At 45.5% G+C, this 144,179-nt stretch overlaps 5 protein-coding genes across 5 annotated transcripts in view; all 5 read right to left on the bottom strand.

Annotated features, from left to right (window-relative positions):
• Positions 1-1,933: 1,933 nt before the first annotated feature.
• Positions 1,934-3,670, bottom strand: LOC118770749 (E3 ubiquitin/ISG15 ligase TRIM25-like; the record flags this gene model as incomplete). The annotated part of the gene is made up of 4 exons (XM_036518517.1): positions 3,080-3,670; positions 2,631-2,726; positions 2,159-2,392; positions 1,934-2,038 (listed from the first exon to the last, which is right to left on the bottom strand). Coding segments are annotated over exons 1-4 (1,026 nt in total), but the record flags the coding sequence as incomplete, so codon positions are not given.
• Positions 3,671-7,183: 3,513 nt separating this feature from the next.
• On the bottom strand, positions 7,184-10,398 carry LOC118770738 (E3 ubiquitin/ISG15 ligase TRIM25-like). The gene is made up of 5 exons (XM_036518506.1): positions 9,808-10,398; positions 9,430-9,525; positions 8,958-9,191; positions 8,492-8,778; positions 7,184-7,253 (listed from the first exon to the last, which is right to left on the bottom strand). The coding sequence occupies exons 1-5, from the start codon at positions 10,396-10,398 to the stop codon at positions 7,184-7,186; spliced, it is 1,278 nt and encodes a 425-aa protein (XP_036374399.1).
• Positions 10,399-39,997: 29,599 nt separating this feature from the next.
• On the bottom strand, positions 39,998-44,538 carry c1ql3a (complement component 1, q subcomponent-like 3a). The gene is made up of 2 exons (XM_036522199.1): positions 43,924-44,538; positions 39,998-40,177 (listed from the first exon to the last, which is right to left on the bottom strand). Exons 1-2 carry the CDS (start codon positions 44,512-44,514, stop codon positions 39,998-40,000), a joined length of 771 nt encoding a protein of 256 aa, XP_036378092.1. The 5' UTR covers positions 44,515-44,538.
• A 6,967-nt stretch (positions 44,539-51,505) lies between these two features.
• rsu1 (Ras suppressor protein 1) lies at positions 51,506-97,695 on the bottom strand. Its single transcript, XM_036522844.1, has 9 exons — positions 97,563-97,695; positions 97,210-97,321; positions 96,715-96,765; positions 85,980-86,100; positions 83,608-83,726; positions 81,702-81,784; positions 80,994-81,108; positions 76,140-76,272; positions 51,506-53,121 (listed from the first exon to the last, which is right to left on the bottom strand). Exons 2-9 carry the CDS (start codon positions 97,316-97,318, stop codon positions 53,019-53,021), a joined length of 834 nt encoding a protein of 277 aa, XP_036378737.1. The 5' UTR covers positions 97,319-97,321; positions 97,563-97,695; the 3' UTR covers positions 51,506-53,018.
• A 4,898-nt stretch (positions 97,696-102,593) lies between these two features.
• The window catches only part of cubn (cubilin (intrinsic factor-cobalamin receptor)), a 95,805-nt gene continuing 54,219 nt past the window's right edge, over positions 102,594-144,179 (bottom strand). The window contains exons 31-67 of the mRNA XM_036521718.1: positions 143,751-143,932; positions 142,349-142,505; positions 141,241-141,357; positions 139,853-139,966; positions 139,212-139,340; positions 138,420-138,552; positions 137,231-137,436; positions 136,512-136,693; positions 135,196-135,388; positions 134,642-134,839; positions 134,224-134,370; positions 133,611-133,801; positions 133,196-133,364; positions 132,302-132,476; positions 131,321-131,499; positions 130,196-130,405; positions 129,504-129,644; positions 128,268-128,449; positions 127,468-127,639; positions 126,683-126,886; positions 126,213-126,362; positions 125,381-125,502; positions 124,623-124,848; positions 123,000-123,187; positions 122,440-122,596; positions 121,691-121,840; positions 120,913-121,101; positions 118,866-118,995; positions 116,968-117,185; positions 111,083-111,288; positions 110,578-110,740; positions 106,815-107,023; positions 106,221-106,365; positions 105,425-105,606; positions 104,766-104,931; positions 104,272-104,507; positions 102,594-102,767 (exon numbers count right to left, since the gene is read on the bottom strand). Coding sequence (XP_036377611.1) covers positions 102,660-102,767; positions 104,272-104,507; positions 104,766-104,931; positions 105,425-105,606; positions 106,221-106,365; positions 106,815-107,023; positions 110,578-110,740; positions 111,083-111,288; positions 116,968-117,185; positions 118,866-118,995; positions 120,913-121,101; positions 121,691-121,840; positions 122,440-122,596; positions 123,000-123,187; positions 124,623-124,848; positions 125,381-125,502; positions 126,213-126,362; positions 126,683-126,886; positions 127,468-127,639; positions 128,268-128,449; positions 129,504-129,644; positions 130,196-130,405; positions 131,321-131,499; positions 132,302-132,476; positions 133,196-133,364; positions 133,611-133,801; positions 134,224-134,370; positions 134,642-134,839; positions 135,196-135,388; positions 136,512-136,693; positions 137,231-137,436; positions 138,420-138,552; positions 139,212-139,340; positions 139,853-139,966; positions 141,241-141,357; positions 142,349-142,505; positions 143,751-143,932 — 6,326 coding nt within the window. The 3' untranslated portion in view covers positions 102,594-102,659. The remainder of the gene's footprint in view (positions 102,768-104,271; positions 104,508-104,765; positions 104,932-105,424; positions 105,607-106,220; positions 106,366-106,814; positions 107,024-110,577; positions 110,741-111,082; positions 111,289-116,967; positions 117,186-118,865; positions 118,996-120,912; positions 121,102-121,690; positions 121,841-122,439; positions 122,597-122,999; positions 123,188-124,622; positions 124,849-125,380; positions 125,503-126,212; positions 126,363-126,682; positions 126,887-127,467; positions 127,640-128,267; positions 128,450-129,503; positions 129,645-130,195; positions 130,406-131,320; positions 131,500-132,301; positions 132,477-133,195; positions 133,365-133,610; positions 133,802-134,223; positions 134,371-134,641; positions 134,840-135,195; positions 135,389-136,511; positions 136,694-137,230; positions 137,437-138,419; positions 138,553-139,211; positions 139,341-139,852; positions 139,967-141,240; positions 141,358-142,348; positions 142,506-143,750; positions 143,933-144,179) is intronic.

The following is a 144,179-nucleotide window of genomic DNA, read 5'->3' as shown; positions in this document are numbered from 1 at the left end:
ATAGAAAAGGGCCTTCCCCAAACTGTTGCCAAAAAGTTGGAAGCATAGCACTGTCAAAAAATGTCTTGGTATGCTGAAGCATTGAGATTACGCTTCACTGGAGATAAGGGGCCTAGCCCAAACCCTGAAAAACAGGTGTGGCCAAATACTTTTGTCCATATAGTGTATCTGTCATGATGGCACATCAATTAATATGATTGGCTTGCTGAAGTAAAAGACCCAGGTCCATAACTATGGGACTCAGTTGTACTCTGGTCCTGATGCTAAGAAGTGACATCATCCGCTGAATCGGACTCACATGCTCTTCTGGGCTCTGCTGCAATATTATCATCAACAGGTGAAGCATTACATAGCAGGAGGTTTCAGAGCACCACAGGAAAACCCAGCAATTGTACACAGTGTTTATTCACACACATTTACAGTACCAGTCAAAAGTTTGGAGGCACCTGGCTACAATAATGGGAAACATGCATTCAAAGACATTTTGATCTGAAGTCTTATGTTTAAATGCTTGAAATGTCTTTCTTAAACAAATTTAAATAGTGAATTTGATGCCAATGTTTGAATTTCATTCCAAACAGAATTTGTTTTAAAAATATTTTGACTACTTTAAAGAATCTAAAATACAAGACAGTTTTGATTTCTTTAACACTTTTTTGGCCATTGCATAATTCCATTTGTGTTATTTCAATGTTTTTATGTCTTTACTGTTATTTTAAAATCTGTAAACTAGTAAGAAAAGAAAAAAAAAAAAACAATAAAAGTTGTGTCCAAAGTCTTGGCTGGCACTGTACATCAAGGATTTAACTCTTAGAGATGTGCAGTAGGAAATGAGTGTGGCTGACAGTACATGAATGTTTCTGTATTTAAAAAGCTTCTGAAAAACAGGACACATGAAGGACAGAGGAAGCAACAGCAGGAGCCCTGATTCTGTGGTCTGTAGAGAGAATAATGTAACACTCTGTGATTCTCTATTGTAATGAAGTGTGCAAACCCTGCAACTACCAAATAGTATGAAACAAACTATGAGGACTTACAGTTCATCTGTGTGGGGAATATCGTTGAAGACGACCTTGTCTTCAGCTCCCACAGTGGCTACAGTAAAAATCAGCTTCTGGTCAAATGCTCTTTGCAGCAGCTTCAGCATCTCCCCACCCTGCTGGTTAGCTGGTAAACGGGCTTCATACATGATTCCATTGAAGGGCTTTTCTGGATTAGGGTGTGACTCCTGGAAGCAGAATTTTAACATTGGAAGAAATTCATGGAAGCAGCCTGCATGCATTTGGGCACGTCTCCTGTGGCTAATATCTATTTAATAGTCAAGCTACACGTGATTACATGTAAGCTTAATTATTGTAAGTAATAAGAAAATAAAATGTATGCATTCTAATTTGAGCACATTTAATGTAATGTAGGTAACATTTTCCCATTTCATTTGCATCCAAATTTGAATATACTCTCATAAAGAAACCATTTATGTTGACAATAAGCATCCAGCAAAGGATCTGTACCAAAATATTAATAAAATATGATCAAAAATATTGCTGAAGCCTGATTTCCATCTTCTTACCTTCTGTATTCCTCCAGGAATTCTGTATGTAATAAATATATGAGACATACGATGTCTTATATTCATAGTTCCCTCTGGTTGGTCTCCCATCACCCTGAGAGCTTGGTGACACACAGGACACTGCAGAGCTGAGCTTTCTACAGAGCTCCTCAGACAGTCTGCACAGAGCTCATGGCTGCACATCAGCCTCTGTTTCTTCTTTATGGACTTCATGCAGATGGGACAGCTCTGCTTTTCAGCTGCTGTAGCTCCCCCTCCAGAGGACCCTCCTGTCTTAGCAAGGGAGCCAGAAATGTCCCCTCCACTGCCCAGGCTGGAGATCTTAGACATTTCCACCTTACAGACATACTTCAGTCGCATTTTCAGCACAGAGACAGATTTCCTCACAGCCTCAAAAGAGAAGTGTGGTTTGAAAGTGATGCTGTGTAGGTCTGTATGTCCAGGAGGGTCAGAGAGAGAATTACAGCCCTAAAAATCACAGAGACAGAGAGATATTCTCATTCTATAAAAGTGTATTTCAAATATTACGATCAGAAAATTAATAAGGAATAGTTTCGCTGGAGTGAAATAGAGAGTCAATTAAGTTACCTGGAGGAAATGGATGTGATCCTCTGTGTGTGAAAGCTGCTCCAGCTCAGCGTCTTTCCTCTTCAGCTCAGCAATCTCCTGCTCCAGTTGCTCTAGGAGTATTTCAGCCTGACTGGCTGCAGCTTTCTCTTGATCTCTGATCAGCTCTTTCATCTCAGAGCGCCTTCTTTCAATAGAGCGGATCAGCTCAGTAAAGATCCTCTCACTGTCCTCCACTGCTGCCTGTGCAGAGCGCTGTTAGGAGACAGACAGAGGAGGACTGTACATTTTTACTTAGCCTTTCACTCAGCTCTTATTGGACCCCCAGACACCCTGTTTTCCACGGTGTTGCTCAGTAGGATTGAGCCCCACAGGCCTGCAAAGTGAGCCAATATTGGGCTCCTCACTGGCTGACTGGAGGAGAGCGCTGACTGAGCCTTGAAATGGCTCTACCAGAAGCCAGTTGTTGTCTTCTCCTCTGGTCAGTACCCACCCTGAGTGACTCCACAGCCTGTCTCAGATCCTGCAGTTCCTTCTCTCTCTCCTGGATTCTTTGCTGGGCTTTCTTCTGTGTTTCCCCAAGCTGCTTCTGTGAACAGAATTAATCCCACACATTTTAAAACATATATAATATATGTACATATATATGTTCTGACTGCTTTATCAATACAAAATGTATCCTCTGAAATCACTTCCTTGTTTAGAAAATTCTACAAAATGTTGACAACCAAAATTATTGTATTCATTTAAGTAGCACTGAAATAAAAACATTGTTCACAGGTATAGGTGATTTTACGACATCCTCAAGTCAAAACATATGTATTGCACTTGTTTAGAAGTCGCTCTGGGTAAGAGTGTCTGCTAAATGATGTAATGTATTGCTCCAGTAAAAAGATACGAAGACATATGTCAGATGTGCAGTTAAAGAACTCCAGTCCTTACCTGTTTCTCAGTCCTTTCAGCTGCAGCTGAGACTGTATCATGGCCTCTGTGTTCATCCATCGTACACAGTAGACAGATACATTGTTGTTCAGTACGACAGTAAACGTCTAACAGTTTGTCATGACGAGAGCAGATCTTCTCCTGCAGGTGTCTAGTGGCTTGGACCAGTTTGTGCTTCTTAAGAGGAGGAGATTCATAGTGAGGCTGGAGGTGAGTTTCACAGTAAGAGGCCAGACACACGAGGCAGGACTTGATGGCTTTGTGCTTTCTCTTAGTGCAGACATCACACGCCACATCTCCGGGTCCAGCATAACAGTGAAGAGGGGGATCAGCTTGGAGTCCCATTTTCTTCAGTTTGTCCACTATAGCAGCCAGTATGATGTTTCTGCCCAGAACAGGTCTTGGGGTGAAGGTCTCTCTGCACTGGGGACAGCTGTAGACACCAATATGATCATCCTGATCCCAGCTGCCCTCAATGCAGCCCTTACAGTAACTGTGTCCACAGGGAATAGTCACCGGATCCTTCAGTACATCCAGACAGATTGCACAGCTGAACTGGTTCTTACTGAGGAACATTCCAGATTTTGCCATCTTACTGCTCACCCTGACAGACACTGAGTTTGGTTTTGTTTCTCTCAAACTGTGTTTGTGAAAAAAAGATTGGGAAACACTTCTTGGTACCTCCCACAGCTGCAGTAGGTGTGGTTTTGAACTGAGACAGGCTGACAAGAGCTGGAAAGTGGGAGGACTTTCACCAGCACATAACACACACAGTCACCTTCACTGCTACTCATTATAATGACTCCTGACTGAAACTATTTGTTCGAAACTGAAAGAGACTGAACAGCAGAGAGAGAGAGAAAGAGACAGATAAGTTTTGTTTTCTCTGAATTTACATGTGATTGTGTGAGAGAAGGAGTTTTCCTACTTCAGTTAACAGCAGGGAGTGTCATGTTGGAATCACAGCAAGTTCAGAAGAGAGTGTATTTTTCGCTGTACTGAACATACGGTTAAACATGCTAAAATCTGTTATTCTCTTCAGCAACTCCAGCAGCTAGAAGGGCAGCACTGAGGCCTGTGGTTAGAAGCAGGACAGCAGGCTGAGCCCTACGGCCCGGGTTCAAAACCAGCACTCTCCAGGTCATGATGACTGGGAGTCCACATCAGTGGGGAAAACTGGGTTTGTTCTGCTGGGAATGGAGATGGGTAGGTCAACCAGTGTCCCCTCATCAGGTTGTTCTCAACAGCTAGAGGAGGCAGTTGAGGGATTGACCTCCCAAAATCATCTCCAACAGAAATGAGTTGGATTCGATATGGTGGCTGGCACACTCCCTAAAAGCACACCTCAATATGAGGGCATATCCCACTATCCCATAATTCTTAGCAAGTCTCAGAGCCTCAGGGTTATATACAAAGAAACACCTGCTAACCTTGCATATAAATGTCTGAGATGGTTGTGAAGTTATATTACATATGCATCCATGTGTTGTAACAGTCCTGGCACAATTGTTCAGAAAAACATATTCTTACGTGCATACTGTCAGTGTTTTGACAGATACGTAATTTTCCTTCCATTATCCAGTTACCTTGTGTGTTTATCTATTACCTTGTTATCAATAAGTTAGCAAATTTCCTAGCAATATTCTGGCATAGTTTTATGGAGCAGAGATTGGAGCAAAGGTTGCTGGTCTGATTCCCATGTGGAGTATTGCTGCTTTGCCCTTGGAAGAGACACTTCACCTGACTCACCTCAGTGAATATGCACCTGTTTAAATGGATGCTTTGTAAAGTATGCTGTAAGCTTATTGCACTGAAGGTTTGGATATAGGGGGTGTGTTTTCATACAAGTGTCAGCAAAGGCTTTGTCTGGAACAGAGTTTGCCGGGCGTATCCAAGTCTGATCCTTCCCTGTTTCCCTGTGCAGTTTATGTGGTAGGTGGTGACAAGGAAGTGATCACATAAACTACATTAACTGCAATCATTCTGACCAACTACACAGCTGATGACTGAAATTAAGACTGGAGTATAAGTAGCAAGCCTGAGCCCAACATCTGCTGAACATTGGTGTTAAGAAACAGTAAATGTTGGTGTTCTTCACTCTGTATGACCCAAGCAGATATAATTCTCAGCCTACTAGTAAAACAGTCATAAATGTGTACCTGCTGTGGCAGTTAGACATAGAGTGGAATATGAACTGTGTATTGGGAAGACTTTCAGTCTTTGATGTAATTCAGTTCATGAATGTTTCTTTAAATAAACAGTAATGTACATATTTCCTGATTTGAAACATTTATTGTTTGACTTTGTTATACATTGATTGAAGGCATGATGACCCCAACACCAAATATTACTGAACCTTCATTTCACCAGAAAGGTCAACTGAGAACCTATTTCAGGGACAATCTGAGACCATTGGTAAGGAATGGAAGGAATTGCAGAGCCATGCTGGCCAGGAGACCGCAGTTAATAGCCATTATCTTTGTGATGAAAGCCATGGAATCTTCAGTGCCCACAGCAATTCCAGTTTGGTTAAATGACCAAAACGACCCTGTCACTGTACAATGGTAAAGTGAAGAGTGCCCCCTACTGGCCCAACAATGCCACTCCCAGCAGCAACATGGATTTCCCAAGATGTCTCTTAAACAAATACTTTCAGCTGCTGGACGAAGGAAGGCAACAACATAGTAATACTGTTGACAAAGAAACAACTCATACCATACAATACAGTTTTATCTGACCCCGTAGGGAAGGCTGTAGCTAGGCTGAGGTATAGTGATACATGAAGAACAAGACTACCCTTTACCTATTATATCCAAACAGAATAACATGTGCATTAAATTTATATTTATTCATCTGGCAGGCTCTTTTACCCAAATTGACTTACAAGGTAGGTGCAATATAACATGAGTGAAAAACCATTCAGAGTCAACCATATTATAAGCACTGCATGGCCAAGTTTCAACGGTTGGGCAGGCAAGGTACAAACTAGCAGGTAAAGCTAACAAGTGTGTTAAACCATTAGGTTACTTTTTTTTTAAATTTTATTTTAAAGTTTAGTAAGAGACAGTTTTAGTCATGAGAAGTTCCTTTGGGGGAGGAAGTGTTTCAGGTGCCCCGGTGATAGCGGAAGAGCTGTGTCTTCAGATGTTTCTTGAAGACAAAGAGGGACTCAGCACAGCAGATTAAGTGTGGACGTTCATTTCACCATCGGGGGACAACGGCGGAGAAACTCCTGGATAGTGATTTTGCACTGCAATGCAACGGGACCACCAGGCGCCATTAGGTGGCAGAGCGTAGTGGTCGGGAGGGAATACAGGGTTGCAGCAGTGAGGTTTAATAGTGCATGCAGGTAGGCCAGCCAAGAGAGCATTAGCGATGTGCAGCTAGCAAGAAAAGTATTAAAAAAGCAAGACTTGGTGTTCAGTGCTCGAATCTATCAGGGTGGAATGTCCAGTAAGGGTGGCCAGGGGTATGGGATTGTGGTCACAAAAGTTAACACTGGGCCCTAAAAATGAGCTCCAGCTCTTCTCCTCTGTCTGTGCAGCCAGATCATGTGCTGGTGTGAGCAGGATGGTGGTGTGATCAGCAGAGCACAGTGGAGGTAAGGGAGGAAATCTGGAGTCTCTGAGAAGAGACCTATAACTCTTACATAAAACGTCACTGAAGTGGGCTGGTGACACACTGGTGATCAGTTTTATGAGTGATCTTCATCCATAGAGCTGTTTGAAGTCACCAAGGAGACTACTCATTTCCCAGCACTTTTCCTTTTCAACAGTGCCATTTTGTCAGGGCAATGTCAGGGCATTATGCAAAATTCAATTTCATTTAATTGATTGATCAATGGAACAATTGATTAGGGGATATATTATATAGATATATATATATATATATATATTAGAGAGAGAGAGAAAGAGAGAGAGATAGATAGAATGACTACAGTGATCACTGATTTAAGATGAACTAATGAAATTTGTAGCCCTCAAATCAAGCAAAAGCCGGTCTTGATAATGGAAGTGGAAGCTGTTGTGAAGGTGTAATTTGTATCTCTTATATCTTTATAAGTTACATAATATGTTTAACTTGATTTCAGATCCTCCCTGTTCCTCATTCGATGCCTTTGGCTCTGAGTGCATCTATCAGACGCTTCAAATAGCTAGGCTCATAACACAGCCGCCTGTGGGAGAGAGAAACACACACTGATCCAGGAGGAGGATAACTGATGTCACAGTCAAGACAAACTTGACAAACTTGTTTCTGACATAAGACAGTCAGGATATTTAAACGTGAAAACTACAAACCTCTGAACAGTCTAACTTTCACTCTATATGTATGTGTTTTTCAACGATTTGTCTCACCTCAGTGGCAACCTATCACATATACTGTATATCTGTCATGATGTCACAAAGTAATATGACTGGCTTGCTAAAGTAAATTACCCAGGTCTGTAACTATGAGACCCAATCATACTCTTGTCCTGATGCAAAAAATTGGCATCATCCTTTTCACCGGGTTCACATGCTCTTCGGGACTCTGCTACAATATTATCATCAACAGGTGGAACATTACAAAGCAGGAGGTTTCAGAGCATCATGGGAAAACCCTTTAATTGTACACAATGTGTTTTTACACACATTTACATGTAGTTTTGACTCTAAGAGACATGCAGCAGCAGAGGAATGTGGTGGAGAGAGCATGAATGACAGGAAACATGAAGGACAGAAAAAAGAAAATTATATAAGGACTTAAGGACTTACCAAATATTTGTGAGGGGAATGTCGTTGAAAATGACCTTGTCTTCTGCTCCCACAGTGGCTACAGTAAAAACCAGCTTCTGGTCAAAGGCTCTTTGCAGCAGCTTCAGCACCTTTACACCTTCCTGGTCAGCTGGTAAACAGGCTACACTTTGGATTCCATTGAAGGGCTTTCCTGGATTGGGATGCAGCTCCTGGAAGCAAAATTTAAAAATTGGAAGAAATGTATGGACGTAGCCTGCGTGCATTTGGGCAGCTCTTCTATAAGTAATATTTAGTTAACGGCCTGGTTCCAAATGATGATATATAAGATTAATTACTGAAACCCACATGAAATGAAATGTTTGCATTAGAATTTGAGGACACTTATTAGGACATAAAAATAAAAAAAATGTGCTGCACTTATATTATACTCTCAACCCATAAATGTGAGTTAAAATATAATGAAACACTTCCATGACCAGATTTACTTACCGTTTGTATTCCACTAGGAATGTTGTATGTAATTTTATGGTACATTAGTAGTGGATGTATGACATAAGTCATGGTTCCCTCTGGTTGGTCTCCCATCACCCTGAGAGCTTGGTGACACACAGGACACTGCAGAGCTGAGCTTTCTACAGAGCTCCTCAGACAGTCTGCACAGAGCTCATGGCTGCACATCAGCCTCTGTTTCTTCTTTATGGACTTCATGCAGATGGGACAGCTCTGCTTTTCAGCTGCTGTAGCTCCCCCTCCAGAGGACCCTCCTGTCTTAGCAAGGGAGCCAGAAATGTCCCCTCCACTGCCCAGGCTGGAGATCTTAGCCATTTCCACCTTACAGACATCCTCCAGTCGCACTTTCAGTTCAGAGACAGATTTCCTCACAGCGTCAAAAGAGAAGTGTTGTTTGAAAGTGATGCTGGGTAAGTCTCCAGGTCCAGGAGGAGCACAGAGATAATTACAGCTCTATAAAATACAAGGAGACAGAGAGATATTCTCAATCTATATAGTATGTATCAGTTATTCCAGTTAGACAATGAATGAGATGTACAGAGTATATAAGTTATTCCATTCAGACAGTTGAGGAGTTGCTCTACTGAAGAGCCCTGTGCTCCAGTGGAAGGTCAGAGAGACAATGAAGTTACCTGGAGGAAATGGATGTGATCCTCTGTGTGTGAAAGCTGCTCCAGCTCAGCGTCTCTCCTCCTCAGCTCAGCAATCTCCTGCTCCAGTCGCATCAGGAGTCCTTCAGCCTGACTCACTGCAGCCTTCTCCTGATCTCTGATCAGCTCTTTCACCTCAGAGCGCCTTCTCTCAATGGAGCAGATCATCTCAGTAAAGATCCTCTCACTGTCCTCCACTGCTGCCTGTGCAGAGTGCTGTTAGGAGACACAGAAAGAGGAGGGCTGTACATTTTAACTAGGTCTTTCACTCAACTCTTATTGGGACCCCAGACAGCCTGTTCTCCACAGTGTGGCTCAGTGGGATTGACCCCACAGGGCTGGAAAGTGGCCCAACAGTGGACTCCTCACTGACTGAGACTGGAGAGTCCTGACTGAGCCTTGAAATGGCTCTTCCAGCAGTCAGCTGTTGTCTCCTCCTCTGGTCAGTACCCACCGTGAGTGAGTCTACAGCCTGTCTCAGATCCTGCAGCTCCTTCTCTCTCTCCTGGATTTTCTGCTGGGATTTCTTCTGTGTCTTGCCCAGCTGGTTCTGTGAACATTAATCCACATCATATTTATACTTTGCATTCACCTCCTTGTTCAGAATATTTTTATAAAATGTTTAGAAACAAAACAATTGTATTCAATGAAACATCTCTGAAAAGAACAGTTGCTTACAAGTATAGGTGCTTTTATAATGGTCTCAAGTCAATCAAAAAGGTGTATCACTGCAGTCAAAAAGATCATTTGTCAGAGGGGCCGTTAAAGAAGTCCCATATGTTAGCTGAACATACTGCCATGTGAGTTGCCATTAAAGAAGTCCCATCCTTACCTGTTTCTCTGTCCTTTCAGCTACAGCTGAGACTGTGTCGTGGCCTCTGTGTTCATCCATTGTACACAGCAGACAGATACACTGCTGATCAGTACGACAGTAAACTTCCAGCAGTTTGTCATGACGAGAGCAGATCTTCTCCTGCAGGTGTCCAGTAGCTTCTACCAGTTTGTGCTTCTTAAGAGGAGGAGATTCATAGTGAGGCTGGAGGTGAGTTTCACAATAAGAAACCAGACACACCAGGCAGGATTTGATGGCTTTGTGCTTTCTCTCAGAGCAGACATCACACGCCACGTCTCCAGGTCCAGCATAACAGTGAGCAGGAGGATCAGCTTGGAGTCCCATTTTCTTCAGTTTCTCCACCATAGCAGCCAATATGGTGTTTCTGCCCAGAACAGGCCTTGGGGTGAAGGTCTGCCTGCACTGGGGACAGCTGTAGACACCAGTATGATCATCCTGATCCCAGCAGCCCTTAATACAGCCCATACAGTAACTGTGTCCACAGGGAATAGCCACTGGATCCTTCAGCAGTTCCAAACAGATGGGACAGCTGAACTGGTCTTGATCAAGAAACGCTCCAGAGTCTGCCATTTTGCTGCAGTTACTGACAGAGACTGAGTTTAGTTTTGTTTTCTTAAAACTGCACGTGTTAGAGTCGCAATGACTTCCTTGTTCTGCCCAGAGCTGCAGGAGGTGTGGCTACGGACTGAGAACAGGCTGACAGGAGTTGGAAGTGAGGAGAGTGAGAGGATTTTCACCAGCACATAACATGCACAGTCACCCTCACTGCTGCTGATAGTATCGACTCCTGACTGAAAACCGTTTGTTTGAAAGTAACTGTTTGAGACTGTAGCAGACAATGGGAGAGAGAGAGACACTTAAGTTTTGCTTTCTGTGAAATTGCATGTGTTTGCGTGAGATAGGGAGTGAATTCCTGCTTCAACAGCAGGGAGTGTCTACCTTGAGCGCTCTTTGAGCTGTGTCAACTTTGGTCTTAATCTCCTTAACCACCTCAGCCAAAATGCCAGGTAAATTTATTTTAGGTTACAGCACAGCATTCTGGGCCAATAGTTCATTCTCTTAGCTATCAGTGCTTCCAGTTAATGTCAGGAGCTGCCCGCGCTGGCCCCTGTTACCCCAGCACAGGTTCCCCCAAATGATCCGCCCGTCCCAGACAACCAGAACTCCGGAGGTACAGGTACAACTCTGATAGAAAAACAAAGTACCACAATTCATAGATGGATGGCTCACACTCCACAGACCTCCCCTCCTAACCTCCTCTCTCCCCCCCCCCCCCCCCCCCTTCACCATGGTGGCCCTTCCCTCGTGTTGTCCTCCCTCCATGAGGGCCCTGTTGCCAAGAGCGAGACTCACTCCCACACAGCACCACAAGCCTGGTCCGAAAATATCCCTCATGCACACTCACACACACCACACAGTGACCACTGCGACAGAGGCGAGACCCCTCTCGGCTGCCCAAGGGGGGGTACCACACACCAGGGAGGAGGAGGTCCCCTCACACACATGCACACAAAGAAAAAAAGGGTGGGCCTCGCTTGCACCCCAAAATAAAAACAAACCCCCAAAAAAAGAGGACGGAGTGCTGCTGGTGTTCTCAGTCCAGGCTGCTGCCTTCAGATGATGTTTGCTGCTTGTCCACCTCACGCAGCTCCGGAGCAGGAACTTTGACTGCGGGGGGGGGGGGGGGGGGGGGCTGGGCAGACTTAAAAAGGGCACACACACACACACACACACACACACACACACCACGGCGCACTGCCAGTCACGTCCCTTACTACACACCACCCCGATCTGCCTCCCGCCCAGCCTGGGGCTCTGCTGCTCTGCCGCTCTCAAGCCTCTCCTTTCCCAGCCGGCTTCCGTATTGCCTGCTCCGTGCGTCACTCCAGGAAGCGGTCCAGGTCCGCAGCGCTCCGCCGTCACTCGCTCCACACGCACACTACAATTTGGGATTTCCCCCAAATGAAACCAAAAAGAAACAAGAAAAGAACGAAACTTAACATTAAAGTAATTGCGAACAAAAGGAAAAACCGTCCGAAAACGCAGAACAAAACCAAAACCAAAACCAATCAAAAAGAAGCAACAAAAAATAACCAAACGAAAATCATCTTCCCCAATAAAATACGCTGAGCGGAGCCTTCCTTTTCCTGAGCTGTCTGACTCCTGACTGTCTGAAGTGTGGCCTTCTTATATCTGCAACCCTGGTTATGACATTTCAGAACAGCTGCGAGCTTCGGCAGTTTGGCGGAGGCAATCTTTCAATAACCCTAGCTCAACAATGCACCCGCAGTTTCCAATTAACATCCCTGAACAAGAGGCTCAACACGGCGGCAACTGTCAGCTTACCTCCTGACATTAACTCTATTGAGTTCAATGCAAAGCACGTTAGTATTAAAGTAAGGACACTACTTGAAGTGAACAATATCAAGAAGCAGAACTACAGTCACGTCCAGAATTATTGGTACCCTTGATAAAAATGAAGAAAACAGGCTGCATATAATAAGCAATACAGATGATAATCAATATGTCATGTTCACATGTGAAAACTATATACTTTTATTTCTGTACATTTATTCTCATGTGTCATTGGTTTTTATTATGGATGGATGTCAAAATTATTGACAACCCTAACAATTATTGCAAATAAAATCAACCAAGTTAAATCATGCTAAACAATCCAGTTAAATTGACAACAAAATTTTACTTGTTACTTAATTACTTAACCTCAGCCTAAAGGAACCATATTGTGCCATTCCATCACTTCCTGTCCCACTAGGGTATAAAAATGAAGTAACAAGGATGCAAAATTTCTTTGTCATCCACTGCCATGGGAAAAGCCAAAGAACAGTTGATTCAAAACAGACAGATGGTGATTGACTTTCACAAGTCTGGTAATGTGTACAAAAAATACATCAACGGTTAACCATACCACTTAGTCCTGTAAGGGCAATAATCAAAAAAATTTGCCAGGTAGAGGACACAAGTACATGTTGTCCCCACAGATGGTGAGGAAGATGGTGAGGGAGGCAATAAAGAACTCAAAGATCCCGGTTCAAGAATTTCACAGCTTGGTTGCATCTTGGAGTCACCACATCTCAAACCAGCAACCATAAGACACCGCCTCCACACCAACAAGCTTTATGGAAGGTCTGCATGAAGAAAGCCTATACTGAGCACAAGAAAAAAAGCCAAGCATCTGGAGTTTGCCAAACATCATTGGAACTATGACAGTAATTCTGGACCTAACTGTACATCAAAAGTAAGAATAAGATTAAGAGCATGCTTAAGAGAAAGAATAAAAGTAAGAGAAAGAATAAGAAATAGTAAATGAGTAGATGAATAAAATGTTGTAAAACGAACATCAGCAAAATACACAAAAAGATATGTTCATTTTTATTTTTACTGGAACTATCTGATGCATGAATCATAATGTGAAACAAAAATATCTTAATTAATTAATTAAGTCTGAGGTAATTAATTAATTAGGGTGTCACTTTTCCAAAAGCAACCTTCTGGCAGAGCTGGTGTCTGCGGGAGAACACTGCTCCCCTGTCGGGAGACAGCTGTTGCCAAGGTGAACATGTCCGCTGTGTCAGCATTGGCTATGGTCCCCCTGTCCAATGGCGTTCTCCACATACCAAAGCCACCACGTTGCTCTAACGCTAAAAAGGTGCATCAGTCAGGCATCGGGTCAGTACAAACAGAGATAGACTAAGTTCTTAGTTGAAATGGGTCTAATGAGGTCCTCCTAATGCATTTATCAGCTCTAAATAATGGCCATAACACTTGTCATAACCATGCATAAACATTATCAGCAGCTTATAACAAAGGATGCATGGTTACAGTATAAGGTGTGTGACAATAAGCATTATGACTCTCGTGGAATAGCAATGTGCTTCACATGCCCTAGTCCTTGTCATACACTAACAACAAAAATGTACACATGCCTCTGACCACAGCTATAATGAATTATGTACCACTTATTGAGACCAGTGATATAAAGAGGTACCCCCAATTTAAAACAATGCCAGGGATAGGGTGTCCTATTTAGTGGGCCTCAAGTCTCAGATGTCAGTCCGTAGGGCAAGAGTGAAAAGTGATCCCATAAGCCACCGGGGCTCAGATATGACAGTCACCGCTGTTGGGCTTGATTCTGTTTCAATTCAGTCAAAGAGAGATGTATTCAAATGAAATGGCATCGACTCCAATCTCCAGTTGGACATGGTTATCGGTCTGGGGGTGTTTACGGGGCTCCCCGGGGCCGAGGGTCGGGCCGCTGTTGTTCTCCCACACACTGTGTCGGTCAGGCCTGCTGCGCACACTGGCAGCTGGGAGAACCAGAGGCCTCAGCTTCCCTGCTCTCTCCGACTCTACGAAGGGTGCAACGCATGAAAGATATGAGAGAGAGAGAGAGAGAGAGCGAGGCCATAAAGTCTGTCTGGCCAATGAAACGGCACAGACAGTAATGATTATGAATAGAAGGAGGAGGAAGAGGCGCTGATTTGCGCCAAAATGCTCAGTCTGTGCCATCGAGAGAGAGCAGCATTGGGTGTGGGCTGACGTACAACGGCCATCAGCATCAGATCTACTGCAGTAATGAGTGGGGAGAGACAGAGAGAGAGAGAGAGAGAGAGAGGAAAGGGAGAGAAGCACAGCAGGTAATTTTTTTACTTCTTCATTTTATTATTTTTATGTTTAGAATATTTGCTTATGGAAATCTTTACAGAAATATACAGTGGAGGTATATTTAAAGGTAGATTTTATAAGAGGTGGTGCATTTATCACAATAAGAGATGAATAAAAGAACTGTAGTGGCATAGAGAAAGTGGAGAGCAGGCCAGAGGATGCCAATTATCTCTGATAAATGTATGGCCACTCCTTGAGCCAGGCTCTCTGGGCCTGCAATCCGATTCTCCTGCTTTAAACAGCAGCAGCAGAAAGACAGACATTGATTTGTCCAGGAGGTGGGCAGACTCCTCCCTCCAAGCACAATCGAATGAAAATACACACAGACACGCATACACGTGTACACAGACACACACTGACACACACACACATTCATGCACACACACACACACATACACACACATAAACATGCACACACACACACACACATAAACATGGACACACACACACATACATACAAACACTCACACACACAGACACATACCCACACACATACAGTATATACATATACACAAGCACACATACACATGCATACACACACGCACAATCGAATGAAAACACACAGACACGCATACACGCGTACACAGACACACACTGACACACACACATAAACATGCACACACACACACATACATACAAACACTCACACACACACACATACCCACACACACATACAGTATATACATATACACAAGAGCACATACACATGCATACACACACACACACAGACACACACCCACACACACAAACACACGAGTTGGGGGGGTGGTGATGTTCGTCTTCAGTGCTGGCATTTAATTCGCTCCCCATTCCAGCCTGATGACCTCATTTATTTCACTCCTTCATTAATCTGTGCACATTAACAGGCTTATACATCTCTTCTGCACGTGTGGGGGGCCAGTGGGGGGGGGGTGGGGGTGGAGGGGTTCCTTTGCCTCTACAACAACCCTCTGCCCTCACCCCCCCATGCACCCACCCTCTGCCCCCTGTCCCCCCTACCCCCTGCCCCCCCATCCCCCTGCTAACTCTGGCCCCTCATCAGGCTGAACGACCGGACCCTGTCAACAGAGACAAACGCCTTCAATTCCTTCAGCCTTCCTGCCCAATCCGTGGCAGCCATGCCACCTTCATGGCCCTCTGGGACCACCCCGCCCCCCCTTTTTTTAATTCCACTCGAGCCACCGCTCTGCCCCCTTAATAAAAACAAGCACCCCATTCCCCACCCCTCACTGGGGCCTTTTACAATGTCATTAACCTTGAGGGATCGGTGTTGTTGCTAACAACCCCCCCACCCACCGAACACAACCTGATCCCCCCCCTGCCCCCCCGCCCATCACTGTGGGCCAGAGGAATGTCACCCCATTTAAATAACGCTCCATGAGATTCAATCACAGTGTGGGGGACACGGTTCTGCCATCCCCAGGGTTCCCTTGATTAAGAGGGCAAAGCACTGTGTAAACACTCCATTTTCAATGATTTATATTTATGCATGCTGAATAACGCTATGTATGACTCGCAATTCTGTGTATGATGACATGTAAAGTACCATAAGATCATATCTCCCTATCTCATCAGAGCAATGAGTTGTTAAAAATATACTGTCTGGAAATATTTTAGTGAATGATTTCAGAAACGTTTGTAAATCATCTAGATCTAGACACTTTATATACCCTTATATTATGCTTACAGTTTTACAGTCAATACCATGCCCACTTTTTCAAAACTCTTAACACAGTGTGCTTAACAACCATGCATATGAGCACATGAATTAATCTTTCATGCAAAATGCACTACAACCACCAAAACACTTAATACTTCACCCAAAAGTGACTTGTGCTGCCATAACTATAGCAAATGCTCTCTCCCAGCAAGACTACTTTGTCACTCAAAATACAATGGACTAAAAAACAGAAACAACTTGAAGCATTGCAAAATACATATATTATGTGTTGCCGTATCCTCTGTTTTTGCATAGATTAGTGCTGCGTTGCAAAAAAGTAAAGTTTACAGTACATTGTAATACCAAACAAATAAATCTGAAATGCTGCAATATGCCTCATGACAGCTCTATACTACAATTTCTGAGGTATACTATAGTACAACAAAAAGTCTGCAGATGCTTTTCATTTCTACTACAGTAAATGAAACAACAACACATGATACTACCAGTAGAAGTCTGCTGTAGCCCTAATGCTGATCCATGGTGTCCTCTGTATTTTGGGTCAATTTTTTATGAATTTCACATTTACTGCAACATTCTCCCTTGCCTTTAACCTTTAGAAAAAATATTTAGCATATCTTATCCACCCCAACAATCCCCCACGCCCCATAAATATTTGAAGCCATGCAGCTATCATGACACCAAGAACAAACTTTTTGATCTGTTGTTTTGCCTGTCACAATACTGTAGATACCACTATTGAGTGTGGCATTCTTGGGTCACTTTCTCTCACTGATAGCCCATGACTTACATATACAGCAGTAATAGTGAAAAAATCTCTTCAGTGACAACTACATCTATATTTTGCCTATATACATGCACATTTCAATGCAAATATGACCACTTTTGTATAGATGGTAACAAGGCTGCAAACAAAAAAAACTGAATAAACTTTCTGCTAAAATCAGAATTATCTGTCTTATTTCAAGTGTATAGTTTCATTTGTCTGTCAAAATGCAGCATATTTCCATCTACAGTGATCTAAATTTTGTTAGGTTTTGAACTGAAAGTTAACTGTTCTAAATGTCTGCAAATTTGCTGTAGTTGTACAGAATTTTGTTGGTGGTGAACATTGACTGAGAGAGGTATTCATGAATTTTGAAAGAAGTGGTGATTGAATGCATTTTGTATCAAACAATGCAAAAGTATACACAGTTTAGTTCACATAGTCTACTGATATGGTGGATGTGTTAAGTGTTTTGAAAAAGTGGACATGGTATTGAGACGTGAAAATGATTGTAAAAACTGTAATAAACGTTTCCTGTTTCTTTATATTCCTGTGTACAGTACAATGTGATAATTTTAAACATGTGAAAATCTCCATATGAACACAGACTCCTTGTGGAAAAATGGATATGGCACTCCTGTTCTTACCATGTTCTATTTGGCTTGACTTCATATTGTCCATACTATACAACAGCTTTTGAACATGTTGACTGGTATTGCATATGAAACATGTTTTCAGTAGACAGAAGTAGCTTGGTTCATTTCAGCACAGACACTCTCTGGCTCTCTCACTTTCTGGCAACAGGTAGGGAAATCAAACAGCTGAATTTTCTGCTCTCTTCCTGGGTGTTTTCTGATTTGTTGTTTTTTTTTTTTTTTTCAGAAATATAGATGTGTTGTAACACATGTCTGCTTTGATGCTCTGGATAAAAAACCATTGCTCTGAGAGCATGAGCAAGAGAAGGAAAGAAAGGGAGGGAGAGAGAGAGAGAGGGAAGGAGAGAGCTGGGAAAAAGTACAGGGCAGTGTGGCGTTTCTCTCCCCTCCTAAGCTCTGGTTTAGCAGTGTCTGGGAGAAATCCTCATGGATTTGTACATCAGCCTCTTCTGCTCAAGTCCCATGAAACCCTGGGGTGTGTGTGTGTGTGTGTGTGTGTGTGTGTGTGTGTGTGTTGGGGGGGGGCGTTTCTATGGAAACGGAAACTTATATTTGGTCATCTTTATTCATCAAATTCGCCGCCAGGCTCCCAGAGCCAGCAGCGAAAAACAGCCATGGTGAAGAATGGGGGTGACATCGCGAGCGGTCATTAATATCACCCCCGCGAGGGGGCGGATCAATCGGGGCACACTTTGTGTCTCCATCGCACAGGTGTTACACTGTTGCTCTGACGGCGGGCCCGGGGTGGGGGGGTGGGGGCTGCCCAACTTCAACCCTGTCCATCTGCCGCAAGGGAAGGCAAGGTCAAAGGTCAATGCCGGGGTGCTGAGACAATTAGTGCCCTGCGGTAACACAGCACGCCAGTGTACGTGTGTAGGGTGACAGCGTAGGGTGACATGGTGATAAGGAGCATGGCTCGTAACTGAAAGGTTGCTGGTTCAGTTCTCTGTTGGGGCACTGCTGGTATATCCTTGGGGAAGGTACTTAACCCATAATTGCTTCAATAAACATATAGCTCTATAAAGGGATAACATGTAAAAAAAAAACTGTAACCTATGTAAGTGGGAGTGGATAAAAGAGTCTGCTAAATGAAAATTATACATACACAATATCCATTATATAATATACATAATGTATTTGTGTGTGTGTCTCCTTGTGCATCATGATCGCTCTCCTACTCACACTCTGAAACACGCAAATTTTATTTTGACAGGCGATTAACCTCGGACGCCAGGTCTGATCCAGCTTGCGCAAGCTGGGCTGACTGTGGTCCTCTGCGTCGGAGAGAGCCTTCCGCCGCACACGAGAGAGTTGAGACTCGGGCGGTCTCCCGCAGCTAGGCTGCGCTGTTTCTCTCTCTTCTGCACTTCGTTAGCTGGAGCAGAGGCAGGGGAACCGGCAGCGTGCCCCACAGTGTGGAGACGCAGCTTTCCCTCGCGCCGTCTCGTCTCTGTCTCTCGCCTCTCTCCTCGTCGCTCTCTTTTGCTGCATCTCAGACACTCTGTCCTCTAATTCTGAATCCCTGTTTCCCTTTTTTTCTCCTGGGGTGGGGAGTATGGTGTTTTTGTTTATCATTGCGTTTTCAGAATGCACTGCGCCTCCTCTGCTAATGAATTCTCTGTGATGTGATTCTGTGATGTCCCGACAAAGAGGAGTTTAAACTCACACTCTCTCAAATTCAGCTTCAGATTGTGCCCTATTGGAATGGCTTTACCATGCATGGCATTGCCATTAAAATTGCATACATGATAACAACGATGACTGTAACCATAATTTACTCCTCAGTATAAATAGAGATGCTTGTAGGTTTTTCCTGTTCTTAATTCTAGAAGTATTGGTTCGGGATGTCCGGAAGGTCTTGGCAGGGAGTCATTTGTCTGCAGTCTGCTTACACTGTAAAAGAAGCAAGGAGATTTTACTGTGATCTGGGATCAGATTAAATTGGGCTACAGTATTTGGTCTTTAGGTTTTGGGAAAAATTTATGGGTAAGTGCATATCTATGTAGTTCACCATGTTCTTCTCTCAAAAGCAAGAATGATTTGTATGTGTGTGTGTGTATGTGTGTGTGTGTGTGTGTCTGTGTGTGCACGTGTGTGTATGCGTGTTCATGTATGTGTCTGCCCTTTTCTGTTGCTAGTCTGGCCATTGAGTTCATACATTATCAGAGTTTGTCTTTCTTTTTTGGCTTCTTTTCCAGATTTATTTATTTTCATCTTGAGGAACTCTGTCAATGTGATGTTTCTGTCTCTAGCTCATCCCTCCCTCCTTATGCTGTTGTGTAATTTAGCAGTGGGGACAGTGGGAACAGTGGGGACTTCAACTCCCCCGGGCGGGGTTGTGAGGTCAGTGAGGTTTGTCTTCACGTGTTGTGTTTTGGAGTATTTATGCAGCCTTTATAGGACAATTTGCACATTTTAACACACAGTTAGAGGATTCTGAATGACAGGGTGTGTGTGAGGGTAGATTGAAATGAAAGAAAATGTTTTTATTTGCGAGGAAAATAAAAGCCACCTGCAGTGCGGTGTAGAGGAGAGGTGAGCAGAACACCAAAGGAAATTAAAACCATTTAACAGATGCTCTTATCCAGAGCGACTTACATAGGTTTAATTTGTTTGTACAGCTGGATATTTACTGAGAAAATTGTGGGTTAAGTACCTTGCCCAAGAATATGACAACAATGCCCTGTTACCACAATGCTACACTGCCACCAACTGCCAAATAAAACTTAAAAGAAAAAAAGATAAGCAGGGGAATTTTGTTTGTAAGAGCAGAACAGCCGAGGACATGACAAACTGTGGATGAAATTTTAAATGTTGAAAACTTTGACATTAAATTTTCAATCTTTCCACCAGTGTACTTGCCCCCGCGGATGGCTGGTGTTTGTGAGACGCTGGAGTTATCTTATTTGAAATTCTTGAGTAAATATCAGCTCTATATAGAGCCAGCGACTTCGCCACCCAGCTATCCTGTACGTGCTGTTATTAAGTGTCCACAAACATTGGAAAAATACATCCCAGGTTTATTAAAACGACTGAATATATTTTAATGTGTCAGCGAAAACTACATTTAAAGAGTCAATCTGAACGAGAACCAGTCAACCAACCAGAGGACGGGGTGTGATGTTCTTCTCATCAGAAGCAGCACTGGTGAGCTCAGCTCTCACCACGCCACATCTAAAGTTGTGGTGTAGTGGTAGAGAGCAGGGCTTGCAGCTGAAGGGTTGCCAGTTCAATTCCCCACCAGGCACTGCTGTTATACCTTTAGGAAAGGTGCTTAACCTGGAATTGCCTCAGTAAATGTGCAGCTGTATGAAAGGATGACATATAGGACATGTAACCATTCTCAATCATCCTGTATAAGAGTGTCTGCTAAGCTACTAAACGTATGAACTCCAATAAAACGAGAGAAAGTTGTTAAATGGTGGCTGCCACTTGGGGAGAATAAATGGTTTGACCTGGTAAAAACGTTCCTGTCAGGAGCCAGTCTGTCGACACAGTGGGGGGTCCTTAGAGAGGTTATACATCAGCACTGATCAGAGGAATTGTTGAAGCAATGATGAGCTACAGCACATAAGAATTCACAAGTCATAAATCTCATCTGTCTCATACAGTTACACTGAGACCTTAAACACTGCTGGACAACTGTGCTGTTTGTCGAAATGAAAATTTTCCGCAACATAGTTTGGTCGCCATGTGTTCTGTGATAAGAGAGTCATTGAAATTATTGAGGACTACCATAAGGTAAAATGCTATTGTGAGAATTCTGAAAAAGAACAATAGTTTAACAAGAAATGAAAAAAAAAACATGCACACATACTGTATGCCCATGTGCATGTACACACATACACACTCACATACATACACACACACATACATATGCACACACATACACAAACACTCCCACAGCTACATGTCCACACTCATTCACATACACACAAACAATCTTATGAGCAAACACACACACACACACATACACACACAATCTCACAAACACAGATATGCATATGCAGGCTCTGACCTACACTCTTTCCCATGAATGGCTCTCCCTGTTGGGGAATCCCAGGTCAGGAAATCGATATCCTTACTGCAAACCTGTTAGCTCCCTTGGCTAGGCTGAGCCCTGTGAATATACAGCAGGCAATCAGCAGAGTACATCAGCTCCACAACCTCTTTCTTACACAAACCAGGGCAATGTGAATGCATGGAGTTCAACCCTGATTTGGTCTAAACTTCCACCTGAAAAATGTCTGCTATACAGCTGAAGACAATATCTGTGTGCATGTGTGTGTGTGTTTGTATGTGAGTATGTGTGGGCAAGTGTGAGTGTGCGCATCTGTATGTAAGTTTATGGTTAGCACTGTAATAGTGGATCCTGTATGTCAAAGCCCTAGTGCAGGCTTCCGCCTCTTGCCACTGTACTTTCTCACAAATTCCTCATTATAGCTGAGCATCGAGGCTGTGCTACTTACAACACACATCTGGCACTACAAAACCACTCTGTCCAACCAGGCACAACATTTTACAATCATGTGACACTGATCACCCCTTCCCCAAGACTCCGCCCTATACCACCTCAACCATCACCCCTGTCTGGTGGCCAATTCCAAGCAAGACTAGAGGGAAAACCAAGAGATTACCTCCCCCCCCCTCCCATCCCCACCATCACCCAACCCAGAATGCAATCACAGCGATCCCTCTCCATTAATAGGTCTCTCTAAATATTTGACAGCCGGCACAGAGAGGTCGGGGGGACCACTGTACTAATAGAGAAGACAAGAGAGGAAGCACAGAGCGGAGTCTATCGTGGGCACCCGCCTCGATACTGGCGATGAGCGTCGCGATCATGTATTTTTCATGACTCTCCGTCCACTGCAGACCACAATTAATGGGAAGACGTCCGAGCCCATAACACTGCCAGGCCAAAGGAGAGGCCGGCTCCCTATCCATGTCTGTGGCCACAATCGATAACCCTCTTTTTTATTTCCCTTTTGCTTTTGGGATATAAAAAAAAACAAAAACAAAACAAAGCCTCTAATTAACACGACCTACAAGCGTTGCCCACTGCAGAGCGCAGACCAGAAATCTATCTCGCAATGCGAGCTGGCTCGGGGGAGTCAGCCCTGATCCGATACCCTCTTCGATTCCTTCACAACGATGGGCTGCCTCACTTCGGATCCATATTTAGTACAAAACAATCATCTTTTTTTGTCCCCCCTCAGTGAATGAAATATTGAAACTTTCCTAGCTGCTCAGCGCTTTCATCATTAATAACCTCAAAGAGGTGAAAAGACTTGTTATTGGTATTTGAAAATATGGACCATCGCATGATTCGTCAGCATTAATTCGTTTGGACAATCTGACATTGTTGTCTCTATGTCACATCAAAGTAAATTGTCCCCTGAAGGTGCCAAGAGTATTTGTTAGAGAACTGACAGTGAAGTGGGTTATCGCTATTGTGTAGCAAAAGTAACTGCAGTGGTCCGGCCGAGTCTATTTTTGCACTCAACGAATGGCATCTATGACTGTACTTTCTTAAAACATAGACTGTCTTGCCTGGACTTGTAGTAGAATCCAGGACTCTTTGGGTGTTTTTATACTTGGTCCCTTTCATCCCTCAGAACAAAAACTGAGCAATTCGTCAGCATTTGTGCGCATATGTGAACACTCCAAACAAACTCAGACCCCTCTGAAACAAATGGTTCGCCTCAAGTCCGCGTTGCGGTTTGCTTCACCTGTGCATTGTGAACGCAAAGCACTCCAGGTTCATTTCGCCTTTTGCCATCGTACTTTAACCCTCTAGGGCTAGAGCTTGCCGTAGACAGATCACATTCCATTGCACTGGGACGCTCATAAAAACAAATAGACGGAACTAGGGCTGCTCAATTATGGAAAAAAAATCATAATCACGATTATTTTGGTCAATATTGAGATCACAATTATTTAATACGATTACTCATTGACTTTGGAAACATGCATTTATCAAACTTGTGTTTTTAACAGTGGATTTTCTTGAACTTTAACACTTCCACGCGTACGGTCACACCGGAGTGATTTGCCATTTAGTGCGTATGCTACAACCGGTGCAATTAGAACACTATATTGGAAAAATTCTAGCTAACTTTACATCGCTCTACAGCGATTTAACGTTAAATAATATAGCAGATGCTAACTGGAAAGCCAAGTGAAAGCCAACCATAATCCAAAGCAGTAAAGGTCTGAGAGGTCCAGAGGAACTATAGTGTGAACAGCAAGAGGACTGAGGCCCCATCAGAGCTGAAGTGGACCAGGAAGAGAACTGAGTCCTCTTTCAAATGAACTCACAATGTGAACGCAAAAAGAACTGAGTCCCTTTTCTATTGGTCCACTTTTTGGTCCACTTTAAGGGGTCTGAGTTTGGTTTGTTTAAAAAAGACTGTATGTGAAAACACCCTTTCACTCTTGGAAGATCAGCCTCTATATAGAGACAGATTCAGTCTGGATCATCATCAAGATGGCAAGCCAAGATGGGGATCAGAATGACCTGTTCTTCTCATTATACTTTCTTATGGGGTTATATCCTATATGACCCTTGGATACAATTCAATTGCATTTGATTGATTGAGTTCAGTGGTCCACATCCCTCTTACAATCATTGAAGCTTTCTGTTCAGAGCAACCTCCAAAGAGTACAGCTTACATGTTTGAATGACATCCACACACAGCAGAAAACACACCGAGCAATTCCTTGTAGTACCATTATAACAGGTGCAACAGCTATGCCCAACTGGGAATGGAGCCAGCAATCACTGTGTTAGGAGCCAAGCTCTTTGTCTGCTGCACCCCTGCTTCACATTGACCCCATTAGCTCTCAGGGCTAGGGTTTATAATCTGACCTTTCACCTTTACTGCATAATCAGTGACTGAATCATCACACATCTAATAACTCCCTGAAGTGTTTTTCTCTGAGATGGAACTTTCTAGAGTTCCATCATCATTTTGCAGGAGCCTTAAAGGGGGGGGGGGGGGGGGGGGGGGGGTGGGATCAATAGCTAGTGCTCCTACCCCTGCCGGGTCTCATTCCACCCTCTGGGTCCACCAGGGGAGCCTGGCACAGATACCCTCCCCCCCACCCTGCCACATCCATCCATCACCAGGATAGGCCCACAAATAGAGAAACATGTGTCACCAAACCAGTCGCATTGATCACACTTATGAAGACAGATTTCTGGAGCTTTCCCAAACGTCACGGAAAATGACGGGGGGGGCTAGTTGATTTTGGCGTGTGTGTGGGGAGGGTGTGGGGGATTCAGTATGATCAATGATCAATTACTGGTGCTTTCAGGTACCCGGTACAATTTTTACACAAATACAAGACCTTTCATTCTGTGTGCTGTACATAATAGCAATGTAATGATGGAAGAACAGCTACCCCATTGGTTAGTCCCATTATATTTGTGTTGAAATGTAAGATAAAAACATTATTACACCTGACTGTGAATGGACATCACGGCTGTTGGACTTCTCCAGTCTTCCAGGCTTCAAGCCAAACTGCAGACACAGCAGCCAAATATGCGTAGATGAGCTTTTGATAAACTTGTATTTATCGTTATATAGATAACTATCATTGCTTATTCTTGGATTCACAGTGCGATTGTGGAAGCCATTGGAAGTGCACCTCAGTTTTCTCATTACGTGAACAAGCACCCTGAGTTAAAACCTGTTATTTTTTCTTTCATGAAATTCATTTTACCTTCAGATATACAGCAGCTGCCATGACAATGACAATAGGACTGATGTGTGGTAATGACATATCATATGCCTACATTATTTATCAGGTGATATTGCCATGGATAAGCTGAACTGAAGGAACACACTATGCTGCAAATAGCTTTTTTTGTGTTACTGTGGCTGGCTAGCTGGCTGCTCCCTGTTGGAATGCCATTTGAAAAATGCTGGTGAACTAAGGCCAGCTGAAACCTGTGAGTTTGGGAGTTAAATTCTAATAATGTAGGGTACAGTAGTCTGAACATAAGTGAGATGTGTAGCATTATGTGTTAAACTTGCTTAGGGAAGATTTTTTGTAAGGTTTTGTAATAGCCTCTTCAGACCTGGCGCTCGCTTGCTTGAGTCTTTTCACACATGGCGAGGTGGGGGGTGGAGGGGGGGGGGGATCTTAACCGGCACAATTAGCACCGATCTGATGCCAAGGAATGGAGACACAGTAGCCGTGAAATGTGGTGAACCGAAGCCAAATAGACGGGCAGGGTGTCCTGTACCTCAGCGGAGAGCCCGACCTCCCCCTCCCCGTGCCGCGTGCCTCGAGACAGCCGGCGATGTGTGCGGGTAATTCAGCTCTCGTTCTGCGTGCCTTGTGCTAATTAAATGCATCGCACTCCTTTCAGAAATGTCACGATTGATTTGTCTTCCGCGAGTGGCAACTTTATTTCAATCTTCACGAGGAGAAAAAATAAATAAATAAGAAAGGGGGGAGGTTAAGGCAGTCTTAGAAAGAAACAACCTTTCCTGTTTTTTTTTTTTTTTGGATAAGAACAGAAAATCAGAAATAACTTACCCTGGCACTCGCAAAGTCCCGAAGATCTTCTTCAGCAAGCCCGTACGCACGCGTTTGGCACACTCACTCACATGCACACAGTGTGGCATAGCTGTTAAGGGCCTTGGACGGCATCCAGAGAGTTGCTGCTTTGATTACCAACCCCTGGGAAATAAAAAGAAAAATCCTTAACTCAAATTGCCTTAGTTAATACCAGGCTGAATATGATATGTAAAGCACCCACTTCCAGCACTGGCAGGTGTCCTGGATTAGTACAGCTTTCATACAAATAATTGATGGCATATGACAGGAGCTGACTTTCCCACAGGTGCTTACATTGTATTTGTCTTCCTCCTAGGTGCTCCATTTTTTTAATATGGTAGTTCATACTTGTATGCTTGTCTATTTGTGATAAATATTTGTAATAAAGACAACCTCAGCGCAAGACAGATCAGGCAGCCGATTCAGAATCTAGTTATTGCTTGGCCTTTTCATTGCAATGTTCATGAAACATTTCAGATACCGGGAGGAGAACATTCTTCTGTCAATTTAACAACATACTCATTTATAACCTGGAGGTATTTTTTTGTGATGGGCAGGCAAGGGTGATGACTAACGTTTATGAAGAAAGCTAATCCTGGAGGGATCCTGAGGCATCTCACTCTCTGTCTCTCTCTCTCTGCATCTCTCTTTTGCTCTTTCTCGCTCTGTCCCTGTCACTCTCTCATTCCACCTCTCTCTGTCGCTCTCTCTCCCTCCATCCCCCTCCCTCTCATTACAATACATGCATCCCTCTCTCTCTCTCTTCCTCCATCATCTCTCTCTCTACATTTCTCTCTCCTTATATATGTCTCTCTCTCTCTCACTCTCTTTTTTCTCTCCATCTCTCTGTCTCTGTAGCTCACTAATGACATATCCAATGAAAGAACACAGTGAGGGATATAGAAAGGAGACTGGGAGAGAGTGTGGTTAGACAGGTAGAGAGTAAATGGAAACAGACGGGAAAGAGACAGCAGGAGAATGAATCAGACTCAGGGGGAGAGGTCAGATGGGCGGGCAGCTCAACAGTCTGGGAGAGAGAGGTTAAACAGGCTGTTGTGTTACACATACGGCTGCTAAGTGACGCCTGTTCTTCACATCACCTGTGTGTCTCAGTTCATTAGATAATGCAAAGACAAGGAGGACGGAAAAAGGAAGGAGACTGTGACATTAGGGTTCCAGCAATCCATGAAACAGACCACGCCTAAAAGAGCCGCCCCTGCTGTATTTTACAGAATCTCCACACCATTCAGGTAGGGGGGTGAGATGGGTAGCTACATGATCCCTTTTTTTCACACACAGATCCAGACACCTCCACCTATACAACACTCCATGCAGGTAAACAACACAAATGCTGCAAAGTTTGCAAAAAGAAAAACGATAGCACGCAAACAACGAGGAAAAAATCACAAAAAAGACCACCTGTTTCTAAAATGGAGGCAAGCTTTTAAAAATGTTGAGATGCGGACAAAACGTGTGTGTTCACCTTTTTTATGCACAATCCATCTAGGGGAAAAAAGAGATAAAGACTCTAAGAGACAGAAAGAGAGATAGAGAGAGAAAGACAGGGTCTTGACAAACGTGCCTTTCCTATCCAATCCCTGCTAACAAAGTTCGGCGAACTCTTTTACGCCCGACAACAAACGGAGATATCAGTGATATTAGAGCAGACAGAAGGCCCTTTAAGCCACTTGCCACAATTTGCTTTGAGTTAATAGTCTGCTCTCCCGGAGATTTGATAAGCGCGGCGAGAGGCAAGTCACCTCCCTGTCCAAATGCATCCGCGGGACCTGTCACTTCTGATCACATCCTAGTACCACCCCCCTCCCCCCCGGACCCCACCCCACCCCCAACCCCGGTGAGGTGGAGCTTTCAGTCAGAGGGAAGAGAAGGAAAGAAGCTTGCAGGCGTTTTCCAATCACCAGAATCACAACAATAACCACGTTCCCATTGGCGGGGAATTAACACGACTGCGTTTGCTGAAAAAGCCAACTGAATTTAGAAATGGCAAAGGGAGAAAGTCAAAGGTCAGTTGACTGTTTTGCGCGACACACGTGATGGAAATGGGCATCATGAAAGTTAATTGGATTTAGAAAAACTTAGAAAGACATCTGCATTTTTTTAATGAGTTAACAGGTTGGGAAAATGTGTGGAATGACCAGCCTAGAAAAAGGAAATTTGTACAAACCGTAAACAACAACAGCTGGTAGCATCCTCTATTTTTTCATATGAGCAAATCATCAGAGTCACTACTAACCACAGTACATGGGGGTCCCTCAAATTACGTGATTCCCTTTCACACAACTGAGCAATCTCAGTGGAAACACATGCACTGGTGAGCATTGGGCACAGATAGCACAGATAGCGATCACTTTCAGTGCTCCAGGGAGAAATTGGCTGAGGCACTCTAATGAAAAGTCACTGCAGATGTTACTATTAAAACCAGGGAAGGCTTTCCTGAGAGTATATACTCTTCTCCTTTTCATATTAAACACATCCCTACTGCAAAACCCACTGGTCCCTTCGGTGGATTACAGCAGAAGGGGACACCGCTGTTGTTCACCAGCCCCACCAGTTTGGCTCAGATTACAGCCATGGCACCCTTACATTGCCCGTAGCCATCGTTTCAACTTTCAAATCTTTTTTTTTTTTTAATTTGACTCAGTCCAATTCATTTCCTGCCTGTAACTACGACAAGGGGCAATCCCAAGGTTCTCTCCCTCTTTCCCTCTCTCTTTCTCTCGCTCTCTGATTTGACCCACAAGCTGAGGGAATGAGGGAAGGTAATTGGACTTTTTTCCCTCTTCTTCATCTCTCTTTCTTTTTTTTTTACTCCCAAATCAGTGAAAGTCAAGGGGGAGCTTGGCTTGTCAGGGATTTTTTCATGTCGGATTTAATTATCGTCCTTGGAGATCTGGCAGGGACAACAGTGTCGGCTGAGCAGCTTGTGTTTGAAAACAGCGCCCTGAGATCTCTCCAGTTCCTTGCTTTTGTAGATGCACAGGCAGAGTAGTCTTCCTCTAGTGCATTACGCACATATGTTGTCTTCATAGACAATGAAAGGGAAGAAAGAAAGAGAGAAAGGAAGGCAGGGAGGGAGAGACTAAAATGGCCACTGCCCCCCTCTCTGTATTCTGTATAGACTTGTGTGGAAGATAGTCCCAGGTGCAATGATTGTATTTGTCTGTGTTTAACCCATATCCCGTTTCCTGTCTTTGTCTCAACTGTGTCTCATTCTGTGTAAACCCCCTCTGCCTGTTGTTGTTGTGTGTTTCTGCCTCTCGGTGTGTGCCCAATCCCTTTCCTGTTTTATCTGTCTCTCTCAGTCTCCATCTTACACCTCATATACAAAAGTGCAGGATTAGGCAATTAGCTGCCTGGATGTCAAACCATTAGCACCATCCTTGAAATGTAGTGCCACTGTGTATGGAAACATTTCCATAATGGGATTGAGTGCTGTCATAGCACACAAGACCTTAAACTATTACAGTTGTGCAGCCTTCATCACTCGTCTAGGCCACATGCACCTCACTGTTGTGATTCTATGTTTGGCACATGGATGGATGTGGTGTCAACATTGCTGTCATCTTCCATCTCAACAGGTGTGCCTGCAGGCAGTGGAGGGTATTCCACCACAGGTCTCGTGGAAGTCAGTGGCCACCAGTGTTTGGATGTCAATGGGTATCGTCTGGTATCATGGGCATTGTACTTTTGCTCTCCAGGGCTGCCTTTGTAGATGTTGTTATCAGTGATTAATTCAGGCTTGTATTTCAGAGTGATCAGGATTCAGATTAAGAACACATTTAGAACTGAGTTGAGCTGCACCATAAACCTGAAAATGGCAAGGGAATCAAACCAGTCAAGCCTGAAATCCCTGGGGGCTGCGTTCACTCACCTCTTGACTCGCAAAAGATTCGGGCTTTGTGACTATGTTGTGTGGTTGTTGTTATAGTTGGGGGGTCAATTCCATTACAATTCCGTCAAATCAGTAAATGAACTGAATTTTATTAATCACTTGAGAAATCCTCCTAGAAACTGATGACTGATTTTGAATCATGAATTGAATTATAATGAATTCCCTGAATTGTCTGAAAAGAAATGAAATCCACCCAAAGTTGCATTGTTGTTGAACTTTTTAAAAGGGGAGGGTCAGAGAGAGGTGCTTTGTCAGCCTTTAGAGATGTTTTTAGATGTTTTTAAATCTTCCAGTTGCTCTGCATCTTCAGATGAAGCTCAATGCATTGCGAGTGATGGAAATACCTGTGACATTTTTCTCCCGCCCCATTAATTCCGGCCCACACAGGATCCGGCTAATATGTGCCTTAGACAAGTCGTTAAATTTGACTTCTTATTTAAACACCTTGATTTCCCTCCCCCCTCCCCCCCCCACTCTCCTTGACCTTTCATGATTAAAAACATGACCAGAGAGGGCGAATGAAGGGGGCGATGGTGATGGCGTTCAGGAGTTTAATGTCAGCCCTTGCCTCCTTTTTTCTCCCTGACGCTCACAGCTCCTTGTGGAACGACTTCGGCGCTTTGATGAGACACTTACAGATACCTCCCATTCATCGACCCGACACCCAGTCATTGATTTGAGTGGTCTGATTAATAGCCTCCCATCTCACCATTTTCTCCCTCTCTCCCTCTCTCTCTCCCTCTCCCTTGCTTTTCCTGTCTGACTCTTTGTCTCTCCCTGGTTTCTATCACTTTCTCTCTCTGCATCTCTGCCTCTCTCTTGCTCCGTCAGCCCACCACACCCATCTGCAGGGTATTAATGCCCTGAAAGCAGAGTTTTGGAAACTTGGTTTATTCACAAAGATGAGAGTAAAAGCTTTGTAACACAATTCAAGTTTTGTACAACACCCCACCCCCTCGGTTTTTTGTAGTGGGTCTGTCATTTTTACATGATAATATCAAGCATTCATTTTCAAAACTTTTTTCCCCCAAATGGTAATATTCCAATCTGACCTTATAGCATAAATTACACTCTAACTACATGCTCACTTCTCTCCATTAATAATGTCTGAAAATATATCATATAATACAGATATTCTCTTGATATACGTGCGTGTGTGTTCACATTTTCTGCAGAAATGTGTATAAGAATGTTTATTGATGAGCCTGTCAAGACTGACAATTTTACCAGTAGCCTCCAGCACTGTGTCAAGCTTGGCTTTGAACATTGGAAGAGTCTCCCTCTGCTACAAACTCTGGAAATGCACAAAGATTACAAATACTATGTATTAATAACTCTCTGCATACAACATACTTAATTGAGGCTGTGAATTGTATCTTGAACTAGATACCTTACCTTGAACAAACACCTGTGTTCTGTTTTTCTTCTGACAGAATTCATCTTGAAATAGCATCGTTTATCTACTTTATAAATATCTTTACAACAGGTACAACAAGTAACCCTAACCCTAACCCTCAAATCCCCAAGTCCCATTTTCTTAAGGAAGACTTGATGACTGAACTTGTTTGAGAGAATATGTCTTTCATATAATGTGGTACCCAGAGCTGATCACATGTATTTTGAGAAAGACATTGTTTAACATTAATATAACCTTCAATTTACTATCAAAACTTTTGACTTCATATCCCAGCATTCATTTTACCCTTTTTAGACCATTGACACAGTGTCTACATCCAAATAGACCTATGTCAACTGTTATACATTGAAATTAGTATTTTTCTTGTAGACAAAATCACTAAGTAAATCTTTTATTACATGATGTTTACGCTATTGTAAATGGAGTCATATCAGCCAATATATGGTTCCACAAACGTATGTTTCCCCAGGGGACTGAATAGATGGACACCAGCTGACTGACTGCCCATCACCAGAAAAAGCCAGACCAGCCTTCAAACAGACTGACAGTCACAAGGGAAATTAATGTCTAGCCTTGTGTAAGATGGAAGAAAGTACACTTCTTTGGGTCAGAAGGCCTCCTCTTGTTAATCTAAAACTATAAGGGCATTTGGCTGTCTGCAATAGACTGCAAAATGTGGGATACTCAGAACAAACAAGGAGAGATACAATGTGCTCTGTGCCACAACATAGTATGCTTATTCCTGTTAATTGATTGTAGGAATAAATGTTTTATGTACAAAATAATCTGTACACAGTATGCTGGGATTATAAATGCCCTTCAGGCAGAACAGCACTCAGATATAAATATATTTGTTTTTTTGTGTGTGTGTTTGTGTTTTTTGCTTTTTTCTACCCATTTTTCAAAATCCCTGGCCTATAATCCTGAAAAGCTTTTATTTCCACTGCCAGGTAAGTGATGCATAATATTTTCCCATGGCACTTTTAAAAATATATATTTGTATTTGTCTTGGAGCCCACTTTTGCAGTAATGGCCCCTAGGGGACATTTCTTTGAATATAATGAAGATGTGTTTGTGTATGTGTGTGTGTGTGTGTGGGTGTGTGTGCGTGGTGTGCGTGCATGCATGCGTATGTGTGTGTGTGTGTATGTGTATGTGTGTGTGGCAGGGTTTTTATGGTAAGACAGTGGAATGAATGTGCATTTGTTTTATGACTTGTGCTTTTTGTTTGAAGCAGATGTAACTTATGGTAAGTTGTTCACTACGATGGGAAACCATATACTGCCAAAAGTCATTGGCTAGTCAACATGTAATGGTGATAATGACAGGCAGAAACATACAGTTTGTCGGTAATGGAGCATATGCTGGCACACAATATCTTGAATCCATCGCAAGGCCTTAAAATGTGAGTTAAGGACTCGGCAGCCATTGGACAGAGCTTATGGAGAGCTCTCTCTCCTCAGCAAGACCAAATTCTGATCTTTCAGCTGCTGTGTCTGCAGAGCCGGGGAAATAATCGTGGTATATATCTCTATTTCTCTAAGTTCATTTCAGACTGGGTTATTTACTGCCTCCCTGTCAGAGAGCAGGTTGTGTGTGTGCTTGTGTAAATGAGTGAATCTATGTTCTGTATGTATGTGTGTGTGTGTGTGTACATGCTTGCGGGAATGTGTGTGTGTGTGTGTGTGTGTGTATGTGTTTGCATGTGTGTGAATGTCTCTGTGTTCTGTATATGAGTGTGCTTGTATGAAGTGGAGAGGTGAGGGGTATGTGTGTGCATGTGTGTGTGTGCGTGTATGGACAGGAGGTGTGTGTGTGTGTGTGTGTGTGTGTGTGTGTGTGTGTGTGCGTGTGTGTGTGTGTGTGTGTGTGTGGAAGAGGTGATAAAAATAGCCTGAAAACAGCTACAGTTCAGAGAAGAAGGGGATCGGAGGACTAGACTTTCTTGGGTTCAGACTCCTGGGACACGTGCAGACTCTGAGACTGTGCTCTGTTTTGGGAGAGGGCAGGACAGCTCCTACTCCAGCACTGCCTGAGGACAGCTCTTCCCTTAGAGTCAGAGCATCAGAAACAGGTGCGTGCTCCAGCCTGGTCTTGGTCTTGGTCTTGGTCTGGTCTTAGACCAAATAAATATCAATGCATAGAAGTTATGTCCAAATTATACACAGCTGGACATTGCAGCATTGGGCTCTGTGCTCAAAATCTTACAGCAGTGTATTCTGGGTAATTCAGTTGTTTACATCTATACACTTGATCAAGCAGGAAGGTAACTGACTTATCAAAGGACCACCACACTCATCTGCTTGATTGTGTGACACCTTGGTCATCATTGCATTTACATTAGCAGACGCTCTTATAGAGTGACTTACATAGGTTATAATTCATACATTATCTGGATCCGGATATATATATATATATTCGGGATATAACTGGATATTTACTGAGGCAATTGTGGGCTAAGTGCCTTGCCCAAGGGTACAACAGCAGTGGGGGAACCCTGCTTATTACCATTATGTCATTCTACTGCACCCACCTTGCTGATACCTTTCGCCATTGAAAGCCATGCGGTAGAGGAGTCCCTGGAATCTGAAAAGTGGCAACTGAATTCTACTGAAATGCTTCCTGCTTTGTCTTAAACTCCAAATGTCATGAAGGTGAACCTTTAAACACAGGTTGTTTTTGTTTAATACTAACTTTTGGGTAGCATTGCAGAATGGCAAGTTATGTGTTCTGGTAGCCAGGATGCTGCAGGTTTGAATTTTTTGGATGGCACTACTGCTGTATCACTTAAGGATGGCACTTTAATTGGATTGCTTCAGCAAAATATCAAACTGTGCAAATGGATGCTATTAAACATGGAAGCATAATATGGCATGGGTTGTACACAATTGCTCCTTTAATTCGGATAGATACGATTCTGTTCTCTTGTGCTGGATGTTGCTCTGGATAAGAGCATCTGCTAAATGAATGTAATGTAGTGTTTTCAGAGTCAATCAATCTTTTTTACTGTATTTAAAATGTTTGGATCATTAGACCTCCAGCAGCACATGTCTGCAGTAATTTGATTTCTGTCCTGTTTATGAATAAGATTCCTTCCCAAGCCATGATAAACTTCCTGTTTGTTATTACATACCTGGAAGAGGGTGGGTAATTCCTCCAAGAAGCCCATCTTGCATCCATGTTCAGGTCCCATATGGAGTGTTCACTTGCATTCCCAATCAGAAGCACAGTAGCTGCCATAAACTCTCAACACCTCATAAACATCAGTCCCAGAGGCTGAATTCAAAACCTCAGGGACAAGATCCTCCCCAACCTCGCCCCTACGACCTGGAACCCCTGAACCTGGACCCTGGTGGGAATAGCATTCCCTCCGGAAGAGGAAGTTTTTTTTTTTTTATTTTATTTGACTTTGGTTTCACTGTTTTTCTCTTTTTTACTTTTTTTTTGTCTTGACAGGCGGCCTCATTGTAAAAGATAATCCCGAAGGCGCTCTGCAAACAACGAAAGACAGTAATCCCATCTGATCCTTCACATTAAGAGATCAAGTGATGTGTGGAGACGTCTGATGAGGCTCGTTTACAGAGTTTAGGTGCCCTTTCAAATGAAACATTTTCTCACCTTTCTCCGGTAATTTCTGTGGAAAGCCCTGTTGAATAAAGGCCATAAATGATGAGACGAGAGTGGCCCAAAGGATATTAATAAAGGAACCCGCCGATGAGGAGAGAAGCGGCCCTGCTGCTTAATGGGCCAGCGCTGAGAAAGCCGAGACAAGCCGTTCTGTGGCCCGTTACACAAGCGTGGGCCACGACATCGATATCTTACCAGAAAATCAATGAAGACAAATGCAAAGGCCTTTTTGGTGCGACAGGCCTTTCAAATGCAGATGGAACGGGGATTTAAAATGTGGGGAGGCTGAGGGGTTTTTTCCCACCATGTGAGAATCTTCATGTTTTTCATGTTTGTTGGAGGGGGGTTTCTTTGACTTTTTTTGACCTTTTTATCCACGCTGTATTGAACAAAACAAAAAATTATACATTGCAAAAACTTAATTCTCATGAATTAACTACTGAGGTGACACTTTTAGAACCACAACATAGTTATGGTTTTAATGAGCCCATCAACAGCCTTTTTTTCTGTAGAACCTATGATATTACAAGGTTATAGGCCACCCATCCTACTGAGTAGCTTAGGCCTTTTTAGTGCGTCAACAGACTACTATAAAATCCTGTGTGTAAGATTTAGGTCACTCCATCCCTTTTTGAGGCAATACATTTAAAAGAAAAGCACCATAGAGAGATACTACTGAGTTAGGCCCCTCCCCTTATAGCCCTTCCTTGTCAGTGTCGTCTAGACAACAGACCTCTGTCTCAGATACTGCATCCTGCTCCCTGGTTGAGAGGCACCAGTACATTTTGTTTTATTGTCTTTTCATGAGACAGGGACAAGGTGAGATACCCACGGTGAGTTGATGTTGACTAAGATCTAATTAAAGACTTTTTTTCACTTTTTCAGAAAGGACACTGAGGCCCGCAGTGGAACAGGTGGTCTCACAGAGTGACTTCCTGTCTGATAAATGACAGCCCCACAGGTGCAATCTGCAGCGGCCATTATTATTATTATTATTAAAGTTTCTGAAATGTCGAAACTGAAGGGGGATCGCGGGGGAGGGGAAAAAAGGGTTGGGTATGTTCTCTTTTTTTTTTTGTCCTTGGGTTTTTTTGTCACGCCATTTAACATGTCGCCAAGGAAACCCTGATGTCAGATAATGACGCGTTTGCTGTCATGGGGAGAAATGACAGCCAATTAGTACTGGGATCTCAATGTGTCACAGAGTTGCAGATATCGAACCTTCAACAATGCAATATTTAAGCCATTTTTTTAGTTTGTAATACATAATGCATGCTACCACAACAGCAAAAAAAAATAATACCGCAACCCCCAAATGTTGTTTTGTTTATTTCACCACTGTTACCGCAATCTTAAATGATTTTTCAGTTGATTAATAAAGTCTCTGTTCCGAGGACATAAAAAAGGAAGGTGGGGATCACTCAGTATTGATTCCATTATGGGGAAAAGGTCACTATCCTAGAGGCCATTAGCTTCAGTGCAGTGGTGACTCGCTGATTGGGTGGGGTGATTGGCAATGGGGGGGGGGGGGGGGGGGGGATTAAGAGGGTACCAGAAGCTGAAAAGCTGAAACTTACAGAGAAGCGTTGGACTCAATAGCGTGAGGGGAGCATTTAGCGGCTCTGGCACAGACCAGATCCAGACCTAATCTCATTCCCATTGTTCCCGCCACACGATCCTTGTTGGAGCACGCTAATGCATAATGCATGACAGGTAGCAACAAGCAAATTAAAAAGCATTAATGAGATGCATATATCAGCCATCAGCATTTTCTCATGTCTGAGGTGTGTTTTTATCCTCTAAAGCCTGGAATGCACAGATTGTTAAAAGCATCATTAAAAAAGAAGGACATTGTCATATCCACGGATATGCTTTGTATAAGGCAAAAAAAAAGCATCAGTATTATGGTCATTTTTTTTCATGTAAAGCTACATAAAAACAGTTAACACATCAGGCCCCAAGTCTACTAGGTTAGATTAGATGAGGTGGATAAAACGGAGCAAAATAAATAAACACATGCATACATGTGCACATAAACTTTAGCTGCTGGGGGGGGCATTTGTAATTCACACACGTAATGAAAATCACACACAGATGAAAGTCACTTAGAAAGACACGCGGAACAGTACAGCAGTCAAAGGAAGGCTTCAAACCCATGCTCAACCGCATGGGAGTGGGGGTCTGAGAACAGGTAAGATGGGGTGTTTAGGGCTTGTTCACACCCCAGCCCGGCTCTGTCTGAGCCCCATGACCGACACCCCCCCCAAATCGCAGCACTGACAGGCAGAACCGGGCCACCATCTGGAGTGAAGGTGGAGGTGCCAGCCTGCTGTCTCTTTCTCCTGATGCAGTCCCCTCACTGTCTGCCTCCTCCTGTCTGACTGAGCAGAAGACTACAGAGGGAGGCACGAGGGTTTTGATAGGCTTAGAGGGCCCATACAATCCTCATCCTTCCAGGGTCCCCAGACTGAGATTGGTCAATCCAGAACTGCCCTGAGGTGAAAGATGGAAAGCACACTTACCCTGTGATCTGACAGGTGTCCATCCATCGGCCGGCGTATCTTTTGTTTTGCATTGGAACATTTGTTTCCTTTTTGTGGCTGGAGGAATTGACCCAAGAGTGGACAGCAGTAGTTCCATTTCACCACTAGAGGGCGAAAGGTCCAGATGTTGATACTGCGCTAACCTCATGTCACCTCTGGAAGGCGACGGGGCCGGCTGCTGAACCATGCCAGTTCAGTTTCCTCTCGGCTTATAGAGGGATGGTGTCAGGATGACTCCACCCTTCAGTTGGGATGTGTCCCACAATCCCGTGAGGTGACTCGGCCATGAAAGACACTGTGGATGCTGAGCCATGCTAGAATGGGATGTAATAATTTAGGCCGTCTGGGAAATACATGGGGGAACTCTGCCTGGACCATGATACCCCTAAACCAACCATAGACCCCCATCCCTTCAACCAAGGGTACTCTCAACATTCAAAATATAATAACAGAAAAAATTAAAACTAAGATCAACCACAGCACTCAAATATTCTGTCCAGTCCATTGTTTTAATGTTAATAATACGCATGAAATAGAAATGCATATATAGGGGGAAAAATACACTCATCTGATCAAACTTATCCATTTAATGGAAATAGCATAAGTAAACAGAGTACAGGTGAAGTGCATTCTGGGAAGACTAAAGAAAGAAAAAACATATTCTTGCCAAATGAGGATGGGGAACGCGAGTATTTCTGCAGCGTTAGTATTGGCACTATCGGGACTATTTGGTCATACTAAAGTTCTAATATTGACTTCTGTCATCTGATTTTGCATATTGAAGGGAGCAAAGAACACACTGGCAGCTTATTTACAGAAATATCCAGTTTAGATACCAATTGTTAGATGCTTTTTTAAACTCTCTGAAAGATACATATACATATATATATTAACACTCAGTTTCTGCATAGTGTTGTCTATGTCGTAATTTTCTACTTTGCTACTGAGGAAGTGTGGCTGGGCTGAATAGTAAATCTGGGAGCGCCACTGTGACATTCAGGTTTGGCAGTTAAATTGCCTGTCCAATCAATGACCCCGGTCGAGAGATCAAGAATGAAATCTACCATCAGCCACGGCTCTCTCAGCTTTGTCTCTCCGTCTGTGAAGGCAAAGGTCCAAATTAGATATCAAATCAATCCACCACCCGGAGGTGTAAGGTCTACATCAGACTGGTGGATAGGATCCACACTGTATTGGTATTTTTCTTCCTTCAGCCATGTTTGTGGCCAACAGTGGGGAACTCCTCTCACAAGTAGCTGTTCTGAGCAACACTCAGAAGTCCTCCACAGGTACAGAGTGGAAGAGGGAGAGACTGCAGCTTGTTCTGAGTCACAGCCTCTGGGAATGCTTAATTACACAGTCAAATTAATCAGACACACTCACATCACTATCACCTGTATGTAAACATCTGTAACATCTGCAAAGTCTGAAAGTCTTTTGTCTCTAAGTTCCTTTCTTTTTTTAATATGTCAAGACACTGTAAATGAACAAAACAGTACTATGTAGCCATATTTACAACCCAATTTATCAGCAAGGTTAAGGCCATAGATAGTGCCCATAGATGTATATCTGTGTTTCTGCCAAAACCAAGCTACGAACCTCCGACTCATGCCATTGTGATTCCATAGGTCCAGCTGTCACACAACAGGTCAAACAAGTAAGATTATTACACAATCTGAACCAACAGAAGAAGGAATAAGGTCTACCTGCCCCACCCCATGTAGAACCACAAGAGTGGAACTCAAGCGTGAGGGTTGCCAGGCAACGTGCAGAAAGCTTGTCTATTGGATGAGAAGGCAAAATTGGATGACACAAACAGCAGGGATATGGGGAGTATGCTTACTAATATTAGTAATATTATTGCACATATCGTCTTGGATACTGTGTTATAAAAAGTCTCACATACAGGCTTCAGTTTTCACACAAAGATACACTGGTAACTGCTTTGGTGGTGGAAGGCAAACACATCTGTTTGACTCACAATTCAGATTTTTTGTATATATCTATCCTTTTGTTGTTTGTTTCTTTTACATAGAGTATATAGGAGTCCGACAGGTAGTTTTGGTTTTTTCGTCTTCTTATGTTCGATTGGCCAACAGCCGTCAACCCCGCCTCCTCCTCCTCCTCGTCCTCCAGCGCTGCCCACACCAGCACACCTGTGCACCTGTCCCTCTTGAACCGACACAGCAACGGGCTGACAAGGCTCCGGACCCCCTCCCACGGGAGGAAGGTAAATAAATAAGTAAATTCATAAATACGTAATGAATAAATAAAAAGGTCAGGGGGCAAGGGGAGGAGGGCCCAGGGTCCTAATCGGCATAGATGATGAACCCGGAGAACGTGCTGTACTTGTTGTTGTTCCCGCCGTGGGCCTTGCCTCCGTCCAGCTTGATGTAGACCTCGTCCCCGGGTTCCAGGTGCAGCACAGCGCTGTTGCTGGCATAGTCGTAGTTCTGGTCCGCGTCCTGGGCGATGGCGCTGGCCCGAACCTGCAAGCAGCGGGTGGTGTGGTAGTGTCAACCAACAAGCACCTCCACACCATGAAAACCTGTCCTCCATCCGATTGGCAGCTGTTTGGCAACACTGCACATTACCTATCTGTGATGAGGCTTTATAGATAGATCATATATATATATATGTGTGTGTATATGTATATATACTATCTATATATATCTATATATTGTTTGTTTGGAACAAACAACAAAAAAACTGGTACTTCATCAGTTTATGTTTGTGACAAAACATCATATTTAAAAAAAAAAAAAAACGTAATAAATACTATGTACACATTGGGATATAAGGAGACAACTGGGGGTGAAATGAGATCTGTCTGGGGGTGTAGAAGGCCCTGCTGCTATCACTCCCTACAGAAATGGACCTAATTCCACCAGCATTTCTAACACAGACTGCACGCAGCCAGCGCCAAGAGACAAATAAAAGATTACATCCATGCTGAAAGCATTGTCAAACGACAGCTTCTCACAGAGGTGAAACTGCTGGATCGCATCTTATGTAGTAATTATTCACTTAGTAGTCGCTTTGAAATGATAACATATTCGGCGAGGATTGCCAGGAGAGGCCTGGTTCTGTGTGCCTCACAGCTGTGGCAGCGCTGTTTCATTGGTTTTATTTCTCAGCGCAATTACTCTCTACCACTACAAAAAAAAACCCTCTCCATCTCGCTATTATTATTTATCATTTGAGTCAGTGCTCTTATCTCTGTTCACTTTCGGTGCTTCCGAGTTATACAAATTCTTTATCCAGTCAAGGACCTCAGTCAAGGAGGCTCATTCTTGAAGCCCACAGTCCAATGCTCTAACCACTGTACTACAGAATGAATTCCAATTAATAGTGTAGGGGGGTTCACGTATAGAAATTATAATTAGTGACTGCGTCACTAAATTTAGGCTTTACTGGTGCCGGTTTGCGAGAACGATGGTAATTTTCCTCCCGCGTCCTAAAGACCAGAATCCCGCAGTTCTCACTTGGAATTGACCGATTAAACTCTGCTCGCGCAGGGACAGCTCCGCTCCTCAGCACCCGAAACTAAGCCCGCATCTGCCGGCAGGTCGCCTTAGCCTTGTCGGGAAGCTTGTGGGGGAAATGAACGCAGCAAAGCGGAATCGCTATATGCGAAATTCTGCCCTGACGCAGAAAAAGGGGGAATCAAAGGTAATGAATTAATTTTAAAAAGACGGATATTTTAATCTGCTTGATTATGTATCCGTTCAGAACATACTGTTGTAATTAACGAGTTCCTGATAAGCTGTTAGATCTTATATTGTGGTGTACAGTACATGTATGTATGTATGTATTTCTGCCGAAAACGTTCCGGGTAAATAAGATCATTTTCTGTTTTCTGACTTTTTCTTTAACATATTCTTTCTCGTTCTTCGTGATCACAGGCATTAATTGCATAGAATTGTTCTAACAGCCCAACCAAAAGTGTTGACGACTTTTTTCATTTTCATCTGTCATTCATTTTCAGTTTATTTTCAATATGAAAACATTATTATTATTATTATTATTTTATTATTATTAATAGTGATAATAATAATAATAATAATAATAATAATAATAATAACAACAATAATAATAATAATAATAATAAACTTGGGTAAAACACATGTTAGTCTATTTGTTGTTGGCTAGTGTTAAATTTATGAGAGTACTGTATCACCTTTAAGAGGGGCAGGAGGATAAGCATATGGACATCATGTTCAGTTCATTTCAACTGAACCTTCATCTGCAACTGGATAAAACATCTTTGGGTGAATTCATGTCAAACTCTTAACCATGTGTAACAATACTCCTACGAAATGCTACGCGTTCAGGAAGTAAAAGGTGTTGTTTCAGAGCACCGCGTCTCGAACTTTTCACTGTTTTAACAAAAAAAAAGGCTGTAAAATTTCATGGAGGAAGATAAAAGTTAGGTAGCATCACTTGGCATCATTGTCACTGTATTTATTCAGTATTTATATATATGGGCATATTTTATTTCCTATATAAATTCAATAAAAGTGCAAATCGGATTAGTCGCTTTGAACAATGAATAAAAAGCGGTGTCGGATTCACGGATTTTTTATTTTTCGAACATAAATAAACGGAAAGCAATTCGTACTTAACCACGAAAAGGTGTCAGTACCTCATTTCCATTTGTCAAAACAGCCAAACAGCTGCCCTCCCCTAACCCCAACGGGCAAACATTCTCCTCTGAGTGCCTGAGACAATTAAACAAGCGTTAAAGCACCTCCGCGGTATGCGGGTTCAACTATATTCAGAGTGTGTGATTCGCCTATATAAAATTGTGCTATACTGTAGGCCTATTCATCTTTGGGTGAATGAATTGCTCAGTCGAGTTGTCCCACAGCGCCAGCTCGGTCCCTGGGGAATCCCAGCACGCTCCGGTGCGCTACCAATCGGTGCGTTCGCGTCCAATGACGACGCAGCGCTGCGACCAGCGGAGCGCCTTTCGAATCAGAACTTGAACAACGACGCTTGAAAGTCCACGTTATTTACATTCTGTACAGTAATTGACAGTTTTAAAAAAGAAAAAAACAGAAAACAAAATGATAATATTAAGAAATAAAATAAGTGAATTTGACGCCAATTTCTTATGAAGCCATACATTTCTGCTCGATATCTGTGTATCATAGTATTATAATTAATTAAAATAATAATACAATAATTAATAAGATCGCACATTATTAGTATTATTATTATTATTATTATTATTTTTATTATCAAGCAGCACAGGATCGTGAGTCAAGATTCCTTTTCATTTCATGATTATAAAAGCATAGAGCATAAAAGCTCGACATTGATAACATTCTTCACTTAGGAACTGAAAATAATGTGAGTGAAAGCGTTTCCATTCTTTGGGAATTTAATTAAAATGTTAACAGATCCCAGAGTTGCCAGGATTACTGGGGGCAATGACCCTTTCTCGCGTTCGGTAATTAAATACTCAAATGAATTGAAAACTTGTCCCATGAACCTTCATAATATGGCCTTCATAAAATGATGAATATCCACGACCTATTTTAAGATGAAAATTCATTTTAGTGCGATTTAAAAAAAAATGACAATGCCAATCAGAGACAATACTGCCCGCCCATGCGCGCCGCTGGTTCCCAGCGCCACAGGTGAGAAAAAGGCGCACGCGTCCATCCACCCATTCATCTCTTCGCTCTTTATTACCATACGGCATGTGCACACCAGAATCCAGCACGCAGAAAACCTACCATCTCGTCGACGATTCTGTCATAAACTGTGTTGGAGAAAGCTGCAAGCGCAAATGACTAGGCTACAAAGCACCTTGTTATATGAGTGTAAAACTAGGGCGGACAGGTACTGTTCTTAAAGATGAAAATGAAGATGATGTAGAGACGCCATAGAGGAGGAAGGGGCATAGACCTCCTTTGTTGTTTTTTTTTTTTCGTAACTGTCCATCGCATCTTAGAAATAAACGAACAAAGACACAAGCAAAGTAAAAACTTTTACGCACGGTTTAGGCGACAGCGTAACAACGACTAACCATTCTCTGTTAACAATTGATCTTATCATTATCTTTGGTGTAGTTATCATACACCTTAAAATGACATTCGTCACAGTGCCATTTGCATCCGCCCTAAAAAGAATGAACAAACGTAAATTTAACAAGGTTCTCGTCCCACGTAGCTCGATGCTTGGCCCCAGTGTTGTGCGAAAAGGCTACATGTTAAAATGTTCTTACCTGGTTGTTTTTACAAAGATCAGCCCACATGCTTGTCCCGTCTCCTCCGCGCATCAGGACGTGGTAAGTGAAGAAGTATATCCCTGGGATGGAGCAGGTGAATTTGCCCGTCGTCGGGTCGTAGTGATTGCCCAGGTTGGTGACCACGTCGTCGAATTTCAAAAGCTCGTAGCCCTCGTGTTGCTTTTTAAGGCCCGCGTAGAACGCTATTTTAGGGACCGTGCTGTAAGTGGCCGCGCTGATCGCGCCCGCAGCGGCATTGGGTCCCGGTGGCCCGGGTAGTCCAGGACGTCCGGGCTCTCCTTTTTCCCCGGGCGGACCCGCAGGACCGGGTGGTCCCGGCTCACCTGGAGGGCCTCTAGGGCCCGCCTTTCCTGGACGGCCGGGTTCCCCTTTGGGACCCTGGATGAATGTCGGTAAAGACTGGATGAGGCTGTTGTCTCGTACGGTGTCTGCCGTGGCGGTGCTGGTCGGCGATTTAGTCCCGTACGGATCGCACACCATCCGGCAGGTTCCAAGCATCTCATAGTGCGCCGAAGTCCCCGCAGAGTTGACCAAGACCGGGATCAGAATCACCAGCACCAGAACCATGATGACTCCAAGCACCCCTGCAGCGATGAGACGCTTCCTGCCGACAAGTCTTGTCAGCGCAGGACGGTCCTCTTGTCTGCTTTTGGGCGAAATCTTGCTGGTTGATGAAACACCCTTTTAGTCAGAAAAAACGGGATCTATTTTGGTTTGCAGGTAATGTTAATTAACTTTCTGGGCCAAGCCCCTGACTTTTTTCCTCTCTCTCTCTCTCCTCACTTTTTGTGCTGATCTTTGCTTATTTAAGTCTCACCAATCTGAAACTTCAGCCCTTTTTCCCAGGCGTCTCGCGCTGTGGTCTTCGGCGCTTATAAAAACACTGTCTTCAGCATCTCACAAACCTGCACTTTAAAACCCTCTACTTCCACGTGTGGTCAAGCGACGCAAAAAAAAACCTCCACGCTCCCTCGACGGGGAACGAGAGATCGTCCTCCTTTATCCTCACGTCCACGGCGGCGCTTTCAAAGACACGCTGCTTTGCCAGGATTTAAAATCCACTTTTCTTGAGTACCGAAACGAGATCAGCCGGCGAGGGAATAAAGAGAGCAGGGCAGGTTCGCCAGCCGCCGGCGGTTATATGTCACGGAAATCTGGGGAGCGGAGCGCGTCTGCAAGAGTTGAGAGTTGTGCGCACCGCACGAGGGGAACGGGGAGGAAAAGAGGGTGGGCGAGATGGGGGGCGCCTTCTTATAAAAAATGGGAATGTTCAGCAAACCGCTGCCACTTACAACGCTATATCTGACACCTCTCCTGGTCCGCTGCTCAGCTCTAGTGCCTGAAAAAGAAACGTGGAGACTGGAACAAAAATACGACTCACATGTTTGAATAACTTAGCATTTCAAACAGCTTGCCTCACAAAACCAAAACCGTGCTCACGACATTGTGACTGTTGACAGTTATTGGTAATCCTTTTGATCAGTAACATTTTGTGACATGAAATTGCCCTTGCAAAAGGTTGTACCAGCCAAAACCTACATTAGAGTTCGGTTATTTTAATACAGTTTACACAACATTCATTTTAGTGGAAAAATACAGTTGCTTAGACAAACGATTCAAGTACCCCCTAGCTATTTTTTCACATTGATATTAGCCTACCTAATCTATAACCTGCTTACTTTATCAACACAGGGAGCTTTAGTTCATAGAAAACTCTGGGCGTTTGAGGAAATACAACATAAACCTAACGATGAGGACATTTAAACTAAATTCCCCCCGAATCGACCTTAAGTGAAGACTGCATTTAAACGCCCAACTTATTTAGTGATGAGGCGTTGTAAGGTCAACGAAATAAAGACTAATGAGTAATTGGACAATCATTACATCGTCATTTCTGTCAATAACTGCAATCCTTTCTACTAAATGATATACGACCTCAGTAAATAATGAAGTCGCAAGTAATCCATGAGGCAACAGGCCGCACATAATATACATTTTCTATGTATCTGCACCACAAGATTCTAACTCCGTATGGTTGGAATAGCCAGAGGGTTGTCTGAGGATAAGCGGCAGTCGCTGTCAGTTTAGCTTTTTTTTAACCCTCACACTCAACAGGTGCGGCTCCGTTCTTCCGAACGCTTCTGCGTCTTCACGGCGACTTGCGGAGCTGCGTCTTTCCTCAGAGATGCGTCCGGTTAGGCTCTCAACATGCGGTCTGCCGCTGTGTTCGCTGTCAGGCGAGGCCACGGCGTTTTCGATCTTGCACAGACAAGCACGGGCTGGGTTGTGGCTGAGGACGCCAGCAGCGACAGGGGGTCATCTACCCGCGGACGGTAAACACCAATGCCTTTCGGTTTCTGACCCCGCCAGCACTAATGAGACCCTTGTGCGGGCTTGCATAACATCTTCCCATTTCCTTATATATGTTTCTCCACACAATTCTCGATACAGCGCGTTATTGCTGGACTGGGTGAAGAACGGGACTAAACCAGGTATTACCTCTGCTAATTTAGACTTGGTCAAAAAACAAGAAATACGAACAATAGACATGCTGAACCTACACGGAAAGTGTCTGCTCCACTAAACTGACTTGCGGTGTTCATGTTTCACCCTGAGCAAGCTTACTGTGCAATAGCGGGATATCTAACAGGAACAACCAACACCTTTTAGACCAATAAATATCCCTTGTCAGCAACATGGTTTGTTTTATTATATAGACCAGACATTAACATAAACTCGCTTTCAAATGCACGTCGTTCGTACTGATCTATCCAGCTAGACACACCATAACCTTGCTCTTTGCTTACATTGTATACATCACTCACTGTTTTAATCACTTCTCCTCACTGTGTAGCCTATATGATTTTACTGTATATAATTTGTGATGTCCTAGAATATCTGCTGTTTTCGTCTGTTATTTATCGCTGAGCTGTTGGAATCGATAATAAAGTTTAATCTTATACACTATTTGGGAGAATTGTACAGTAACAATCTGAAAGCACATATGAGCTTTCAACGAGCTTAAAACAGAAACATATAAATACTACAGGCTTCCTTCATCTGGCTTTCATATATTAGGCAAATATGTAATATTAATTTATATGATACCAAAGATACCAAACTACTGTATACTTAATAAATGTTATATAGTTGAATTAATGTAGACTTTAGATGCAATACAACTAAATTATATGTAAGAAACTGTGATATTACCAAACCAGTACAGAGCAAAAGGATACACACACATACACACACATTAGTATATACATACATACAGACATACATACATATATATATATATATATACAGTATATATAGAGATAGATAGATAGATAGATAAAATATATCAAATATCTGCTTGAACAAACAAACAATAGAGGCTAACAGGTTTAGGCTAACAGTGAAACCTGCCCCTGGCATCTGTATGAGGTGCTTGCAGGAGAACGCAGGCAGGGGATGATGGGAGATCCCAAGGCGGTCCGCCAGGCCCTGAGCAACAGCAGCTGCATCTGACCACCAGGAGGATCATGGGAGAGGGAACATGCCTCATAACGGGGCACCCAGACACATCAGCCGTCATGTCCGCCGGAGAGAATATGAAAAACAGTGCCCGACATCAATGTTAATAATTTATATTTTATTACTGTCAATCAAGCTTGGGGGTGGGGGCAGTGTTTGTTGTGCATTGGAAGCAATGTTGAAGTAACACTGTAAGAAAACACAGTAAAATGACCCACAACAGCTATGACCTCCATGACCTAAAACCGGTCTTCTATTAGTAGACACTGAGCTGTACATGGTCATTTTTGCCTGCATGACCAAGGGGGGAATCTTACTCTTCCTAAGTTTAGTATGTACATGATTGTGTCTGACTGGCTGTATGCTTATAGTGCCACCATGAAATAATTTGCAAATTTGAAGAAGACAATGAAGAAGAAGGTTGATCTTGCTAATGAGAAGCACCACAAGGGGCAACTATCCACCATCTGCATTAATACAGAAGCCCACACTTTCACCATTCACTAACATGGTTTCTCGCTTGCCCTTTGCCAAATCAGGGCACTCCCGAGGATCATGCACATTACACTGGCATCACGAGGGCGGCTGGGCACATTCCTGCCAGATCAGGCCCTGTTCAGAGCCAGGGAGTGTGCTCCGTGGCTCCCTCAACCTATAAATCAAGCTGCAAAAATCAATGAGGCTGGTTAACAAAAGGAGCGACTGCGTCCTTGAGACTGAAGGGAGCTGAAGAGACACAAGATGGAAAAAAAAAGACGAAGAAAAAGAATTTAAAAATCATCTGTTTGAAGGACAAGACTCAAAGCAAAGCAAAACTGATCGGTAATTGATTAGACTACAAAAAAATCTGAACGCCATGTCGTGTTTCAGTTTCATCTTGATAAACAAAGTTTGAAGGCATCGATCACTTTAAAAGGCCAAAGATTAATTGCTTTCGGTGTCTCAGACTCTGTTTGCATAAAGACGGCGTCCCTGACCAGGAGGGTCATTCTTTTAAACTCTGCCTTCAGCTCTCAAGCTACCGCGATGGCGCCACTGGACAACCCTACGACAATCGAGGAGATTATCACACAGACCAAAGAGCCCGCATTGCAAGGTAATGTTGTGCCTTAATGGCGGTCCTCCCCTGCAGGTGAACTTTACAAGCACCTGGTGAACTTTACAAGCACCCCCCCCCCATTCTCAGTGGTTACAGGGACACACCTTGTGGTTCTCCCAGGACTCCCCTGGCCTGAATGACCTGCTAATGGTCAGCTAGGGACAGTACAGATTCATATGGATTTTATGTCTACTTTACACTAATTAGGGGGACAGTAGCTATTCAGAGGGGAACTCAAAGGTTTGGCAACACAGTCAACTACAATTTCTTTGAAATTACATGTGGTTATACCGTGTACATTTAAAATGGATTTTAGTTTTAGCAAAAATCATAATTTAAAAAAAGAAAAAAATGTTGTGAAGTACAGAAAACACTCATTGTTTAAAATAAGATATAAATAAATATAAATGAGATTAAAAAAATATATAAATGTGGTGTGAAAAAATAAAAAGTAGAGGACACTAAACCATTACCACAACAAAATTAAACCATTCGTTATGTTAAAATTTGAACGAATTTTGCTCACTTGGCTCGGACCCCTGCAGCCTGTGGTGACGGCAGCAAGAGGTCATTGCCAGACAGGGTCCATTGAAATCAAGGTGTGGAGAGGAAAGGGCACTGCCTCCACCCTCTCGAGCTGCGTCTCATTCCTACTGTGAAGTTTCCATGCCAAAAGCTAAGCAAAGGGAACAGCAAGCGAGTATGTCTTTCAAGGCTGTTTTCCAAAGCAGGGTGGTGGGGGGGGGGGTTTATTTTGTCAGATGCTAATTTGGATGTTAAGAGGGGAAAAAAAAGAGGAGAGGTGTAACCTCAGCACATTGTGCTCTGGGTTGAGTTTATTAAAGATCGGCAGATGTGCCTGCTGAGCTCGAGAACGAACGGAGCCACGCGAACCAAGTGCGGGAGACAGCCCCCTGCAGTCTGCGACCAATTAACAGGGAGGGACAGTCGCCGAGGATATACAAGAAGGGGGAGAGCGCGGTCGAACCGTGCCGATTACGAGTCTGTTAGGTCAATATCGCTCGTTACCAAGGACGACGCGCTGAAAGGTCAGAACTCCGAGATCTAATTATGTGTCTTGATAAGGAGGGTGGGGTTGGGGGAGGTGGGGGTGGTGAGATGGCCTGCTCTTTTATCTGGAGCTGACATGTGACCTCCTGGAGCATGTCAGATTCTGCGGGCTCCGCCAGCTTTCACAGGCTGCTCCGAGAGCTGAAGGCTTAATTGTGAGAGTCTCGCCACCTCCTGCCAGTAGATTCCAGCGCTTTGACTGCATGCCGGCAAAAAGCCTCTCCCCTCATTACCGGCTGCTGCGCTGAGCAACCTGAGGCTGCAGGAGGTCATCCTGCCACTTCCAATACCTACACTCTTCCACCTCCACCTGTCACCTGTCACTTTTATCTCCTCTGCATTAACTTAGTACCTGGAAAACCTAAACTATTCCACCTCCTCCACATGCCACCTGTCACTTTCATCTCCTATAACTTAACCTCTCACCTCTAATATCTGACCTATTCGATCTCCTCTGTGTTAATCTGTCACCTGTAATATCTAACCTACGCCATCTCCTCCACCTTAATCTGTCACCTGTAATACTCCATATCCTCCACCTTAACCTATCACCTCTAATACGTAGCATACTTCATCTCCTCTACCTTCACCTGTCACTTACATCTCTTCCAAATTAACTTGTCATCCCTAATACCTGCCCTACCCCATCTCCTCCACACTAACCTGTCTCCTCTAATACCTGCCCCACTCCATCTCCTACACCTTAACCTCTCTCGTCTAATACTTCATCTCTTTCGCTTTAATTTACATTAATGTGTCATCTGTAATAGCTAACCCGCTCCCACCTCAATCTGTCGATACTATTATCAAACCTATTCCACCTCCTCTACCTTAACCTGTTGCTGCTAATGTCTAACCCACCCCATCTCCTCCACCTTAACCTGTCATGTCTAATACCACCTGTTTTACTCCATGTATCCCAAACCTTCCTGGGTCTCCATACAGTCAAATCCTAACATTCCTCCAGCCCTATTCATCCCTATCTTCTCAGCAGCCTCTGCTGGCATAAGGGCAGAGATGGACTGCTGACCTGGTAGTGTATGACAGAGTTACACCCAGGTTTCTAACCAAGTACGGTTCTTCAATATCATCACGTCATCATTATGATGTCATAACCTGCCTGAGGCCAACATTTCGATCCCCCATCCACCTCAAATAGAATTGTTCTGATGACCTGTTGAGATGAACTGATACATTATGTGTTTTGCCAATGTTATCTTTTATATTATTTTCCAGAATTCTTTTGGCCGCCTTTTCCCAGGGTTGGGGAATAATTTTCCAGTTTTTTCCTAATTGGACAGGCTATGGCAGTTTTTTGATTTCCTCTGGAAAATGCACTATGCTATATGTTCAGAGCTTAGTGACTATCTTAGTTGTAAAAATGCAATTTAACAAATACATTTGATTGATTGATTTGATTGATACAGCCAGTTCCTGTCACTGGTGTCTAAAAGACTGCTCTGCTTTAATGATGAAGAGGACAGATTTATACTTACATGGGTTATGCATTCAAAAACACAAAGTTGCTCTTTCAATTCATTCATTAACTTCTAAAATGTTATTTATTAGAGTGACATTTAAAATACAGAATACACTATTATTGTTTAATGGTGTGTAAAAACATGAAGAATGTGGTTCAAACAAACAGATTCTTTATTTAAAACAGATATACAGAACACTATAATGCAGTGATGCATAGCCTAATACAAGTGAATGGCTTAAAAAGTCTACATTCTTTCCCACCAGAATGAAATGATTTGGACAGTTGGTGTGAAGCTTCATACATGATTAAATGAAATGTTAAAAAAAGCTTTTTATTTTTATATTATAAAGAATTTTACCCCCCCCCCCCCTCTCCCCCCTCTCCCCCTGCCATATTATAGGTACGGAGCTCTTGTAGGGATATATTTTATCATGCTACTAATTACTGCCCCATACTTTAGCATTACAAACTATTAAGATGAAACGGTTTTGCAGTTGTCATTAGGCTTGGGTTGCAACTAGGTACAGGAGATCGAGGCTTCACGAACCCCAGTGTGGGGTGAAGACATAACGTGTCAGCAGTGACTCACTGATTTGGACAAATCATATCGTTTTCCTGCAGAGAGCAATATCTTTCAAATGGGTTTACATTAGTCAGTGTCCGACTGCACGCGGCAGCCAGACCCATTATGGAGTTCATGGAACCTCTCTTTTCTCTCTCTCTCTCTCTCATATCACTAGGCACGACAGCCTGAGAAGAGCACCTTGTTTGCGGCTGCTGTCCTTTCTGCGTCCCAGGTGGCCAATTTCTGAAGAACATCCCCGGCTCCATTGCTCTACAATGTGCTCCCTGATACGTGGGCGGAGCGGCCGTGGAGCCCCTGAATACAGCCTTGGGCTCCCTTTGACAGAGCGTAGCAGAGAGAGCACTTTAAAGCACAAAGGAACTGGGGGCTGTTCACTTCCGTCCTCTTTTTTTTTTTTTTTTTTAAAGGAGAACGGCTGTGAAAACTGGAGGAAGAGGAAGCAGTAGAGGGTGACATCGCTGCCACAGCGTGGACCCATCATGGCGCGGATGACACCACGAGTTTAAAAACGATCCCAAGCACCACACCCCCAGCACCTCCTATCACAGGTCCGGCTCTTACAGGGAATTTGGAGGGTGTGACGACGTTTGGTGACACCACTGGGGGCTGAATGACAGATTCACCGGATAATCAGATGCATAAAATGAAGAGCACACCTTCAGTACTGTTTATAATTATTTATATTTTTGATGAGTGTTGATTTGGCCACATCAGATGTTTTTGCTTCCCTGTCCGGCACGGGTTAGAAGGGCGGCTCTCTCAAAACGCTCAGGAAGAAACAAAAGCGACACAGGTGCAAAAGGAGCACCCGTCTGGGTGAAAAGCGTGACGACCGCGTGCCGACGTTATCACAGAGGGACTGGGGTGAATTTTCCGCTTGTGTCACGTCACGTTCCTGACTGCTGGAGAGAGCTTCCGTTGTAACCCTTGACCTGGAAGCCAAAAGTGACAGATGTAACAAAAACCGCAAACAAGGTGTGCTCTTCATTGATTTAGCGTTACTGTGAGGGGTGTGGCTGCACTGAACAGCCTGGGAAGCTCCTCAACAGAGCAGATACACAAACGTGTCTAAAAGGCCGCGGCCACTTCCCACAGGATCATGGTTAAATCCCCTCAGACTGCCAGAAGAGTCTTCAGGCGTCCTGTAGGGTGTACCTGAAGGGGGGAGAGGACTGGAGTAACAGCTTTAGTGAGATGTGACTAATACACTTTGCGGTATAAAATGTTTATCTTTTTCTTATTCTTTGGGTAAATAAATAGAAAAAAAGGAGAAAGGCACGTGCAGCAAGGTCCAGCCGGAGTCGTCCTCTTCCTCACTTATTTTTGGCGGCCAGCGGCTTGCGGCTGATCTTCTTGGACTTGTCATTGCTCTTCTGTGGAGGCTCGGGGTTGGCCTGCATGTGCCGGCCGTAGAGACTGCGGAAAAAAAAAAAGACAGACATGCAGTACCCATCAGCCACCTCTACATGTAACCCATGTGTGACCTGTAAAATTACCCACCTGTCATCTTTATACATATATATCTCTCAACAGTAGCCTGTATGTATTACCCATCAGGCACCTCTTCATATCAACGGAAACCTGTACACATCATGCATCAGGCATCTTTTCACAATACCCACCAACCTGTACAAAATGTACATCTGATACCAAATATTACCCATCAGCCACCTGTGTATATTACCCATCAGCCATCTCTACAGTACCTCCCAGCCAATAATTTGCATTACTGCATCCTTACAATGTGTCATTCACAGGGTGTTTCTTAGTCACCCACTTCTTCACACCTTGGGGTGGAGTCGTTTTATTGTGCTAAAGCAAAATCGAAGTGATAAGTTAAAAGCACTAAAATATGCAAGGCAGCACTCAGCCTCACTTTGTAAGTAAGTTAAACAACCCCCTGGGGTAAGGTCTTAATGCTTTAACTACAGTTATGAAGATAGAAGTCCTAAGAGCACAAACGCTAGGAGCTCTTCTTGCTTTAATGGAACATGAATCAGTCGTCTGAAACAATCTGATTCATTTACAGCTGTGTCACAAAGCAGCAGCAGCATCACCAGACATCAGAGGTGTACTTCCGATTCGCTAATGATGAATACAGACACACAGACACACACACGCACGCACACACACACACACACACACACAACTTACACCGTTTTTTAAGGTGACATACCACATTACTAATGATGTCTGAATACTTACAGTATTTCACTTCAACACCACATAATAAAGTTTACTGATCACAACAAAAGGGCAAACATTTTAATACTGCATCTTTGAATTTGAATTTCTTAGAGAGAGAAGGAGAAGAGTTGATAGAGAGACGGAGAGGAAACAGAGAGGGAGAGAGAAAGAGAAGATGGAGAGAGAGAGAGACAGAGAGAGAGATAGACAATAGAGGGACAATATTTCCAGTCTGTTGCACACACTCACCTGGGGGTTCTACAAAGTGACAGAGAGAGAGAGAGAGAGAGAGAGAGAGAGAGAGAAAGAGATGGTGGAGGGTGGAGGGTAGATGAGAGCTGAGACCAAGGGATCAGGAGAGTGAGGGAAAGAGCCAAAGGAATTGGAGAAGAGTTCCGGGGGAGGGAAAGAAAGAAAGAGGGAGAGAGGAGAGGTTGTGAGGTTCATTTCCCTGCTCACGCACTGCTGCTGTACCTTTGGGCCAGGTACTTAACCAAGAACTGCCTCAGTAAATATCCAGCTGCATAAATGGATAACATGTAAAAACTGCGACCTCCACAAGCTGCTCTGGATAAGAGCATCTGCTAGATGACAGTAATGTAATGTAATGTAATGTGATAAAAGCATGCTAATAAGCGATGCTGACTGAGTGCCTGCAGAGCGGTCCCTGTTTAAGACAATCACACCGCTGAACGGGGTCTGTGTGGGTCTTACAGGCCGGCTGCCCATTGTTACGCACTGTGCGTGATTCTAACCACGGCCAAGGGAAATGTCACTGCGGCCGTGCCCGCGTTCCTGGGAGGAGCTCATATTAAACATTCACAATCCCCCCGCTTGGGCAGCGTGCAGAGTTCACTCTCTCTCTCACACACACTCACACTGACTCAAACACACTCACACTCTTCCAGTTTCCCTCTCTTTCTCTAAGCCTGCCAGTCTCAGTCAGACCAAAGTCGGAGGCAATGCCAGACTGCCTTTGCATACATCAAGCAGCCCTCATTAGTAATGTAGTTAATATTTCGCTTCCCGTGCTGCGGATTCCGCGATTCCGCAGCGTAACAGACACCGTGCGAATATCGGCACATTCGGGAGGAGGATCGGTCGCCCCCTCTGAAGGCTCAGCCTTCACATCGCACCTCTTAGCCTTGATTAAAAAGGTGCAGAGACACCAACTTCTGCTGCCTGGACCGAGGCAAGGGGGAATTCTGCTGACACAGAGAGAGAAAGAGAGTGAGAGAGAAGCAGGGCACTGAGATCGGGGTTACAGCACTGGGGTGACACGGGCGCCACCTTCAGACTGGAGAGTGAACAGCCCCCAGGGTAAACTTCCTTCAGCTCACTGGTTTATTTAATTATAACCACACAGGAGAAGCTGGGAGATGGAAAACATGCAACAGTCACTCCCCATTGTCTACAGTCTTTCAAATCAGCGCAGAAAACAGAGACAGAGACAAGACTTATGCGCTGGATTTAAAGGAAGTACTGTACTAAGGTGGAACCTAAAGTTGTTCTGTGAGAAAATAAGATCCCGGGAAAGCGTTTTGTTCTATGTTCCAAAAGGCTGCTGGGCTTTATGGGTAGGAAGCATTCTCAGGGCAGTGAGCTATATGTGTGTTTAGTACAGACCACATAAGCATTTACCCTCTTGCCCCTTTTTAATAAATGCTGGAGTAAGGAAAAGAATGTTGGAGTTGGGAGTTGCATATCAAAGCAACTTTTAGCAGCAGTTAAAAGAATGACGCCTAGTGGCTGCTGGCAGCTGTGTCCTTCACCTGCATGGCAGCAAATGCCAGCTGCAGATGTCAGAGGATAGAGATCCAAACTGTCCTGTAAATGAGCACAACATCCCTCTAGCCAGTCCCTAAACGTTTAACTGGGGTTAGAGGTGAAGGAACCCTCTGCACCCCAGCATTGGGAGGAGGGGGGTATAAGGATAACATATTCCCTCCAGGGACCGCCTCTGGTGAAGTACGAAACCTTCAGAGGCAGCTTTGTCTCGCTTGAGTTTCATCCACAAAAAAAGGGAAATAAATAAACTCAATACAGTTATGCCTTGAATCTCAACCTCCATGCTTTTTTACACTCACATTCAGGCCTACCAGGTCATTAACAGACCAAAACTGGTGTTTTTCTGAATATGTTTTTGCAGCTGTTGGGCCACTTATGCTGTGACGTATTTCCAACGCAGTCTGTCCGTCTGACAGTAAAGGGTTCTGTGAGTAAACGGCACTAAACAGTAACTGTCATCGGAACCCACATCATTCCGGATAGGATCTGCTGCTCTGTGCTGAGACTTTGAACCAGGACCCATCATGATGAACACAGAAACAGAGGGAAGGCTGAGCGCGAAAAACAGGCTCTTCAGTTTAAAAGCATGCGGCTGGAATGTTATTAATTACCATGGCAACGGGTGCCGGGCTTTCCCAGTGCCTGCTGTATCCGGGAGGAAGGAGAGAGAAGAAGGAGAGAGGAGAGGAAAGGAGACAAGATAGGAGAGAGGACAGGAAAGAGAGAGAGGACAGGAAGGAGGGAGGAAAGAGGGAAGGAGAAAGGAGAAGAAACAGAGAGGATAGGAAAGAAGAGAGGAGAAAAAAAAGGAGGGTGGAGAGGCAAAGGGGAGGTAAAGAAGAGAGAAAGTGCTGAGGAAAGGAGCAGAGAAGTTTAGAGGAACGGCATAGCAGCACGGTAGCCTGAGAGGATACTGGAGAGCACAGGATTGCTCATATTTGTCAATAGGTGTTGGAGCGTGGCCATTCACACTGTCATAACAATCCACACTGTTTGCATAACTGCATCTCCGCTTCTCTGATGGATGGTTTAGAGCACAGCGAGCAGAAAGAGAAAATCATTATTCTGTCATGAGGCTGAAATCAATTGGCAGAGAAAAGAAAACCTCATTTGCACAAATTAACGTTGAAGAAACAAGAAGGAAGGTTTCAGAAAAAGGCCTAACAATGCACAGGTGAACGTGGGTGCATACCCAGTGTTACTGTAATATTTTCTCAATCTATTATTATTATTATTGTTGTTGTAATATTCCGCATTTCCATTTCTTTGGATAGCTACATTCTCTCCGTTTCTCCCTCTGTGTGCCTAACGATGTGCATGCATTTACTTATATCTCTGTCCCCCAGCCTTATTCGCCTTGTCCCCTTGTCAACACTGTCTCCATCCCCACTCGCTTTCCTTGTTTCTCTAATCTCCATCTCTCTGTCGCTGTCCCACTCCCTCTCTCTGTCTCCACCCCATCCCCATATCACTGTCTTTCTCCATGACTCTCTCAATCTCTCTCTATCTCCACCTCTCTGTCTTTACCCCATCCCTCTCCATCTCTCTGTTTCTACCAAATGCCCATATCACTCCCTCTCTCTCCATAACTGTCTCACTCTCCCTATCTCTGTCCATCTGTCTCTCCCTCTCAATCTCTGTCTGTCTCTAACCCATCTCTCTCCCTCTGTCTCCCTACTGCTACCTCTTTTTCTCCCCATCCTCCTCTCTCTCTCTCTGTCTCTAACCCATCTCCATCTCACTCCCACTCTCCATAACTCTCTCAGTCTCCCTTTCTCTCTCTTTCTCTCCCTCTCTTTGTCTCTACCCTGTTGCTGTCACTCCTTCTCTCTGTCTGTCTCTCTACCTCTCTCTCCCCATCCCTCCATCTCTCTCCGTTTCTCCCCACCCCCTCAAACTCCCTCCCTCTCAGTCTCCTCATCTCTGCCTCCCTCCGTCCCTCTCCCTCCGTCCCTCTCTCCCTCTCTTTCTGCCTCTGCTGGTAGGGGATGAAGCTGAGTCCTTATGCGTAAGGCCCTTGATCTGCAGGCTGCAGGACCGGGACCAGCCTTGGTCACGGACACAGACACCTTCCTTATGGTAATCCCTGCTCTTCCCATTTCGCTTACTGCTTTGGGATCAGCGTAGGCTCGGACGCACTCACACTCTCATGAGCACTCACACTCCACACCACGCTGTCATCTTGCTTTAGGCCCTGCAGTGAGAAAACATTCATCCATGCAGATGCCTCAGGTAAGAACACTACTGCCAGGGCACTTTGTTGCACTGTCATTAGCTGGCTATTTATGTGGTTAAGAATATGACAACGTGGTGATTTGAATAAGTTAGGTATAACTGGCAGTTATACAAATTTAATACATTAATATTGATTTTTTTAACATTAATACATTAATATTGATTGATTTTAATTTACATTTTGTTTATATTCAATCCCTCTGTAGAACAACTGAAGGTAGAGAAAACAGTAAAGGACCAGGGCGTGAAAATAATCCACAGTGTAAGTATGACACATCGTACACAAACTGAACAGGGTTCTACAATCTGCTAGTATGTCAGTCCATTAATGTGTGTGCAGGTGATCATCAGTCAGCTTGGTATACTCTGCACATGCTCAATGCTCTAAGCAACTGAGATGATCTTGCCATGTAATAGAGGGTTTATTAGTCTGTTGCTGTTCTCTTTAGCTGAAGTGACCTTGCCATGATACTGACCTTATAAACCTGTAGCTAAGCTGCCTTGTAGCTGAAGACATACTGCCCTGTAACAGAGGAGATATCACTCTGCACCTGAGATGATGCTGATATTTGACTGAATTTGTCTTGCCATGTAGAAGAGGTTTTATTGGCCTGTAGCTGAGATTATGTTGCCCTTTAGCTGAACTGATCTTGCCTTGAAAGTGAGCACATAAACATGTAGCTGAGCTAACACTGCCCTGTAGCTGAAGACATACTGCCCTGTAGCAGTGGAGAGGTCACTGTGCAGCTGAGCTGATGTTGCCATGTGGTTGAAGTTTTATTAGTCTGGAGTGGAGCTGATGCTCCCCGGCTGCGGTGAGTATTTCTACCCTGTAGCTGACCTGACAGGAGGTGAAAGGAGTCATTAGAGGGATTCTTGTTGACAGAGGCACGTACATGTAAGTACTGGCATCAGGAGTAAATTGGGCCTGTTTGGCATTGTGTGTGTGTGGGTGTGTGTTTGTGTGTTCAGGAGGAGGGAGGGGTGTGTGATCAGCGGAGCGTTCCCTTTCTGACAGGGTCCTGGAAGGCTGATGTTCTCCATGCGGCGTGGGGGGAATAACAGAACACCAGCAGGAATTAGACAAGGCAAAAGAGTGAGACGTTGCCCGACACGCTGACCCCCGGCGGTCTGGCGAACCCTGCAGTCAAAGATGATGTCTTTTTGGAGCCTTTAGTGCACGGTTTACATTCCTGTTCCACTCGCACTGCAAACCACTGAGACGACTCGGACCCGGAGAGAGCCTTTAAGAGCCTGTGATGGACTTTGCAAACCAAAGTCTTCGATTTACGGTTACAATTTACAGTTTACAATTTACTAGAGCACATTCTAAATTTCCGATAAAGAGACCAGACCTTGAATCCCAAGGAAGCGGAGTCACAGTGAAGCGGGGAGTGAAAGTGCATTGACACAAATTGGAAGCAGTGTTACTAGACATTAGGACAAAAATGAATCATGAGTAAATAGCACAGTCATCCCCAGCATCTGGAAGTAAACAGCAGAAAGGAGGCTAACCCTTAGATGACAGTATTGCTCCTCTCAGTGGCCTGAGTGGTTTAGCCTCATTCGTTGCTGGGGCAAGCTGTCAAAAAATCACAATGGCGCTTGGAAACATGAAGGGGGTCAGTCCTAGGAACCAGCAACATCCGTCGCAGATCCCCTTCACATGACAATTAAAAAACATGCTATGCTCACTGCTTACTTTATAAACCATTTTCCTTTACCACATTGCCTTTTTTCAACCATTTCTCTGCACCTGAAAACCAGAACATGTACACAATAAATGGATGTTGCTAGCTGTTATGACATCATCAACTGCTTTGCTTTCATGGTGACTGGATTCAGGGGTTGCCAAGGACCCTAACATCTTCTGGATTTTCAAAGAACAACTGCTTATTCACCGTTTCCCCTAGCAACTCAAGACTGGCGTACCTGCCTCTGTAGACAGTCTCATTCGGATATTATTTTTCCTTTTCTCCGTTCCCGTCTCTCTTCCCACCGCATGTCCTACTTTACCACATTTGTCTTTTACTTCCCACCTCCCCCTTGTGAATTGAAGTGAAAAAGGTCCCCTCCTCCTCTCCCGGCTTTGTCTCTTTAAGCGGCGTGTCTCTGAGCTGTCACCAGCAGCACTACACTTGAGCGGTTCGGACCCAGGGGATGCTGGGAGGACTCCAACATCCAGATAATGCATGCGGCAGGAATCGATAAAGACTTGCTTGTTACTACACCGTTGCCGCCACTCTGTTTCCTTTTGTATCAACGGGGGGTCGGAGGATCATCTTATTTGAGAGGGAGCCATGACTTGTCCCCAAAAACCCCTCCGCCAACCCGTCCCATCCGAGCCAATTAAAGGAGGCAGACTTTTCAAAGCTGCCAGCTCGAGTGTGATCGGTGACGTGACCGAGGGAGACGTGACAGGCTGGATTTCCAGAGAGCCGCTGACCACACCTGCATTGATGATACACGGCGCCTGCATGGACGCCTGCACGTGCCTGCAAGTCTGCACTGCTGTCTCCACGTGTCTGCGTGCATGCGCTCGTTTCTGGCCTCTGAGGGTGCGTGTCTAAGTATGTCTGGGTGAGTATGGATTAAGGTCCTAAACCCAAAGAGTACAAAACTCAAACATGGCCTTTCTCCGACTGACTCTGGCACGATGCATAACACATTCCTTTTTCCTTTTTGCTGCTTAAATTTGTGTGTAAGGCCATTCTACGGCCGATGAACAAACAGCCTACTGAAGAAATGTAGCATCACTGCAAAGGCTGGGATGTTACAAACTCCAGAGCTGCTGCATATGGACAGCATGTGTGTAGTTTGTCATAGACAGGACATTAGCCATGCAATACCTCAGAAATGAGCTGCACGACCTACGGTGTTTCACACTTAGGATAAAGAACATGTGTACAGTGCTGGCCAAAAGTATTGGCACCCCTGCAATTCTGTCAGATAATGCTCAATTTCTCCCAGAAAATGATTGCAATTACAAATGTTTTGGTAGTAATATCTTCATTTATTTTGCTTGCAATAAAAAAACACAAAAGAGAAAGAAAAAAAAGTCAAATCAAGTATCAATTTACACAAAACTCCAAAAATGGGCCGGACAAAAGTATTGGCACCCTTTGAAAAATCATGTGATGGTTCTCTAATTTGTGTAATTAACAGCACCTGTTACTTACCTGTGACACATAACAGGTGGTGGCAATCACTAAATCACACTTGCAGCCAGTTAAAATGGATTTAAGTTGACTCAACCTCTGTCCTGTGTCCTTGTGTGTACCACATTGAGTATGGAGAAAAGAAAGAAGACCAAAGAACTGTCTGAGGACTTGAGAAGCAAAATTGTGAGGAAGCATGGGCAATCTCAAGGCTACAAGTCCATCTCCAAAGACCTGAATGTTCCTGTGTCTACCGTGCGCAGTGTCATCAATAGGTTTAAAGCCCATGGCACTGTGGCTAACCTCCCTAGATGTGGACGGAAAAGAAAAATTGACGAGAGATTTCAACGAAAGATTGTGCGGATGGTGGATAAAGAACCTCGACTAACATCCAGACAAGTTCAAGCTGTCCTGCAGTCCGAGGGTACAACAGTGTCAACCCGTACTATCCGTCGGTGTCTGAATGAAAAGGGACTCTATGGTAGGATACCCAGGAAGACTCCACTTCTGACCCAGAGACATAAAAAAGCCAGGCTGGAGTTTGCTAAAACTTACCTGAGAAAGCCAAAAACATTTTGGAAGAATGTTCTCTGGTCAGATGAGACAAAAGTAGAGCTTTTTGGGAAAAGGCATCAACATAGAGTTTACAGGAAAAAAAACGAGGCCTTCAAAGAAAAGAACACGGTCCCCACAGTCAAACATGGCGGAGGTTCCCTGATGTTTTGGGGTTGCTTTGCTGCCTCTGGCACTGGACTGCTTGACCGTGTGCATGGCATTATGAAGTCTGAAGACTACCAACAAATTTTGCAGCGTAATGTAGGGCCCAGTGTGAGAAAGCTGGGTCTCCCTCAGAGGTCATGGGTCTTCCAGCAGGACAATGACCCAAAGCACACTTCAAAAAGCACTAGAAAATGGTTTGAGGGAAAGCAGTGGAGACTTCTAAAGTGGCCAGCAATGAGTCCAGACCTGAATCCCATAGAACACTTGTGGAGAGATCTGAAAATGGCAGTTTGGAGAAGGCACCCTTCAAATCTCAGGGAGCTGGAGCAGTTTGCCAAAGAAGAATGGTCTAAAATTCCAGCAGAGCATTGTAAGAAACTCATTGATGGATACCGGAAGCGGTTGTTCGCAGTTATTTTGTCCAAAGGTTGTGCTACCAAGTATTAGGCTGAGGGTGCCAATACTTTTGTCCGGTCCATTTTTGGAGTTTTGTGTAAAATGATAATTGATTTAATTTTTTTTTCATTGTCTTTTGTGTTTTTTCATTGCAAGCAAAATAAATGAAGATATTACTACCAAAACATTTGTAATTGCAATCATTTTCTGGGAGAAATTGAGCATTATCTGACAGAATTGCAGGGGTGCCAATACTTTTGGCCAGCACTGTATCTAAACAGGGGACACTGTGGGAGACTTTCCTTTTGAACAATATCCCCAGCCCAACAACAAAAACAACAGCAACAACATTGCCTTGTTACACACCAACTGCCCCGACTGCAAACCACAGAAAAACACACAAACCCCCCAAAACAACCTTTTTTGGTACTGCGAACGCATGCCCGGTGTAAGGGGCTGTGCCTAGCAAATAAACAGTGCAGTCACGTACCCTCCGATTTCCTTACGCCAGAGGGCTTATTTCCACAAACGTTCAATTTCAGATCATTAACATCGCACCAGATATGATCACCACTTTGACATTTAGAGTTAAGAGGAGAGCAGAAGAGACCTTAATTGGTCTCAGATAGGTGGGTATTGGTGATATGATGGGAGATTTGACTGGTGGTTTTGTACAAGCGGGGGCTTATGCCAAGCTGTGGCATGCTGTGTGATTATCACCTTGATGCCTGTAGTTTATCTTTACATTGCAATGATACCTTTCTACCTGTACATTACCTTTATCCTTGTAACTGACCTTTGTACCTGTATATTACCTTTACAACTGCTTCCTACTTTTATACCTGCAAGTTAACTTTTCACCTGTATATTACCTTTACCACTTTATGTTACCTTTCTATGTGTATATTACATTTATCACTTTGTGTTAACTTTCTAACTGTATATTACCTTTACCACTGTCTGTTACCTTTCTTCAGTGCATTATTTTTCCTCTCCTCTTACATGTTTAGTGTTTGTGGGGCAATGTATTCGGACAGTCCATTCGAGAAACAAATAAAAAATAAGAATAATAAAACACTGATTGAGTATTATAAATAACAAGTGTCTTCATACAGTTCTCATATTGCTGTGACAAAGAATTAGCTTCATAGAAAATTTGCACAACTTTTCACATCTCTTAATTAGTGTAAATCACTCTGGATAAGAGCTTCTGGCAAATGACAATAACATAATGTAATAAAGTCGACTTCACTTTGCACCGGGACCTTTGGAAATTCTAAATCCCAAATTCCGCATTAATTAAATGAAGTTTGGAGGCTTCACTGGAGCGCAGTGCAAACTGCTGAACCCGGTGCTGAAGAGTCTGCCCTGAAACGGCGCTTCTGTTGTGTCCCCAGAAGCAGGCAGTGCTTCAGCTGGAGAGCGCCTATCCTCAAAATAGAGCACAACAGTGAAGGCTGATCCATTTGTACTTCGGTACTTGGAAAAAAAGAGCTCACTATTTACAATCAAAAGAACAGTCCTCCAACCAAGGTTTCCTTAAAAAAGCAGTACTTAGAAAACCTTAAAAGATTTCCACTACTGCCTGCTGCTGAGGTTGATGTGCGTGTATCCACTGACCTTCTGCAATGTTCTTCACAGCTGGTTCCTCACATGGCATGCTACCACATGGAGGCCGACACTGAACACAACCAGCATAGGAAACGAAGCAATAAAGCAATAGAAAAGATGATGAGGGAAATTACTGAGGAAAGTTACAGGACAAAGGTTATGTAAAGGTAGCTACAGGACAGAGATTATGTTAAGACAGCTACTACAGGGAAGTTACAGGGTAGAGTGTATATAAAGGTAACTACTGGAAGGAAGGGCAGAGATTATGAATGAGGAAGTTACAATGAGGAAGTTACTGGACAAAGGTTAAGTAAAGGTAGCTACTGGAAGGAAGATACAGGACAGAGTGTAAGCAAAAACATATTTAAAGAATCAGGGCTGAAAAGAAAGGGTACAGAGGATGAGAGAAGGGGCAACAGAGCAGAAAGGAAATGGGGAAAAAGTGGAGGCAGAGAGTGGTGTGGAGTGGAGGAGAGAAAAGCACCGGAGATCCGATGGATGAAGAAGAGGAGGACAGAGGGGGACGAGAGGCCATCACTGTAACCAAACTCACCCAGCACAATACCTCCTGAGGGTCTCATTTCATTCCAAACCTTGAAAATGAGCACAAAGCTTCAGAGTTCACAAAAGTACCCTTGAACTGCACACTCACTCACTCACACACACACACACACACACACACACACACACACACACACACACACAAACCTTTGTGTCACTCCTGTCCTTCGGGTGCCTCAGAGCATCAGTTACTTAGAGACCAACTGCCAATCCCCTGATCGTCATCGACACCACTCCCTTCACATGCCTCACATACACAGAATTACCCACAATCCCCTGGGAGGAGATCAAAACAAACACCAAAAAAAAAACCCTGACTGTATGCATCTCAGAGAGAATAAAACAAAATCCATAGTGACACAGGGCACAGGAAATCCATAAAGGAGGTCAATGGAACTAAATGACAATAATTAAGACACATGACAAATGGCCCATGCACAGAGCCTATGAAGGATAGCGCCCCCCCCACCCTTCGTGGTTACATTCCCCCCTAAGGATGATGGAGTAGCACGTTTGTCCACGCCGCAGCGGCTCAGACGAAGACCCGGGATTTGAGGGCGTTAAGTATTCCGCCGCAGTGGCTGCGCATTAAAGAGCTAATCACACATGCATTACCAGCCGAGGAGAACCCAAATCGCCCAATCTGCACATCAGCACAGAGAATCTGTAAACTTTTTTTGGTATTGTTTTCTCCAATCTGCGGAGGCACTGACACACAACGTGAAAACGCCTCACAAAACATAATATTAAAATTAGAAATAAAAAAATGGATGATTGGTTTTTTTTCCTGACAGAGCAAGAGGAAAGTGATGGCATCCTGTTTATTCAGCCTTGCTCCTTCCTCCTCTTCCTCGGACAGCGTTGCCGGGTGTGGGGGCCTCACCCTCTTCCTCTTAATTAAGGGCGGACGAGCTGACAGCCTGAGACACCTACCTTTTCCACCCCCCCTTCTTCTTTCAGCGGCTTCAAAAACGACACCTTTAATAAGGTGTCTGATTGATGACCTTTCCCTGACCCCTGCGGTGCGCCGGCTGTCCCTGAAGCTGGGTCTAATGAGGACTGATAGAGCTCGGCTGACCCCCTTGCCGTGATGCTGGACAGCCGCAGAAAGCCAATCTAGATTGTAAATAGACCCTCTCTGACGGAGAGCTCCGGAACAATCCAGTGGGTACTGTGTTTGTCTGGCGCGTGGGGGCGGAGTCGGCCTCCGGACCAGTGGCGGGGGGTGTGTGGGTTGCGGGTTCAAGCGATCGCTTTTGAGAGCGGACAGAATGATCCAGAAATCTGTCTGAATTTCTCTGCGGCTCTGATTACCGCCCGGCTACGACGTCCTTCTAAACACAATGGAATAGGAAACTTGACTATCCATTAAATTTGGCAGACACACCAGGCACAACACTGCATCTAATAAAGGGAAAAGAACAAAAGCACATATGGAAAACACAAGTCGATCCTTCACACAGTGCTGTAACAACTCCTGAACTGCATCTGAATGAGTGCATTAATTCATAACCTACAGCAATATAAGGAATGCCCACCAAAAGGAAAGACTTTAGCATGATTAAGTGCAGCTTCGGGTTTTAAATGTAATAACGTCTTCCATTAAATATGGTGATTTTTTAACCCAACAGTTTATTGACTTATAATGCAACGAGAGATGCCCGTGCATCGGCTCTCGGAAAGCACAGACGGACAGTGTTCCTGGAACTGCGTGTGGTTCTCCTGGGTGCCTGGTTTCAGGATCACTGGGACCTGAAACCGCTGGACAATGCATTGTAACCAAGCGTAATTACCCAGGAGCTCAGGCCTCCGTACGGTGAGGTGAGCTAACATTAGAGGCATGCAGGAGCCTGCTAGAGTCAAGAGAGCACTAATTCTGGTTAAGTTGATGGAAATGAGCATGCAGCGATATGTGCTTACATGGCTGCAGGGTGGGGGTGTTTGTGCAGAGTTATCAACACATGGAAATCTCCTTTCACACCCCATCTCCCACCACCGTGAAGCTGGCTTTCATTAAACTTTAATTCTGATTAACACTCCCGCACTAAAATGCTGCCAGCAGACGTTGAGCCCACAGGCTTTCCCCCTCCTCCCCCCGTCTTTTAAAGCACAGTTTGGGGAGTGCCTGCAACTGTTCACTGGAGCACTGCCCTGCACAGACTCAAACTCCATACTCCTCGTTCCAAACTCCTTACTCTAAACTCCACAATCTATACTCCAACCTGCACACTCCAAATTCCAAACTACATACTCCATAGACCATTGACCACAGTCCATAATCCATAGGGCATAGTCCATAGCTCATAACACATTGACAATAAACCATGGACCATAAACCACACACCATGAGCCATAGTTCATAGCCCATAGACCACAGACCACAGACCATTAACCTTAAAAGCATAAACCATAAACCATAGGCCACACTCCATTCTCCATACCCCATTCTCCATACTCCATAACAGAACATAACAAAACAGAATACATGCCCTCTTGGATCACTCTGTTACACACTCTGTTATGACAGTAAAATTCCAGCAAAAACCTGTAACAGTCAGTGCTGGTCAAACGGACAGCTTATTGGCTGAAGTAAAAAAAAAAAAAAAAAAGCTGAGGGTATCCCTGTAAATGTCTGCAAACATGAAAAGAGCCAACATGAATGTAGCACTGCAAGAGCCAGGACTGTACCACCACAGGTACCAGGTCCAGGTGTTAAACATACAAGTTATGATGACAGACACATGACACCCAACCTGATTAGTCCCAGCTAATTGAGACTCATGGGGAATTTGACTGAGTTTTTTTACATTTTGCAAAAGGAATTCACAAAGTGGACCATCAAGAATTCACAAAGTGGACCATTTCAGGTTCTGTCAGCAGAACAAGATGGTGGGATTCAGTTAAAGGTCATTTTCACTGTTGCTAAGAGGCACTGTTATTAATCCATCTATGTGTGGAATAGTTTAGCGGGATTCACGGTGGAGGTAGAGAGTAGTCAGACACAATGCGAGACGCAGTACAGAATGACCAGCCTACAAAGGAAGAATGGCACAGGCCCATCACTAAGTTTTACAATTCTTCTGCTCTCCACTAACAGCTGCTGTTGGAAAGCGCATAACTTAGCTACTCTGGAAAGTGCTGAGGGAGTCAACACCATCCCAGCTCTGCAGTGAGAGGCTAATCACTTCCTAATTATCATTCCCAATTCCACAAAGCTGAGGAGGGCGGGGTGCAGCGGGGGGAGCTGTTTATACCTCACATTTGTTATTTAAACCCTTGGGGGGTAGTTTTGCTCTCACCTTCTGTATCTGTTTGTGGGGACAGAGCTGAGGTAGGTGGGCGGGAGTTGGGGGCACCCAAAGCTTGCCGTGGAGCTCTGGGTTCTGGGACATTGAGGGATTCATTTCAGACTGCCGTGATGTGGAGGTGGGGGTGTGGGGTAGTCCTATCTGGGGGGGGGGTCGTCAATCTCTGGACCCTATTTTCAGTGCCGTAGAGTATAGTGGTCGGGGGGGGGGGGGGGGGGGGGGACTTACATTTGTAGTAGTGAGCTCAGGTAGGTAGGTGCAGGTTTGTTGGTCATTCCGAACGCAAGCATCAAGGCTCGTTTTCACACAAAAGAGCACAGCCCAGGAAACCTGCCCAAAAGAGCACCCACCTGCGTGAGGATGGGAAATTAGATAGCAGGCAGCCCCACGACAGAGCACCAGGCTCAGAAGGACACCACCAACGGTGGTCCTAAAGCCACGATGACCCTCCCTCTGCCGAACGGCCCGTCGGCACGGTTAAAGAGCCAGGGAGCGTTATGCTCGACCCAAGGAGTCCAGGAGCGTAATTGCGGCTCGATTCTAGTCAGCCTCAGACAGCTCAGACGAGAGAGCTCAGCCCTTTCTGACGGCCGCTACCAACAAGCACCAGGGAGAGAGGCCATGAATAAAAGATGCGAGCGGGAGGGAAAAAAAAGACAAAAAAAAAAACAGCGAGCGGGAACAGGGTTTACGGTATGTTAATGCGTCAGGAGCGTGCAGTGGCCTCTCGCTGTCAGTTCCGGCCGCGGATCCCTCCGTCAGGTTAACGAGCCTCTGCATGAAATATGTATGGCAGGTACGCCGTCGCGCTCCGATCGGCAGGCCGCTAGTTACTACGGAAACCGTTCCGAGGTAAATTAGCAAAGACGCTGTGTTTTAAAGGCCTGAGTGTGGCCGGTGAACATGTTTAAAGCTACCTCTCCACAGAAGACTAATTCCCCCACCTGACCCCCCACCCCCACTCTGCCCACCGATTCCCCCAAAATGCCCTAATTCCTGACAGGAGTCAGCAGAGAGGAGGTTGTAATGCTCTCAACTGAGAAGTCCAATGAGCAATTTGAGCACTGCGCTATGCTTTTTCCAACCGACACTTATGTTTCCACACTGATCCCAAAGGGGAGTAAAGCAGCTCTCTACCTGTTACAGAGTCCTGTTTGGAAAATAACCAGCTGTGGCACCGTCACCACGCCAGTAGGTGGCGATGCTGAGCAGGGTCACCAGGAGAATGCTGCTCTACTGTTGAGACCAGGGCCAGAACACAACAGTGCTCTGACAAATGGTGTGATGGAAAGAGCACTAAGCTGACCCGGAGAGCTGCGGATTTGAAACCTAGGAGCTATCAATTAGTCAATCAATTGAGCTATCAATCAAAATGTGTCTGCTTTTTTTTTTTTTTTACAAAAATTATTTTCCTCAAAGTTCTGGAAAAAGCTTGTTTTCCACAGGGATTTTATCATTACAAAAAAAAAAAAATAATAATAAAAACAGTAGGCACTTGAGTGAAAACCGGAAGATTATTTCTGTGAGAGAAAATTCTGTGTAACACTGGAAATGGACAGAAACGGTGGAACAGAGATGTGGTCTGGCAAATAAAACATCCACCTGTTCATGGCTACAGTCCAGAGACTGTTAGGCAGCTGGGGGGATGGCTGTTGGAGGGTTCGAGAGCACATCGTTCTACAAAAAGGATCCAACCCAAAGCTGTTCCAGGAAGAACTCAGTAACATAAGTGTAGCATAACCACAAAGAGTCAGTGAAAGGGCTGCTAGCGCTGTAGGCCGTCCTGGATAAAGAGAAACCCAATACCATGTAGCAAAACACATACACCTCACTGCCAGTCACTGTGAGCATGACAGTGTAATACAAGCTAATGTTGCTGTTAAGGAGCATTACATTACATCCAGAGCAACTTAGATAGGTTTCAAGTTTTACATGTTATCCATTTATACAGCTGGATATTTACTGAGGCAGCTGTGGGTTAAGTACCTTGCCTAAGGGCACAGCAACAGTGTCCCAGCAGGGGATCAAACCAGCAAACTTTCGGTTACAAGCCCTGCTGCTTTCTACTGTGCTAAACTGCCAGATCATATTTCGAGGCCACACAGTCACCTTGATTTAAGGCGCTGCTGCTTTCATAGATCACTGACAGGCTCTACTTTCACTTCATGGTGCTAGTATACGACGCTTAGCGGCAGTTGTCAGGCCTCTGTGTGTATACCTGTACAGGTATTCATCTGAGCGCTGGGTTTCAGCGAGATGCCGATTTGCTGTGTTCATGGCTTCTCTGTACCTGTTACTGCTGTTGTTCCTGTTGCACCTGTCAGGGTAACAGAGACATTACGACAGGACTGAATGAAAACGCATCCCTCTCCGAGGCCAAACGTCACAGGCTGTTACTGTCAGCCTGACAGACTCTCTCTCTCTCTGTCTCCCCCCCCCCCTCATGCCTTTCACCCCAGCAGGCTTCTGTTCTGTGGGTTTAAAGAAATACTCTAGCATTCCTTCATGTATAATGGCATCCCCTATGCCTGCCCTAGCTGTTGCCTTGTGTTTTTTCAGCTCAGCTGCTGCATTGCTTATTGGTTTTTACCTGATCAGGGGTGACCCCATCAGTAGCCCCGCCCACAGGCCAGCTCTGAAAGCACCTGGTCTATGTGAGGAAGCTCCTGCTCACAGTTAACAGGGGCTGTCATGGAGTGAGAGCTGAGAAAAAACACAGGTTTCCATGACTTCCATCCTCCACACCCCCTCCTCAAAATCTGTGCCTCAGTGGCAAGCAGGAGAGATGATCAGGACAGGCTCTCCAATGGTGCAGAGGAACCGCACGGACATCATTACGACACAAAACGCATTCACTCACGCACACTTATTCACTCACTCGTGCTCACAGAACAACATTCACTCACACACACACACACACACACACACACACAGTTTCACACATTCACTTACTCACACTTGCACACACAGGTTAACAAACAGCGCTTACACTCACTCAACAAGCATACCACTCATATACCACTAACACACACACACACACACACCACTGACTCTGCTACATGTGAACTCCTTTCATACTGACCCCTATCTTCTGTCTCACTGCAGGCCACTAACCACCCACTGTATAAATGTGAAAGGGGCAGAGGTGTTGTTTTTATTCTACTGGAGAGCCTTTGCCAGCTCACTGCTTCTCATTACTACAACATCAACCGGCTTAGCAGGAAACCGTATTCAGGGTAACTTCCCATTTTTTCCTCACAGTACCTGTCCTTACAAACAGGCCTTAACTGGCTCCATCTCAGGACAGTGTTAACCTGAGGTGAACCAGTGCAGCACCAAGTCTAGGATTAAACCCACAGAACTACAGGCTGGAGTTTTTCCATGCGAGAACATGTGTCTCAATCCACAAACACTGTTCTCTGACAACTGTGGCATCTTCACCAGCGCACCTCTGAAAAACCAAAAAAAACTGATGAAAGGAGCAATATTCTAGAACCGAGAGATGCGCCAATCAACCAGCCCGTGCAATGATCCGCTGAGACGATGAGTGGCGTATTGAAACAGCATCCGACGATGAATAATTAGAGGAAAACAAAGGGAGGAGAGGCGATATCAGAGCCGTATCTGAAACGCGCGGACGGAGAAGGCCTGCCTTTGTGATTTATCACGCAATCCCTTCCTGATGGCCATCTGCTATTAAAATGATCGCTGATGCAGACAGCATTGACTAAACTTTGCAGGGGCTCTCATTTGTCAAAGAGCAGAGCTGTGTCAGCAAACAACTGACAAGCAGGGGGAAAAAAGTGCTACCTTTCACTTCCTGAACGGAGACCTCCGAAAATACTGTAACAGAGTGGCATGAGAGAGGATAACAGCACTGTCAAAACAATTATCTGAGTGTGTATGTCTGTGTGTGTGTGTGTGTGTGTTTGTTGTGTGTCTGTGTGTGTGTCTCTTTATGTGTGTATCTGAGCATGCCTGAGTGTAAGTGCATGTGATCATACGTGAGTAAAGGTATCTGAGCTTGTTTGTATGGCTTTTTATGTGTGTGTGGCTGAGCTTGCAGGAGTGTGACTGGAGGAGTGTGTTGGTGTATGAGCTTACGTGAATGTGTGTGTGCTAGTGTGTGTCTGAGCTTGCATGAATCTGTGCACGTGTGTGTGTGACTCTTTATGAGTAGTGTGTATGAACTTGCCGGAGTGTGTGCATGTATGTGTGAGAGTGTGTGTGAGTGTGTATGTGTGTGTGTGTGTGTATGTGTGTGTGTGTGGTGTGTGAGTGAGCTTGTGAGAGTGTGAGTCAGTGTGTGTGTGTGTGTGTGTGTGTGTGTGTGTTTGTGTATGTGTGAAGTGGGCTGCTGGTACTTGATCATTCTAAGCACACGTTCGCACATCTTGCCGAAGCTATCACCAGATTCCACGCGGGCTGAAGAGGCATAAATTCAGCCGAAATGTGAAACTCTCTCTCCCCCCGTCTCGCAGAGTGCCTGAGCCCTTGAGAGAGATCAGTTACGGTAAGCGCTTCGCAGGCCGCTAAAGAAAAGGGATCGGCGTGCGGCTGCAACAATAAAACAAGGATTTTCTCAGCCCTGCTTCCTGAGTCATAGACAAGTGAAAGAGGGGGCCATGCCGTGCCATTAGTTCAGATGGAGAGGGAATTCTGGGAAATGTGTCGCCGTCCCCACGACCACTCAGGGATGCGGCAGGCGATATCCCTCACAGAGCCTGCTCCCAAACAGCGGGGCCCAAACACATTAGCTTAACGAGTGCTCTGGTCAGCAGCTGCCTTCTGTACGAGAAGGTATCCGAGACGTTGGTTTATGGCGATTTTGCGGATCTGGGAGGGGATGGCTGTTATCATAAACTATTCTGAACAAAGGACTGAAAAAACTGACACAACAATGTCTACGCTCTCCCCACACTATGCCACTGTCATTTAGCAGACGCTTTTATCTAGAGCGACATACATAGGTTTATTTTATCCATTTATACAATTCTTTGTTTACTGAGACAACTGTTTGTTAAGAACTTTGTTCAAGGGTACAAAGGCAGTAGCCTAGCAGGGCATCAAACAAGCAACCTTTCAGTTATAAGCCCTGCTCTTCACCACTATGCCACACTGTGCCACACACCCTCTTTCCCTCTGTCTGTTCCTCTCTCCATCCATCCCTCTCTGTCACATCTCACTTGCTGTCTCTTTTGTGCCCGTCTCCCCTGACCACTGCCAAACTCGCCCCCCCCCCAAATTCACATTCAATTCCCCTAACTCACGCCCATCTCCCCTGGTTCATGCACCTGACTCCTGCAAGAGGCCGGGTAACTAAGGACTGCAGCATGTGTGGATTGTATTCTGACAGACTTTAATAACCGCAAATAGAGTATTTTGGCCTGTAACATCCCTGTAGTCTAGAAAAAGGCATTACAGTCATTAATGGCAGTTGCTCTGTGCTCTGTTAGAAATGTCTGTCTTCTATTACAAATGCAATGGGCTCAGTCACTAAGCTTTTTGAATGGACAGCCCATTACTGATGCAACAGGAACACTGCAGTGTGCAATGCTGTTCTGTAGCTGATGCATTAAGCTCTCTCGTTGGGCAGTGCATTGCTGTTCTGTAGCTGATGCATTAAGCTCTCTCATTGGGCAGTGCAATGCTGTTCTGTAGCTGATGCATTAAGCTCTCTCATTGGGCAGTGCAATGCTGTTCTGTAGCTGATGCATTAAGCTCTCTCATTGGGCAGTGCATTGCTGTTCTGTAGCTGATGCATTAAGCTCTCTCATTGGGCAGTGCACTGCTGTTCTGTAGCTGATGCATTAAGCTCTCTCACTGGGCAGTGCACTGCTGTTCTGTAGCTGATGCATTAAGCTCTCTCATTGGGCAGTGCATTGCTGTTCTGTAGCTGATGCATTAAACTCTCTCATTGGGCAGTGCAATGCTGTTCTGTAGCTGATGCATTAAGCTCTCTCATTGGGCAGTACAGTCTCTCATGTTTCACAGTCTAGAGCCATTCTGCAACATCCATCACTTCTGATGTCTGATCCATCACTTCTGATGTCTGAGCGGGAGACAGTGTGTTTGAGCGGGAGACAGCATGTTTGAGTGGGAGACAGTGTGTTTAGGTTGTGTTTGAGCGTCTCCCACTCAAACACAGCCTAAAATTAGACACGAGGCAACCCCGTGAGATATAACATCTTTTTGAAGGGATTCTGTGGTGGGATATACCACACACACACACAAAATTTTTTTTTAGTCACAATCAAGAATTACAACCTACATGAGTGTTTGTTTTCTTCTGTGGTTCAGTTACAGGGTTGGACATTAGTGTCCAAGATGGCCGCCCCCCTGCTCTGCTCTGGCAGTACCCTGGTGAAGGCTCAGATTGAGCAGTTTAAAATGGTGGGGAACTCTATTACAGCCATGTCGGAGCCAAGCCTGTGTACGGTCCACAGTGTTACAGTGACCTGGGAGGCGTTTTTGGTGTCACTTCCTGCCCCAGGGGCTGGCTCTCTGACCTGAGGTCAGTGTTGTCTTTGTTGTCACCTGAGTTGCAGATTGCCTCTCCCAGGAATCTCCAGCTCCAGGGTCAGTGACAGACAGAAGTGATGGATGTTGCAGAATGGCTCTAGACTGTGAAACATGGGAACACTGAGAGACTGCACTGCCCAATGAGAGAGCTTAATGCATCAGCTACAGAACAGCATTGCACTGCCCAATGAGAGAGCTTAATGCATCAGCTACAGAACAGCAGTGCACTGCCCAATGAGAGAGCTTAATGCATCAGCTACAGAACAGCATTGCACTGCCCAATGAGTGTGTTTAGGTTGTGTCTGAGCGGGAGACACTGTGTTTGAGCGGGAGACTTGGCATTTGCAGGCAGTGTGCAGTCCTCTCTGCATTGCGCTGGCACAGAGACCTGGAGGAGCACAGCAGCTCGATTTGCTGAAAGGTTAGAGAATCCTCCTCACAGCTCCGCGACTAGGCTTAATGACAGCTAAAGGTTTCAGCACAGAGAGCTCAGCTCAGCTCTGTACACGCGCAACCACAACCACAGACCTACACACCTACACACACACACACACACACACACACACACACACACACACACACACACACACACACACACACACACACATACACGCACGCACACACACACACACACATACACGCACGCACACACACACACTCCCCTTTTTGCCCACACTACATGCCTCACACTGAGAAGCACACCTGTCCAGCCCGCTGACACACAACCTTGCACAGAAAATGATGTGGCAGATGTCAAGCCTCCAGCCCTGCATCTCACTCCGCTCTGACACATCTGTAGGGCTCCACCCTCCATATGGCCCTATCGATTCAGCCAGCCACTACCCCGATACACCATACATCACAGCGGGGCCACTGACAGCTGCATTCAATAGCCACTGCAAAGAGAATGGCATAGACTGATCTCTTCTCTCTTTAAGTTTCAATCACTATGTGCAGTCAAAAGTACATCCATTAATCCCACACATCAACACTTCTTTCCCATTACGGACCCACGTGGAAAATGTTTAAAAAGTGGTGCTGATCTAGGAATATTATATTTACAGTGAAACCATGACTATAATATTTGTCTAAAGGCATTTCCATGTACGAGTTGGGGTATACGAGTGACAACCAGCCCATCTCTAGCTGTCTAAACCGTTATTTGCCGCAACCTTTTTGAGTGGAGGACACCCAAGGGGTATGTGGCAGACAGAAGGGATATCAGCATGACTGCACCAGCACTGATCTCCCAAAGCCATCAACTAAAACAGGAGTTTTGACTATGCAGGACTGACATGACACTGGTGCCAAAGCTTGGCTCCCGACAGCGCGGGTGGGGCGGTGGGGGGACACACGAGAGGGTGGCTCTCCATGTGCCACGCCCCACTTGGGCAGCAATGCTGACTGCTACCTCTACAGCACATGGCAGCATGATCACCCCCTATCTCACACACAGTCGCCCTCTGGGCTTTCCTTTCCTATGACCGCATATGTGTGAAATCTGTTATATTTCTGCATCCTCCTCACTCCATCTGCTTAAGACCTTTTCAACAGCAGCTCTGATATTTACCTTTTTGGATCACTTCAGTGACATGCACATCAGGAACACAGCTACCTTGAATGATGTTGCCACAAATTTTATATATATGCATATATTTATACTTATATACATACATATGTATAGACATTTTTTTGCATTTTTTGAATTGAAGCTATGAGTGTTGTGATTTTTCAGCTTTTTAGAAGCCTTCTTGAAGGGGTGTGGTCCAAAACAGAAAACCCAGTCAGGTTCCAGAGCCTCCAAGCTGGAGAACAGAAGGAACCATGGAGCTGAGTAGCGGTTCATAATAGAGCATCTGTGGTGTCTCTATCTTTGACCTTTGACCGAGGGAGCCCACTGTATATAATTTCTATGGTTGTATGATTTCTATGTTGCGATCACACTTACTACTTGTAGGTCTCGGAGCGGACGTATTCAAAGACGTGGGAGACACCCAGCTGGAACTGGTCAGCGATGGGGGTCACCCAGGGGTTGTTTTCTGCTTTGAACACCTGTTTGGGTCCGGTCAGGTCCAGGTTACCTGTGACAGACAGAAGGGGGGGACATAGAGACAGTGAGCGGGACAGGTGTCAGGATGACGGAGAGCAAGGGACGGCCAAGAAGTGAGGGAGATAGACGGAAAGAAGACAAGAGGAGAGGAACGTCACAAAGATGGGACAGAGAGGGAGAGAGAAAGAGAGAGAGGGCGGGACGGTGCAGACAGGAAGAAGGCAGAGAAAGAAGGAGAGGTCTGGAAGAAGAAAGTAAGAAAAATTACATCATCTTTCAGGTTCCTGTTGCTAAACACTTTGAAAATTCTGGGTAACTCCTGAAATCACAGTCTGAATCCTTGAATCCTGAGAAGGAGAGTGGGAGAGACACAGAAGGACAGGGATAGGGAGAGAAAGAGTGAGGGAGAAACAGAGGAGACAAAACAAGGGAAGATGGGGACTGACATGGACAGGAAGGAGAAGGGGAGCCAGAGGAAGAGGGAATTAGAGATGGGGCAGAAATAAGAGATACAATGGAGGAATGAGGGAGAGAGACAGCAAACAAGGGAGCAATAAAGAGCGAGAGGAAGAAAGGGGGGGGGGCGAGGAGGAAGGAGAGCAGGGAACAGCAAGATGGAAGGATGCAGGGGAGAACACACAGAGAGAAGGTGAGAGAGAGCTGAAGTTTTTTTTTTGACAATGTTACAGAGTAGGTCGCAGCACTAATGTGGCAGATCTTAGCACACAGGGGGGCTAATTAAATTGTTTCTGATTAGTAAGTGTTGAAAAACCTGTCAAAAAGGCGTTAAATTAAAGCCGGGCTGAGGAGAGGCAACGTCATGCCTCACAAAGCCGGGAGACAAGTCCATTAATGTAATTTAGCTGTTAATCGGCTGCTTGGAGTTCAGCTCCACTCTGCTAAACTTCCTTCCAACAAGACCAGCAATTAACTTTTTTTTTGGATTGGATTGGGAGGGGTGAGGGTGGAATTCATGGAGAAGGTTTGTCTTCATTATATGAGGCTTGCTTAACTAGACAGGGGAAACAGGAACCAGGGCTCTGCCTGACACAGGCTTCCTATCGCCTGTTAATTACACCTGCCAGTGTAGACACAGGTGAGAACGAGACTGAACATTTCCTGTGTCATTTTTTTAAGGGTGACAAAGTCTGTTTCTGAAACGTAATGAAAAATCGCTGTTACATTCCGTTACGCAAACCCCAGCAGGCATGAATGGATTCGGAGCAGACCCGGGGAGCATCGGCCGGCTGAGAGGGGTCTTTCAGCTCGTTGCGGAAGAGAAAAACCTTCCAGAAAAACTCTTCCACCCACGTCCATTAATATAACGCACACGAGGCTCAGGTTCACCCTGAGGGGTGCGGGTTGAGCCAGGTGGAGAGCAGAGACCGCGATGTAAGCGCAGTGCGTGGCTGCTGGCATAACACACACGGCCTAACACAACAACAGGAGCGTTACGGTCCCCCTCCCTGGGCTCGAACCCCCCCAACCCCCCCGTCTCCTTAGTCTTAGACATGTTTAGCCTCCCCCCTAAGTTCAGATCCCTTCTCTCTCTCCCTCCTTTTCCCTCTCTCTGCCTCTTTCAATCTCCCCCTTGCTCCTCTCCCATCTCCCCACAGAGCTCCGGGTCTCCCTCTCTTCTCTTGTCCTTCCTCTCTCTCAATATGCCTCTGCATTACATTAACACAAGACATACTGGCAGGACCACACAGATGCACAGAACAGCCAAAGCATTTTTAGGGGGGGACTGATTTAATGTGCAACCAGAGTTTAACTGCTCTTTTCTGAACATGTGTAATCAGTGGGAATCTTTTCTATTGCACTCTCACACCCTCTTTACTCTCTCTTACTTTTTTTTCATCTCCCCCACTCCCTCCCTCACTCTTCCTCATCTTCCACTCTTCCCCCTGCTTCGATGGATCTCTTAGTCTCACTCTCTCTCCCTCCCTACCTCTCCCTCTCTCTTTCTCCCTTGCTGCCTCCCCATCCCTCTCTACCCCTCTCCCTCTTTCTCCTTTCCTCTCTCTCCTTTCCTACCTCCCCTTGTCCCTCTCCCCCTCCGTCTCTTACTCCCCTTCCTTCTCCCTCTCTCTGACCAGTCCATCTCCCTCTCTCTCTCTCTCTGTCTCCCACTCTCTTTTCCTCTCTCTCTCCTTCTCTCTCTGCTCGGTGAGGTGCGTCGTGTGTGACACGCTGCTTGTGGGGCTCCAGACAGACCTCACCCTCCTGCTGCCATGCCGGCCCATGCGCTGGGCTGCCTCCTCGTTAAAAGAAGCTCCGGCCGCCAGCCTCCTTTGTCAGAGCGCCGGGCGTCACCGTAGCTCTAACTAGCACTGGACCGGCCAAGCTGGGATTAGGTGAGGTGGCGGAGGGATCCTAATAAGCGCCGCACGCTGTGTGTGTGTGTGAATGTGTGTGTGTGTGTGTTGGTGGGCTTTTATCTTAAACAATAGCTCTGTTCAGTAATGTGACCTCGGTGACATGATAACTCCGGCAAGTCGCCCGCAGAAACCAGGTGTGGGTGGCTCTGGATTTTACTCCCAATTCTTATCAGCTGCCTGGGTGCCCGTGCTAGGACAGGGCGTGCAGCCATGGTGCAGAAGGGTTTTGGGTCCCGTCCTGCTTGGGGATGAAATTAGAGCCTCCGGGATCCGAACCCACACCTGCCTGCTGAGCAGCATCAATTCCCCCCACGCACCCACAAAGCCTGCAGCCCTGCCGTGCTTTGGGAAATAAAATACTGATCTCAAAGTCTAACTCCCAAAACATCACCTTTAAATATCCTTTAGCATCTCACCCAACACAGAGAAGAGCTTACCAAGGAGCTGCTCTTTTATTTAAAATTTAAAAAATTTAAATCTTATGCCTTGACAGATTCGCCAGTTATACAGCTGGTTTCTAACTAAAAGCAGCTCTGGTTAGTTGGTTGGTTCATCCTTCTGAAACATGCCACGGCAGAGGTACACCTTGGAGTCAAGCTTGCAATCTCCTGTTTACACAGTGACAGTAGTCAGACTCAGTGCTATAAGGAGCAGTGAAAGGGAAAAAGCAGGTATAACGCTGCATATATCAGCAAAGAAGCACATCACACATCTCTCCCCTGACCCCTACATGACCTCCCCTTCCTGATATGGGCCCCGCCCCCTTGCTGCCACACCTGAGGCGTTGTGACAGGTAAGATCAGCTGCGCTGCCTCCAGGCTGCCCCGCCACAGAAAGCCGCCGTTTAAAATTTGTACAAGACAGGTGCCGCAATGGGGGGGGGGGGCAGCTGTATATTTTTGCGGTGAGAAAGCTGTCAGAAAGAAGAGATGCGACCTCAGGCGCTCTGTGAGAAACTCTGTGGAGCGTACAGTCTAGGGCAGGTGATTTCACTTCCTGTTCTCAGGCTCTTGGGGGAGATGGGAATGGGGGGAGTGCTGACTAGAACATCTGACTAGAAATGCAGAGGAGAGTCCACGACAACCATAACATCCAGAGGAGTGCATATCTGTGTGTGTGTGTCTGACACAGAGTGTCTGGGTATGAGTGTATGTGTGTGTCTGTGTATAATGTGTGTGTGTGTGTGTGTGTTTGTGGTTATGTGTGTGTGAGTGATTTTGTGTGTTTTTATGCATGTGTGTGAGTGTCTGAGTGTACGTGTGAATGTGTGTGTGTGATTTTGTGTGTGTGATTTTGTGTGTGTGTGTGTGTGTGTGTGTGTGCGTGTGTGTGTGTGTGTGTGTGTCTGAGGGGTGGAACACTGCTTAGCTCCTGTCAGATCTTTAAAAACAAAGACAAGTTTGAAAGGGGGGAGGACCTGCAATCTGACAGAGATCCACAGACTCTTCAGAAAGACAAGACAGATTTCGGCAAGTCACGGCCAGCCATCACAGCCCTCCTATCTAAACCCCCGAGAGACGAACTCTGACCAGACTGCAGAGATAGAACAAACACACCCTGCTGGAGAGTGAATAAGCCCCTGGAGGGTCAGTTGAACACCTCTCACTTTCCCCACTGTCGAGCTGGAACCAGGCTGGCCCTGGTTATCTCATTTCATATGTCTCAGTTTCAACTGTGAACATTTTGAATATATGTGCTTGATTACTTCGATTACCTCTGGTGTTTTGCTGGAGAAAACTAGTCAGCAGGTGAGAAAAGAAAGAGGGTAAAATACTTGCTTTTCCACCCAGCCTGCACTGTACTGCCTACCAGCAACAGCACCACCTACAGGGCATATGCTAGGCTGTGGACGCCTTTAAAATAACAGCACCAATTAGTGTGAACATTGCCAAAGCAACCGTGACGACCAAGGTCTCAGCTGGGCCAGGTCACAAACCTGCTACGGTCAAACACGGTCACTGAAGGGTTGGTATGACACGCTGCCTACCCTGTGGGACGCTAAACTCAATTAGGTTCAGCCTTTTTGATGAACTTAAAAAAAACCATCGTTAGAGAAGACAAGGACCTTTATTCCTCTGTGTTCGTGGGTGCAGGGGTGAATGTGTCTGTGTGTGAGTGCTTGCTTGTGTGTATTTGAATGCGTGCGTGTGAGAGAGAGAGAGCGCGTGTGTGTGTATTTGAATGTGTGTGTGTGTATTTTAGTATGTGTGCGTGTGTGTGTATGTGTGCGCATGCGTGTGTGTATTTGAATGTATGTGTGTATTTTAAATGCATGTATATTTTTGTGTGTGTGTGTGTGCGTGTGCGCACTTGCTGTGAGAGAGAGATTGTGTGTATGCGTGTATCTGTATGTGCGTATGTATTGGACTCTCACCCAGCTCCGGGGGCAGCACAGTGAGCCTGTTGCCCTGGATGTGCAGCTCCTTCAGCTGGGCCAGCTCTCCGATCTCCTTGGGCAGAGAGATCAGGTCATTGTCCCTCAGGCTGAGCTGCGGATGGAGGGAAGGGGAGAAAAAGGGAGAGGAAAAAAAAAAGAGAAAGAAAAAAGAACAAGAGGAGAGCACCGCATTGGTCACAACAGGGTCTGAACTCACTGACAGTTATAGGTGCAAAACCCCACCAGGACACCAGCTATAGCTTTATTAAAAGCGCCATGAACACATCAGTAAAGTCTACAGCATATATGACATAACTCAGGCCTACCTAAGGGTCTCCGCTATGCATACAGAAGAGACATGCACAGAGAAAGCATGCATGAGCGCACACATCCACTGACTAAATCAAATAACCAGACGCCAAACCCCCAGTGAGAGAGGGAAGAACGAAGCTGCTTTCGACAGCCTTTTTACACACTGCGCTATGCAAACTCAGAGACCTTCTCTCCACACACACAGACCCACACATCGGAATTCCTTCCTTCCCTAATAGGGACCAGCATTTGTGCGCAGGCGAAATTACACCTTAAATCACTTCTCAAACGGGGAGGTAGGAAAGAGCTGGCGGAGAAACGCCAGAAAACAATACGAGCGAAAGTAAGAATAAAAGGATTGATTTTGGAGGGGAATTTAGATAAATTACTCACTATCTGCAGCTTGGCCAGCTTGCCGATGTCGGGCGGGAGGATCTCGAAGTCGTTGTCACTGAGATAGAGCGCCCGGAGGGTGGCTGCAAATTAAAGAGGGGTGTGAGAGGGGGGCCGGTGCAGGCCGTGGCCTGATCAATGAAACCGCTCGGGGCTGATTAACGGCCGGCGGCCGGCACTGCAGCTGACAGACGGAGCCGATCGAGAGGCACAGCGTCACGTTCACTGTCATACGGTCACTGGGGGGGGTTTCCACACACATTCACACACTCACACACACCCGCATTCACACATACACATATACACATGCACACTCACATATACACTCTCTCACACACACACATTCACATACACATACACGTATACACATGCACACTCACATATACACTCTCTTACACACACACACACACACACACACACACACACAAACACAAATACAGCTGTTGATATTTTTTAGCAGCAGAATCAGGGCGCACATCCTGCAGATGCCTGCTTTAGCACAGTGATTCAGGTTTCTGACAAGATCAGAATGGAGACGGGATATTATGGTTTCACCTGAGAGACAAATCACTCAAACGCATGGGAGGAATACCTCAGCCTTAGGGGTCAGGTTGTTCTGGGTTGGCAAAGTGTCACTTTCTGTAAATGAATTTGGCAGCGGGAGACAAAATAAACTGGTGGTTACACATGGGGAGGGCCACCCTATTGGTGGATATGGTAAAGGACAGCAATCCAATTGGTGGATGCCAGGTGACGGAGCATCTGTGCCAGATACAAAATTCAACCATTAGAAAAATAAGAGAAGAGATGCATTTTGGGATATGAGGAGAGCCAGCGGAGGGCGTTTCCCATCACAAACCTTGACAACTTCCATGCTGGTCTCGCCTGCATTAGCCGAGTGCACTGCGGAGTGTAGTGGTTAGTGCCAGCTAGCGGCTCTCAGCGCTGGCCTTCTTCCCCATCCCTCTTCTCCTCCACTTCATCCCTCTAATTGTCTTCTCTCCTCAAACCCTGTTCATTTATCAGCTCTCTTTCATTTGCTCTGTGAATCAGGGGCGATATCGGGGGTGCCGATTCCGTAGTGTCCCCCCTAAATAAGATTGCTGCCAGGAGGGAGATTACAGGGGCCCTGATTGCACTCGAAGGGCGCTTCCATTACGCCATTAATATTAAAATAACAGCCCCATTACGAGCACTCCTGCAGTGATCTGCACGCACGACGTGGTCCCAGCGGGCTCTTACGGGGACAGAGGGAGAGAGACGCTTGCGGTGATAATGTGTTTCAGCTGCTAATGCGGGGTGTATTACCACAGCGTGGTTACTGTATTAATATGCTGAACGAGGATCACTGTAGAGGCACGCACCTGTGGAAGCTCTGCAGGGGAGCAGGTGCATCTCCCTGTTGGACAGCTGTCAGAGAGTGCGGGACCGGGGTAACCCGGGCGGGGGAGAGAGCCCCGTAAGAATGTTTCAATTTTACGTGTAGTATTGCGATGTGTTTTGGAGTCTGAAAGATGGCTGGGAGTGGGGTTTAAGAGTTGAACAATCATAGGGACAAAGGGGTAAGACTACGATATGTGGGGGAGGAGCATAGAGCAGTGGGAGGGGCAAGGTGTAGGGAGTGGGGGAGAGGGGAGTGAGAGGGAGGGAAGGGAGGAGGAGTAGAGTGGGGGGGATGAGTAGGGGCAGGGGAGAGGAGTTTGGAGCCGGGGGAAGGGCAAGGAGTACGGGGAAAAAAAAGGGGGGGGGGGGGTATGAGTAGGGAGCTAGGAAGGACGGAAGAGATTTGCAACAGAGGGCAGAACAGGAAAAGGGAGGAGAGATTTGGGGGCAGAGTGGGATGATGGGACAGTAACAAGAATAGGAGACTTTGGAGTCACAGCTGCAGGGGACAGCAGGGACTTACTGAGGTAGAAGAAGTTCCCAGGCAGAGACGACTCGCTCAGGTTGTTGTAGGTGAGATCCAGCACCTCCAGAGCAGGCAGGGACCCGAAACCACGGGGGAGGGTACTCAGCCTGTTCATACTGAAGGCACAGAGAGGGACAGAGAGAGTCACTACTGAACACAGAGACAGAGACAGGCACCACTGAACACAGAGAGAGAGAGAGAGTGAGAGAGAGTCACAACTGAACACACAAAGAGATCGACACACACTCTCACTACCGAACAGAGAAATACCAGCAGAGTCACTACTGAATACAGAGACAGAGCAACAGAGTCACTACTGAACACAGAGCCAAAGAGACAGACACAGTCGCTACTGAACACACACAAAGACCAACACACACACTACTGAACACAGAGATACCAACACAGTCACTACTGTGTGTGTGTGTGTGTGTGCATGTATTTATTCCGTGTTTGTGCATGTGTATGCATGTCCGTGCTTAAGACCTTTCACACACAGGTAAACAAACAAAACCTCATACAAAGTCACACAAACTTTCCGCTCTCTCGGTTGTCGTGGCTCAGACAAAAAAAGGAGCATAAATTGACTTGGGGGGGGGGGGGGGGGGGGGCTGGGTTGTGTACAAAGCAATTACAGAGGCGGAGAGAGGGAGGCTGCGGAGAGCGTGATCAGGTACGGGAGGCAGGGGCGCGGCGCGTGCCTGCGAATGCGGCGGCCTGGCTTATGCGCCCAGATTACGCCTCCAGACTCCACCGCGGCGACCGCCGGCAAATCAATAAAAAAACCCTGTGATGTCAAGACGCGCCCGGGATTGCAAAAACTCCTTAATCCCGCGCGACATTGAGCCAAATCCTTCGCCTCTGATCCCCCCACCCCCACCGGCTCTTGAGAGAGCCCCCGGGCTTTTCGCTAAACTGTACATGCTAATTTTGAACTCCATGGGCGTTAAAAAATCCCCTTAAAACAACACAGTGAGAACTAAAGGGAACACGCTCCCCTTCCTCCTTTAAGTGCTCCGTGACGGACAGCCACACACCTGGAGTCATGTCTCCGAGCCCTCGGCCCTCGGCTCTGATGTTTAGCTGGATTTTGAGTGCATTTTGGGGTCGTGGTCGACGCAGGGAAACAAGGGGCCCTTGTGAAATGCCAGCTGCAGTCAGTCCCATTTACCGTGCATATCTGTGATTAACTGGGGTCCCTTCAGAGCTGCTAATGAAATCAGGGTGGGAGGTTCAGTGGCTTCTTTGGCAAAGAGGGTTTTCTAACATTGGTGGCGAAGACTGACTGACCCTTTGGGCAGCTGGTACTGATTTTCAAGTGGAGGCAACAGGGGCTGATACAAAGAAGCTATTAATGAATTTAGCTTTTCTTAAAGAAAGGAAATAAGATATTTAAATCAAACGGGTTTCCTGGGAAAAGGGTCTTATTCTAGCAAGATGACTGGTTAGATGCTCTCCATTTGTTGCAGGTGGCTTCACTACACCAAGCCTATCGGTGAGAGCTGTATTCTGTTTGGGATAGGGCTTCATTCCAGCAAGCCGAGTGGTCGGTGAAACATTTGTTTTATTTGAGATAGGGCTTCTTTAAAGAGAGCTGATTGGTGGGAGATGCTTTCTATTTGGGTGAGGGCTTCATTCCAGCAAGCTGATTGGTGAGAGATGTGTTCAGCCTGGGAAAGCTCTTCACTCCAGAGAGCTGATTGGTTAGACGTGCTCCATTTGTGACAGGGCCTCATTCTGCTATGCTGAATGGCCAGAGGTGTATTCCGCTAGGAGCAGAGGCTAATGGCAGCTGGGAGCTGATTGGTTAGATGTGCTCCATCTGAGACAGGGCCTCATTCGGGCTTGCTGATTGGTGAGAGGTGTATTACACTAGGAGCAGAGGCTAATGGCAGCTGGGAGCTGACATGCCCTGAGGACACGTGGCTTAATTGCAGTGTGGAGCGATGCAGCGCTCTCAGAGAGAAGGGGAATAACAGGGACCTGACTGTGCCCAACAGACAGAGACAGATCGCTTCTAGGAAGACTATCAGACCTCTCCAAAACACAGCTCAATTAAAGCACTCTTCTGACTTTAACAGGCATGACGAGAGTAGAGGAGAGAAAAGGAGAGGAGAAGAGAAGAAAAGGAAAACTGAAAAAAGGACTGTGGGAAGTTTAATTATCGTTTTGTTCCCATATTTATGTGAAAATTACTTTGGCAATACTGTATATCTGTGTGGTCATGCCAATAAAGCTAGTTTGAATTTGAATCTGTGGGAAGGAGAGCAGGAGAGCAGGAGAGCAGAGAGGCGAATAGCAGGAGAATAGAGATCAGAGAGGAGAGAGGAGAAAAACAGATGATAAGGAGAGCAGGAACGCAGACCCACCCAAGGTTGAGGTGCTTGAGTTTCTGCAGGCTGCTGATCTGCGTAGGCAGCTCCTCGATCTGGTTGTTGAAGAAGTTGAGCACCTCCAGGTTCTTCAGGTCGGCGATGTTGGGAGGGACAGCTGCAAGGGCGACACAGACAGAGAAGCAGAGGGATTTCGGGTCACCAGAGGGACACAGGGACACAGTCATTCTGTCATTTTACAAACATGACTCTCATTGCATCAATTAAAACACCCTCAGACTGATGTGACATAAGCTTGTAAAAAGGTTTATGCGTAATGCACTGTGAAGAGTTAATCAGCATCTGTGAATGGCTCCTGTCTGTCTTATTAGATAATATTTTGCATTAGCTAGTTTTTCCAAGATACAGCACATATCACAATACAAGGGTCACAATATAATATTTATCACAACACAACACCAAAACAGGCACAGAGACCCATGTTTGTCCAGTGAAACTTCTCTCTGTGGGTAGCTAAAACTTGAGGCTGACAGATCTGCTTGGTCAAATATTCAATCAACAAAAATAAAACACAAGAGATGGATGTGACACAACTGGGTGATATGTTATACATGCATGTGATCATATACTTGATATAACACATGCATTTGATATAACACAGTTATATGTTTCATATGCATTTGATATAATAAATGTGACCACGATGGTCAGTGTGTCCACTCTGATTTATAAACATCGATACAGGGGTGACTCAACATTACAACATTAATGTTGTAAGAAAAAATACACCAGAAAAATGCGACCCTCCATTGCACTGGTGAAGAAACAATGCAGTCTGCACAACCTGCCCCTGTTACCTGTTTATGCCCGCCTGGCCCTGTTACCTGTTTACGCCCGCCTGGCCCTGTTACCTGTTTACGCCCGCCTGGCCCTGTTACCTGTTTACACCCGCCTGCCCCTCTTACCCGATTATGCTCCCCAGGCCCTGTTACCTGTTTACACCCGCCTGCCCCTGTTACCTGTTTACGCCCGCCTGCCCCTGTTACCCGATTATGCTCCCCAGGCCCTGTTACACAATTACGCCCACCTGCCCCTCTTACCCGATTATGCTCCCCAGGCCCTGTTACCTGTTTACGCCCGCCTGCCCCTGTCACCTGCTTATGCCCGCCTGCCCCTCTTACCCGATTATGCTCCCCAGGCCCTGTTACCTGTTTACACCCGCCTGCCCCTCTTACCCGATTATGCTCCCCAGGCCCTGTTACCTGTTTACACCCGCCTGCCCCTGTTACCTGATTATGCTCCCCAGGCCCTGTTACCTGTTTACGCCCGCCTGCCCCTGTTACCTGCTTATGCCCGCCTGCCCCTCTTACCCGATTATGCTCCCCAGGCCCTGTAACCTGTTTACACCCGCCTGCCCCTGTTACCTGATTATGCTCCCCAGGCCCTGTTACCTGTTTACGCCCGCCTGCCCCTGTTACCTGTTTATGCCCGCCTGCCCCTCTTACCCGATTATGCTCCCCAGGCCCTGTTACACAATTACGCCCGCCTGCCCCTCTTACCCGATTATGCTCCCCAGGCCCTGTTACACAATTACGCCCGCCTGCCCCTCTTACCCGATTATGCTCCCCAGGCCCTGTTACACAATTACGCCCGCCTGCCCCTCTTACCCGATTATGCTCCCCAGGCCCTGTTACACAATTACGCCCGCCTGCCCCTCTTACCCGATTATGCTCCCCAGGCCCTGTTACACAATTACGCCCGCCTGCCCCTCTTACCCGATTATGCTCCCCAGGCCCTGTTACACAATTACGCCCGCCTGCCCCTCTTACCCGATTATGCTCCCCAGGCCCTGTTACACAATTACGCCCGCCTGCCCCTCTTACCCGATTATGCTCCCCAGGCCCTGTTACACAATTACGCCCGCCTGCCCCTCTTACCTGATTATGCTCCCCAGGCCCTGTTACCTGTTTATGCCCGCCTGGCCCTGTTACCTGTTTACACCCGCCTGCCCCTCTTACCTGATTATGCTCCCCAGGCCCTGTTACCTGTTTACGCCCGCCTGCCCCTGTTACCTGTTTATGCCCACCTGCCCCTCTTACCCGATTATGCTCCCCAGGCCCTGTTACACAATTACACCCACCTGGCCCTGTTGCCGAGCTACGTCCCCTGGCTCTGTTTGCCCCAGCAGCCTAAGACCCCCCCCCCCCCCAGCCGCTAGAAACTGGTCTTATAGAGGCAACAAAGGGCTAAGCCCACCTCTGATGAGCTGATATCTAAATGACTGAGATGTTTACCCTCACCTGGCTGATTGGCTGGCCTCCCACACCCCCTCTCCCTGCTAGGGGGTTAATCTGAGAGGTGTCCGCAGATCGATGGGGATAACAGGTCCTCTATCCGATTAGAGGCAGATCGATGCGCATTCGTTACAGTGTTGCCTCTGCACAGAGCATGTACACGGAAGCGCGTGACGCTCACGCCCTGCAACGGATCAGCCCCGCCGCCCGCCCCCCCGCAGCTGCTGAGGCCCCGTCAGAAGGGCATTTCAGCACGTGTGTCTGTGTGTGAAAGAGTGTGTGTGTGTGTATGTGTGTGTGTGTGTGTGTGTGTATGTGCGTGTGCGCATGTGAGTGAGCATGTGAGTGCATGTGCACTTGCGTGTGTGTGAGTGTGCGTAAATGTGTGAGAGCTTGTGAAAGAATGAGTGTGTGTGTGCGCACGAGTGAGAGTATGTGTGAGTATGCGTGTCTGTGAGAGACGAGTGAGAGTGTGTGTTTCTGTGTGTATGTGCCTGAGAGAGTGAGAGTGTCTGCACATAAGCGAGAGTGTATAGATGTGAATAAGTGTGAGAGTGAGAGAGTGTGTGTGAGAATAAGAGAGCCTGTGGGTGTGTGTGAGTGAGAGAGACACCGTGTGTGTGTGTGTGTGAAGTGGGAGGGGGCATTCTGAGAGGACCCTGTAAGGCTTTGACTCCATAAACACAGGAGGAGCAGCACAGTGCACTTCACCTTATTTAGTTACATTACTGGCATTTAGCAGGTGCTCTTATCTGGAGCGACTTACATCGGTTACAGCTTTTTTTAAATGTTATCCATTTATACAGCTGGATATTTACTGAGGCAATTCTGGGTTAAGCACCTTGCCCAAGGGTACAGCAGCAGTGCCCCAGCGGGGAATCGAACCAGCAACCAGTTCTGCTCTTTAACCACTATGCTACACTACCACTAGTTAAAACTGAATGTAGCCTCTGGCTTCATGCTCTTAATTCTAAGTGGAGTGCCTCTAGCTTTGTGCTCTTTGCTCCGAGTGGAGTATGGCTGGTGCTCTTTAGTGGAGGAGGACCCTGCCCTGAGGCTGGGGGGAGAGCTGAAGCAGGGACCAGAATCAGGCGGAAACTCACAGACACGGACTAGAGGCTTTCTGGGGCAACGCTGATCAGATGCCTTTAATCAAGGCGGCAGAGGGCCTGAGATACTCTCAGCACCGACACGACAGAGATTTAAAAACAAAGAGAAGGAAGGGAGGAAAGAAGCAAAGACAGGCGGGTGAGAGGGGAAAAGATGAGGCAGAGAGATGAAAAGACAGGAGGGAAGAGGGTACAGGAAGAGAGGAAAGATGGGAGGACACTTCTAAGAGAAGGTAGGAGGGGAAAGAGAAAGAGAAGGAGAGAGGAGAAAGCAGGAAGAGAAGAGAGCAGAAGGCAGGAAGGAGCTGTGGGGGAAGGTGGAGGAGTATGGAGATGCTGAAGAATCTAAGAGATGCTGACTTCACAGCAGGTGCTGCACAGATTCATATCAACTGGATAGGCTGTGAGTGGACACATATGACTGAATAAACACATGCGTATACTATCAGGATCGGTTGGACCTGCACAGTAGCTGCTGTAAACTGATGTTTATGAACCAATTCATTTTAACCTGTTCTGCCTCCTTTTATGGCTAAAGACACATTACATTAGGGCTGAGCGACTCACATTTTATGTGTAAGCAATTGAAAAAAACTGATGGAAAATCAGATGTCCCTCAGAACTGTTAGGCCTAATCCATGTTTTTTCTCTTTATAACCTTCTATAACCTTCATCTTCAGACACACACATGCACACTCCCTCGCATTCTTGCACTCACACACACGCACACTCTCTCGCACCCACGCACACACACATAAACGACTGCGCACATAGACACGCACATTCACGCGTACGCACGTGCGCGCACACACACACACACACACACACAAACACACACAAACACACACAAACACATTCACTCACACACACACAGAACCAAGGGATTTCTGCCTTCCTGCTCATGCCGGTACTGCAGAGCCTAATCACCTGCCCTTTAACACCAGCTGCAAACACTGAGAGGACAGTGCAAATGAACTGTGTCCTTTACAGAGGGAAACCCTGAGCACTTCATCTCCAATTTACAGCTCCAATCAAAGAGCTCGCCTCTGTGTGTGTCTTTTACCGAGGGAAACCCTGAGTGTCCCATCTCCAATCTAGAGCTCCAATCAGGGGGCTCACCTCCGCGCATGTCCTTTTATAAAGGGAAACCCTGAGTGTCCCATCTCCAATCTAGATCTCGAATGAGAGAGCTCACCTCTGCACGTGTCCTTCATACATGGAAACCTGAGTGCTCCATCTCCGATCTAGAGCCCCCTTCTGTGGCTCTTACTGGGAGGGGTCCACCCACAGCGAGACCGGTGCTTAATTACTCCCATGATTATGCTTTGCCAACTTTAACCAGAATTGGCAGCTGCCCGCGGTGACAGCGGGCCCACAGGGAGGGGAACCTGTTCGCGTCTGTTCTGAGGCACTGGGGTAACGCCTGGTATGGGAGAGAGAGCAGCGCAGCTGTGGATCTGGATTCAGACAGACGAGGCAGCGTCCCTGACAGGTGAAGAAGGACCGCATCGGCACACGCGTCCCTCCACGGTTATGTCAGGGTCTAGGACAGTTCACGTGATGTCTCCAAAGCACTGCTGTGCCTCCACGAGAACAAACATCAAACGCCACACGTCCACACACAGAAGCGACCAGCTGTCACCCTTATTGAGATGTTCACCTTTTTTTTAAGGCGCAGCAGAGCTCTTCTTGTGATACCTGCAGGGAAACGGCGGCTGGGACACCGCAGAAAGGGTAGCCGTGGAACGTGTTACTCCACCTGTCAGCATCGGACGCTGTGACCGTGTGCGCTCGCGGTCGCATGTCTGTGTGACCGCACTGTCCGTGTTTCTCAGGCTGACCCACCAGTGATATTCAGACAGCAGAAATACAGTGACTAACATTGCCGTTACGGCAGCTTGCACTAAGACTCTGGGAAAGTTCTATTGTGGACCATTTTCCTTTAATAATCCCTTTAGAAAGGGAAGGATGCATTCTGGGATGGTTAAATGACCAGACTGAAAGGTCCAAGCTGTCAATTAGGCCAGGACACCAGGGACGAACCTACTCTTTGCAGTAACCGCCATGAGGTCTTTAGCAACTACAGTGTCTGTACGTCAATTTAGCATCTCATTCATGAGGCCGCACATCCTACACCAGTGTTCCTATCACTTTCTCCATTTTGTTAAGAGCAGCGTGGCACAGTGGTAAGGAGCAGGGCTCATAACCAAAAGGTTGCTGGTTTGATTCTCCCAGGGCACTGCTGTTGCACCCTTGGGCAAGGTACTTAACCCAGAATTGCCTCAGTAAATATCCAGCTGTATAAATGGATAACATGTAAGAACTGTAACCTATGCAAGTTGCTCTCGATAAGAGTGTCTGCTAAATAACAATTACGTAATGTAGTGTAATGTAATGATGGTTGCCCTCTGATGGCCCACCAACAGCAACTCCAGCAGAGGCCTGGTATTCCCAAGAAGTCCCCTACTCAAGTGCCAGCCAAGCCCAGCTTAGTCTCCTCCATCATGCAGAAGCGGGCTACAGAGAGGTGTAGCCGCTAGCGGAGCAACTCATGCAAGCCCAAAACCTCGAATGTGAGCTCCTCTCCTCCATCACCCCGAATGTGGGTGCTCACAAACACCTCCATCTGTCAGACCGAACTCGCTTCCATTCGATTATTCCAGACACCCTTCTGCCTGTGAAATGAAGAACCTTAAAGCTGCGCCGTGATGCGAGTGGCTCATTCACAATTTTAACATGGCATTCACACCCCCGGATGCAGAGGCCAGGCTGAAGCTCCAGATATAGGTTCCTATTCCTGCAGGACTCTCCATTGATCCTGACTCTTTCCTCTCAGTTTAACAGTGTAGAAAAGCAGTTTGTGCCCTGCGTGCATAATTAGGGCACTTTAATTGTTTTCGGTATCAATGCGCCTTCCCTTAAACCCCCCCCCCCCGGGACGGAGTGTGTTCAGGTAGTACTTGCCAGGTGCAAAGCCGAACACCATGCACAAGGGTGAAGGCCAGCCCTGCTTTTTAAAGGCAGGGGAGATTGATTCGGTGATTCGGACCCGGCGTCAAATTTAGGAGTGGGGGTGTCGGGCTCCGTTTTTTTTTTTTGCACCCTGCCCCACAATCGCTAATGAAAGGCCTCCCAAATGCCAGCGCTGTCCCAGCCGCCTTGAAAAGTTCAGCCCGGCCGCTGTCCCCGCTCCTCCGGGCTTCAGGGAAAATGGATCGCTACTTCCCCCCACCCACACCCCCCTTCCCTGCGAGTGCAGAGATGGGGCGCAATTAAAGAGCAGAGCAATGGATAGGCCAGCTCTCAGGTGTGTGGCCATTGAAACCCCCTCCCCCACAAAAAAAAAAAAACAATTAAACAAATAGAAAATATCTAAGCAAACTGACTTAACTGTAAGAAGCAGCACAACTTGGCAGAGAACCCACTGTCTAAAAACAAACTTTTTGAGGAGGTAAAGTTACTTTGAGTGTTACTATGCAGCTGTGGACAATGTAGCCTTACAGAGCCACACCATGCACCCGAACCCGCTCTTACAAGAACGTTTTCAGCATTTTCAAGAGCTGACTGACCAATAAACTAATAAATTGTGCTTATTTATTAATTAATTAATTTGTTGGTTCATTCATTTAACTCCAACATATTTACCATGCTTACTGGAAAAAGTAAAGTTGAAGTCTGCACTTCCTGAGTAGCAAGCTCATCCTTTGTTCCACCAAATACATTACATTATTGTCATTTAGCAAACGTGCTAATCGAGACCAGCTTAGACAGGTTACAATTTCATCTAGCTATACAACTTGATATGTACTAAGGCGATTGTGGGTTAAGTACATCGCTGTACAGCAGCAGTGCCCTAGTGGGGAATCGAACCAGCAACCTTTTGGTTACAAGCTCTGCTCCTTATAACTACACCACACTGCTGAATTCAAGTTCTCAACTATGAGATCATCTATTACCCAACTTCATATTTCAATGCTTATTAATTCACAATGATAATGATAATAATGGATTACACTTATATTGTGGATCACAAAGCACTTTCCAGTGTGGGGTGGGGAGCTCATTTCAGCCACTACTGTTTAGCCCCCACGCAAGGCAGTCATTTTACACCACAGCTCTCACCACACATCAACTGGGGTAGAGAGGATGGGAGTTATCCAGCCAGCTATACTGGCCAATGATTAGGCCTAGATAGCCAGATGTGAGCAGTTTGGGTTGGACCACAGCCAGGACACGGGGGAAGTCCCTCTTCTTTTTCGATAAGCGCAACGGGATCTTTCATCTTCAATATTTCAGACCTGCAGTCCGAGAGCACTGCATTAAGCGAAAAGTATTGATACCACTAATTATCCTACTGAAGGTATGTGAGAAAGTGGGTCTTTCTCTGGGTCAATATTTCCACACAGAGAGAGCTGGAGTTTCCAAGCAGTGGCTGGGAAGGAGAGGGGTTTGATTACTTAAATATCCCATCCTGGGAGCCACAAACTCTTTGAGAATCAAACAAATTAAAAAAAATCTCTCCCCAATCCAACAAAAGCTTAGAATTTTCTATGTCAACACACAAAAAAGGTTATGGGCAACACAGCACTAATGAACTAACCCTGACCAGGGATACATGTGTTCAGAGAAAAGCACCCAGAACATTTATTAGGCTATCTGAGGCACCACAGTATTCCATAATGACTGAAAGCTGGAAGTTATTTACCAGACTGAACCTATACCTGCCTTTGATGTAACATCATAAAAAGGACACTATTAAGCGATAATGAATTACATAAATAGACTTTGTGAGGAAAAAATTTTGAGGTCTGTCCACCTGTTAGTGTTCTATGCACTCACACTGGAAGACTGACTCAGTATGGAACAATAACACGCCTGTTATAAATTCAGGTTATTACTGAAACAAACCTAAATATTAACAATTGTTACGACCTAGCTACCCTTAACTCAATATAGGCCATTACGCTATCAATCAAAAATAACAACGGTTCATCTACGGTCAATGAAAAGTCTGCTGGCTTTCAAACCCATAATGCAATGGGATTTCAGAATAACAGCAAAAGCCAAATCTGCCAATGCCGGAGTGAAACGTCTCATCATCCTGTGAGACACGGGTGCAGTGGGAATGGCAATTATCCCATCAAGTGCCGGATCATTTGGACATGCTGGCAGAGAATGCTCATGACCACGGGCCCAGGATTAGAAGACTCAGAAGACAAGAGGTCTCTTCTGGCTTTCATTCAGGTGCTGTAACAACGCAATCTGTTTCAACTGACGACAAGATTAACTCGGAGAGAAAGCGAGAGGGAGAGAGAGAGAAGCAGTGAGTGTGTCTGGGGGAGAGAGAGAGAGAGAGAGAGATGGAGGAAGGGAGGGAGAGGAGGAGAGAGAGAGCAGTCAAGCGTGAAGACTTTGGATAGTTTAGACTTAAGGAGGTAGACTGATACGAGGGTAGGAGGAGTGAAGGGAGTGGGTAACTAATTACATTAAAAAAAAAAATCATACAATTAAGCCGAAGCCCCGCTCTGAATACACAATCTACTTCAACGTAAATCAATTAAAACACAAGAGATTAAAGAGCAGCTGGGGAGAGTGGAGTCATTAAGTCCGTTAGAGTGTTGGTGAATTCAGATTCACCATGTGAGACAAGCCGCGGAGCAGTACTGAGCAGAACCCCCTATGCTTTCAAACTCCCACATAATCCCAAAACAGGACCTAACCCAGGATCAGTTTCATCTCTTCTGCTCAAAACGGTTGAGGCTGCGATCAGGGATATTAACTGATCCTGGATCAGAGTAACAGAAATCTGCTCACTGCGCTGCATTGATGGATTTGTATGGAGACGGGCTGACTGCTGTCAGGCTGAGTTCACTCACACCACAGTAATGCTACATACTGCTTTCATAGGGGCATTCTAGGACTGCAAGACTCTCCTCATCCAACTCTACTGTCCACAAGGTTCTAGATGCATTACACTATAGTACATCTATATTCATTTAGAAGAGTCTCTTATCCAGACCAACTTCCAGCACAGAGACAAGAGACTGCGGAAACAGAAGTGACTCTAAACCCTGTGCCACGACCTCCGGGCATTCAGCTGTGAACTCTGATCTCAGATTTGAGGTGGACACCAAGTTAGGCGTCCTCTTCGGTGCCCGACGAGGGGGCCAATGACTTGGAAGCGGCAGAAATCCCCCTGACAGACTGAGGAGCTGCCAGGACCAGAGAAGTGACAGGAGCCTGGACGCGAGTGGATGTCATGGAAACGTCACCCGAGTTCCTGCGGGTGCGGTTTCAGAAGTGTGACGGGCGAGTCAGCTCCACTGCCTCACACAGCTAAGGCAGGGGACCGCCTCACTGATGCTGCTGTCTGAGGCAGCCAGCGAGCACTCTGTCAGGGAGGACACCAGGTTCCCCTACATGGGCCTTGCAATGCTACACTCACTGACTACAAAATGCCTCTCTCAAGCTCACACACACATATCCACAAACACACCTGTGTGCACACACACACATGGGTGTGCGTGTGTATATACATTAAATATACAAATATACATGTGTTAATATATGTACACACACACATGCATCCAAGTGCAATTAAAACCTTGGTATTTCACATTACTCTCAGTTTTCCCCTGGTTTTTCCTCATATGTACCAGAGGAGGTGCCAACACTGTGAGTCAATGGGAACTGCTGCATTACACAAAAAAAATGCCATGAGAACACAACAGCAGAACATGGAGTGCAATATCTGAGTGGCGTGCTGATGACAGGCAGTTCACAGCAGCTGGCTGACCAGGTAAGCAATCCACCACCCTTCTGACTGTGAATTATGAAACGACTACAGCACCCTCTAGTGACTGACCGCAGAATTACACGTGCATCTTGCAAATAAGGTCATGCCTTGCAGAACACACAACAGAACACACTTCACGCTCGTTCTGCGCAGACATCGAGCTAGCTCCTTAACAAAGACGTTCTTTACTGATAATCTCACATTATATGTCAAGTCACGTTTTGTTTGTCTGTGGGAAATGTTTTTACTGCTGTAGTTTTTGACTGTAATTGAATTTAAAAAAATACATGCTACAGTAAGATGCCAGCTATATTACAATTATACCATAGGGTTAAACGTCATGCAACATAGTTTGTTTCCACTTGGTAAACGAACAGTAAACCTCAAAACAATATTCGTCACTCTACAGTGGCAATGCACCTTATCACTCAAACACATGCGTGCACAAAACATTTTCTTTAAAATAGCATAGAATATAAATAATAACATTATTTTAATAATCTTCCTGCTCGTGAGACTCACTATAAAAACAAACCGCAGCGGAGGAAGAAAAAAAACCTTGTGGAACTTACTTGATAGCTTGTTGTGACTCAGAACCAGCTGTGTTATGTTAGACAGGGTGACTGTAACAGACACACACACAAAAGGTAAGGGTGGCTTTTCATATAATTACGCATAGCAATTACATCATATCCCAGAACGTCTGCAGCTTATGTCAGTATTGAAGCCCAGTGTTTATGCATTTATACGCTGCACATTCTTTGTTTTCATTTTTACACATTTAATAAATTGGATAGCCTAGAGGACACATTCCCGAAACAACAAGTCCCCAAACTTTTATTCCACGTTGTAGAGTATGACAATATTCTAGATATCTTGGGATACTTTGTACAAAAGTATGAGCTCCATTTACGATAAGCATCTCCTGCGCACCGCGCAGACGCCTTGCACAATTTCATCTTGCTCTGTCCAGTGGAATCGGAACAAACGCGAAGCATTTGCCATGAGAGAAACAAGAGACACAGAACATCCAGCAGTCTGAGGAGAAGATGTGGCGGTGCACTTACAAAGCGCCGGTACGTCCAGCATGTTTGATATGCCCCTGTCACACATGTCCACCTCGGGCAGATTCTTATCCCTGCTCTCCTCCACGATCTTCTTCAAAGACTTCGACATTTTCTGTAACGAAAGAGAAAAAAAACATTCAAAAACAAAGAAGACGCTGCATAAATGCATCATTTAGTGGCAAACACACTTTTGATTTGACATCCCTTAGGAAAGGTGCTGGCAGGTTTTCTTACGAGTAAACTACTTGCTAGTCTGTAACTTGGCAGTTGTTCCCCTAATGTATGGGATGCTGTGAGTGACCAGGAAGTTAGCGATCAAGCGTCCCGTATCAAAGTAAAGAAAAGCCTCTTACCTTATTTGTTGATAAGTTGGATAAACAAACCGACGTAGAATAATCTGTATTCCTTACAAACGAATCGCCTGTTTTTATACAAGCATGAAGGATTCCTAGATGTGAGACTGAAATATCGTACACACCCTGCCCAACCGGAAGCTAATGTGCGCTATAAAATTCTTTGCATTCCATAAAAGGACACTTCCTTCAGGGAGCCGCGAGACAAGAATGCGCCAGCGGGGCTTCCCTCTCAGCGTCCAATCAAATTAAGCAATTCCTGAGCGTTCGCGAAAAAAATAGGAAAAGCGAACAGTCGCAACCAATGAGAATTCGCGATTTGGGGCCGATTGTCTGAATGTTTGGGAATAGAAGAATGTGCGACTCAAACGTGTTCCGCAGTGAGACACTGTTACAAACTAAAAGTTCCGCGTTGCGTTGATAGTGTATAGGCTCGAAAACAAACTGACGGTGTAACTGTATGTGAAAAAGTTTGGCTTTTTTAAAAAGTTCCAGTGCAAATGGATCGCTTGTCCAATTTTCGCTCCTTGTACGATGCAGTTAAAAGCTGTTCATTCCAACCGACAGTCCATACACTCTAGATAGAATGTTATGAAAAAGTCGCCAGCTGCAGACCTTGTTTAATTTTAATTTATTTAACGTGGATTTGAAGGTAAATCTTTACATGTTGAAATAGGATATTGAAATAATCGGACGGCAGAACATCTGGGGCACCGAGTGCACAGAGAATTTCTAAAGCACGTTAACTTTTATAAGTTTAAGTTTAGAAGTGTATGTTATCTGTTTAAATTTGCGCGTAAAACGTATAAATATAGCCTAATATTTAATTGCGTTGGCATGGTTTATTTGGTTGTGGTTACTACCATAACATTTATGAAAATTTGATGACCAAGAGGAACAGGAGTAGCCAACTGATACTGAATATATAGCGGATTTCTACCAATTTTGCCTAAATTACGTTAGAGTTCTGTTAAAAAAAATAGATAGACTGCGGTAAAGACCGATAAGCAGATAAAAAGGGTTTGCGTGACAACATAAAAAGTAGTTGAGGTACTGCGTTTTTTGTATTAAAAACTACAAAGGTTCACTGCATTCCGTGAAATCATCGTCTTCTTCTTCTTTCGTTTTTTCTCTGCAGGTAGTGGTGTATTCCCCACTAAGTTACTACAGGCATAGAGGTTCATGAAAGTTTCATTTCCAGTTAGTGGCTGTACGTTTTACTCATATTTTGTGGAATACACATTTTGAATGATAAAACTACATTACTGTCCTACCATGAGTACACTGTGCGGGCTGTCACACTACCACATGGAAAATGAAGATAACTGCGTGCATGAAGAGCACACTGGCAACCTTCACCAGGAGCCCAATCCACAGGATTCCTTCCAAGTAAAAGCAAACAATGGAGGAAGGCCTAGTCATGTAGCTGTCAAATATTAAAACATTCTCCCTGCTCTGAATGTGTATATCCATGAATGTCTTCAGTAAACATAATGCTAAATGTTGATCTAATTTGAAATATTTTAGAAATTTAACATTTTTAAGAAGCAAAGGAAACAACAGCTCTGTATTTCTGCTTGTGACCTATGCTTTGATACACTGGTGCAATTTCAGAGGTTACATTTCCCAAGGAAAGGCAGATAGGCCTAGCCGGACAGCACATACACAAGGTCAGGTCAGATGTCAGTCAGTGGTAGCCCCACGGTCCTGCCCCTCTGATCTCCCCCCATCCACGACTGCCCCATCGCCCCTTACCTTGCGTGGGAGACACATTCTCTGGCCCAGCTCCTCCCGGCAGGGCGAGTGGCAATCTGAGCCACCCCCTCCCCTCTCAGCTAGGATTGAAAGACGGGGGGACAGGTAAACTGAGACAGGTGTCCTCCCAGAAGTATCTCTCCCTGTAGACTGGGCGGAGCCGGCACCTCGCTGAGGGGTACTCTCCCCCTCCCTCCCTCCCTCTTTGTTTGCAGTTTGGGTATCTCTACAGGGTAGCCACGGCAGAGGCCTCTATTTTTAGGGCCGATTATATTTGGAGCAGAGCGCGGAGGAACAGATGCTGCCCCAGCGTTGGTGAGAGAGAGGCCCAGAGCCCAGGGACAAATTGCGTTAGCGCTGCAGTCGCTAACTTTTGCCCGTGTGCAGCCAGCTGCTGATAAGTAAATTAAACGAACAAAAAAAGGGAAAGGAAACACAGTGCGCTTGCTGAAGCTGCTTTTGGAGGCCACCATTGGAAGTTTAGGTCTGTGAGGTTAGTCATTAGCCCGGCTTGGTGTGCCGAGCTGATACAAGCAGTGAGGGGGCAATTCAGTTTGCGGGGAACAGTTTTTGTCACTTTGGAATGACAGTGGCATCGTGCATGGGATCAGCCTCTCTGTGAAGATGATGAAGTGGACATGCCGGCATGTCACTAGACAAAAGGTTAGAAGGATATATGCTGTATGTGTTTGTATGTATAAATAAACTAAAAGGGGCCCCCTCCTAGAGGTGAATTCTCACCTAGCAGGAGCGTATGTACAGCGCATACATCCACAAACAGACTGTATGTAAACAGTATGCATACACAATACAAACAAATATACTTACTGCATTTATTACAAATATTGTATGCATACAGTATGTATATATTGAGAGGGAGATATTGATATACATGCACAGTGTTGAGAGTAGAGATAAATTCACATTTTCAGCTAGTCAGGTTTATTTCCTCAAAGCTGTGTTAATTCTAAAAACAACACAATATTACTTCTGTGACCACAGCAGCATTCTGCAAGACTCTTACCAGTGCTGTGTATAACATGCATATGCACACAGTGAAGGTTTCTTGAGCCATGTATGCAGGGTTGGGGGTAACAGAAGTTTAAATGCAGTGTTTAGAAACATTGTGAAATGCATGGGAGGAGCAGAAACGTGTCGAAGGAAGTGTGCTGCGTGTCGCTGGTTCCTGTACACACAGAGCACCATATCTTTGTCCCATGGCTGAGAGAAAGCTCCTGTCACGGCTCAGCTGGCCTGTTCTCTCTGTGTAGTCTGCCCTTTTCCACAGAGCTGTCAGTGACACATTAGTGCTGTCTGTGTCCATCTGGCTCACAGATCTCCTCTCTTTCTCTCTCTCCCCCCTCTGTCTCCCTCTCTTTTTTCCCTGTGTCCCCTCCCCTCCCTTTCTCTCATTTTCTTTCTCCTTCTGTCTTTCTCTTATTCTTTACCTCTACCTCTCTCTTCCTTTCTTGCTCCTTCTCTTTCTCTCTTTCTCTGTTGACTTTTGACACTCTTCATTGCACCATTACATCCTCACACATTGTTAAATCACAGGGTTTCCAAAAACAACAAAAGGGGACTTTATCAAACCATAAACACACCCCCCCAGGCCAAGTCAAATCCTCCTTCTCTCCTTCTTTTTCTCTCCCTGTTCTTTCTTTTTACCCCTTTAGTCTCTCCCTCTCTCCTCTTCTTTCCTTTCCCCACAGTCTTTCTCCCCCTTCCCTTTCTTACCCCTTCTCTCTCTCTTTTCCCCCTTTCCATTTCGACTCTCCCCCTTTCCTCTCTCTCTCCCTCTCTCACCCCCCCTTCTCTCTCAGTCATGTTTTGTCAGGTCTGTCTCGCTAAGGAGTTGTCAGTGTGTCAGCTCTGCTGAAGTGTGTCCGAGGAGAATAGCAGACAAGCGCATTTCAATCCTGACACCAAATTAGCCAGTCCAGTAACTGGTAGATTTAGCTATTCTGACAAGGGCACCATGTGTTCAGAATGGAAGGGATGTGAACACAGGCACTCACAAGCCGCCTCTGTTGAGTGGAATACATTTTTAATTCCCTTTGTTGTCCGTGGACATATTCACCAGCCTCAGTAGCCCTGCATTTAACTAGAAGATTGGAAATGTGCATCATTAATTGACGCTTTCTCTATCCTACTGGTCACAGGAGTGAAGATTCCATTGGAAGATTCTGGCTGGAGCCAAAGACAGCATCTATTTTTCCATTCATGTATTTGGCAGATGCTTTGATCCAGAGAAGGAGAACAGCATAACACATTAAATCCTTGTTTCAATTTGTGTAAATGTTTACAGTGCATTCATACTGGTTCATGGGGGCTTGGCTTCAACCCTTCAAGGGTAACTAATGCCATGTTAGAATTTCCTCAGGCAGCCAACCACCATAACCTATTTTTTTCCCCAGAAACTGAATGCAATACACTCTTCAACAGATACATTTCCATTTTTCTTATCCAATGCTCTCATGCAGAGTGGCTTGCGTATCTTAGCACTTTTATGTTATTTATGTTTTGCATTATTGTACAGCTGGGTGGTTAGTGAAGCAATTTGGGAATCGAAGCAGCAATCTTTGCGTTACGCACCCTGCTCTTTACGACTACGCCACACTTCTGGCCCAGACTACATCAACCCTGCCGTTAATGAGAAGGTGTGTGAACTTTCAGCTTGGGCAGCTGAAGGGTTGAGAACCTGGGGGAGGAGTCATAGGTGTGTGACTGCTGTTCCATCCTCAGGGAGGCACACGGTGAGTAGTTCTGGTGGAGATGCTTGGGCTAGGCCATGCAATGTGGAAGGTGGATTTGGCACATGGAATTCTGGGTAATCGTGCTGAGTAAACGCATATCATTTTGAAAGCCAATGGCTGATCTCACAAAACATACAGGTCTCAATGACACAAGCCCCTCATGCTGTCTGTAAAATAAGTTGGTACTGTAATCATAACAGAACAGTACCTGGCAAACTCAGAGACATATACACACTTAAGCTACAAATATAAGATACAACATCAAATTTATTTTAAAAAAGAACACATGTAAAATATATATTACTTATTCATGAACAATTATTCATAGACAAAGGCTTCACTTTTTCATTAACAGTATTTCCTTTTTTTCATCAAATGTGAAAGAATTTACATATTTAAATTTTATTGGTTGTCATGGATTGTACTGCACGAGTTCTGTTATAATCTCTCAGGGGATCAGGCAAGGGGTAGACAGCACGAGTGTGTGTGTGCTTTGTGTGTGTGTGTGTGTATGTGTGTGAGAGAGAGAGTGTATGTGTGTGTGTGTGTGTGTCTGTGCACTTGTGTGCATGCGAGAGGGAGAGCCTTCTCAGCTGCTCCAGGTCAGTCTGAATCCGGACGGCAAGGTGGCGGACTGGGCTTGGAACTGGATGAAGACTTGGTGGGAGGAGGCGGTGAATGGTGCTATGTTTGTCTCCTGCAGGAAAGACACAGAGACGGGGTCAGCTGTTAGCCTTACAGAGCTGTAGCTTGGAACCCCTCAACTGATTTACAGGAAAAACCCAGCTACAAGATCCACTGGAGAGGCAGGCTTACGGCTTATCCTTGCAGAACACGGATAATCATAACTACCTCATTTTGGCTTCATTCAGTGCTTCTTACATTCTCTTGCTTCTTTACATTCATGTCTGTGTTTGTTTATGTTGTTGGTGCTTGTGGTGAGCATGTCTGAGAAACTGCATCCCTGATGACAGCCACTGCAGGACTCCGATTCTCACAGGATGCTGCTAGACCTCTTCCATCCAGTTAAAAACTTGAAACGTGACAGAAGTGAGGTGACTTAGTGTCTGTAAAAATCACTAGGACTAGGACACACCCCTCAGCACATCGCTCAGGACTTTAAAAGTAGAGTAGTACTTTATCAGTCCAGCAGGGGGCAACTAGCTGCTGTAAGGTTTTCAGTCAGTTTGCTTTTGAGATATCTTTTTTCCTTTTTTTCTTCACACTTGTTTTCAGATTCAGTAAGTAAGATCTGTTGACACTTTCAATTGATGTGTCATTTAATACATTCTATGGAAGGTATTCTTACTCTTACTTGTGAATTATCTAGCGTTTTGATGCCTAATTTTCTATTTATCTTTCGATCCTATAAACTCATATTGAATAGCATGCATTATCCTGCACAGGCAAAGGTAACAGTTCCTTTTGTTAAAATCTGGGAGCACAGTAACTGCGTTAGTAATGCTCCTGGTGCAGACATTTGTGTAGTTCTTTTTGCCTACAGAGAAAACTACCTTTCCAGCCACGTTTCACAGTCTAGCCGCACAGTGAAGGTGGAATAATCAAAATTACATTATTGTAGTTTTATCCATTTATACAGCTGGACATTTACTGAGGCAATTGTGGGTGAAGGACCTTGCCAAAGGGTAGGACAGCAGTGCTCCAGCAGGCAATCAAACCAGTGACCTTTTGGTTACATGCCATGCTCCTTACCGTCATGCTACACTGCTGCCCACATGACATACTGGATTTATGTTACATAAGAACATAAACACTGTAATGACAACAATATGCCATTTGGCCCATGCAGGCTCCACATTTGTCCTGTAGTCAAGGCCTATAACTTAACTGAAAGGTTTCTGGTTTGATTCCCGCTGGGGCACTGCTACAGTAACCTTGGGCAAGGTACTTAACCCTTTTGCACGTAACTTATTTTTTATGCTATGTAGCGCGCATATTACATTACATGGTTCGTTATGTTTTCATTAGCATTATTAAGCTTCTCATAGTTTTCAGTTAGCATTTGCTATACTGTTTAACGTTAAATCACTGTTTCGTCAAACCTAAAATTAGCTAGAATTTTTCCAATCTAGTGTTCTAATCGCACCAGTTTTTCTGGATAAGAGTGTCTGCTAAATGACAGCAGTTGTAGCAGTTGCGGCAGGTGTAATATTGTATACTAAAAGCCGAGGTGTTCATACCGGCCCACAGTAGGGTCCGATGGGCGGCGTGCTGGCGTCTGGCCCATCGTACAGCTTCAGGTAGTTGTTCTGGCAGTCGCCAGGGTCGTCAATGCTAATCTGGGCGAAGGTGACGGTCACCACCCGGCCCACCGGCGCCCGGATGTTCCACTCGCAGTGTGATCCATTGGGATAGGTGCCGGGGTAGTCCGGGCTGGTGAAGGAGCCGTGGTCTCCATAGAGCACTCCGCCACAGCCTGGGGAAACACACACATACACACATACACACACACACACACACACACACACACACACACACGCAAACGTATATACACGCACATAAGCCAGAAGTCTGAAGAAAAACCAATCCCTACCAAGTTTTCACACACGTTCAAACTGACTAAACCCGTATCATGACTGGCATTCCAGCTAACTCTATGCTTCCTCTGTCATAAATGACAGAGTAGCCCCGCCCATCTCCTGTTCTAACTGACAGAGTAACCCCGGTCTCCTACCCTGTGGAGAAGATGTCCAGGTGATCTCAAACCCATTGCGTGCGCTGGAGAAGTCGCTCTTGAAGCGCAGGAAGAGCTGATTGGACCGTGGGAAGATGGGGTTTGGCAGCGCGCTCCCACAGAACTTCCCCAGCAGGGGGGCGTCGGCTGTGCTGCCGTTACGCACCTGCAACACACAGAGCGCAGGTTTTCTATATATGTACCAGGTAGTGAGCTCAGTGAGCCTCACACTGACAGTTCTGTCTCATGCTTATTGCAATCTGATTTGCTGGTTTGTCACTGAACACTTTTGAAAGTTGTGTGGGCCAAAACTGAAGACTGAGAGCTAACATAGGAACAAAGACAGCAGAGGGACCACATGTTACCTCCAAGATCCAAGACAAAGGACAGAGGGAACGCAGGATTTGAATATCTGGTTATAATAAATGGAATATCTGTGATGAGATGATTAGAAGAACAGGCGGATTAAGTAAGTACCAATGAACATAAACATTCTGTGCCAGAAGGTTGACATGTATGCATGCGGTGAGGAGTCAGGGTTTGAATCCCAGTGTGTGAATGTGCTGTGTGGGTGTGGTGCTCCGCCCCACCGGGCGGAGTTGGCGGAGGGGCGGGGACTGGACCCTGCAGACTGGGGCGGGGCCTTGCGGGAGCCGCACCTCCAGGAAGTCATAGTTGCAGGAGGAGTGGGTTTCCACATCGAAGCTGTTGAAAAACAGGGAGATGGGGCTGCCCTGGGGGGCTCGCAGGACGATGCTGCAGTCCAGGTTGTGGGGGTACACAGCCGGCCAGCCTGGGCTCTTCAGGTACCCGTAGGCCTGCTCATACACCCTGCTGCACCCTGAACAAAGCGGGGATCACAGGCATGAGTCTCCCTGGCCTGCTGGGTCTCACAGCTCAGACTACATTACATTACCTTACTGTCATTTAGCAGACACTCTTAACCAGAGTGACAATTTTGCCATGTATCCATTTATACAGCTGGATATTGAATTAGGCAATCCTGGATATTAGGCATTTGGATATTAGACAATCCTGGGTTAAGTACCTTAAGTACCGTGCCTTTTGGTTACGAGCCCAGCTCCTTACTAGTATGCTCCACTGCCGCAGATAGAGTAAGTACCACATGGGATGCTGCCACTTAAACAAAGTGCTTAACCTGAACTCAGCCAGCTGAATGGGGTTTAAGCATGCTAAAAAGTTCATGCTAAAAATGTATACCGTATATAAGTTTATCTGCTAACCAAATTATACATATTTATAATACTAATCCATCCTCCATTTCCATTGCTAATATTACTACAAATAATAATAATAAACACGTTTGTTTGTAACATCTGAATATCTGATAAAGAACAGCAGTGAAAAGCATGCTGACATTGTTCAGGTGTTGAAGAAGCCCCTGTGATTGAACTTCGCTGTAGGACCCAGACTCCCTGCAAATGTCTGCCATACCTGCGATCTGATAGGTCAGGCTGAAGCCGTTCCCGGGCATGAAGGCGTCGGACTTGAAGCTGAGATGCACGGTGCGGTCGTAGCTGTAGAAGTCGGGGACATGTGAATCGGTGCCACAGAACTTGTGCGTCTGGCCATAATCACCCTGGGAGCAACAGGACAGGAAGGAGTTAAATCAAGTTAAATAATCCTCACACACTCTCACACTGTCACCAGACACCACACCTACCATCACTTTATTATCCTGTTCAATGTAAGAGTCTGTCCATTCCACTTTCATATCAGGCTCGGTTTAAGACTCCAACTCCAACTCTGTCTCAATGTTAGCAAAGACGCCATGCTTACACTTTCACACCCCTGTTAAATCTCAGAGCCAATCCCCACATGTCACACTCTTCTAAATCTGATAGATCCCACCTCCACACTCTCACACCCTGCTAAATCTCAAAGCCAATCCCCACATACTCACACTCTTCTAAATCTCAGAGACCCCACCTCCACACTCTCACACCCTGTTAAATCCCAGACATTACCACCCCTGTTCAGTTACCCCCCCAACACACACACCCATTCCCCACACCCCCTCTCCCTCACCCCTGGCCAGTCCTTCATCTCCAGGTAGTTCTGTCCGCAGCTCTGGCTGGGCTGCAGATGGAACTGCTGGACAGACACTTTGATGGTCTCCTGCGCGGGGGCGTCCAGCGTCCAGCGGCACGAGGTGTAGTCTGGGTAGGCGTTGGGATAGAAGGGGGAGGTGATGGTCTGGGCAGAGTCAGTGGCATTTAGGATCCCTCCACAGATCCCTGAGTGAGAATTAAACACACAGACACACACAGCATCTGTCAACAACCAGCAGTACCAAACACACTTGATTTTCCTCAGTGAATTAGATGTATTAAATATTGACCACGCTTCAGGTATAGAATACCTGGAAACACATTAAGCCTGAAAAATAATGTGTCAATCCATTTTACCTGTATACTTTAACTCTAACTATAAAAAAGAAATTATTCATCATTACAATCACAAATCATCTGAAACAACTTTTTTCCTTCACAGCAGAACAGAGCCACTTTGTATGCAAATCATTTAGGTCTTCTGACATCAGCACATTTGGTTCCTTGGAGACACACTCAAGTCCTGTCTTTATAAACAGGGATTTCTCAAGTGTGGAAATGAATATATCAACACATATGCATGCCACTGTGAGCTTCAGGTTAAACAGAGAAAGAAAGAGAGTGACAGAGTTTCACTGTTTACAGCCCAGGGCTGGGGTGATGGGAGCTGAGGGGGATGGTTTTGGGGGGGGGGGGGGGGGGGGGGGGCGTGGAATGGTAGACTGTGGCTTCTGGCACATCAGATGCACTTGCTAACAAGGTGTGGGAGGGGTGTGTGAGCTTTTTTTTCGTAAGGGTGGGAACACACCACAGCTCTGACTCAAGCACAGCTTCCTCTCGTTGCGCTTTGCGGAAACGCAAGGTACGCAAACCCATGTCCCTCCAGCAGAGGTGTAAAGAGTACTAAATTATTTTACTCAAGTAAAAGTACTGTTACTACGGTAAAATTGTACTAAAGTAAAAGTAAAATTACTTGTGTAAAAATCCACTCAAATAAAAGCAAAACTTATTTAAAATTTACTTTGAGTAAAAGTTACTTAGTTACTTTTTTTTTTTTTTAACTGTGTTGTTGGTGAGGTTCAGATAGATTGTCCTCTAGTACTTCTAGTACATCTAGTTCCCAGGCAATGCAGACAGGGCAAGAGCATGTATATAACATGTTATTTTTAATTTCAGATCACCTTTATAAAATAAAGTGCATTAACAAATTAAATTAAAACATAAAATAAACATTGCATAAATATTTTTAAATGGAATAAAAAATAAAAATGATATAAAATAAAGTGCATTAATAAAAAGTTAAATGAAATAAATAAACATGATATAAAATAAAGTATAATAACAAATTAAAATCAATTGCCTCCTCAAGGACATTAATTCTTGTCATTGGATTTAAAACACGTGTGGCAACACACTTAATGAGACCAGTCACTGAAGTTTCTAAAAGCCTGAGCGGGTCTCCTTGCTCAGCTTCAAAAGCCTTCAGAGCTGCTTGGACCTCTGATAGAACTGACCTTAAAAATGTTAGGTATAGTACATTCTGAGGGTCACTGTACATTACATAAAGTGTCTCCGCCATGTAGCAATGCTCAGAAGACTTTGTAAGGCCAAAGTTCAGCTTCAACTCATCCCACTGGTTCAGGATGCGGTCAACTGCGGGCTCAATGGACAGCTACTGTGTTGCACACACCTGAGTGATTTGCAGGGGCTTTTCTCCAATGTTTATTGTCTCATAGACTGCCCTGTAAGCATCCCTCCATTTAGAATTCACAGAAAACCAATTATATGTCTCCCTCACAAGGTACTCCACAGTTCTTGGTATGGTGTCATGCATGGCTGACAGCTATCTGAAGAGAATGGCACACACATCTAATGAGCACAAGACTGGACAGGCCGTACTCATCCCGAAGGACTGAGAATATCAGTAAACACTCAGAGGGTGGTCACCATGTCATGCCCAGTACTTAATAAAGTCGGCGTATCACAGTTTGTTGTATAGCTACTTTTCTCAGTGTGCCGAGAGCTAGCTGCAGGTGACTAGCAAGCTAACTTTAGCTTCCAAGCTAGCTTGCTAAATGATACACCTAGTTAGCAAGCTAATTTCTGCTTCAATAGAAATTGAAAAAAAGCACAATATATGCCTAATGTTCACAAATGCTCATGCTATTACAATCATACAATCCAAAAATGGTCTATACTTTAATTCTGTCAGACACAGTTCTGTCATCTTTTACATGTGATATTTAGCGCAATAATGTGCCGATCTCCATCAGAGACATTTATAGGACGTTGGGCATAGGAGATTACGTCATTTCCTGGCGCGTAGTTCATGGAGACTTTTTTTTTACTCTGTAACGGAGGCAATTTAAATTGTAGCGAAGTAAAATACCTCAACATAAACATACTTTTAAGTAAAAGTAAAATGATAGTTTTTAAAAAATACTCAAAAAAGTATAAGTACACAAAAAATCTTTGTTACAGTAACGAGAGTAATTGTAATTCGTTACTTCCATCCCTGCCCTCCAGTCACATGTTGAGGAGCTGCGGCTCTTGTTGTTGCCACACTGAGAAGCAGAGCAAAGCGTCCAGGACCACAGGACAGCTGCTTCTCTCAGAGCTAAGCACTCTGTGCTACATCGGACGCAGGTTCAAAACACGTCTGCTCAGATCCCACCACCCACTCCCCGCACCTTGACCCTTTCCCCTCCTAACACTGCTGAAAGACTAGTGTTTACGCTTGGTAGCACTTCAGGCTTTTGCATGTTGTGGAGATACAAATTTACAGTGGTTCAAACCTGATGGCTGGAAACTGGCAGTATGAGCTCAAGGTTGTACACCCTGTTACTGGACTTACTCCCTTTGTGGTAATGTTTCCCACAATGCCACTGCATTTCCAGGAAGGCACTACAGATTCAGTGTGTGTGTGCGACTCCTTGCCAAACCCTTTTGAAAGGACTTTTTGTAAGTTGCTCTGTATAAGAGAGTCTGCCAAATGAAAGAATGCGAATAGCATTGACGTAACCTGTCACTAGCACCAAAGCACAGAGGCAGTGCAGGCCTAAGTAATGACATAACGGTTGAAGCTAATAAGGGCACTGTGCTGTAAGACTGCACTGAGTCTCTGAGGCATGCTTTTTCCATTGGTAAGGTAATCAGGAGCGAGTGAGCAATGCATGCACACACAGGCACCGCTCGGCTCTGCTCCACGTTCCACACAGGAAAAATACATCCAGGCCAAATGTGGAAACATCTCAGTGGTGATCAGACTATCATCAGTGCCCAAAAAAAAAATATTTTGGTCTGAGCATGACTTCCTGTTTGTGTAACATTTTGCGCCGTTTTGCTGGATGCCCTTGGCACTTCACCTCTGGAGTTGCTCTGGATAAGAGTGTCTACTGGAGGCCAGCAATGTAAATATGTTGTTAAATTTATTCATCTTGAAAGTCGCTCTGGGTAGGAGCATCTGCTAAGCAACCAAAGTGTAGACAAGTGCAAACATGTAGATGTAAATGTAAAATGCTTTCAAATTTGCACCCCTTGCACTGTTTTCACTCTTAGCCTCTACTATGAGTAAGAATATCGGCCAGTAAATCATATTAGGATAATGTTGTACTGCTATTCTCAACTTAGTACCGATCGACACACTCCTGACCGAGCTGCGTTCAAGCGTTTGAACCTGGGTTTGCATCTGTGAGCTGCAAGAGGAGAAGGAGAGGGAACAGAAAGTGGGGGTGTCTTACTGTCGATTGCCCTGTAGGTGGCGTTGAAGCCACTGAGGGACACTGTGCTGTCCGTGACAAACTGCACCGTCAGGAAGTTGCTGCTGGAGACGAAGGGGGAGGGGACAGTGCTGCCGCAGAACGTGCCAACCAATGGGTAGTTGATGTTGTCGCCGTCAAAGATCTGGGAAGAGAGAGAGAGAACATGTAGTTGGAGAGTGAAAGGAAGAAGGGAAGGAAGGAAAGAGAGTGTGGTATTGAGTGAGTGGGTTGAGTTTACTATTACCACATTGGGTTAAAGATGAGAAAGAGCAGATTATGACTTGGTTGAAGCACACATTATGATCATCTTAATAATGTGGAGATGGGTCTTGATGCAATATCTTGATAGAATACAATTCACATTTTGAAGTAACATGCTTGGTAAGCATCTTAAGCGTGGACCAACACATATTAAAGTGAGATTACCTTAATGTGGGGTGAGATTACCTAGAAATGGGTTTATCTACAGGTGAGATCACCTTACCTTGACATAGTCATATCTGCATATGGCACCTGATGAACCCTCCAGCTGGAAGGAGGAAAAGGTGAGGTTGACCACTTTGTTGGTTGGCATGGCGATGGTCCACAGACAGTCCATGCGCGGCTCGTATTTGCCATCCTGGTTTATGTCTGGAGAGCCGAAAGTTCCAGTGGGAGCTGTCAGGTATCCCCCGCAACCCTGCTGGGGCCCTGGGGTGAAACAGAGAGAGAAGACAGGAGAAAGGGGAGGGAGAGAGAGGAGAGAAGGGGGGAGGGAAGAGGAGAGAAGAGAGAGGGAGTGAGGGAGAGAGAGGGAAGAAAAGGAGAGAGGGAAGGAGGGAGAAGAGAGAAAGAGAGGGGGAAGGATAAAGAAGGAGATGGTGTTACTATAGCAACACTTTGTGATAATGGAGGCTCAAACACAGATCTCGTCCCAAACAGATTGCATGCTTCCAAAACTGACCAGCAGGGGTCAGTATCAAACCATAAATAGAGAAGTGGCTGTTAGTGGCATTGTTTGAGGATGACAGAGGTAACTGTCACAGGATTCATTGCTTGTTTACATCAAACTAAAATGGTATTTAATTTTTTTTTTTTAAAAATCCACCAAACTAATAATAATATACACTCACAATTTTATCAGATATGATAACGGTAAAATGTGTGGTAAGTAGTTATTTCACAGATATTCTATTTGGTAAGGGTGGATAATCATCTCCCTGTGTTTCACACAAAGTTCTGTCTCTGTCATAGTTGAGGCTATGAGTGTTCCGAATACTTTTGTAGAACGTTCTTGGGTGGATGTGATCTAAAACACAGTATCCAAAAGTACCACAGCAACACAGACAGCACTGTAACCACAGATTTTCTATCACTAGATGTTCAGCTCCAGAGTTATTTTTGTCCTCCAGCTAGGAAGTTCCTGATGGAAACAGAAGGTTCCAGGGCTGTCTGGATCTTATGCTCACCATGTAAGTTCTGTATTAGATCACGCCCCTTTAAAAATGTTCATAACAAACCAGCGAATCAGAACGCTTGTCACTTCAACATGGCAGACACATCATTTTCCAAGTGACACATACCAAGCTGTCTTTACATAAAATCACCTGATTATTAATCAAAAACCTCCCACACAGCAGCTGGAAGGAATGCAGGAGTGGAATAATGTAGAATATCAGTGGAATTTTTTTTTTTTTTGGTTGAAGGAGAGTATCTGGAAATATATTCACGGAAAAATCACAGACTCAGTTACGCCTTCGTCTGGAAGGGGTCCCTGTGGCGAGATGAAGACCGTTTGCGTTTGGCGGGGTGACATAAGGGAAACAGCTCACCAAAAATGCAAGGGAGGAGATATGAGGTAAGGCTGCAGTCCTCCCCGGGGACGGGAATGAAGATGCATTGCCATTCTGTGAGCTCATATCTTGAGGAAATAAAGTGTGGATAAAAAAATCCCCCGTCCTTAAACTCCAATCTGTTTCCCCTAGTTGAGTAACGCATTGAGCCATGGGTCAGTCATGTCCAGATGTTCTGACTGCAGTGTCTTGGGCATGAATTTACTCTGTAATGGTGGTGGGCATCAAGCAAGCCTGCTGGCTGCTTAAAACAAGCAACACCCATCAATACATTGCGCCTATTGGCTGCTTTAATATATCATTTAACTGATAAAGTATTGAGTGCAGAGTACAAACAGTCAGCCCTAACCATACTATCCATTAATCCAGGTTGGAGTTATTAAATTTAGATAGATAGACACACATCTGCCCTGTTTAGTTTAAATGTTTCTGATCATCTACATGCCTACATTAGCTTCTTTCTGGGAGTGGTCGTGGTTGTGGAGCAGTAGCCTATTTGCTATCTGTATTCTGATCATACTGATCATATGTGTGTTGAGTCACAGAGAAATGCCCCATAATCCAGTTGACAGATTCCAAATTGCTCCCATTCCGACTGACTCGACAGGACTGTATGGGAGCAAAGCAGGGAAGGGACGGATCTTTCATGGGCCATCATTCTCCTGCTCTGACTCTGTGCCTCAGCAGAGCATGCTGGGATTGCATGTTAATGCACAGGTCGCTCACAAACAGACTGGAGATCAATCAATTAATATAAGTGAAACTAATTCAATGTAAGTGGAAATAGTATGTGGAAAATTTAATTTACTAATTTATCTACTTATTTATTTATACTTTATTTTTGTTGAAATAAACTGTATTTTTTTATTTGCAGTTTTGCAATGACTGTTTACTGCTGCTGCTGTTTAATCAGATGAATTTGCTCAATGGAGCGGCTGAGCTTATTCAGTATCCCTCTTCACATTCATAGATCACATTTTATACAAGATAATTAGTATCATCCAAGACACAGCAGTCCACTCTCTGGCCGAGATCTGTGGTCCTGTGCACCATGGGCAGTGTCACTCGATGTGTGGGCTGGTGGTGTGTTTGGATCTGGGCATGACCGAGGAGATCTGGGAGATGAAGAGGCAGCGGCCTGCGCTGCATGTGCGCAGACAGAGGCTGCAGTCCCTTGAGTTCGCCCCAAGAGGATGTCTGTATGAGTGAGCGTGCTCTGTTAAAAATCCTCCCCTCCCTCACTACCACGCCCCGCTGTGTGCTGTTTTGGGTCCAGGGGAAAAGAGGAGTCACAGTTGGGCAGGAGGTGTGCATGTGCATGTGCATGTGTTTGAGGATGGGGGCTTATTTAACACAAGATGCAGCAAACTTCAGCCATAGATATTCTATTATGACCAGGATAATCAGCTCCAGCATTCCTTCGAACCCCCGCTGTTTGGTAACATTAAGTTATGGTGTTGTCTGTATTCCATTTCTGATCATGCATGTTCTGTTTTATATCATGCCCCTTCAAGGACATGCATACACACACACACACACACACATGCCACACACCACACACACTCATTGGCAAGCATGACGGACAGGCAATGCCTCGAAGGACTCCAGCAGTGCCTCTTAGACTGCAGCTGGCAGGAAGAGAGCAAACTCCAAAACTATGTATCCACCCCCCACCAAAAATGGGTGTGGCGTTCAGCGCTGAACACGTCTCCTCTCACAGACAGCAAGCTGTGCACAGTAGCAGCAGAGCTTCTGTCTTTCTCTTTTTCTTTGTTTAGGGGCAGACTCTGACTGCACTTTGACAAGGGGAGAAACAGAGATCTCCTCACTGGGCCATTTTTACAGCCCAACTGGGACTCAGGCTGTGGGACGAATTTCCATGACAACCGAAATCCATGCTAAATCATTTCCATCCGCTCCTCCACAGCTGGCTCAGCTGCCAAGTAACGGTCTTGCACAACGTTGGTGAGAAACGTTTAAGTAACACTGTCACAATGTTAGGGCAACGTCGTAAGAATGTCACTGTGTGGAGAGCTGATCTCTGCTTCGTAGTGCCTCGCTGAGTCCCTTCTTCTCACAGCAATTTATAATTAAACCACAGAGCAGAACTACCCAGTATAGAGGGGACCTGGGATTTAGTAGAACTTCCTGTAATCTCATTATCACTCTCCACAGGACACAGTCAAAAGCTGCCAAGTCATCTTAAGGGGAAAATGCCACGTTAAAACAAAGCCACCCATTGTTAAAATGGCTCGGTGGTTTTGATTGAATCCAGGAGTCACTTTATTGAAATGCAGCGCCGGATGAAGCGGGGAGGGATTAGTTGCCGTTGAGTGAACAGCAATTTTCCTTCAGACGACCTGCCAATTTTGAACGAATCCAGGTGTTGCTTTATTGGAGTACAGTGCCAGATGAAACAGGGAGAGACTAATTGCCATTGATAATGTTATTGAATGAATAGCACTTTTCCTGAAGACAACTTGGCAGCTTTTTCTGAATCCAGGAGTCTCTGTTTTGGCCTGTCCTCCTTTGTTTTTTTGTTTCACCAAAGGCAAGTAAAGTGGTATGAAATATACATCTCACCCTATCAGATCCATTCCCCTCTCAGGTTAGCCTGTCAGATTCGTTCCCCTATCAGGCTAGCCTATCACATTTATTAGCCTTTAAGACTCATTATATTTAGCTGGCAACACTAACCACCAAAGTGGCCAAGTGGTTAAGGTGTTGGACTTAATGGATGCATGCCCGTGTGGGTTCAAGTCCCACTTCAATCCCTTTCAATCAATCAACCTGCCTAAGTGTTCCAAATCCTACTTGAGCAACATGTGTATCTCAATATGCACTAATTAAATTTGCATTGAGATATATGGTAGTACACCATATTTAACTTCCATTAGTTTTCATGAACAGCAGTGTGGTAGGGAGCAGGGTTCATAACCAAAAGGTTGCTAATTTGATTCCCTGCTGCGACACTGTGATTGTACCCTTAGACAAGGTACCTAACCCACAATTGCCTCAATAAATATCTAGATGTATGAATCAATAAAATTGTTAACTACTGTATGTAAGTCACTCTGGATTCAGTTTCAGCTAAATGAAACTAATGTAATGTAAACTGGCAAATGAGGGCCATGCCTCTTCCCTGCTTTTGCAGCATGAGCCAATCAGGAGAGTCAACTGAAGTGGCTACCCCACATGATTGGTTGAACCACCGGGACATTATAAGAAGGCTGCACAGATGGCTTTCTCACTGGTTTGTCCCACTGAAACAGACACCTATTACATCTACTGTCATCTATCTCTCTCAGGTGCATTAAAAGACAAAACAGGCAGGCTCTGATCTGGTCTTTTATACGATAAGAATTCAGAGATGGCCTTTTTACCATTCGTATATAATATTTAATTCCAAAAATAGTTATACATTCAATTTGTTAATTTATTTCTCCTTTATTAATCAATATACTAAGGTTTCTTGATGTGAATGTCATGCCTGTGAAAAATCCAGCCAGATTTTCCCTTCGGAGCAGTTAAAGCTGGACCTGAACTAAATTGAACTGTTTCAGGATTCAGGTTCCAGCACTTTAATGCGGTTTTCTTTTTCCTTTATAATGTTCATGCTTGCGATTGTCTGTTCGGTGAAAAGAACTGCTGTTTCGGCCTCTGAAGAGCAGTCTGGGTAAAGGCCTTTGGATATGTGACACCCCACGCCCCACCACAAAAAAAGAACTATTTCTGAGCCCAAACACCACATGGCCAGCAGTGATTGGTTATGGATCTGTGTGACTCATTCCGCAAATACGCCCTCAAGCGTAATTTCATTACTGCTTTGGATTAGGAGATACAGCAGTCCAAGACGGAGAGCAGAGAGAACATGTGTGTCAGAGTTGGCTGGAGAGACCCGCAGTTCTCTCTGCAACTGGTTGGAACACAACGTTAAGGCAGTGAGATTCTCAGGCAAACTGCAGCCACATTAAAATGACCATTAATGATATCTGCCAGGGTAAAACTTGACCAAACAAACGTAGCCACTCATAAAACAAAATGTGCTGCACTGTCTGTACACTGATTACTAGTGCTCCCTGTTATAAAGGGTTATAAAGCATTATTAATGGTTGTAAGGTTATGGCCTGCTGGTTTTGGTTATAAGGTTATGGTTGCGGCCTGTTTTTCAGTTTCTGATTCAGAGCATTGGGAAGGTCTTTAGCTGTATTGAGGTGCACTTAATCCAGACCAGCTGTGCAGTGACGCTGTTCTGCTAGATATAGTGCGGATTATAAAGACAACACTGGCAAACCAGGTAAGGTCACCTGTATGTGCATCTCAGCTGATGTTACTTGCCTCAGCACATCATCTCTCAGGCGTTAATGTCTGTATCAAGTGCTGTTCCCTCCTTGTCTGTCTGTTCTCTCTTATCTATCTCTTTCTGAGGTAAGATTTGCCTATCCAGTGTCTGTCTTAGGTGATACCACCTGCCTACTGCCTCTCTCAGGGGATGTCACCTACCTGTGTGTGTCAGGTGTGAGGTACTGTCACCTACCTAAGGTCTCACTGTACGTGGCCCTCCAGCCCAGAGCCGTCACAGACGAGTCAGTCCTGAAGACGATGAAGAGGTGATTGGCCGAGGATTTGAGAGTGGGCGGGATCGCGCTGCCGCAGAACTTCCCCAGCAGGGGGGCGAGGGTGTTCTGTCCATCGAACACTGCCACGTAGTCATAGAGACAGGTGGAGGAGGCCTCCAGGTGGAAGGTATTGAACCTGGGTGAGCAGGGAAGAGAGCAGAGAATCATTAGTACAGAATGACCAACACAGCTCAGCACCGCTCAATACAGGAGAACCTCTCTGCTCACAGGGGATACATTCTACAGATTCCTGCAGGTGGAAAAATCTGGGAAAACTATGCTGTACCCAATACCTAAGGCTTACGTGCAAAAAGGAATGTGATGCAACAACAAGTGATGAGTATATATTCCGAGGCTATGATACGGGAAATGATGCATAAATATATAATAACGGGCCAGGAATAAGTGTGGCATGAGTTCTCCAAAGTGCAAGTTGGAACAGTGAGGGATATTCCAGTATTTACGTATTAAACCGGTGCATCCTGTAAGAACCCTGCACCACAAGGACTCAAAGCCTGGCAAGGAAAACCTAAGACAAAGGCCTCTTCTTGCTTAATATGTTTAAATTACTCTCATTTCCTATGCTAGCAGTCCCCACTTTTCCATTGATTGCTGAATTTATCTCTCTATCCTCTGACTCGTCCTATCACAAGTGATGCTACGTTTGTCCTAAATTGTTTTATCCAATGCGGTTTTGCCTGTGTCATAGACTGTGTGTTCTTTCTTTGTGTCTGTAAAGACACGACCGTGAAGGGATGACACACATCCTGCTCCCTAGTAAAAATGAGGTCATGCTATTTTGACTTGATCTGAGAGGCAGAGAGAAAGACCATGGAGGATGTCTTAGCCACACCCACTCTGACCACACAATGGCTCAGTGGGCTTTGTGACATCGCACAGCAGGGCACACACCTGTTGGGGGGGAAACGGATGCCAGCGCATCGGACAGAAATAACCCTGCGAAGGACAAAGCAAGCCTAAAGAATGGCCTACAGCTGCAGTGGCCCTCTCAAGTCTCCTGATGTTAAGATAGGTGTGCGCGCATGTGAGAGACACAGAAAGTGTGTGTGTGTGTGTGTGTGTGTGTGTGTGTGTGTGTGAGAGTATGAGTCATCCCACATATCCATTGCCAAATGTCTAGACAGCCTCCCCAGACGTCAGAGCTCATGCAGTCTGCCACCTGCGCCATCTCTCTCTCCCTGCAGGGAGGCCGTCCACTGACCGGCACCAACCGCGGCTCTCACATCAGCCTCATGATGCATTATGGGTACAAGACACTTTCTGATACGAATAATATCCTAATGTCCTAACACGCCAAATGCAGGGCTTTTGTCCGCTGAATAACAATTCATGAATTAACCATCTTTTTTTCCTTGAATCCTTCCTGAATAACCGACTGCATGATATTGTTCAGTATGAAGTTCTTTCCGTCTGTGGGGTCACGGGTCCTATAAGCATCACTTATCACAGTCATGTACCCCTACAAAGCAGCCTAACACTCCCACACAGGACACTACCAATCTGGAAAGAGGAGGAAGATCTGTACCATTATCACGTAGATCATGGGGGGTTAATAGAGCATGCCATTTGGGACAAGTTACTCCTCTAACTTACTGATATGGTGACCTACTGGGGCCTCCTTAATCTGTGAACTTGCATATTTGTTGGCACTAAGTCATAGATGAATTGGACTGTGCCCCTTGAGGCTCCCAGGGGTGGGGTTTGTGACCCCTCTTTTGAGTGTTTTTTGGGATTCCCCATCTCTGATCCTGGGGTATCTCAGCAGCTGTGCCACAGCCTGAGGCGGCAGACTCACTTGAGCTCGATGATCCTGTTGTCCCCGACGACGATGTGGTAGGTGCAGTTCATGTTGTGGTGGTAGTTTGTGATAGAGAGGGCGGGGCTGCTGACGGACCCGGTGCTGCCGTTAAACACGCCGCCGCAGGCTGGAAGAGAGAGCGGGCGCCGCGGTTTACCAACAAAATACTCCCTGTACCTGCCCTCACACCAACATTAACACACCTGCATTCACATGCCTGCGTTCATATGCTGTGCCTAGACAACTACAACAATCTACTGTCCTTCATGTACTGTGTCTACACAGCTACAATCTGCTACATCCACTAGCATTCATAAGCTGTCACCAAATTCATATCCTCAGAGTGGTATTCTGGTACCTATACCTATATACATATACCTACAGTATATGTGCACAGTCACATGCTAAGGAACAGGATTAGAGGGCAATGCATTTATTTCACATTTACTCTGTATTCGCTCAGAAAAGAAAAGCTTAAGAAGAAATATGCAAGGACTTATGAGAAGTTAAATTACCTAAAATGGAACATAATCCTCATCATACTGGGATTGCTGGAAAGACTCCCTCAATGCAGGAGTCCTTTACACTTCATCATGACATATAAGGCTCTGACAGTTCTGAATAACCTTTCTGTGCACTTCACATGGAGAGATGAAGCTCTTTCATGCAAATGCCTTAAAGGGACATTGAATTCAATCATCCTGCTTTGCTGATTTGATTTAAATTTGGAGATCTATTTTAAGTGTGGCTTGAGGAAGCAGTCTAACGGAAGTGTCCAACCGTCTCTTGTTCGCTCACTGTTGCCCTCACTCACATACTTACTCACTCACTCACTCACTCACTCACTCACTCACTCATTCACTCACTCAGTGTTTCCCTCATTAATTTACTCACTCACTTACTTACCCACTCACTCAAAGACTCAATATGTGAGTGACACCCTTAATGACGAATGGCATCACCTTTGGGGGCAAAGAGGCCAACAGAGTATCTTTCACAATCATGTAATAGTACAAACACAGTCTTTTATCGCTAATGGAGCATAGCTGCCACGACCACAATAAGATCTGTATCCTTTCATCTAGCTGAAACAGCACAATATCAACAGGAGAAAGTAACATCCCTCTTCTGGCAGTTATGGGTACTGGAAATGATTAATGATAGGGCCTTTCCAACTGTGGATGGAGACAGGCATCTCCTCCAACTTTCCTGGCGTATAAGGACCCGATTGTTTTGTGGCTGGTTTGAAAGATGTCCGTTGGCCATTTTGAGTGCCGCATGGTGTCTGGAAAGCTGGGAGACTGTTCCTCTGGCCTTCAGAAAGGTCAGGGCCTAATTGCTCCGGGACTGACCAGTGGGCCTCTGTGAAACAGCCCATTGTCCGCTCTGGACTCTGGACCATGTACAGGGCACATTAGACTGGGGTGTGTGTCTATTTGCTGGGGGTGGGTATGTAGCCACTGGCTTCTTGTGAACATCTACATGGACGTGGTGAATGAGGGAGTGAGGGGCTGTGGGTAAATCCCAGCCGATTGTGTGAAAACCGCAGCGTCTCCCCATTCCACGCATTCTGCATTCCGCATTCCGCATTCCGCATTCCGCACTCAATGGGCTGCTGTCGCATTCTTTCTGATGACAAACAGCACAGATTCCCAGAGCCCCAGGCCAGGGAGGACCGCTCCGCCACTGTACCGATTGTCTGACCGCCCCCCGTAACTGCCATGATTGGGCGGACTGGCTGCTAATGATCAGTATCCACGCACACATGTACATTCACACACACACACACTCATGCAACACATACACATACACTCGTACGCACATATACACGGACAAACCTGCATAAAATGTCACACTGTGCATTATGCATTTTGGTAATGGAAAAAGTTTCCAGTTTCTATCTGGCCCAATATTTAGTTCTCATAACTTAAGATTTAAATTGTCTTTGAGTCTCCGAATGTGAGTTGAAAGAGATTAAAATTGAAGCTTTGGGGCAGCCCTCAGTTCTTGTCTTCCTCAGGCCCTGCCAGTGGGAGATACTTACGGATGACCCTGTACTCCGCCAAGAAGCCGTTGTCATTGATGATGGAGTCGGAGTAGAAGTTGAGCAGCATGGGGCCGAAGGTGGTGTAGGGGCCCGGGATAGTGCTGCCGCACAGAGTGGCCAGCAGGGGGCTGGTCTGGGAGGGGCCATTATAGACCTTCAGCCCATCATACAGGCAGGTGGAGTGCGCTGAAGAGCACAGGGTGGGGACAGCGTGAGGGTGGGTCACCCTGAGAATCTGTTAGTGTTCCCCTCACACACTCATTCACCAAATTACTGTTCCCCTTGCTCAGTTATTCACTCCTTTCCTCACTCATTCACCATTTCTCTGATTCATTCATTCTTTCACTCACTCACACACTGTTCCTCCCACTTATTCATGCTTTCCCTCACTCATTCATGTTCCCCTCACTCATTCATATTCCCCTTACTCATTCATCTTCCCATTACTCATTCACTCTCTCATTCCCTCATAACTATTTATCCATTCATCTTAAGACGTTTTTATGCTGATATCACCATAACCCATTTGATACCTTTTATTGCATTATATAATATGACCTTTATGTAATATATTTGTCTAGTTCAGCAATTGCTCATACCCAGGCTGGTGTATAATGCATGATTCTCTTTTCTTTACATTTAACATCTGTATATCCCCCTACCCCTATATTACATATGTATATTCCCCTTACCCCACCATTGTATTTTCATATCCTCTCCCCCTCACTTAGCCCCGCCCTCAGAGGGTTCTGTGAGCGAGGGCACTGCCTCTTACCCTCGATCTGGAATGTTTGGAACTCCATGACGACAACGGACTGGTCACCAGCATCGATGAGGTAGCTGCAGTTGGAGAGGTGGGGATAGTGGGCGGGGTAGTCGGGAGACACCACCCGGCCACTGGAAGCAGTGAAGTTCGCCCCACAGCCTGGGACAAGGAAGCAGAAACCACAGAATAAGACTGGAAAAGCACCCAATGTTCTGTATTGCCACAGCAGTCCACCTGCATCTAAATGACAACCTCCTCATTTGAATTGAAGCACTTAGGAGCATGACCATTATAAAGACAAAAGCTTGGACAGTCTGTCTTGTTGAAATGTTTCCACATATCACATGGTCCTCTAGCAAGTGTAAATCTACAGAGTACAGTATACAACATTTGCTTTGGTTGAACTGCACAGGTATTGCCTCAAAACTGTGAAATACCTTCAGCTAGATTCACAAAGACTGCCTTGAAATAACAAGAAATCTTACATTCTGTATGACAAAGAACAACTTATTTAAAATGTTAATTATGAGAAAAACAAGCTATTTAAAAGCCAAATTCACAGAATTCAAAATTGAATCTTGATGTACTGTCCTTCCACATTAAAATCATCTACTGTTATGTTAGAAGATTCATTTCAAGTATATCCAGTCATTACAGCATGAGTAACATCACTGAATCAGAGAAACCCTGTCCTAAGGGCCAAAAACACCTGTAGGATCGGCCTTTGCTAGTGACCCAGGAGGCGGGGCTAGACTCACGTGACAGGAAAGAGGCAGAGAAGCCTTTGCCAGGGCTGCCGGAGGACTGGAACCTGGTGGTCACAGTGTTGTAGGGGGCGATGACCGGTCCTGGGGCAGTCGAACCGCAGCCGGTGGCGAGCAGAGCCTCGGCCAGCTCCCGGTGACCCGCCCACACCTGGACATAAGGTCGGAGGGGGTGTGTGTGTTATCAATGCAGGCACAAGTGTGTTAAGGCAGTTTTTGACAACTTTAACTATGAAGAGCCCTGGCATCATGGTTAATATTGTTACCAATTCCACACTCTTCCCTATGTGTGCATGCTGTGTCTGTATTCAGGACTTTAAATTACTGTACACAGACTCTGTATTTAGAGTTGTGCATACACTGTATACTAGGACAAGAGATATAAGATATCTACTCTATATGTCTGTTCTGCCGGCTACTCTAAATATGTCTACTTTCAATCACCCACAAGGCTGCTCCTGTGAACGTCTAGCTTAAAAATCTCTGAGATCTGCTGTTGGAGAGTCAATTCACACTAAATCTCCAGGCTGCACTTGGTACACTTGTGCCCGCACCTTGACAAAGCTGTTCTGGCATTGTCCACTGGAATCAGGGATCTGGAAGTCACTGTCGAAGCTCATCTCTAAGTGGTATCCTTCATGGGCGATGATCCTCCAGGTGCACTCGCTGTTGGCTGGGAAGTTCTGGGGGTAGCCTGGGGACTTGATGCCCCCGCTGTCTGCGTGGATGACCCCTCCACAGCCTGCGGGGCAGTGAGGGTGAATTAAAACCTGCCCTGTTCCTCACCACTGCAACACGCATGTGGCGCTAATCAGGTATGAACCATAGCGCCCTCTATGGGTGAACCAATCAAACTTCAGCAGTACTTTCACCATGACTGAACATCGCCTCAGACATCACTGGTTATTTCAGTTGTCTTTCCCTTTTAAGCTGTTCATGCCCTGTGTGCATATTGTGGTAACCAAACCAACTTCACCCTGTCTCATCAAAAAATCTCTTAAAAGACAAAGCAGTAAACTAAACTGCAGATACACTTATTTTTGTCTCAAAATACAATCAATCACAGCAAGTAGAGTCTTTTGGTGTCTCTGGGACATCAATGTTCTTGTGTAAGATCACAGGGCTGAGGGCAATTATTCATTGCTCTCCCACACAAACAGGAAATGGGCAATGAGCTTTGGTGTCTGTGAAGGAGAGCCTTCACCTACCCTAGAAACAATGTTAATTGCTGGTTTGTGTCAATTTAAGTTTAAAATGTTAAATGTTCAATGGCCCTCTTTCATCTATACAATTCAAATCTACCAATAACAGATTGTATTTCATCAAATGCATCCTGTTAATTGTTAATTGTTTTCCTGTTTGTAATTATTGTCTTTGTCTGCGTGAACCATCCCATTGGTTAATAAGCCACACCTGCCTAATTAAAGATCTAATAAATACAGGTGTGTGGCTGGAGAGAAGGGAGCTCATTTTGTTTCTGTTGCCTGTATTGTTTAGGCTGGTTCCTTTTGCTTGTTTGTTGACCTTTAAAATAAATTATTGGTTTTTTGAAACTTTGCTTTTTCTGCTCATTTTTGAGAGAAATGTCATCCAGCTTCTCCCCAGTGTCTAAGTGAAGAGCTCATTTTTTTGAACCTGCATTTGTGTGGAGTATCACAGGAAGCCCCAGCACTCTTTTACCAACTAAATTAAACTCAGAGGAGCACTCAACAGGATTTCCTGGCTGTGCCGGATTTGGTCACATGGTATTTCTAAAAAGGACAGAGCAGAAACCTGGACACACCTGCTGACTGTCACAAGGAGAACGAGAGTCTGGTCTGTAGTGAATGTGCTCAATGCTAAGATGATTCACTGCTTGTTTGATCCCAGTATTTCAGCTGTTTCTCCCAGCTTAAAGCAACAGGAAATAGTATCTTTATACCTTTGTATTCTAACAGCAGGATGCAGTGTGCAACAAGAAAAGAACCATCAGCAAATCATTAAACAACCAATACAGCAGATGTGCTGTGCTGAGTTCTATTCTTACTGCAAATACAAATATTCACAGCACCGACCGAGGAACAGCAATTAAAAAAAAAAATAGCAGGAAATGGCAAGAATAGTAGGTGATAAAAGTGAGGAATATTTTATAATTTTGGAGTGAATTTGTCATATTACAGTGTGTGGCTTGACCGCACCTGAGGAGTCAGCTGACCAGGTTGCTCGGAATCCGCCCCTCGAAACGCTGTGATCAGCCAGGAACACCACGGCCAGCTTGTTGGATCCTGATTTGATGGTGCCAGGGGAGGCGTTTCCGCAGTACTGGCCAATCAGAGGGGACCCCGGGGACCCTCCGTTCATGATGGTGACGGAATCCCATGAGCACTTGGCGTGGTCCTCCACTTGGAAGTAGGTAAAGGTGAGCTGAGAGCAATGAGGGAGAGGGGTGTGTAGGTTTGCCCCCTTTCATAATACCAATCTATCACATGTACATTACCCACAAGGTATCTTTCAATGGTGTGAGTAGATCAGAGAAAAAATGGACATGGTTTTGAAAGTATTTGGTAGTACCTGGCCAGGGGTCAAACACCCAACCTTCAGTGGCATTCAACTAAGTCTACCCATTGACTGATGGGGAAATTAGAGTCCTTTGCTACCAATGGAGGACCTTAAATTCAGTGTTGTCACTCTGTGCTATCTGAGAACACAAAACCAAACTGCCAAAGGTTCTAGATTTGTACACAGGATAGACAGGAAGTTGACTTATGTGAGCTCACGGAACAAAAAAGCACATGCATACACACACACATACACACACACAACATGAAAACAAGTATGAAGGTGATAATGACACACAGGAACCCAAAGCTGAGGTTGTGAACACAGGAAGTCCTGCTGGGGAGGAGTCTCAGGGACAGAGTAGGTCGTCCAGGTAAGGATGGGACCCCTGACTCACAGTGATGGTGTGGCCCTCGGGGGCCTCCAGGAGCCAAGCACAGCGGCTGGGGCTGGGGTAGTTGTTGGGGTAACCGGGGCTCGCAATAATGCCTCCCTCTCCGGTCTGCAGGCCTCCACAGTCTAAGGAGGTGGACAGAGAGCACCATGGTGGGAGACTGCAAAGTCAGTGTGGGAGAATATGCCACGCCCATGCAACTCCCCCCTGAGGCCTCTCCACACCTTTGGTCCAAAGCAATGCAGCTCACTGGATCCTCAGATCCACCTGCTAGCAGTATCTCAGTCAACTGCAACATGCGTCTTTCTGGGAGGCAGTATATCCAACAACCAATTCGATGCATGAAGCAAGTCCATGCAATGAAACATGCAGAAGGGCTGGAGTTTTATATTTAGGTTGGGTCAAAGTTTTAACTTATTATGGCCCTCATCATGAGTCTTCAAAAACCATATAATGAAACTAAGACATGGCACAGAGATTCAAAGGTTAAGGAGGTCCCTGTGGCCTGTGTCTGTGCTGTTTCAAATGTCTTTCGTCACAGCGATATTCCGGATTTCCGACCAATGGCACTAAAGTCAACATTATTATGACCATTATTATTATTTTCAGGACAGTTCAGGGGTTGAAACTAGTGAGCATGGAAAGATGTGGGCCATTGATGTTATTATGTAATCAATAGGAAACATCAAGCCTTTTCAAAATAACACTCATGGCACAGGTCCGCTGCAGCTGATGACCTCACAAACACACATACTGTATGAAGCAGACATCAAGACCTCTCCTGAGACTGCTCCCCACTGAACTGTAATGGTTGATCATGTGACCGCTCACTCACCTGAGAAAAAGTACTTAGCCTTGAACCCGAGGTCGACAACGGCCTGGTCGGACAGGAAGTGGACCCAGAGCTCAGGAGTGAACACAACCAGTGGGATGTGTGGGGCTGTCTGACCGCAGAACCGGGCCAGAAACTCCCCATTAGAGTCGCCTTTCAGGACAGATGGACAGACACTGGGTTAGTGAGCAGTGGGTCTTATATGGTGGATGCTTGTTTTCTTCTGGAACCATGTGAGGATACCTAACCACCCCCTATTGGTTGAGCCCCCTCCCTCACCCACATGGAGCTCAATGAAGTCCAATGACAAGTATCAGAACCCTACATGGCCCACCCTGCTGGCCCTGGTAATAACATTCTCACACAGCTCACAATTTCCCCCGGGACTCAGTGTACCACAGCCCCCCCACCAAAAACACACACACACACACACACACACCAGCGCCACCTGCTGGTTTTCCCCGGCCACTCACCCATGCGGAACTCAATGTAGTCCCACTCGCAGGTCTGGTGGTGCTCCAGGTGCATGTCTTCGATCAGCACCACGATGGAGGAGTTGACATGCTGTGGGTTCTGGATCAGCCACTCGCAGTTGAGGTTGCTGCTGTAGTTGCTGACGCCGTAGCCTGGCGAGGTGAAGTTGCCTCCCTCAGGGTTGCTGAGGATCCCGCCACACACTGGTTTGGGGGACGAAGGGGTCAGACAGATGGGAAAGGGGATCACAACACAGAGACATGATTTGGATATCTTCAGACTACAGGACGATGGTCTTCATATCTAAATGACTACATTTGCATCTGTGTCTACATCTACGTTTACATCTAGTCATTTAGCAGATGTTCATATCCAGAGCGACTTACAAAACTAGATACAAAGGTAAGGCAAAGAGCAAAGACGATACTAAATTATATCTACATCTACATATGTAAATTTGTTTTTATATCCATACCTATATCTATATATATATCACAGAACAGAGTGCCAGTGGAGAGGAAGCCTCCATTTACAATAAAGGAAAAGAATCTGTTGCTTCTTTCATCAAACACTCCTCACTTTTGGCTCTAACAATTTCAATGCTGAGGGTCAGAGAGGCAACAAGCTCCAGAATGCCTTGAGGAAAATAATGCATTCCTGGTATCAATCCAGTCTGCCTTTGATCTGTTTATAATGAACAGCTGTTCACACTCTGTCCATTGAGTCTGGGTGAGCACTGCATGGTGGGATAACTCTCCCCATGGCCCGGCCCCTCCCACCTCACCTGCAGCCTCATCGGAGGAGTAGTCAGCGGTGAAGCCCCCATTGGACACGGAGGAATCAGTGGAAAAAACAACGGTCATGGTGTTCCCTGATGACTTCACCTGCGTCCCCGCGCTCACCGTCCCACAGAAGCGCTCCAGGTGGGCGGCGTTGGCCACCAGGCCGTTGAAGATCTGAGTGAGGAACGAAAACGGGTACTTTCAGATCTCACTGGACTGAGAACAGCCATCCTTATTAATTAGTGCATTATACACACACATGCTCAAACACATACATGCATGGATTCAGACACGCAGGCATGCATACAGGACCACACACCCACACACACGCACACACACATACACACGCACACACCCACACACACACACACACACCAGAGATGGAGTCAATTCAATTTAAATTCAGTCAACTCAAGGAATGAATTGAAATTCAATTAATTAATTGAAAATTGCACATCATTCTCTATTAAGCTGCTTTAATTAATGACCTGAATTTTCAATTCATTTCCTGAACTGACTGGACTGGAAAGGAATTGACCCCAACTCTGACACACACACGTGTATAAACACACACCTACCCACACATGTCCTTTGTGCATATTCATTATGTTTAGTGTTGCTTTGGACCTGTAATTAGTACACTGCTCCAGGTCTAATACTCATATTAATTAGTGTGTTAATTCACTGTGCCTGTGGAATTCAGACTCGGGTCCTTCCTCTGCCCGTATACAGACCCTGCGAATGGCTTCCTGGTTAATGAAATATTGAGTGAGGCAGACAGGAAGAGGAGGGAGAGACTCACGTCCACGTAGTCGAAGGTGCAGGTGTTGTGGTCCTCCAGCCGCAGGTCGTTGATGGTCAGGGTGACCCTGCGGCCCTGTGGCACAGTGATCCTCCAGTGACACACGCGGCTGTGGGGGTACAGGTTGGGGTAGTTGGGGGACGAGATAGTCCCAAAGGGCGTGTTCAGGTCCCCTCCGCACTCTGCGGGAGATAGAGAGGGAGAGAGAGAGAGAGAGAGAGAGAGAGAGAGAGAGAGAGAGAGAGAAGGAGAGGGAAAGAAGGGGAGAGGGGACAGAGAGGGAGAGAGTCATAGGGAGAGAGGGAAAGGGAGAGAGAAAGAAAATGAAACAAAAGTGAGAGGGATGGAAAGAAGGAGACAGAGAGAAGGATAGGGTGATAGGGCGTGAGGGAGAGGGAGGGAGAGAGCAAGAGAGAGGGACAAAAAACAGAGACAAAATGGGGGGGTGAGAGCAAAAATGAGAGACAAAAGAGAGAGGGATGGAAAGAAGGGGATCAGAACGAAGGAAAGGGGGATAGGGAGAGGGAGAGAGAACAGTGGAGAGGGATGGAGAGATGAGGGGAGATTTTGTTTTCCATCAATGTTCAGTAGGAAAAAATACACATTTCATTTGGAAAATGAAATCAGACAGAGAGTACAAACAATACTGATGCAGTCTGCATCTCATACTGATCAATAATTTCACCTCTGCAATTACAGTGATCAATAGCCCCCCACCCGCCATGTGCAGTCCCGTCAGGAGAGTAGATAAACAGAGAAGTAGTTTGGACAGATTTTTTAGGATAACATCCTGCCTTCCATTAAATGATCTATTCTAGTCTACCAAACAGACAGATCAAACAGGAAAGAACAATGCCATTACCCTTTACAGTACTGGATGTCCTCATAACATTCCATGGGGTTATAAATCTTCCTAAAAATCCTGATTTTGCCAAAAATACCTGCATTCATCTATTAAAACACCACTCTGTTCTCCTATTTCAGTTTCCTCTGGGAAACTCTCCTCTGTCCTGCACTTTGTGATAAGGAGAGTTTTAAAAAGTCATTTTTGATTGAATAATCCAAAAAAATTGCTGGAGACACAGAGATGCTGCTTTTGGCATCCAGAATGAGATGGCTTGGGTAGAACATGCAGATGTACTAACCACTGCCCTTGGGGACAGAGAGGGGGACAGACAAGTGTGTTAGTTCACATGAGGAGAGGGGGCCAGGGAAAGGGGGCGTGGCCAGACTCACCTTCCACGCTGGCCATGAAGGACAGGCTGAAGCCGCCGGCGTTTCCGCTGCTGTCGCTGACGAACTTGACGTAGGCGAAGCTGTCTCCCGTATCCATGGCAGTGGGCAGGCTGTTCCCGCAGTGTCGGCCCAAGAGGCGACCTGGGGTCAGGGACAGGGAGCAGGGAGTGAAGGGGGGGGCAGGTATGTACCCTACCTAAAAATTTACCTGGGGTCAGGGACAGGGGGCAGGGAGAGGGCGGAACACAGGTGGGTATCCTACCTAAAATCAATCCGGGGTCAGGGACAGGGACACTTAACAGGTACAACATGGGTGTCCCAGGTCTGTAGGGGCATAAAATCTACAGTCTCAGAGACTGTGATAACTCCAGAAAAATATTGCTGTCTAGATTGATTACTGCTATATGTAACATGTGCAGTTGCAATAACTGTTTCAAATTTTTGTGCTCTCTAGTCTGAAACTTATACTTCTTTGTCGCTTCTTTGTTAACCATCTCTTACTGGTGTTTGTGTAATAGCAAGTGAAAGCTGTTTCTTTTGATCTAACTGCAGGACAACTATACATAAATGGAAAGGCAAACAGACTTTAATGAGAATGTAGGCCACAAAAACATTCATTAGCACAGCTGGTGTATTGTTTTTATAAAATCCTATGACCCCCAAACCCCCTAGCAAGTCGTCCCGGCGCTGACCGGAAGCATTGTACTCTCGGATCTCCACGTAGTCGCTGGTGCAGCCGGGAGAGCTCTGCAGGTCGAAGGCGGTGTAGGTGAGGGTGAGGTAGTGGCCCGTGGGGCCCTCCAGGTACCACTCGCAACTGGATCCGTCGGGGTAGTTGGAGTTGGGGTACCCCGGGCTGCGGATGACGCCGCTCTGACTGGTGTAGGTGCCCCCGCATGTGGCTGTGTGGCAGGAGGGGTGGCAGTGATTACTCCACATATATACATAACTTATATATAACTGTCATTTATCAGATACTCTTTATCGAGAGCATTTTACATAGGTTACAATTTTATCTATTCATACAGCTGACTCTAATGGGTGTCGAGTTTATGACAGCTACTGTATTCCTTTTGTGGCAATGTTTCTCACAATAGCATTGTCTTTCAGGGATGGCACTATTGATTCAGTACCCAGGATACAGTAAATCGACAAAATTGTATGTAAGTCGGTTTGGATAGAGGTGTCTGCTGAATGACAATAATGTAATATAATATAATTTCAAGGAAGGTGATAGGGATTCAGTATGTGTGCACCTCCTTGCCTAATCCTATTGAATGCACATTTTGTAAGTCTTTCTGGATAAGATCATCTGAGAAATGAATATATGTACAAGTAAATATAAATATGATTCCTCAATGCAGATCCTAACAAAAAACGCCAACTGAAAAGCGTCCTATGAGAAATGAGTAACAAGTAACGAAAACAAATCTTCAAAAAAGAAAAAAGGTTTGTGAGGAGCTAATGAGACCAGAGCCTCGTTCCAGGTGAAGTGACGCTCACTGCATTCTCGTTGTCTTCCTCAGGAGACCAATGGAAGGGAATGAAATGAAGATTTCCAAATGATTGACCTTTTGACTATGATGTCATAATGAGGGTGGGATTTTGGTCTGGAGATGTGCTTAAGGCAATAGAATTAACCCCGCAAAGTGAATCAGTCAAAGGAAGAACACTGTGCCTTTAACAGCCTGATCAACCCTAGAAAACTGAGAATGCAGCTGGAACACAGAACGTTTCACCAGGAATAACAGCGGTCAAACATCCCATCAGCCGGCCTGGAGCCATGGTTAGGGATGCTCTGGTGCTCTATCACTCACCAATGGAGTACTTGGCCTTGAAGCCCTTGTGCGTGACGCTGCTGTCCGTGCGGAAGCGCAGGAACATGACTGGGCCTGGCGAGTGCTGTGTGGACGGCCTCTGCTGGCCGCACAGCCTGGCGATGAGGTCGCCATTGGAGGACGCCCCGTCACGCACCTCCAGGTAGTCATAGGCACAGCTGACGGAGAGAGAGAGAGAGCGCCGGGACAGGAGCCTTCAGTCACACACATTACTGTCATTTAGCAGATACTCTTATCCAAAGTGACTTACACACAGTAGATTACAATTTTATTCATTTCTACAGCTGGATATTTACTGAGGCAATTGTAGGTTTAGTTCCTTACCCAAGGGTACAAAAGCAGTGCCCTAGCAAGGAATCGAACTGGCAACCTTTTTGTTACAAGCCCTGCTCCTTACTACTACGATGCACAAGCTGCCTCTGTGTGTACCAAGAGGATCATGGGACATGAATCTGATTGACACCTTTAATGGTGATATATACACACTCTGCTGATGATTTTTCCAATCAGCTAAATCATTTAGCAGATGCTCTTACCCAGAGTGACTTCCAGCACCCATTCAAGTTGAATGGGCAACAGTGTCAGATCAGGCTAACAACACTCCCAGACCAGTGAGTGTGAGCATAACACTATGCAAGCCCTACCACAAGTTAACTTGTGCAGCCTGACTAGACAAGGGAAGCCAAGAACACTACCATCAATCACACAGTGTGCAAAATCATGGAGCTAGCCCACAAAGACAGCGTAAATGGTAAATAGGAAAAGGCTCCAGACATGTATGAAAGGAATTAAGCTACAGCCCAAATAAACCAGCTGGTGAGTGCACTAACATGCTGGACCTCCTCCTCTGAGTGTCAGCCCTCATGGCTACCCCACATGATGATCAAAGTGTTTTACACTCAATGTGCTCATCTGATTACCGTCCTTTCAGTTTCAAGGTCAGCAGGTGTCGTCCTGTACCTGGATGAGGGCTCGATGTAGAAGTCGTCCTCGAAATCGAGCTGCACGGACTCCCCATTGGGCACGGTGATCACCCAAATGCAGTCCACGTTCTGGGGGTAGTTGCTGGGGTAGTTGGGGGATGTGATGTACCCTGGGGGGTCTGAGTCGCTCAGCTCGATGGCACCTCCACATGCTAAGAGGACAAAAGAGCAAGGTTTATCACGTTAAAAGATAGTGAGAGAAATCTCCCATTAAAATGTTCAGCAAAACTGTTGTTTAACTGGGATCACTTGGCCTAACCTGTAATTAAAGTAATTATCTGCTTAATTCATTTCTTCATGTACAATGTGCATGTGAGGTGTGTTATGCTGACATCATGCTTGATCCTCTGAAACTCTAGATCACGTAAGTAACAGATTATGTAGACCAGTGTAGAAGAGAACAGAGAAGAGAGTTCATCCAGTGCTATTAGACAGCTATTGTTACCGTCTGGTCATTACTCTATGAAATCATATTGTAGTATTAGTGTTATAGCAGTGCCATAGCTGTAGACTACAGTAGTAAGGTTGAGCAGCAATCTCCTACCCAGGTTGACTGTGGACCAGTCTTACATCTGTAGCTGCAGTGGTGCTATAACAGTACTATCGTTTTGTTACAACTGTGTCATAACAGGACAGTAGCCCTGCGATGGTTGTTTATTGTATTTATGCAAATCATATTTATGTTATAAGTGAATTACATAATAATGTAATGACATTATATAATGTCATTACTGTGTAGTAGCAGCATATTGTAATTACCTCAGACACCACTCATTCTGATATTAATGTGTGCTATAGTGATGTTATAGCTGCATTATAATGCTGTTACTAATATGTGTAAAACAGTGTAGTTCAAACAGGCCACACTCACCCTGACTGTGGGCTTCAAAGGTAAGCTTGAAGCCGCTTCCCTCGTTGGAACCGTCGGAGACAAAACGCAGGTACAGCTGGTTGTCGGTCGTTTGCATGACTGAGGGGGGGCTGGCCCCGCAAAGGCGGCCCCCCAGGGAGGGGGCAGTAGCGTCAGGACCGTTCCTCAGCTGGGGAAGGTGGGGGAGAACAGTGGAGGAATAATGAGTTTATAGACTACATTATATGTTGGTTTGACCTGCAGTTAGCCTGAATATTACAGTGACTGCTTTCTAGGGATTTGCTTTACAGGAAGTTTGTTTCATGTTTGTGTTTATGTTTCATGCTTCTGTTCAGTGAAATGAAAAGCTAAGATGAAAACCTTCTCTTCTCTACACATGAATGTCAGCTGGGTTGTTCAAACAGCGCCCCCTTACCTCTAGGTAGTCTCCGGTATTGCAGGCAGTGCCAAAGCCCTGCACCTGGAAGGGGGTTTGGAAGGTGACAGTCACTCGAAACCCAGGGGTTACCATGACACGCCAGGTGCAGTCCAGGTTGGGGGTGTAGTTCTCCGGGTATTTTGGGGAACTGATCACCCCCCTGTCAGCATGGAAGAGCCCGCCACAGCCTATGAGAATACAGAGATATCCTTAAGAAATTTCTCTGGCGCTCGTGCTGGTTCTTCTGTGACAATCAACATCCACTCTGCCATTTCACTCCCTGAGCTTTGTTGACACAGTAATGAATTTAGCTGAAAGAGTGGTGAATTTAGTTAACATAGCAATAAGTTTAGTTTACAGGGTGGTAAAGTTAGTTGACAGTGCAACAAGTTCAGCTGGCAGAGTGGTGAGTTTAGTTGATATAGCAATGAGTTTAGTAAATGGAGTGGTGAATTCAGTTGACACAGCAATGATTATAAGCAACTTTAAGCAGGATTCACCACTCAGTCTTATCTGCTATTAAAGCGCTGTTACAGAGTTTGAAGGTGGGTGTCGCATTTCATTTAGGGAGGAAACATGCTTTGATTGATTGTCCAGTGGTAAGACTCACCCTTGGAGTAGGACGCGTTGAAGCCCCTCCCACTGATGCTGCCATCAGAGTTGAAACGGAGGAACATGGAGTCGCCAGTGGAGTGGATCGGGCCCGGTAACTCCCGGCCACAGATGGTGGCCAGCAGCGGGGAGAGGTTAGTCTCACCTGGGATATATAAATACACACACACACACACACACACATATGCATATGCACACACACAGGCATGCAGACATATATGCACACACACACATGTACAAACACGTAAAATGTAGGTAATCTTAGTCATTACCTTGGTACAGGCATTTCATTGTTTTGTCATTGGAGTTTGTGTTGAGAAAGTAAAGAAAATACAAAAAACAACAAGGTCTGTGTAGACAAGAGGAAGCAGCACTGATGACGAGTCAGGTGAGGAAGAAGAGGAAGAAGCCCTTACCGTCCCTGACAACCAGACTGTCATAGTAACAGGTGGCATCGTCCTCGATGTCGACCGACAGCACGTTGAGCTCCACGATGGAGTCAGGTGAGCGGATCACCCATGTGCACTCCAGGTAGGGCTCATAGAAATCGGGCCAGCCAGGAGAGAAGAGGAACATGGGAGTATCACCAGGCATGAGAGCCCCCCCACAGGCTCCTGCAGAGACACACGCGCACACACACACACAGACATACGCACACGCACACACACACACACACATACACACGCAGGAGATAGCCATGTTCATCTCACTGTATCTGTAAATCGTGAAGCTAGTCATGTGACATATAAGTGCACATATGCACATAAGCACATTCAGCATCTACAAAAAATATATATATCCTCCAATCTGAATGCAAAAAGTACACACAGCGCTTATGAATGTTCACAAAGCACTGCAGTCACAGTGAGTAGATAAATGCACCTTCCACATAAGCAGACCAAAGGAATCAACACTGACATTGCCTAAGATAAACCAAACACAGTGCTGTGAGCTCGAACCCGAAACGCACCCGGAGCGATGGTAGGCAGAGGCCCTGAGCTCTGCACCGCGGTCCACTCGAGGAGGAAACCCCGACCGCCCACCGTGAAGTCTGACTGGAACTCGACCGTGACCACGCTGCCCGAGCTGCTGACCGGGTGGGGCAGGGTGAGGCCGCAGAACGTCCCCAGGGGGTAAGCGTGGACGTTCGGCCCGTCAAACACCTGGGGACAGGTGGACATTGGGACACGCAGATGATCAACGTTCCCACAGGTGGGAAAACATGGTCTAAAATATCACCACAACACCATTCATCTTATACTAATATTGCATTCATTTTTCACAGGATTTCTTATTACATGAACTTTCTTGTGCCGATCCCATTATGTCTTTTTCTCTAGTATTTATATGATGATGACTGCTTAAAAAAGTAAAAAAAAGTAAAAAAAAACTAAGAAATAAATGACTTTTTAGTAGATGCTCTTCCCCAGAACAATGTACATAGGTTACAGTCTTACATGTTATCCATTTATACAGTTGGATATTTACTGAGCCAGTTCTGGGTTAAATACCTTGTCTAAGTGTACAACAGCAGTGGCCCAGCAGGGAATCGAACCAGCAACCTTACAGTTATGAGCCCTGCTCTTTACTACTACACCACACCTCTGCTGTTATAGTAATGGGAGAATGGCAATAACGGTAATGGAACAAGGGCATTGGGAATTGACAGATGTGATTGGGGAAATGGGCCTCCTTACAAAACAGCAGTGCCACTGGGAAAGAGAAGTGACTCAGTTACTGCTGAGATTCGCAGCAGATGGGAGCGGTTTCTTGCGAATTACAGAGAGGACAATGAGCGGCTCTGTGTCCCAGAGTCTCCCAGCGGCTCTCTCCTCTCTGTACCCACCAGTGGAAAGGAGGGAGCAGAGCCAGTGGTTCTGATCCGCAGAGAACCCACATCACTCTCATTGTGTTTCCTCTGACAGTGCCAAAAGTGTGTATTACAGGGCCCTGGCCCACACCAGCCCTGTAGATGTATTTATGTAACTCAACAGGAGAAAAAAAGCAGCAAAGATCAAGACTGCATGGCCTTCCTCTCCCCCGAGCCACATAAATTCCCCTAAAATAATTCTGCTTTTGTTGCTTTCCTTACTCTGCCAGAGCCCATGCCTTCTTACAAGCAAATGCACACCTTTGAAACAGGCAAAGAAAAGCCTGGCATTGGCATTCAGTCTTTTACTGGAGTGCCCAGGAGGTTGTGGGTTCAAAAACCTTTGCTGGGACACTGACGTTGGTCCCCCGATCAGTGCCACGATCTCACACAGGGACAGGCAGCGAGCCGCCCACCTTCAGGTTGTCGTAGTAACAGTCATACAGGTCCTCGATGTCCATGTCCAGGAAGCGGATGCGGACGTAGTAGCCGGAGGCTACCGTGATGGTCCAGCGGTAATCTGCGTTGTTGGGATATGTCCTCGGCCAGAGTGGGGACGCGATCTGTCCCGACGTGCCGGTGATTTCATTCCCATACACTGGAGAGGGAGAACAAAATGGGATCGACCCTTTTCAGTCATAAATGGCAGTCAAGTCATGGAGGAGAAAAAATGTCGCTTCTTTGCAACACAGTTGCTTTCACATGGCACTAATACCTGCAGTCTAAGCAGCAATGACCAGTATTATACAGACTAATTTTCATTTTACTCATATACACGCCTATGTTACACCTTTGCATTATCTAGCTTTATAACACATCTGCATTAGATATTGCTGTGTATTTTGAATTTTGTTTTGTTTTTTTATGTCCCGAACTTTTCTTGTGATTTTAAAATAACTACCCCAACAAAAATGACAGTGCATTTCAATCAAGAAATACATAAAACATGCTCTGTAAAACACATGAACAACCATACAACTCTGGCCATGACAGCAGTACTTGCTATGGTGACCAATGAACCCTTAAAAAGTAATGCATGGATAGAAGAGAGTTTTTGTTTTTAAAACGAAAATGTTGGAATTCTGCAAAGCCCCAGGCAGACAGCATCTCACTGAGGGTTGGTGTGGTGACTCACGGTGTGAGAAGATGGCCCGGAACCCGTTCCCGCTGATGGACCCGTCTGAGACGAACCGCACCCACAGCACGTGCCCCACCAGCGAGGTGTAGTTGGAGGGCAGGGCGGAGCCGCAGAAGCGCCCCACCAGGGGGCCAGTGGAGTTCCCCTCCCGGATCTCCAGGAAGTCATGATTACAGCCTGAGCTCTGCTGGAGCTGGAACATGCTGTCATCATGGAGACAAGGAGGCAAATAAGGAAGCAGAGATGTTTATTTATAGGTGTATTTTAATCTGCTTATTAATTTTTATTTGCTACTCAGAGGAAAATGCCTTCTGTGACTTCATTATCTCTGTTCAGCTGACACGATCATCCAACAAGGTGGCATAAATACTTTTGATCTTACATTCTCTGCCAGCATTGGGCTGGATATTTACTAAGGCAGTTCAGGTGGTCTCAGCAGCACCCCACCTAGGATCCTAACCTGTCACCTCACAGTAACACACAAACACACACATACACACACACTACACACTCACACTACACACTCCTCAGAGTGCCGCACTCTTGCCCAGACAGACTCCGTGCACAGTGCACGCTCTGTAGGGGTGTGTCAGTGTGACAGAGTGCCGTCACTACGGTTGAGTATGTGCTCTGACTGCCATACCAACGAACCGGGCTCTTTGGCGTCGCGGTCAAAGTTGCATGTTTGGTACCCTATAGACCCGGGTTCAAGGCCGGGTGGGGTGACTGCTCTCGCCCTTTGCTACAAATGGTGTCAGCAGTGGGATGGCTGGCTGCGAGGCCATTGGAGGCGTGCCCAGTGTGTGAGCTGTATGAGGGACCCCCAGGTTAGGTTGACCCCTGTGTGAAGGACCCTAGAGATGGGTGAAGCACGGTGTGAGGGACCCCAGAGACGGGTGAAGCACTGGTGAGTGGGGCACCCTGGGATGGGAGAAATATGGCAAGAGAATGCGTGAGGGACGCCATGGTGCTTGAAGCGCATGGGCGTGCTTCCCGAAGGGGAGGGCAGTGTGACGGAGTGCCGTCACCACGGTTGAGTATGTGCTCTGACTGCCATACCAAGGAGCCTGGCTCTTTGGCGTCGCAGTCAAAGTTGCATGTTTGGTACCCCGTAGACCCGGGTTCAAGGCTGGGCGGGGCGACTGCTCTCGCCCTTCGCTACAGTCAGTAAGGACGCGGTGCTCACATGAAGGACAGCTGCAGGCGGTTGCCAGGGGAGCTGGTAATGGTCCACACGCACTCCAGGTTGGGGGGGTAGGCATCCGGGAAGTTGGGGCTGTTGAAGGCCCCAGATTCCATGTGCAGGTCCCCTCCACAGGCTGAGCGGAGCAAACCAGAGGGGTCGGGTTACTTAGCAATTCATCCATTCATGCCTTATTATGCCTTATGCCATATTTATTTATTCACAATGAATACAGGAAGCTCTTCTTCTGCGGCGTGTGTCCTCAGGCCTCATTTTGAGAAGTCCCTCATCACGTGTCATGTCAGTACCCCTATTTTTAGGGATGTTTGATCTAGCATCAAACATGGACTGAGGGCTTCATATTTAACATATTCATTTTGATTAGCAGTTGATTTACTCCTGAAACATCACAGGAGTTTGACTTCCAGAACCTTCGACGCCTTCATTCAGAGCTGTGAAAGAATGTCAACCAACAGATCCTTCTTCATTCCAGAGCACTGGAGACTTCACCTGGTCTTTGATCATATGCAGGTGGAGTCTTGCAGGACCACATGCAGATGCTACTTAACAATGATAAACATGGAAGCCTTGTGGATGCCAAGCATTAGAAAAATCATATAGCTTTACAATAAATGGCTCCACTCTCATATAATGATGTCCTTTTTCCACAGTAAAGTGAATTAATTTCAAGTTGTAATCAGCACATTAATAAGAGAGTAAGGAGTGGGGTTTTTTTCCAGTGAACATCCCTGCATATCAACATGTGTGCATTTGAGACGGATGCTCAGATGCTACCTGAGGTAGAGGCAGCGTAGGTGGCCCTGAACCCCTTCTCCGAGAAGATCGAGTTGGAGATGAAGTTAACAACAAGTGCATCACTAAACGAAGTCACAGGGTGGGGCACCTCGGTTCCACAATAGCGGCCTGCAATGTGAAGATTGACATGTTTACCGCCAAATTCACCTTCAGTGCACAGACTGTACATCTACATGCTACATCCAAGCATACAACGTGCTACAGCCATTTGTATTTGATAAAAAAAGAAACAAATTGCTGACTGATGACATGTGGAGCTGAACTGGTTTAACTTCTCTACGTAAACTTCACCAGTAGTCAGAACCAGGTATAGGCAGTAATCTCGCATTAGTAGCCTGATTACAGACAGACAGGCCTGTACTGTTTCTGCACAAGATGCATAGCTATAGCCAGCAGTGTTCCAGACTAGCATTTGTTGCTGTTAAAGATTATGATACTAATCACAATTTATACTTGATTACATATATATGTGTTAACCCATATATGGCTGTGTTATGACCATGTTAACCCGCACGTGACCATGTTACCCCATGTGAGCCTTGGCCTTTCTTAGCTTTTGGAAGCTGACCCTGTGAGGCTTCTTGCTAAACGCATCTCCCCTGTAACTGCAGCGACCGTACCGACTGTGGGGGCCTGGTAGTTGTCCCCATCCAGGATCTCCACAAAGTCTGACGAACAGTTCCCATACCGGTTCTCCACAATGAAGTCAGTGAAGGACAGAGTCACATGATTAACTGTGGAGGGGGGGGGGGGGGGGTACAGCATGTGACATTGATTGAGAAACATATCCATACAATGAGAAGACAAACCTGGTCATCACTTACTTTCCACAGTCTGTGTATAGTGCATGTAGGTCAGTACATCATTCTGAACTGGCTGCTATGACTCTGGAACAAAGGACTCTTCCTTCATTCATCCAGTAAACGGTGACTGTCGGATAAAGGGCCACACATTGTAACTACATGAATAGGTCACTGATTGGATGGAGAGCCTGTAAGAATCGTAAACTACACCCTGAACCCGTAATTTGACAGGCACGTCACCAGCAGTAATGTGTACAGCAATTACAATGGAGGTGGTTGTAAAGGGAGTGCATGGAGGTCCTCTTTCAGTGAGTTTACTGAGAACAGAGATATGAGAGTGTCTGAGGAAGCCTTTGGAAAAAACAGATAACGGAACTATAATGGGAAACGTCCCTCTTGAAGGGCCACGACCACAACCACCCAGCAATGACCACTGGAGTCTGAGTTTTTGTGTGGTCACACTGACTCCATCCCAATGGTTCACTGTTCTGCAGAGATTGTTAAAATCTCACAGGACGAACTTCAATTCAACATTAAACATAAAATATATAGAACAGTTGTGTGCAGGGTTAAAAACAGAGGGAGGAAGCACTAAAAAACAAACAATTCTGTGAATTTAGCTTGTCGCCACTTACGCAATACTCAATAAAAAAGTTCCGCTTGGGATTAATAAAGGTCTTGTTTTGCTTTGCGTGATGACATACTTTACAGACCCTGGTTCTGCTATAAGATACCCCAGTGGCTAAACAACAGAGAACAAAAAGTCCTTCCCAAAATATCCTTTCATCACCCAATGAGATTTGCAGACAAAACGTAGGGTAGAACCCTACCACCTGTTTGTAGTCCATGTGTGGTGAAAGTTACATTTTGCAATGACATGAATCACAATAAATCAGAACAATACATACCTCTGAAGTTGGAATAGAATTCCAGACATGAGATGAGCAGTCGATCAAAGCAATGACCAGATTCCAGAGCAATAATCCAGGAACACAATAGGGTCATTAAAAAAAACCTAAAGACAGATTTACTGGTGCCAAACCGGAAGTAGCTCGGTGCAGATAAGCTAAGCTGCTCGTTTCCAGTTTGGCCCCAATATTTTATCACTCTAAGCCACAATTTGTTATCAAAAATACTGACCCTGGCCCAGTATAACAGCAGGAAGCTCTATTCAGAGGACTGAGAGAGATTGGATTATCACCTACATGGCTCCTGTGCCTTGATGATCCAGCTGCAGTTCTGATTGACCGGGTAGGGGTAGGGGTACCGTGGTGACGCGATGGCTCCACCCACATCGTCACTGATGATTGTGGCGCCACAGGCTGAAACAGGGAGGAGAGCATCACTCAGTGTCCGGTACAAAACATAAAGTGCAAAAATATCTGGACTAAACCTCCTCTTAAGGTAGGCTGAGGACACCTGAGGGCATACGAGGCCTGTACATTGGGGCGCAGCTGCTAATGTAATTATTTTAACCCATGAGGGGCGGCAGTGTAGCATAGTGCTAAGCATCAGGGCTCGTAACTGAAAGGTTGATTCCCTGCTGGGACACTGTTGCTATAACCTTTGGCAAGGTACTTAACCCAGAGGTGCCTCAGTAAATATCCATCTGTGTCAATATATCCTATGTAAGTCGCTTTGAATAAAAGCTTCTGCTAAATGACCATTGTTTCATGTAAAGTAATGTAATGTAATGATAAAGCACAGCTCTCACAAGTACAGTGTATTTCTGTTGGAGCTCACATTCTGAGCTGAGGCAGTCAAGGCCTAGGTGTATAATTACTGTGTAAAGCATCTTCTCGGTCAGTACTGTCTCCTAAACAGAAGGAATCAACTAATTTTAGTTACTCAACTAAACCCGAGAACATTGAACTTGGAATACTGGTTGTCTGCATGAGGAAATGTTACATCCCAATCCTCTGCAGCATTGCACCTACCTCCCATGATTAAGCATATATGATTAAGTATACAGTACATACAGAGACTGCTCAATTGCCATTTAGAGGCAATGTCAATCAGAAATAATTGCCATGGTTTGACAAGATTAAAAGTTTGATTGGGCCTGGTCGAGGCCTGATCTTCTGTCATGGCTGCTCTTTTTTTCAAGCCTGGTTCAACATGTGCTTCTCTCTTTACTGGCATTACTAAAACATTTCAATGGTTAAAATATTGATTCTTCCTATCTTGTGGTACTGCACATAGTTTTTAGAGACTCTGTGAAATCAGGGATGGGGGGACATGGGGTAGGTGACAAGGCCAGAATGGAAATGGATCCGAGGTGCAGTTTGGCATGTCTGTCACTAGGCAGCCCACCTTCCGAGAAGCGCGCGCTGAAGCCCTTGTGGTTTTGGCTGCTGTCAGACCGGAAGCGCACATAGATGGTATTCTGCGTGGAAAAGATGGGCTCTGGCAGGGTGAACCCACACACCCGAGCCAGGAGTGGAGCTGTCTGGCTGGGGCCATCATACACCTGGGGGCAGGCAGGAGAGAGGAACTGTGAGGCTAGCGCTTGACAATGACTTCCTGTCTCTGTCTGTTGATCTGTCACAGAGCAGGGGCTCTTTTCTAACTGAAGGGGGAAACAGATGAGAAGACCTAGCGTATTCCCGCATGCACATTTTAGCTTTCCCGTCTGAATGGATTCAGGCTTTCTAGAGAACTCTTTTGTCTGCAGGCTGTAGGAATCAGGCTTGGATAGTGGCATTTCCCCCTCTGGGCTGTGGTAATAAGATCTCTGAACAGTGGAGCTTATTCACACGGTGCTAATAGTTACCCTGACCTTTTCCCCAAATTAAAAGATCTGACCACAGAATGCCAGGGTGGGGGGGGGGTGCCATGCAGCAAGTCACAGAGGGTAGAGGAAAGGGAAGATGGAGCTGAGGCTCTCAGACAGAGGCTTGAGTCACAGACTGCAGGTTCAGTGTAACTCCATGGAGACCCGAGCTGGGAACTCTGCATATTAACTGTAAAAGCTGACAGGAGGTGAAAAGAATCTCACTCTAACAGGCCTGTGTCAGTGACACGTTTTGTATGCTTTTCTGCACTAGACTGTGTTACTCATTGTGCCCATCTCTGTTACTTCCCTTTTCTCAGCCCCAAATGAGGAGGAATGGGGGTTGTGTGGAAGGGTGTTCCCAAAACCTGAAGGTCCCCCCGGGGTGTTTCCATCAGTTATGCCCCATGGGTCATCTATCCCACTAGACCCTAACCGCACCCTGTATTCCACACCCCCTCCCACCACACCCCACAACACACAGGCCAAGCCCCACCACACCCTACTGGCCACTCCTGTCAATCAAAGGGTTCCAGATACTGAAGAATAAAGCCGCCTAACCAGAACCAGTTGCATCCGCTGTCCAAGCTGCCCTGCAGCATTCTCCGTATAATTCCATTTCCCATACTGGACCAGGTCAAGATTCAACTTTGATTTATGGTGGGACATATTCTGTAGGCGGTGCTAACTACATCTCTGCATATCCTATGCATATCTCTGCACAGAACTGTGGCTTTGTACATTTCCATTCATAAGCTATCTATATAATACCTGCTTCTGCAGATGTGCTTTGAATGGTGATGGGAATCACTCTGTTTACTGAAGGTGTATTTCCCTCTTCTGATGACATATAAAGTGCACAGTGCTACCCGCCTTTAGTTTGCCTGTGAGCAGATAGACCTGTTACATCTTCCCTCATTGGTCAACAGGGCAGACACTCACAGCCACGTAGTCCCAGTTGCAGGAGGACTGGGACTCGATCTCCAGCACACTGAAGTTGAAGAGCACTCGGTGGCCCTGGTCCACGCTGATGGTCCAGGAGCAGTCCACATTGTTGGGGTAGTTGTTCGGGAAGTCTGGCGAGTGGATCTCGCCGCTGGGAGCCGTGAACACCCCTCCACAACCTGCAGATGGAGAAGAAAAAAAAAGACCAATTTAAAGAACAATCACTGCCAGGCATATTCTCGTAGCCAGCGTGCTGGGTGCTAAATGTCAGCCCACTTTCCTCCAGAGAAGGTGTATGTGTTTGTGTGTGTGTGTGTGTGTGTGTGTGTGTGTGTGTGTGTGTGTGTGTCTGTGTGTCTGTGTCAGTGTGTGTGTGTGTGTGTGTGTGTCAGGGGCAGAGATGGAAAAAGTGACTAAATTTGAAAG

Source organism: Megalops cyprinoides, chromosome 2 (assembly GCF_013368585.1).
Source record: "Megalops cyprinoides isolate fMegCyp1 chromosome 2, fMegCyp1.pri, whole genome shotgun sequence".
NCBI classification, from domain to species: domain Eukaryota; kingdom Metazoa; phylum Chordata; class Actinopteri; order Elopiformes; family Megalopidae; genus Megalops; species Megalops cyprinoides.
This window is presented reverse-complemented; position numbering and strand designations above follow the sequence as displayed.

Excerpts from the sequence above, each read along its gene's own strand:
- c1ql3a (XM_036522199.1), bottom strand. The coding sequence starts at position 44,514 with ATGGTTCTGGTGCTGGTGATTCTGATCCCGGTCTTGGTCAACTCTGCG. Across the intron at positions 40,178-43,923 it reads ATCTTTGTAAAAACAACCAG|GTTCGGGCCAGCGCCATCGC; the intron begins GTAAGAACATTT and ends CGCTGCTTGCAG.
- LOC118770738 (XM_036518506.1), bottom strand. The coding sequence starts at position 10,398 with ATGGCAGACTCTGGAGCGTTTCTTGATCAAGACCAGTTCAGCTGTCCC. Across the intron at positions 9,192-9,429 it reads AGGCTGTAGACTCACTCACG|CACTCTGCACAGGCAGCAGT; the intron begins GTGGGTACTGAC and ends GTCTCCTAACAG. Across the intron at positions 7,254-8,491 it reads AAGAAGAAACAGAGGCTGAT|GCGGCTGTGTTATGAGCCTA; the intron begins GTGCAGCCATGA and ends TCTCTCCCACAG.
- rsu1 (XM_036522844.1), bottom strand. The coding sequence starts at position 97,318 with ATGTCGAAGTCTTTGAAGAAGATCGTGGAGGAGAGCAGGGATAAGAAT. Across the intron at positions 96,766-97,209 it reads GCTGGACGTACCGGCGCTTT|TCACCCTGTCTAACATAACA; the intron begins GTAAGTGCACCG and ends TGTCTGTTACAG. Across the intron at positions 81,109-81,701 it reads AGCTGGCCAAGCTGCAGATA|CTCAGCCTGAGGGACAATGA; the intron begins GTGAGTAATTTA and ends CTCCATCCGCAG.